The 144179-nt window shown below is 43.4% G+C and overlaps 3 protein-coding genes across 4 annotated transcripts in view; 2 read left to right on the forward strand and 1 right to left on the reverse strand.

Annotated features, from left to right (window-relative positions):
- LOC306781541 (E3 ubiquitin/ISG15 ligase TRIM25) overlaps positions 1-124 on the forward strand; it is a gene marked incomplete at its 5' end in the record, with an annotated part of 4707 nt that extends 4583 nt beyond the window's left edge. Inside the window, one exon of the mRNA XM_079274433.1 lies at positions 1-124. This exon is cut by the window's left edge and continues 1273 nt beyond it.
- A 7178-nt stretch (positions 125-7302) lies between these two features.
- LOC306781429 (MICOS complex subunit mic25a-like) lies at positions 7303-106700 on the forward strand. 2 transcript variants are annotated; one of them, XM_079274283.1, is made up of 9 exons: positions 7303-7490; positions 9365-9458; positions 10257-10377; positions 13262-13406; positions 30558-30581; positions 37820-37903; positions 57762-57832; positions 79586-79721; positions 106064-106700. In XM_079274283.1, exons 1-9 carry the CDS (start codon positions 7365-7367, stop codon positions 106085-106087), a joined length of 825 nt encoding a protein of 274 aa, XP_079130409.1. In that variant the 5' UTR covers positions 7303-7364; the 3' UTR covers positions 106088-106700. The 2 variants fall into 2 exon arrangements, with proteins under 2 accessions (XP_079130409.1, XP_079130410.1); XM_079274284.1 differs by lacking the exon at positions 30558-30581.
- LOC306781428 (uncharacterized protein) lies at positions 68553-76893 on the reverse strand. Its single transcript, XM_079274282.1, has 11 exons — positions 76634-76893; positions 75152-75240; positions 74763-74912; positions 74343-74476; positions 74030-74166; positions 73778-73871; positions 73073-73190; positions 72598-72821; positions 72281-72452; positions 72042-72169; positions 68553-71887 (listed from the first exon to the last, which is right to left on the reverse strand). The coding sequence occupies exons 2-11, from the start codon at positions 75237-75239 to the stop codon at positions 71570-71572; spliced, it is 1563 nt and encodes a 520-aa protein (XP_079130408.1). The 5' UTR covers position 75240; positions 76634-76893; the 3' UTR covers positions 68553-71569.
- Positions 106701-144179: the final 37479 nt, after the last annotated feature.

Consider the following 144179-nt stretch of genomic DNA (forward strand, 5'->3'; position numbering starts at 1 on the left):
CTTTGAGCTGGCTTGTATGCAAAGTGTTTTCTAAATAAAGTGCGTTATTAATAATATTATTATTAGCTTGTTTTTGGATCTGTTATATCCCACAATACATACAATACTTTAAAATGTCATGCTATCATACAAAACCATGAGGGCATAATGGAACTGGAGCATTTAAATCACGAGATCATTTGTTTACAAAAAGATGTTTTTTTATTCACGATGAGTGCATTTTGTGGGGTATATAGATCAATATGGGTGTTCCATGAATGAATTTGCTTTGTGGTTTTTTTGGTCATCTGTTTATCTGAGATGCTAAGATTTATTGTGTTTCCATTTGTCTGTGTATTAAAAGTTAACTGAATGTCTCATGAATGTTGCGTGTTTTCCTTTTTATGTTCTTTATATACAGTAAACATTGATGCGTGTGAACACTGCCATTTAGGATATGAGACATGCTTATGTTTATGCAACAATTACACTCTTATGATGATGCCTGTGTGTCCATACTTCTACGTTTGACAGTTTCTATAGTACATGATTGGCTCGTGCCCATTCATTAATTCAAGGGTGCTTTAGTTCAGGGGTTCTTAACCTTTTTGACCTCGGGGCCCAACTTTTCAAGTACAAAGTGTCCCGGGGCCCACTCTGACTATATGCATCAAAAGTGTCAGACAACCTGTAGGTCATACAGAAACATAGCAGTGGGCCTTTGGAGTCAGTACAAATTTAAGATTTTTGTCCGCATAAAATAAAAAAGTATCTTTCAGTATAAATAACTGCCGGTGGCTGTATCTGTACAGGTAAAGGACAGTATAGGGCTGCAACTACACTATCAGTGAACAACTGCCTCAAATTTGAAGAAGATTGGACAAAGTATGACCATTCTACAGTGTTTCTTCCATGAAGAGATCCAGGCGGAGCTCTAAAAGGACATTTGGAGACCCAAATGGACACATGGTAACCACATGATATTCTGACACACTAAAGGTGTTTCTCCCTTTATATTGTGATATTATATTATTTTCCTTTTATTTTTAGCCTTTACAAATTGCAAAAACGATGTATATATGGTCGAATACATGGTGTGTGAGTAGCGGACTTGCTGTGCTTAATGGCTGCGACCGAGCGCACGAACGAGAATGAGAATAGCTCAGTTACGCAAACGTTGGTTGACGGCTTATGGAAGAGGAGGATAAGGTTTGTACTATAAGTACTAGCGTTTTCTGAAGCCAGTAGCTCCATGGTAACATCCGCTAGCACGTTGTCGGGTCTGTAATGTGTCTTTTTCCGTCGAAATGCTGCAAGATACGACTTGCAGCGGTTATGGCGACTTTGGACAGTGTGTGTGGGGCTCCTTTTGTGGAGAAACCATAAGAAATGAAAGAAAATCGATGATTTCTTTGCAAAGATGAGGATTTTGGGCATGCTGGGATACCAAACACGGACATGTTTTGTGACGTATTTGCGCAAACAAGCCGTAGGAACGGAAGGGGAGGGGATGGAGGACGCCGGTGTTGAACAGGCAAAACCCTTGTTAAATAAATGAGATGATACAATGTGATGATCACAAAGACATTTATTATCATGTGTATGTAAACCTGCATACACAACAAGAAGCCCAACAGACTTTCCCACGAGCGTTGGATGTTTCGTCGCTACGTGTCTCTTTATTTCTGAAGGCTCCAGTGCTTCGTTTGATAGCATTAGCCCACATTCCACACACTGAGCACTCGGCTCTGCCTCGTTGCCTCCGTTCACAAAGCTTAAGAAACTTAAGAAAGTCAGGGTTGTACTTGCGCACACATTTAGACTTTTGGGGGGTATGGCACTACTGTCGTCTTCATTTTTTCTTTTTAATAACTTATCCATAACTTTCGCTACAGGCTAGCGGCTAGCTGAGTGTCTTCTTCTGCTTATTGCAGCTTGTTAAACAACTGACTGACGCATTACCGCCACCTGGTGGTGGGAAGCTGTATCGTAACTGAGTGTCTCATGGATAACAGTGATATCTCTGGTGTCTTCAATTGATAACCTATGCAGTCCCGCGGCCCTCGCGGCCCACAGGTGCAAAACTGAACGTTTTTCGCGGCCCTCTAGGTGGCGCTCGCGGCCCAATCATGGGCCGCGGCCCTATGGTTAAGAATCACTGATCTAACCAACATGTTTCAGCACAACAGCTTACTGGCACTATAGGCCATTAGTTGGAGATAATAAGTCACACGTTAGATATTCCATTAAAAGTGTGACATTGTGTCACATAACTTACTGAAGTCCAGGGGTGGAAGAATAATCCAGATCTAATACACCGCTACTATATTTACTATCTGTAATAATATATTCTAACCTACCTTATGTTGTTATCAACAATCTAACTTTGCAAAGTAACTATAACTAAAGCTTTGAAATATAGTTAATTAATTAGTTAGATTCCACCACTGCAAAAGTTAACATCCGCTCTTATTCATTCAAGGGGTTTGTCAGCAGTTGATACATGATCTAGAATATATATCTCTGTATGTTGTTAGATATTCAGTGAAGCAGATCATGATGGGAAAGCTATACTGTCAGCAAAAAATGTGGCTTTATCATAGTTATTTGGATAATAGTTGAGACTGAGAAGTATTTATTACGACTGGACGTTACAGTAAAGCACATCAACTGTTTTGTGATTATTATTTTTCTTTTGGTTGTGATTATGTTAATATAAGTGATAACTACGCCTAATAGTTTGGGCATTCAAGATACGACCAAAGGGAGAAGTGAGCCATTTAATAAGAAAAGAGCCATATATGCCTGGCTTAAGGATGTGATGTTTTTTTTAAGTCTTGAAAAAATTAAACATGCACTTAGAGCAGGGGTGTCAAGCTCATCTTCACTCCGGGCCACATCAGCATCACGGTCGGCCTCAAAGGGCCGGTTGTAAATGTAAGACGGTGTAAATGTAACTACTCCCAACAGATTGGTAAATAACTGTCTCTGCATTTGATTGTTTATTCAAATGTTAAAATATTGTACATGCAGTTATATAAATGTAAAACTATATTTCAGCACATTTCTGTTATTATAACTTAAATCCTTTTAATTTAGGGTTAAGAAACCCAGATTACTCTATCAAAGATCAAACTATTAAAGAAAATAGCAAACACAAGTAATTATAATAACTTTGTTCAAAGCTTAAAATCCTTTCAAGGGTGCGTTTGCACAATCCCACGTGAAGTGTTTCATGTGTTGTAAAGCCACGTTTAAAGTACTCATCAATATACTCACAATAATATTTGCAAGTGTACAGTAAGCAGCCAAAGAGCTGCTTCTGTGACTGTGTGTTTAAGTAGCTCATCATTATGCCTTTCTATCTCATAACTTCGACTTTCGATCTCATGATTTCGACGATGGGGATATTTTTATTATCAAATCTAACTTTTTATTTTATTTTTTTTAAATCAAAAGAAAATAAATTCTGGCGGATTCGTGGGCCACATAAAATGACGTGGCGGCACTCCTGACTTAAACTGTCTGAGAAGTTCGAGGGAGGTCAGAGACTTTCTAGTGGGTTGGTGGTTTTGCCCGTCCTGGCTCTCTGTCCTTCTCTCCAGCCCCTGCTCACTCCCCAGACCTGCCAGTCCTGGTCACATGACAGCCCCTCCCACCTACACACCTGTTCCCACTTTCCTCATCAGACCTCTAGTTTCTAGAAAACGCACCGAAAACATTTTACTCTACTATATATTTGAAGATTTTTTACGATAAGTAATTGTTTGTATGTGAGAAACATTTCACCAACAAAGACCACGCTTCTTATGATTGCAAATTAGTTTGAAATAAAATAACATACATCACAAAAAACAAAACAAATAGAACTGAAGCCACCGGGAGATCATTGACACACTTATACAGGGAGACACAGCTTGTTAAATCAGGAGAAACTTAATTTACAGTGAACAAATACATTTATTAAATTGTGCAAAGTAAAGTTAAAATTTTGGAGAGTCGACACTGGTAGAGTTGTTGAAGACAGTAGGGGCAGGTTGAAGATAGATGATGGCATGTGGAGTGGGACTGCCCTCAGTGGAAGAAACCTTGAACACCAGATGTAATGATGAATGGGGAGGAGGGTCACATCGGTTTGTACTGAAATGACAGCTGACTGCACAGAAGAGAACAGGTCTTTAAAGTTTGACAGGAAATATATGATTGGCTGAGGGAGGCCGTGGCGAAATCGCCCACTGTCAGCTGATAGAGTAGGAGCCAGAGAGCGAGAGTCAGAGAGATGAGGGAGTGAATAAGAGCATACAAAGACTGTCCTAATGTAGGAAGTCAGAGTAAATCCTCAAACTCTACATACCGGTAGTTATAGTATTTATAGTCATACAGTTGTACATTAATTATTTCAAAATATCACTCCTCTGAGCAAAGCTCTATACGTTTTACTGTACTTGACCCTCAGTAAATAATCAATGCTAACAATTTGATATTCAAGGAGGGATTTGGTAATCCTTAAATTATTATAGTGGCACCAAACATACTAAGCCAAATTACGAAAAGTGCTGACGGACAAAGTCTATTCTGAATCCAATGCTACAGGTCAGATATGCTGCTGGTTCACACGACAGGAGTTTGGTGAGAGTATATTACCCCATCATTGTACATCGGACACCGGAAGTACCCAAACGCATGTTGGCACATGATTTGAAGACTGGCCATCCCCTTGTTTGATACTACTGAAACAGCAGCCCAACACAGCGACATGTCACCGTTCAGGACTCTCACTCAGGAGATACGTGACTGCCTCTCCCCGACAGTACACGCTCACTGTCACGATCAGGGCAACCAGGGAAGTTACTCTTGCATGTGTCACAACTACGTTAGAGGCAAGACCAGTGTCCAGATATAACAATGATCCATAGAAACTTGTGAGGAGAGAAAGCACAGAGAGTGAGTGAATGACAGCATGAAAACACTGTCCTAATGTAGGAGGTTAGAGTAAATGCCAACATTTTACACAGTTAGTTCATTATTTTACAACTGTATGATTATAAATACTATATTTCAAAATATCCCTCCTCTAAGCAAAGCTCTCTAAGTTTTACTGTACTTTACTCTCAGTAAATAATCAATGCTAACAATTTGATATTCAAGGAGGGATTTGGTAATCCTTCAATTATAATAGGGGCACCAAACATCGTGAGCCAAATTATGAAAAGTGGTAGCAGTCAAAGTCTATTCTGAATCCAAAGTTACAGGTCAGATATGCTCCTGGTTTACACGACAGGAGTTTGGTGAGGGTATCTGACCCCAGCAGCCGACATCGGACACACCGGAAGCCTGAAGTGAGGTTGAAAAGCTTGCAAGTTCATCTGCCAATTTGCCAGATGACAGACCTTCACCTCAACAGGGAGTCTGACCAGTCATATAAAATAAAATAAAATACTTTACAAGAAATTTTGAGGAGTGGTTTTGCCTGTGGCTTCCCTCAGAGCTGTCCAGCTGTCCTCTGTGGAGCACTGGGCTTCATCCACAAGATGACACCTCAACATTCTAATCCCAGAACTCAGCTGTGTTCCAGTTCCATCCAGCATTCTATTCTATTCTGTTCTATTCTATGAATTCACTATTTGCTAGTCCAGTGTTCAGCATGTTTTCCATGGCAGTTTTCACAAAACTCCAAACATTATGACCCATTAGCAGTAATGATACAACACTGTATATTAAAAAAAATTATTTTGTCTGTTGCTTTGCAGATATTTAAAATCATACATGCAACAAGTCACAACAAAAGTTTAAGCTGTTGCAAGTAACTCCACAAATGATCCTTTTAACATTGCTGAATCGGTGGCAGCCCTCCCATTAGTCTCCCATTACCCCATCTGGGGGTAATGGGAGACAATGACACCCGAAGTCTGTTCTTGATGTCCACTCTACTCGGCCATTTTGTTTTGATTGCTGTCACTGCAGAACATCCCGCTTCACAAAGAGGATGTTGGAAATGGAAGCAGGGTTTTCAGTGCTTTAGTGGCGATCTCAGGATATTCAGCCTCGATTTTAATCCAAAACACCAGCAGAGTTGTGACCGAGACAAAGCGTCTTGACATGTCAAGAGGCACAGGCGGATGAAATTGCGAGAGAATCCGGTCATTTTTCAAAATAAAACTTCCTTCAGACTCTGATAATCAATAAAACGGAAATAATATAATATTTATTCTTCCTGTGCGGCCCGGTACCGGTGGTTGGGGACCACTGCTCTAAACTAAAGCTAACCTCAGTTACTATAAACAATGATATAATTATCAGTGAGGTTATGTCGGCTATATGATCAACATGCAGTAGATTCAGACTAAATCATCATGATGGGCCTTAATGTTGCCACCTGTCCTGTAAAATGCATTTATCAGCTGTTTTTGATTTATATTACGTTCTGCTGTCCCCTTGGCCAGGACCATATACTTTTTCCTTTCTATAAGTTCACTTGAGACTGTTGTATTCATTTTGCTTTTAAGTTCTGAACAAAAAAAGAGAAAACACTCAGTACTTTTCATTTATTGAAGTCACAGCAGTATACAAAAATATACTTGACCATGTGGTCATTTCATAATAAGGTTATTTATGTCTCAAAATGACGTAAAAAATACAGAAAAAAATACAGAAATTGAAAATAATACAGAAATACATTGCATTATAATTTTATAGTAATATGCTGTTAAGTCATTTCACGGTATGAATACTGTAGAATTACAGTACATTGCTGGCGTCTCTGCTGCCACCACTTTACTGTTATTTGACAGAGAAATTGTAGTGTAGGAATGTTTCTTTTATATTTATATTGAATGAGAGGACTACAGATGTTTGTTCCTCATTGTGAGAATTAAGCCTCCAGAGAGGCGGATACAAAGATTCATCACTTTACTTTGCAGCTCTGCAGAACGTTTAAGCCTCTTTAAGCTCATTGTTTTGGTTTAGGACACATTTAGGGTTTGGTTCGGTGTCCCCACTCTCGTCAACAAGCAGCTGTTTTGAGCTGACACACCAATACAAATCCACTGAGCGCTGCCTGCTCGGCACCAAATAACGGACAGAAAGTGGAGCGGTCAGTGTCTAGTTGACATTAAGGTTGCCAGGTTGGGCTGTAAATAGGCAACTAACGAAGATTTGACCGTTTGTATTCAACCTAAATGAACCTGTACACTTATACAGAAAAATTGTGTTAGCTAGGAATAATTTAAGTTGTTTTATTAATTTATTGGTAGAAAAACCTACTCCCAGTTTTACAAACATCTGTTAGAGGGGGATGGTTTAGGACGAATCTGGCAACCCAGATCCCATCTGTCACACATTTTGTCATTGGGCAGGACCTCAATTCATGTTACTAACTTAATTCTATGCAAAGTCATCAGCAAAGCTGTCCCCTGACACCAGAAGGTATGGGGTCGGGAGAGAGTACGACCAGAAAGGTGTCCTTTGGTGTCGACGATGAGGACAGAGTCAGGATTCTTCGTGGAGTCAAGGTAATGCTAATTTAGCTAGCGTTTGACAAGCCGTGCTAACATTACTTCAGTGGTGCGCCTAGCGCTAACTAGCCGCTAGCACGTTTCAACCAATAGACTGTATAAGAACAATACAGCAACGCTAACTTACCGATAATTCTGAGTTAAACTAACGTTAGGTCAGCAACCCGTGAAGCGACTTGCTGGAGTGATGAGGGTGTAAAGGGGTGCAGGGGCTGGGACAGGTGGATGTAACGTTACCACCTGAAACATTACCCTGTGTCGTTACGCCAGACTTCAGTCGTAATAGGCTGCAGGAAAAAGTATGCTTTACTTATCGGCAAAAGAGCATACCTGGCAGATGACCAAACGTAATTTATAAACCTCCAGTGTCTTCTGGTAAATTCGGCATATAAATGATCCGGCCTGCAGTGACACATTAATTAGAAATCGCACATTTTTGACAATTTACTAGCTGCTGTCCAGCGTTTGCTGACAACGTTCAGCTACCAGTTAAGAGGCGAACCAATCGTTAACGCTCGTTATTATTTACATGGAACATTTCAGTTGCACCGTAGATGCATTGTTGACTCAAGGAGAGATTCATGTTGTTGTAGCGATGAAGATATGGGCCATAACCAGGGAGCTAGAAATTGGCAAATTTCGAATGAAGTTTGGCGTGCTGTTCTCTCCTCTTGCTGCTGCTGCCTTCAAGTGCTATTGTAAATGTCGGAATTTTGTCGAGTGCCAAGTAATACTGTCAAAAGTCATAACTGTACATGTGGCCAAAATATATTTAACTACTCTATGTATAAATGTTTTAATGGAGTGAATGGTGGAATAGGGAACTCGACTGATACCTTCATGCAATAACATGACTGATTCTGAAGCATTTGCATTAGCTGAAAGAGTTGTTGAGCCAATTTGTTGCAAAGAAGCAAGTGCTCCTAATCCTAAAATGTATTCGCAAATTGACAATAAGAATGTTTGTAACGCTGTGAAAGAAAATAATTGGCAGGAACAACAAAAGTGACTGTGGCTACCTTTGCAGAACGTATAAGCCAAGCCTTTGATCGTTTTTCACCTCCATTTCCTCCTACCTCACCGTGGATTAGATAGAGGGATGTTATTTCAGAGGTTTGCCTGGCAGACTGTCAAAATGTGTCATTTTTTGTTGCCAAAACCTTCACAGATTTTGTTTCAGGGTCGTTTACCTGAAAAAGTGCAACGTTACACCAGCAGAAAATGTAATTACTTATTTCTTTGCCGACCTTAAGTTGACGAGGTTCTCACCTTGCTGTAGTGAAGTAGAAGTGCACTCAGTGGCACCCTAACCCTTCACAGCCTGTTGAGTGTGGTTACACGTGCATGCGTTGCACTCTGCTGAGTGTGGTCAGAGGTAAAACAGACCAGAAACCTTCAAGGTCAGTTAAGTAGTGCCCTCCACCAGCTTTGGTGTTCACTTCAATTATGGGCAAAATGAAAGCTGAAAGCCACTTCCATGTGCACTTCCACAAAAACAATGCACACATTTCTTTATTGTAAACTTGTTGGCTATAATCCCCAAAGTTCCCATCGGATATGAAGGCACCTTCAGACCTAGCTAGACTCTAATGTAAGCTAGTAAAGTTTTACAGCCATGAAAGATAAACCAGTGCAATTCAAGCACGTTAAGTGTTTATTGGCCACTTCTGGTGATCTTCCATGCATCACAATGATTGTGAACATGTCTATAAGAAATCAAAACGACGAGCCTTACGGACGACCTTATTTGTTTTTAAAGCAAAGAATAAGAAGACAAAAACTTCCGGCTGATCCTAGGTTCTCAGTTACGGGTTGATTCTGTGTCTGTTACTTACCTATCCTTTTTACATTTGCTCTTTATCCCTCCCTAGCTGTCAGAAGATGTTCTTCAGAGGATGAGAGGAGTGGCCAACATTGCTCCAGAACGCACATCCTCGCCAACCTCAAGCCCTCAGAAAGACACAGGTAACACGCACCTGACAGTCTGTCCCTCACAACCTGACAATATGTAAACCTTAATGTGCTGTTTACATATTGCCAAGAGCACACAGGTATGGTGCATGTATACACACACACACACACACACACACACACACACACACACACACACACACACACACACACACACACACACACACACACACACACACAGTGGGTGTTCTGGAAAGGAAAATAAAAAATGTGTCTTAACTTGTAGCCTTATAATTCCACATTTGAATAAGAAAGGGCAACTCAACAGACATAAAAGTGAGTTAACTCGTCATGAAGTGTACCGCCCAGTCAGACAATACTGTTGTCATCTAGCTTGTTGCCATCTAGCTTGTCTATCGGTCACACACTCTCCCGCTCTCCCTGACTCTTGAAGCAGTCAGGATGGTTTTCATTTTTCAGACTCTCTGAGCTCAGACTTATAACACTTTGTGTCAGGGCTGGTTATTGGCTGCTCGAGAGATCATTTGATCACTGATCTCCTGCAGTCAAGACACAGATGGACAGTTTTCACTCATTTGAACCTGTCAGAAATGTGTACATACCATCACCAACTGAAGACTTTGAAGGCTAACTTACTCTAAAAGGGACTCAAGAAGGTTGCTAGCCTAGCGACATTTAGGCTACGATCAACCCGTCACATTCTGTAGGAGCCGCTATCACACCGCAACTCTTTTCATTCTGATGTAATGAATATGTAGGCCTAATCCACCAGCCCCTACTTTTTTAAGTGCCATCTCGTTTTTTTTCCCGTTCGATATCCACTCTGTCCAGGTGCTCCTCGCAGCGCCAGCCCCGGCTCTCGACCCCAGCAGGGCCCTCAGCACCAGGCCCAGCCCGGTACCCAGTCCAGCACCAGCAAACCAGCCTCCTATGCTAAGGAAGAACAGAAAAGGTGGGTTGAAAGAAAATGTTTACTTTCATGTAAAGTGACTAACACTGCCTCTTATCTGCTTTCAACTCATTCATAACAGCTAAGGCCCTGCTGCTGAATGCATGTTGTTTACATTCCAATCTTCTATTGAGTTTTTTGGTTGATTTAATGTCTTATCATATTTTATGATTATCATCAAACATATTTTTTGTTATTGTGGAAAAATAAATGTATCTTATGGTGCTGTTACATTGCTGCTAGAACGCCCGGTTAATACAGCTGTGTGCTTCCCTTTGTGTGCGGCACGCAGGAGACTGCAGTGAAAATGTTGTTTTTAAAAGGCTGAACACCCACTAATATGAATTGAAGCAGAATATTTCATGAGATAAAAACATCTTGTGAATCTATCTTTATTTTGTTACATTTTGACTTTTGGACTTTACAACGCTCTGGAGTTATTGGAAATGTTTTGATCACACAAGTCGGAAACAATCCGAGGCAGCCACCACTGGAATCGAATACTTCAAGTTAGTGCTGGGTGGAACCGGTATACCGGTTTTAATTTCCCGTATTCTATTAATTTTTCACACACTGTCATACCGGTGCATAGCCGAAACAACTGCTGTCACTCTTCAACAGGCAGCTAAAGATATTGTTCGCCGCTATGAGCACTACAGTCGGAGCTAGTTGATTAGAGTGTATTGAGAGGCACCCCTAGTCATGGTTATAACTTTATAACAACAATTAATATCCCACAACTAACGCTCTTTAACAGGGCAAAACACCACGACACAACAGTTTGTGACACATGAACAATTTGGAACACTAATAATTGTACATTTATAAAATTACACCGCCAAACGGCATGCTGGGTACAGCTCACTAGCTAGCCCGCTAGCACAACAGTCTGCTAACAGCTGGGAGAGGCTCCGTCACTACAGTAACGCTACATTAACGAACAGAACAGAGCGATGCAGAATGAAAATAATTCATTTGTGAATTTGTACCTTGCCCTGTTCAATCCGAATATCACGAAGCTTCTTATTCCTTACTCCATACTTTGTATGAATACATGCTATGCTTCCCTTTCTGCGGGGCCGTGGGGCTCAGTGCAATATAAATGCAAGAGTTCATTAGCTGACTTTGGATTCCAGGGAGATGCCAAGTCAATGTCATGGAGCTGACGAGTGGTTTATGGCTAAGGAACCAAAGTTTGCAATTACATTATGATAGTCAGTTGTGTTGGGCCAGTGGCCCTTAATATTCAAAAGCCAGGGAAACGCAGATTAAAAAGAACATGCACAAAACCTTTATACTGTTCCCCAGTTTAATCTCCAATCAGACGTTCCTCCTTTCAGTAAGGTTGAGGTCACACTGTCTAAAGCACACGTGTCAAACTCAAGCCACGTCATTGTATGTGGCCCGCGAATCTGCCAGCAAAAAAACAAACAAAAAAAACCTTTTTATTTTTTGGAGAAATAATTAAAAGTTAGACTTGAAAATAAAAGTATCCCCATGCTCGAAATTATGAGATAGAAAGTTGAAATGATGAGATAGCATGTTGTTTGTGTACCGACATTAAAACTATCACAACAGGTGGACAGGAGAGGCAACAGCCCGAAAAGAGGTTTTCCAACGATTGAAAAAGATCGACAAATAATCCCAAAATGTCCACGAAGAGAAAAATTGATGCAGAGGGAAGAAAATGTAATGAAAGATGGGAAAGCGAACACATGTTTGTGCTTCAAGGAGAACAACGGGTCTGTCTTCTGTGTTATGAGGCGTGTCGGTGATGAAGGATACAATTCACGTCGGCATTTTGACACCAAACACGGAGCTAAATTTAGCCTCCAAAAAACATAAAATTGTCCAAGAATTAAAAGGCAGACTGCAATCACAGCAGAATATATTGACACAGCTACAGCCCAGTGCATGCTGAAGGATGTGAGCAGAGCTCCGACCAGATACAGACTTTTACAAACGTCAGTTTGTGAAGAAACACCATCGCAGACCGAGTTCATGAACTAGCAGCAATCTAACAACACAGCAGCTAAGAGACGAGCAGGTACTCGTCTTCTTCATTATCTGTTGATGAAAGCACAGACAACACGGACACAGAGCATCTATCCATGTTCATCAGACCTGACTCTCAGTGATGTAGCTGCCATGCACAGGACGACGACAGGGAGGAACATTAGTGACGCAGAGAGGTGACACGAACAGCTTTGAACAAAGTTAATGTCATAACTTGTGTTTGATATTTGTCTTTGGTATTTTCTTTAATAGTTTGATCTTTGATAGAGTAATGTGGGTTTGTTAACCCTCAATTAAAAATGATTTATGTTATAATAATGCAGAGAGAGTTATTTAACAATATGTTGGGGAGAAGTTAGTGATACAGTCTTACAGTTACAACCGGCCCTTTGAGGGCGACCGTGATGCTGATGTGGCCCAGAGTGGAAATGAGTTTGACACCCCTGGTCTAAAGGAACAACAAGGTTTCATTGCAGCCCTTTGAATTGATTGTAGAATACTGGTGAAAGTGGTTGAAAACGGCCAAAGAAAAGTTGTAAAAGAATGTTCTATGATAAATGTTAAATGTTTTCTTGATAACCTCTGTGTCCCTGCTGATGATCAAACCGGATGCTAACAGACTGCAGCCAACTTTAAATGACTATTTTCTTAATTTCGCTCAGTCATCTTCTCATTACAGGGGACTTAACATCGTCTCTTAAGTTAAAGAGCACAGCTGAGATACTCCATGTATTAGACGGGTGTGATAAAAGTTGGTATATGCTGCCCCCTTGTGGAAATATATGTTTAAAGTAGGTTTGACTGTAATGACTTTATCACAGGTGTGCAAGGAAAGGAAGCATGATTATGTGTGTGTGTTTATGTGTTTCAGGTATGAGCGCCAGCAGACAGTCCTGAAGGAGGAATGGGTCAAAGTGGCACAAAGGGAGAGGGAGGCGGCAAGGGAGGAGATGACTAAAGCCGTGACCCGGGAAAGACAACAAAAACGCCTGGAAGCCGAGACCGCCAAACAACTGGTACACGCACGCACGCGCGCACGCACACACACACACACACACTCATGCCCTTTTAACACCAACCTTGTGACTTCAATCATCTGACGGATGGACCTTTACTTTCAAAGGACATTGTTGGAAAACCACTCAAAATTCCCTCAGGTGCCAATCAGGGCTGACTCAGGCCCAACTATATTTGTATGATTTTTTTTTTATCAACATTTGTTCTGCTGCGGTGAAAGCAGAGGCGCTAGCGATGCTTTCCGAGGACAATCAACTCAGTAACTGTCCTCTTTTCCTGCATTACAGCAACAGTGTAGGTCGTAACTCGGGAGTGATGGTCATTTTTAACGGACTAGTAAATTTGAAAGTGAGAGATGACGGCGTGGAGCGTGAAGCAGCTGACGTGCTCCTTTCTGTTGATCTCTAACCAAAGTAGCACTGCGCTCCTGAACCATGTTTGGATCGAAAGGAACTTTTTATTGATTTTATTCTGAAAATTCCATACCTTAAGTTGTTTGCCTTTAAACCAATTTTGTCTATGGTTAAGACAGCTACCGCTAGCTAGCCGCTAGTTAAGTGGTTACAGTGCAGGCCGTATAACCGTAATGTCTTAATATTGTTGAATTGATATGGAAATGCACATTGTTGATGGACGTAGGGGTCGGCAGTCCAGGACGCAATTTAGTCATTATGAGGTTCAGACCTTTGCTGGTCAGGAAATTCTCGTAGCTCTTTGAATTGTAATTGAGTAGTAGATGTGCTCCTCTAGCAGCTGTAAGATGTGCGCTCACCGGTCCAAGACGTTTTCATTGAAAAACCAAAAAATACTGATTTTAATAAGTAACATCACATAAAAGTCCACAAATGTAAGCATCAAGCAAGGGAGAAAAAAAACTAACACCATAATGCACCTATAACGGTTGCACTGGGCACAATCAGTACATGCACGCAGTGACAGGCTCTCTCCCAGCCCCCTACAGAGGGTTCAGAGAACATGCTGATTTCATATTTGCTCCTTGTGGAATATGTTGTCGTCCCCCCCTGGCACAATTTTGCCGTTACAATCCCTGACAGCACTGGAATGACTGTGACATCCCTGCTGTATTTGCGGCTGCCTGAGGAATAGACGCCGCCGCACCTTTTTTGAGTTTTTGTCGGCAGTAATGCCGGCACTTTAGAACCGAACACGTTGTGTTTTTACATGCAGTGAGTTCAGTGGTGAAGCTGTGTAAATGCTGATTCATTTGAGTGTCTCGCGGTAGTGGGAGGTTGGGTCGAGTCCTGATTCAGTCCGGCGAGGAATTCTGTGGTTTAATGACATATTGGAACATTCCGCACTGACGCTAATTGGGCTTTGGGATTGCATCTCTAATTTCCACGGCGATACTGCTTCTGCCTCCTCCTTCTTCTTTCACCTTTTACATGCTTGTTCTATTTTCTATTCCCCCCCCCCCTCTCGCTTTACCATTTTCTCTCTCCTCTCTCTGTCTGTCTCCTCACCCGCCCCCACCTTCTATCTCCCCGTGTCTTTCGCTCTTTTTTCCGAACCCAGCCCATTACTCTCCCCTTGCTGCCCCGGAGACAGTATTATCAGTGCAGTGCGAGCGGTAAATTGCACCCTGAGAGTTTCCTGGAGCTGGAGATAGGAGTGGTGCTGTGCTTGGAGGTGTAGTTGTGGTAAGGGGGGGGGGGGGGGGCGCTTGTTTTACACACTGACGGCGCCTGTTTCACGTGACTCCCCTCCTCTCCTACCTGCCTTCCCACCGCGTTGAGACATGCTGTAGCGCCCGCCTTATCTCCACTCCAACACACTCCCGACGCTAATAGAAAGCCGCTGGAGGGACGTCGCGAACAGAATGACCGGTCGAGCAGGACCAGACCTCCTGATGCTGAGGGCTCTTTGTAATGACTGTTTCTTGTGCTATGAATACATATACGCACCTGCACTTCAAGTGCGGGCAGACGTGCTCACATTCTTCACTCAAATGAGATTTATTTTTGTTGTTTTTTTGTCCCCATCATCCACGGCTCTTTGAATTTGATGTTTTACAGCTCAGTGACAGTAACACAACCAAGGTTATGGCTGTTTCTGGAGAGCCACTTTTTAATTGGAGGCCATGTAGAAGCCAGCCTTGTCCAAATAAAGGAACACCCTTTGGGCTCAGGTGAGAACAGGAGAAGCTTCCAGGGAGCCCTTCCTCCGTCCTTTTGCCTGAATGGACAGTCTGTGTTTCCCCTTCGTGTTGTTTGGTTTAGTAGTCGTACCCTACAGATAAAGGTCCATGACGAGGTCTGTGTGTTTTGGGGCTCTCGTCACCCCCGGCCTCTCATTGTGAGAGCCAGGATATTGTTGAGTTTAGCGTCATTTCTTTTAAAACTCATTTCACCCCTAAATTAAGTAGCAGTGTTTGTATTCTCTATCGCCGATCGTGGCGATAACACACACTACAATCTGTTTCACTGTAATCACTCCATTCAGTTTTCAGTGATATAACCATCAATTTAAAAAGAAATGGGTGGTTTTGCATATTCTAGCCCTCATTGATTGTTAGTACGTTGAAGCTGTCAGTTTTTATGGAAAATCACATTGCGGGGTAACTAATACATTTGAAGCTTAGTGTTGATAATAGTACTGTAGGTAGGACTGTAAAGCAGCATTTGTGAATCCCTTTAAGATGTTGTGCGTATTTCTCCAGCAATTTAGTGTTGTCCTTCAAAGTACAGGCAACATCAAACCAGCAGAAGCTGAGATGTCGGACCCTCGGTGTTCGGGTTAAGCTTCAACAACGCCGCATGCTACATTTCCTGTAGTGCATTATTCCCATGTTATTACTGAGATGTTCAGCCCCTTGATGTTTACTTAGTTATTGTACATTCTTATTAATGTTCATGGTTGTCTGCTCATACCGACAATAATGCAATTTAGCAAGGCATACAGCTGCTGGGTGTGGTCTGAGGTGTCGTAGGCGACATATTTGTATATTACAGACGCTCCTTAATCTTTTAGCTTGATCTGAACAATGAAGGTCCTGGTTCAAAACTATAAAGTGGATAAGATTGAACTAGATAATGTGAAATTGCCTGCAAAAACACCCGCTGTTGTACAGCGGCCATGTTTGTTATTAATTAATAATGTATTTCTTTACTAAAATATCGCCCTCTGGGGATTATCCCCTAGTTTTTGTATCGTTTGATCTCTCTATGCAGGTATTTAGGTGCAGGGTCCTCACTTGGCGCGCCAAAAATCAAATCTAGGTAAAGTAGAGGCGTCAAAGTAGTTCATGTTTAAGCTTTTGTCAGCCATATAAAAAGAAGCCGCGCGTCAGTGCATCTGGGCCATTAAAAGTGTCATGCACGTCACATACCCGCATGGCTGTTTGGAATCTCGACAAAGTCGGTGGGCTGCCTTTGGTCAGAAACAACCTACGCGCCGACAGTGACGCAAGATCGCCTGCAAAGAAACGGATGAGTAACACTGAACATATGAGAAGCGAGAGGAAACGGCTGATTAAGCATTTACTAAGTGATCGGGAGCGAGAAGGATGTGAGGATGAAAAAGAAGTGGAGGGTTAAGATGACGAACGGGGGGGAATGAATGGGAATGAAAGAGAAGACGACTCGCATTTCCTGTGGCATTGAGCTGAGGAGGAGGGAACGAACCGGAGGGTGGAAAAGAAGTCTTTAGCATTTTCCTGGAGGTCCATGAGGAGGTGGAAGAGCAGAGCAGCAATGGCAAGATGAGAGGGAGGCAGTGACGCATGTTTCTGCAACGCTTCAAGGAGAGAGAGAGCTTTAAAAGAAGGTCAGGAGAATACGGAACATTTTGCACACTTAAGAGAACAAGAAAGAAGGAAAGAACAGATAGGGGGCAAAGGAGGGGAAAGGAATGTGGTGCAACAGGTGAGGCGAGGATTACCTGCAGAATTACGATAAAGAGGAGGAGTGGCGGGAGGGGCAGGAGAGGAGAGAGGACAGCGTAACCGTGGGGTAAATGCAAAACCCCTGCATTGTGAGAAGCAGGCTGAAACGTAAAGTTGTGGAGTTCGGCCTCGAGTGTGAAACAAAGGTGTGAGTGACCCGTGGCACCTTCGCTCCGTTCTCCTAAGTGCTTCCTGTTCCCATGTGTGTGTGTGGGGGGGGGGGGAGGGGGAGAGAGAGAGAGGCAGCGCTGAGTCACACGTCAGAGAGGGAGCCAGACAATGATGTGCGGCATCTGCAGTCGGCGGTTTTCTTTTCTCTCCCTCACTCATTTCCTCCTGTCTTTTGTCCTCATCTCGGTGAAGTGCCCGGTTCCGCTGGCTCTCTTTCTTCTCTCGTTTTCTTCTTCTTCTTCAGCCAGGGCCCTCGCCCACTGTGCGGCCCTCAGTGAATTGTCTTTGTTCATAGCAAATCTTCCGCAGATTAATTTCAGAATGAGAGAGGGGAACGGGAGAATGGAGAGAAAGGAAGCATGTCCAACCAAAGGGCTAAAAGGGATTTTCTCTTTTTGTAATGTGTTAATGGCCTTTCGGTGCCTGTTGAAAGCGTAGAAAGGTTGTAAGCCACATTAGCATATGGTAAATCTCTCTCTCTCTCTGCAGTACAATTAGGAAGCCTATTTTATAGCTGTCCTTTAACTTCCTCTGATGGAGCTTCACTTAATACAAAGATGCCGCCCATGCTTTTCTGATTCTTTGAAAGCGCCCGTAATGCAGGTGACTCGGTCGCATCTTATGAGGACAGCATGCGACAAGCTGGTGAAAGTATAGAACTGCATTTTCCAACTTTTTGTTTGCAGATTAATGAGGAAATGTCTGCACTCTAGTGTCGCCGTCCAGCATCCGGCTGCTGTCCAGTGAAAATCTTAAGGGCCTTGAACCAAAGAGGCAATCAAATTAAACCTGCAGTAACATCACCTTTTATTTAAAGTTGATATGGCAAACTTGTAAACAGACAACTGGCTTATTTGCACATCTAGCAGTTATGGAGCAGCTCTATGTAAAGTAGCTATAGAGCTCCTCAAAGCAGAGGTGAGCAGCAGATTCAGGTGATCGTTCTCTTCATCGCTACAAGCGACCGCTTTTACGTTGCCGTGTGATACATTGTTGTGAACGTATTGACCGTTGCTTCCGCTCTTCTCCTGTGAGGTGAAGCCTTCAGCTTGTGAGAACAATTGTGGCTCCGAAAGGTCTTATCAAAGTCTGGAAAATAAGTTTTCTTTTTGCCGTTGGAACAAATTGGCAGGAAGTGCAGAGTGAGGATTTTGCTGACTGTGAAAACAGTTGGTCAGTTTGTGCTGTTTTAAATGATACGAGTAGAGCTGAGCAAAGCTCAGCGCTCTCTGACAGCTGCAGAAACTGTTCGGGTGGGAATGTTTTGTCTCTGACAGTTTTCTAAATGTTGAACGGGCTCACAAGATGATACTCAACCCAGGTACTGAAATTAGAATTGTCAAGTAAACCACAGTCGGATTCTGATGTGATGCAAGAATTACTTTGAGACTGTAAAGATCTAAAGACAAAAAGGTGAAAGTTCACTTTCAGTTTACATTATTAGTGACTTTATATGTCCATTTGTACTCTGTTGAAAATGCTGGATTAACCAGTTCCTCCAAGTGACACTAGATGGCAACAAAAGCCTGTTGCATGTTTCACTGATTTTACATAAAGCTGGAAGTCTCTCTCTCTCGCTCTCTCTCTCATATATATATATATATATATATATTTATATTTCTTTCTCTCTGTTGCTCTGTCTCTGTTTCCATTATGCACTTTATCAAATTTCTGGAGTGACATTCTCCTATTGGAAAGCCGGTCACAAGGTGCACAGGTGTTAGTCTGAGCTCTCCTCGTACGGTGACCGTTCATCTCTCTTATTATTTGTAATGCTTCAGAATTGGCTGTGGAGTGGCACAGTGACAGGAAACATTTTATTCTGATGCTCAAAATGACTTTTGTCTTCAAGGAAGTTATTGCGTGCAAAGAGTCGCAACTGCTTTTATGGGGATATTTGAAAGGAATAAATATGTTTGTCTTTTGTTTATGCCCGCATGTCTTTGCTGGCTTCACAACGCTCTTTCTGTGATTCATACAAAGTCAAACTGAAGTAAGTTGGTAAACTGTAAATGTCTTTTGTTTAATATTTCTAACTGCGCCACAGCTGGAAAGTTATCCGCCCCCTAAAGGCCACGAAAATGAAATGAGTGAAACATTATCATTCTCTTGTGTTGCTCAGCCCTGTAAAATGCATCAGTGAAGAGTGCAGTCCCAACACAATTACCCACATGTGGTGAAAGGCCGACGGCGCGTTCACACGGGGTGTAACCTGAGCGGCGCGTTAGCAACACAGTAACGGCTTCAGTGCTCCGTCCGTGTCCACGCTTTGGCGCTTCCAGCTGGAGTGCTGAGTGCAGGTCACCTGCGTTTTTGGCAGCGCTTCAGAGGCCAAAGCACAATAACTGGAGTTGTGGGCGTAACAACGGGAGAAAGTAGACATGAAGTGGAAAATGATGCTTCCTGTAGTTCACAAACTACTGTGTTAAACTATGAAATACAAAGATCTTTTAAAGAGTTACACCAGCGATTTCATATTGTATTCCCATTAAGTTGGGGAGCTCACGGGGGGGACTCAGAAAAAGAAGACAGCAGAGGCAGAGAGATCCCAACTTGTTGTCCGTGTGGGTGGAACTTCAAAAACACTAGATCCTACATTTCCCATAATCCAACTCAATTAGTTTTTTCATCGCATTTTCCGTTTGTAAGCACCCACGTTTTACAAAATCCACAACCCCCAGTTTGTGATGCAGGCTTTTTGTTAAAAAGTTCCCAAGATGATGTCACTATGACATCATCAGGGTTATTTCTATGAGAGTCTTCTTGAGTCCCCAGCAAACAGCCAGTCAGTCATGTATGGAAGCAGCCAGTCACTAGCGAGGTAACGAGCTATAAAGAGTCACAAAAACAAAGCGGATTAAAATCTGAGCGTTATCGTGTTCATGACATTTTATCCATTTACTATGAATTAATTTCACAATGTGGCATCATTTGGTCAGTGGTCGGATGTCATGCACCTCCTCGCTCCTCGGGATGCATTTTAGAAATCGAGACGTCGTTCAACACGGAGCGCTGGGATCGACTTCCGGGTCACAAGCTGGAGGAGCGAGGAATCGAGGTGGAACTCGGGGAAATAAGAAAGAGCCACGGTGTCAACATTGTCTAGTTTGTTTGTGTCAGTCAGTGAACACAGTGTCTGTGTTATGTATACATACAGGTGCAGCACTACAGGCTACACGTTACAGAAATGGATACAGTTACAGCCGGCTCACTGTGGGCCAACTGTCAATCTCTCACATATGATGGACACGTATGTCCGCTGACACGGACAGGAAAAGAGCGAGAGAATCTCTTTCATCCGCCTCTCGCCCTTCACTCATTCAGTCTGTCAGTCTGAAAGAGAAACGGATCTCAGTCAGATACAAAACTGCTTTCAAAAGTTGTATTTTGTGTCTGAGTAAAAAGCCGTTCACGCCCGGAGCATCCCGCGTGAGCCCCGGTAACGCCTGTGCATCCCAAACACAAGCTGTCCCACTTTCCTCAGACTGTCATTATTGACTTATATTGTGCCATGTTTTGCTATTATTGTGTAACGTGAGATGAGGACAAAAATCTGACATCTTGGATTTTATGAGCCCATAAAAACACATTTGCTCATATGTCGGCCTAAAAACCAACACATACATAAAGCGTAGTCTAAATAAAGTACCTGGGTTTGTTGATGCTGTCTGTCTATCGATCTCCTCCGCTGTGTTTCAGCAACCTGGACAACACACACACACACACCTACAGAATGCCCATCAGCTCTCAGGAATACTCCTTTTTAAACACTGCCACCACCACTTTACAGCAGAGACTACACATCCTAGCGCTATCCTAAATTCCCAGTGTTTCATTCCCAGATGGTATACTGAGGCGGCGGGATCCCTCCTGTCGGTCTTTTCTGTTTGTTCGTGCGGCCCTGCCGGAATGAGCCAGATGTTGGCTCTGATTGGACGAACCCGCCTTCCTCGTTCATACCTAAACCCGTGTAATCAGCTGGATTGGAGCGACAGTGTTGTCTGTCTCTTACACTCAAGAAACTCATTCAGACTTTACTGGTTACGGATGTGCGAGAAACAGCTGTGTTCATGAACACACACACACACACACACGCACACACACACACAGGAGGGAAGCAGATGGGGACACGCTTCATTATAGCGCTACGTATGAGCCGGTGAATAGCTTGATGTTTTATCATGTACTCCTCTGACTGCTTATCTAGTCAGACATAAGCTAACACTCGGCTATTATGCCATTTAGAAGAGGTTCAATGAGATCCTTTACTTTGCTCAGGTCTCGCCTTGAATTTCAATGGCTTTACATCCTTTAAGCGACGTAAAGTGTCTCGCTGCGTGAATACAAAACGTTTTTTCTTTTTAATTTTGTATGTTTCAAATGCATGTGTTCATGTCGACTTGGGCTCAGGCATATGAGCTCATCACAGAGCTTGAGCCGGTGTTTGGGAGGAAAAAACGAGGAGGAATGAAGAGTAAGACGAGTAAAGGGGACAGCAGGTAAGAGTGGAGGGTGAAAAGAGAAGATGTGATGAAAAGGAGGGGTGAAAGGAAAAAAAAGAGCAGAAGGAGGAGAACATGGGGAAAATGAGGGTGCAGTGAAGGGAATAGAGGGAGAGAGGTGAGGTACAGATAAGCCCACGGCTATATCGGTAATTGTAATCTGCAGGAACTGACATGGTTCTGCATGTAAAGCTATTCGGCTGACTGTGAGCTCTACAGCCAGCTTCCCTCTCCACACGGTCAGACGGTCTCGTGTGCAGCCGGGGCGATTATCGATGTCGCCGAAGCCGCCAGTCACAAGAATATGCTGGTTTGCATAGTGTGCTCACGATGCTCTAAACGTGTGCAAGTATTTCAGACAGGGATCCAGCAACGCTGTGCTGCGTGAACTCAAATTGGAAATAGGCTTTTCACAGCAGTGCGACTGCGATTCACATCTAGGACGCTTTGTAGAGACGGCAGTGAGTCGGCGGTGTCCTGTTTGCTTTTTAAATGCTACCAAATCGTGATTTATTGGCAATATCAACACGCCGAACTTGCTTCTGTCAGTAGTAGTCACTCAAAATCGATTTTCGAAATCTATTTCTTCATCGCCCTCGTGTTATAAGTTAGTTCAGCAATGCTAGTTTTATGGTAACGTAACTTTTCACGTTGCGTTTTTTTGGCTGTTTTATATTTTTCTGTTTACTTTAACTAACATTGCAGACTGTTGTTACAGCCTGTTACTCGCTTCGGCTGTTTTCCTTTCCCCACACTGATTTAAAAAAAACATGATTACCTTAACTTCATATTACTCCAGTGATTAAATCAATCCATGTCACAACTTTTTAAAAGTTTGAAGTCAAGTACTAAAGCACCTACAAGGAATTTCAATTTTTTTGTTTATTTTGGCGGTCTCTGTGGACGAGTCTCTTTTTAGAAAAGCGTTGACTGCAGCAGGGTCTGGCAGTATGCCCCGCGCAGTCCTAGTCCTGGTTCTGGTTCCGGACCTGGTTCTGGGTCTACAGCAGCGCGGTGGCTCCCAGCGGGGACCCGCACAGCCGCTGCACGTCAAAGGCGCCAGCAAAGACGGATCTGGTTCCGGCTATCCAATGCCCATATCAGAGCTCACTGGAGACAGCGCGGTGTGCCACCCTGTCTGCCTTCCCCAGTCACCTCACCCAGCACATCTTCATCACCTGCACATACGGGTTGCATAATTCAGCAACGTCTGGAAACAAAGCCAGCGACCGCCCTCACACAATCACTCCACACCCTCATCATGAGGCCCCATCATGATGCAGGTCAAGGCACTGCATCATGAGGCCCCATCATGATGCAGGTCAAGGCACTGCAGTAGGACTATGTGGGTAATGGGGTAATTAGAGGATGCGAGTTCAAAGCACCTTGATGTCTGTCAGAAAAATTCTTTATCTTCCTAGGTGGTTTTCTCTTGTTGCCAGGATACACCTTTTTAGATCCATTTTAAAATACAGTACGTGTCTCGTCGAACTCAACTCCCTCTTTGAAGTATTTCTGATTTGTTTGACCCCACTGTAACCACATTAGACCATACATTATGATTATGTAGAAAATACTGTACGACAACAAATTGAACCATGAGGGAGGGAGGGAGGGTCACATGAAAGGGGGAGCAGTCAGAGTACAAGTAATAGATGGAGGAGGGCCAGTGGCCCTTATTGTCCTTCTCCCCCCCTCTGCGTATAGCTGCCTGGCTGTAATTATCAGTCAGATTATTATTGAGTGCTAATTTATTGCCTCGCTGGGAGCTATGTGTTAAATAAACGCAGCGGAGTAAATAGAGAGAGTGGGGGAAGAGGGAACGGGAGAACAGACTGCTGCTGCTATCAGATGGCAACACAGCACACGGGGGGGGGGGGGGGGGAGATGTGAGCGAGTGTATATTTGTCCGTCCCAGGCGTACTTGCGAGCCCAAACACCAGCGTTCCCGGGACCATGTGTCGCGTCGACGATCCGTTGGACTGTGCCGCCCTCAGATGCTCTCTTCGCGTCGTCCTCCCGGACTGGATCAGGGAGTTGGCCCCTCCGTAGCCGGCATCACTGTGGCGTCTACCCGGCAACTGCTCAGACAACCGCCATCTGTTGTCCCCTCAGCCTCAAAACACGCAGAGTACTGTGCACTGTAAAAAGAATACATAAAGAAGATGGACGCATGCAGCCCCACCAGAACATCATTGAATCGTCTTGCATTTTCACTGACCAGATAATGGTTAGACAGGACTAGTTTGGCTCACCGGTATTTCATTCATTGGGCAGCTTTGATGATGTCATCCCTTGTCTTCAGTACTATTGCAATGAGTTTTTTTGGCCCACCAATGTTTTTTACACACCAATCTTTGCTATGACTATCTCAACAGGAGACCTAATGTGGAACTGAAGCCTCTAGCTGCCTTAAGAAGACGATATGTGTGTTATTTCTTTCTGCTCTCGGTCCTCGCCATCTGGGAAACGTTTCGGGCCCGTTGGCATCGAGGTCACGTTCAAGAGCTCTGATCTTTTCATTACCGAATAACATATCAGACGCCCTGTAACATGAGTCAGCTTTCTGATCACTATAACATGTCTTGACTCCTCAACATCCTAGACTATCCGTTTCTTTTCTGCAGGTAGAAGTACAGGTCTGACCAACATCAGTGGGGCAAATATTTATTTATGTTTATATATTTTATTTTTGTTTAGTGTTACTTACGTAATACATATTTTACCACACACTGTAAAACGTTTACATGTGTTTTACTGCTGCATTAAGACGACATGCGTCACAGTTTCCTGATGTTTTTTTTTTAGTAATGATCTACTGCTGTCATGGCTGGACGCTTTTTGGACATAGTGCACGTTAGAGATCATCCTCACGGCACTGCTGTGTTTCTAAAACAAAAAGCAACAAAGTGAACACGCAAAACTGCATCGCGAACAACGTGAAGGCCTCCACCGCTCTGCTAGGTTCTGCTGCTGCCGTGAGAGCTTCCACAACAGAGGCTCTCACCCCCCCCACTTACTCCCGCTTACTTTTTTGGTCTCGCACACATTTGCACATTTTGATTCCCTCTGTCTGGAGCTTCTAAATAGATGCTTCACACCTCTAGCTGTGTGCTGACGCGATGCGTGTGCAGAAGGTGCCCCGAGCAAGAAGAACGTGCGATAATACGTTTGTACGCTAATCTCCTGTCTAGCTCACGGCGTACCAGCTGTCCTGTTCCATTCTGCACCTTCTTAATAACTGTTTCTCTGCTCTTGTTTACATTTGTTACATGTTTTGGATTCTTCTTCTCTTTTCTTCTTCTCACACAGATGAGTTTTTATCTCTTTATTGTTTTCACTGAAGTCGTTTAGAACAATTTTACAACTATTTCAAAAGCTCCAGAGGAGAATGAATTGGATATCCTGTACGGCAAGTGGAAATAGTTTAAGCATCAGAAAAAGTAATGAAAATGAGACGTTATAATACACCCGGCTGCCCTTTTTGGTGACAACAGTCGCTATTTATTTTTAATGTATGTCTAAAAGCACAGTGCTATATACCTGCAGTTTTACAATGCTTTGCGATTAAGCGTCCCATTAAATTTAATTTATTTTGTATGCCGGCTCATTTGGTGATAATTGGATAATCCTGAGAGGACTACGGTGTGTTTGTGAGGCTTCTTCATTCTAGAAGCAAAAGGATGAAACACCTTTTTTCTCTGTAGCACTACCAAAACTAATGCTGCTGCTGTACCTTTTAGTAGGCGATGAAGAGGTCACAGACTGCATCTGTTCATTTTGCGAACGTCTTGTGTTGAGCTTTTGAATGCAGGCTCAGATGAGGCATAGAACATACCGGTAAGCAATGTTCCCTCTAAGCTGCGCGCTTGAGCAATCGCGCACTGCTCGCACATTCTCAGCGCACAAGAAAATCTATGCAGCGCATAAAATAAAATTCAACATAAACGTATTAATTAATATCTAATATTAGTCCTAATCTTATCTAATCAATTAAACCAATAATAATAATAATAATAATAATAATTTTGTTTTCTGTACTATTTTGCAACGTAACTCAGTGAGTGACAGGTGTCCAGCCAATGATACGATTCGGTTCACTTACGCTACGCAGCCAATCATAGCATTGACACTATTGCCCTGCCCATTCGCGCCGTGCAGGTTAGCTAGCTAACAACAGTGCGGCGGAGTTACGAGACGCAAATGCTAACCCCTTATCATGGCGAAACGAACGGGCAGCGACACATCCACTCACCAAGCCATTGGAAAAAAGAAATGTGGTTCTTTTAAGCTTCCAGTGCAGATTGTGAAAGAGGATTCAGTTTAATGAATCGTATCAAAACAGCATCCAGAAATCGTCTTGAAGTGGCACATTTGGACCAGCTGATGCACATAAAGTCAAAGCAAGAAGCAGACGAAGCCATCAACCTGGACAAAGTGTACAACCATTGGAGAAGTGAGAAGGACAGACGTGAAAAATAAGGTAAAATTTAAGTCAGATTTGTGCATATTCTAGTGACATTTATTAAGATTTTTTACTTATGGATATTAATCATTAAATTATGTTACTACTAGATAATTTATGGGTAGTAGAAATGATAATAAAAAACTGAGTAATTACATATTTTACAGACAGAGTTACAGGAATTTACACTGTATCACAAGCTACAGCACACGTCATTGTGCAAAATGTGAATGTTTTAATGTGAACAAAATGTTATGTCTGAAAGGTGTATATGTATAATTTCTTCCAGAACAGGACCCTCACACAGGCCACAACAGGACCTCACACAGGCCAAAGCAAGACTCTTCCCATGGCCAAGCAGGACTGTCACATAAAACATACTACACATCTCATGAACAACAAGATTTTTGTCTTTTTCCTTTAAAGTTTGTCAAATCACTTATATTAAAAGTAAACTAGTGAAAATTGCTGCTGTAATTTGATTCTTTTAATAAGCCATGTAACTTGCTATGATCCAAGGTTTTGAACAGGTGTGATACTGGTGTGTGGCCACAGCGTGCACATCTGATGTTGCTCACAGTGGTCCTCAGTGTGCTCAGGGAGCTTGTGTGTATGCCCAGACACATGAAAAATTAGAGGGAACATTGCCGGTAAGTGCTTTTTTTTTGGGACCAGCCTGACGAGAATTAGCAAAAGAAACGGCCAAAAAGGGACCAAAAGCTGGAAATGAACGCTCATACTCACCTTTACTTCATCATACGGTTTATATCTACTGATTTGCATCATAATCGTTTTACACTGAATGATTTACTTTGGCTCTGTGAGGCTCCGTTTTTTACGTAGCATGCTGCTAATGTCAGCTATCATGCTCACTGTGGTGACACTACGTTGCTGTTGCTAGCCACGTGCGGTGTTCGCCGTATTAGTTCAGCATGTTTCCGTCTGAGAGGAAAGTCTGTCGTTTTTGCAGATATTTGGTCATAAACCAAAAATATTGGGCAAGTTTGACTTGTTGATGGGCGCTATCGACACTGTTAAGGGATCACTAAAGTTTTTACAATGCATTCATCCTCTGGGTCTAAAATGTCGGCCTGTGGCCGTCCATAATGCGTGGCACTTGGAAACGGGCCAATTGCTCGCCGTCCCGCTGCAGGGAAGTAAAAAGGAGTTTGGTTGTAACGTTAGTATTTCTAGAATACAGCAGCAAAAGTGAACTGCAGTCAATGAGCCGACATGCTAAAGAGCGCTGTTCGCTCATTTATTCAAAGAGTATTAATATTGAACGTGTTGCGCGTCCAAATTGCACCAAATTCGATAAAGCACTCCACGGGGTCCCCCGCAGAACACCCACCGAGTGTGAAGTAGATCAGATGAGCGTTTCTTGGAGACGTGCGAAGAACAAACTGACAGAAAGATATAGTCCTTGCTTTATAGTTGGATGACTCTGCTTTTCACTTTTAATTGAAATGAATGAAGTGCTAATGCAAAGCAGAGTTACAGCTGGACTCACTGACACACATGAATGCAGACAGAAAAGACCCAACAAATGGATGACCAAGGGTTCCCAACAGAGAGACGGGCTTGAACGAACATCGGCGATTCGGCACGTAAGCCGTCGTGTGTGTGTGTGTGTGTGTGTGTGTGTGTGTGTGTGTGTGTGTGAAGTCACGCCTGCCTGGCTTTTATCTACCATAGACTCGCAGGTCCCTGGAGGGACACCAGAGGACTCATCTGATTCACTTGCAGTTTCATCTCTGGCAGCAAATTAAAACGCAGACGCAGATAGGAAGGAGAGCTCTGTCTTTGAAATTAAAATCCCCCCCTCTGCATTAACATGCACCAGCTGCAATTGTCACCCCGACAGTGGGAGTATCTCTCGCATCAGACGCCCCCCCCCCCCTGCTCTTTGTCTCTCCTCAGTTAAGGTCTGTTTATGAAACGCAGACGATCGACTCTGATTTGATCTGGCGTTCAGCAGCCCTGATAATTATGATGAATCTTCCTCCCTCTGTACGCTGTGCGCTCGTATTCTCTCCTCTCCTTCTGTACCGATGCGCCTGATGTTTTCAGTGGCGACGGTGCTGTGAAAGAACATTGACTGGCATTCATTTGCCGGGTGTAGCAGATTGTGTGAGATTCGGTGCATTAGGGTAGTTCAGATCGAGTCTGACGGGCTGTCTGTATCGGAGGTACTTTGCAGTTCTTATTCAAACTTGTTCTGCCTGTTGAACCCACAGCGTGACAAACGCACCCATCTGTTGCCAGCTGTGTCTGAAGCAGCTTCCATGAAGTTTTCCTCGTGTTGATACATTTTAGTGCCGTAAACTTTGGCTCAGTTTCACAGGATCCTGGTCTTTATGCAGGTTAAACGCCATGGCGTTCAGTTTCATAAGGCTTTTATATGACTTTATGTTCTACTTATTCCCAGGTAGCTGTTGCGAGTCCTTCAATAGCCACGTTTGACCAGCGAGGATTGAGTCGGAACATCTATTGACCTTTAACCTCTATCACATTCGGGACAGTGCAGAGCATTGTGTGTGTGTGTGTGTGTGTGTGTGTGTGTGTGTGTGTGTGTGTGTGTGTGTGTGTGTGTGTGTGTGTGTGTGTGTGTGTGTGTGTGTGTGTGTGTGTGTGTGTGTGTGTGTGTGTGTGTGAGTGAGTGAGTGAGAGAAATGAGGCAAACAACACGCAGTCAGTACAGTTGTTTGTGCTGTTTTAGAATAGGTCGTAGTTGAATGCAATTGTTATGCTGCCAAATTCAGATTTCACAGAAGTCTTCAGCACTTCACAGCCAAGATTTTCCATTCATAAAAAATAGAAAAAGGTTAGTTTATTCAAGTCCATCTCATGTCTCAGTATGTTTTACATGAACTTAATAGATATTTATGAAACTCAAAAACAGAAAAGAAGCATGAAAATGCCGGTGTTGCGGTTGATTTTGGATGAACAGATGGGGTCACATATGAGACTGACATGTTGGTGGTAATGTTCAGTCAAAGATGCGTTTAGCTTTTTTGTGACTTAAGATCAAGTTTGAGCGTCTGGAAGGCTTTGCTGAGAGTTTAAAACTTGTTCCAGTACATGTGACTTCATGTTACGTGGAAACTTGACACCTCCAGACAAGAAACGGACGTTGTGGGAAACATCTCATTCAGCAGTTCATCTTTTGAAATGAAAAATATCTGCAGATTCGTAGAACTTTTCAGCAAGGGAGAACATTTCAATTTCAAGAATTTCTGAGCAGTAAGATACTCGTTATTATTCAAAGCAAAGCAGAATGTTTTCCTGGAGGGGATCCTAAACACTTCTCTCATACTGTTCTACACTCTCTCCATCACTGTATCGAAGCTCTATGACACTGAGGTTAGTGTCCAAACATGCACCATCACATAAAAGAAGAAATAATGCAGTTGCATGATACATCGTTTTATACATGCTTCTGCGTGGCATACTTGGTATCTTTGAACATTTGTAGCAACAGGAAAGGCTAAAGATGAATCAGCTTGTTTCCAAAGGTAACATACGTATGTAAGCGTTACGTTGGGGTCACAACCTTCAAGGACGCATTACTTTATATATATCGTCACATCTTAACAGAGCTGATGTTCTCTGAATCAAAAGGAGTTTGCTGAATGTCAGATCAGCCACGTCAGACAGGTTTGCTTCATGTTTATTAGACAGGAATGTGGAGAAGCCATGTTTCTTCTTGTCAAGCTTGTCTGGCCTAGCAACAGTAACTATGGATTGGTCAATTTGATTGGTTGTGCAACTTGACAGCTCTGTAATTGCTGTGATCAGCAGAAACGGGGTCGTACAAGTTTGAGAAAACTTAGTTTATTTATGCCTTCTGACTTAAAGCATTCTTTGTGACACTAAATACATTTAGCGATCTGTGAAAACAATAGTGTTGTAATGTTTTTTTTTTCTCTGACCTTTTTATTTCATCAATAATGTGATTCATTGAATTCAATTGCAGGCATTTGTATTTTAACTATTGAAGAGCCCTAACCCAACCACTGTGCTCCTCTCTCCCTCCTCCTCTCTTTTCCTAACATGCTTTGTGTCTCTGCCTCTTCTACTCTTTCTACTTTCTATATTCCCACTTCTCTAGTCTGCAGATGAGATACCTGTGATGGTAAGCTTCATCATAACCTTCCAACCTCCTGCTCTTTTGTCCCTCCCTCCCTTCATCCCTCCATCCTGCTGCTTTCTAACCCTCCCAATGTTTTACGTCCCCACTTTCCTCTGGCTTAGGGTCACTTCATAAAAGTTCAAACTGCAATTGTCACTTATTGTCTATTAAAGTTAAATCTTTTACAGATCTTTCTTTCTGCCCCATCATGTCTCCTGGTTTAATGCTCCCATCTGTCCGTCCAAATAATTCCATCCCTTCCTCCCACTTGCTTATGTCACGTGCAACTTGAAGGTACTGAGTGTAGATACAAAACGCCGAGTTCAGGAGCCAAAAAGAGGTAGAATTTAATAAGGTATCCCACAGAGGGAAAACACAGGAACAGACGTGTCAAGAAAACATGAGGCTCGAACGAAGGGCCAGGTACAGACACGCCTTAAATACACTTGAGGCAATTACACAGGTGAACCCACTTAAGGTGAGCCAAGTCCAATCAGTCCACAAAACCTAATTACGGCGCACTCTGCCACCATCTGCTGGATGTCCTGGGGTCCTACGGCGCAGTCCTGACAGTACCCCCCACCCGACGGCCACCTCCAGGTGGGCCAGGCTGGAGAGGGTGTGCACGGTGAAAGGCACGGATGAGGGCAGGATCCAGGACGTGCCGTGAGGGCACCCATGAGCGTTCCTCTGGGCCGTAGCCCTCCCAGTCAATCAGGTACTGAAGGCCTCGCCCCCTCCGCCGGGAATCCAGCAGCCTCCGGACGGTGTAGACAGGGCCACCAGCGACGACCCGCGGGGGCGGCGGCAGTGGGGCAGGCCTGGACAAGGGCGAGGAGAAGAGAGGTTTCAGCAAAGAGACATGAAACACTGGTCTCACCCGGAGAGTCCTAGGAAGTCTGAGTTTGTAAGCCACCGGGTTGATCCTCCTCTCCACAGGAAACGGACCGATGAACCGGGGAGTGAATTTGGAGTCCGTGCGCAGAGGCAGGTTCTTGGTGGAGAGCCATACTCTCTGTCCAGGGCGGAACGTCGGGGCGCGCCGTCTCCTGCGATTGGCCTGGATCCGATGGGTTTCGGTGGCGCGTGTAAGCGCAGCACGGGCCTTCTTCCAGGCCTGGCGGCATCTGGCCACAGCAGCATCCGCAGAGGGGACCGCTGACTCGGACTGCTGAGAGGGAAAAAATGGCGGGACATATCCGTACTGAACCTCAAAAGGCGACATACCGGTGGAGGACCCCCTCAGTTGGTTGTGGGCGATCTCAGCCCACACCAGCTTTCGACTCCAGGCACCCGGATTGGATGATACCATGCAGCGTAGGTATTTCTCCAGCTCCTGGTTCACGCGTTCCGTCTGTCCATTACTCTCCGGATGGTAGCCTGATGAAAGACTGACAGACGTTTCAAACAAGGACCAAAATGCACTCCAGTACTTGGACATGAATTGGGGCCCTCTATCAGAGACAATGTCACTAGGGATGCCATGGTGACGCACCACCTCTCGGACCACCAAATCAGCGGTTTCCTTCGCAGACGGCAGCTTAGGTAGTGGGACAAAGTGGCTTGCTTTGGAAAAACGGTCCACAACTACAAAAATCACTGTGTTACCGTCAGAAGGTGGTAGGCCAGTGATGAAGTCCATTGAGATGTGGGACCATGGCCGATAAGGAACCGGCAGGGGGTGGAGCAGGCCCGCCGGGGCTTGGTTTCCTGACTTCTGTGTAGCACAAACAGAACATGCGTGAACATACTCCTCAATGTCAGTTCTCATGCGTGGCCACCAAAAGCGGCGGCTGACTAGCTCCATCGTGCGGGCAGCCCCAGGATGGCCCGTCACTGGCGAGTCATGCCCCCATTGTAGAACTTCAGAGCGGGCGTTGAGCGGGACATACAGACGGCCCGGGGGTACTCCACTAGGACCTGGATCCTCCTCTTGCGCACGCAGGACGGCGTCCTCCAGGGCAAGCGTCACCTGTCCCACCACGCAGCTGGGGGGAATGATGCACTCAGGGACCGGGTCAGTAACGTTGGCGTCATACTGGCGCGATAAGGCATCAGCCGTGGCATTCTTGGTGCCGGGGCGAAACGTGATGATAAACCTGAATCTGGTGAAAAACAGGGCCCACCTGGCTTGTCGGGGGTTCAGGCGCTTGGCCTCACGGATGTACTGGAGGTTCTTATGATCCGTGATGACTGTGAATGGGTGGCGCGCTCCTTCCAGCCAGTGTCTCCATTCTTCAAGTGCCCTCAGGATGGCCAACAGCTCCCTGTCACCGGCGTCATAGTTCCTCTCAGCGTCACTAAGCTTGCGAGAGAAAAAGGCACATGGGTGCGTCTTGTTGTCCATACCTGATTTCTGGGACAGCACAGCTCCAACACCAGACCTGGACGCATCCACCTCCAACACAAACGGAAGGGCAGGGTCAGGGTGCCTCAGCAGTGGGGCTGACGTGAACTGAGCCTTGAGATGCTCGAACGCCGCTTGCGCCTCCGGGGTCCATCTGAGTTTGGTTGGGGCTCCCCGGCCCACTGCCGTGATAGGTGCTACTATGGAGCTGAAGCCTCGAATGAAACGGCGATAAAAGTTAGCAAACCCCACAAAACGCTGTACCTGCTTGAGAGTGGCGGGAACCGGCCAGTCCAGTACAGCCTGCACCCTGGATTCGTCCATGATTACTCCATCGGGGGAGATGACATACCCCAAAAAGGAGGTGCGGGTAACGTGGAACTCACACTTCTCCAGTTTGACGAAGAGCTGGTTGTCCAGCAACCGCTGGAGGACCTGCCGGACGTGCTGGCGATGTTCTGTGAGGGACTTGGAAAAAATTAGCACATCATCGAGGTAAACGAACACACTGCGGTTGAGGAACTCCCTGAGCACTTCATTTACAAAGGCTTGGAACACAGCAGGAGCATTGGTCAGACCAAATGGCATTACCCGGTATTCATAATGTCCACTGGGGGTGCTAAAAGCAGTCTTCCACTCATCATTCTCTCTGATGCGGACCAGATGGTAAGCATTCCGCAGGTCTAGTTTAGTGAACACTGTAGCTCCTCCAAGAAGATCAAAAGCGGAAGACATGAGTGGCAACGGATATTTGTTCTTTACTGTGATGTTCAGTGCTCGGTAATCTATGCATGGTCGTAGACCACCATCTTTCTTGGGTACAAAAAAGAATCCTGCTGACACTGGTGAAGTTGAAGGTTTAATAAGCCCGTTCTTAAGAGACTCGCTAATGTAGTCCTCCATGGCCTTAGTCTCGGGGCTGGAGAGAGGGTATAGTCGTCCCCGGGGGGGAATAGTGTTAGGCAACAGGTCAATGGCACAGTCAAAAGGTCTGTGAGGAGGAAGTGCTGTAGCTCTAGTCTTACTAAATACTTCAGCTAGGTCATGATACTCTGCAGGGACTGAAGAGAGCTCAGAGGATGAACAGGCAACAGCACACTTCATCACAGGTGTAACATGTTTGGCTGAGATACACTCTGGGCTCCATGATAAAAGTTCGCCAGTGGACCAGTTGAACTGGGGATTGTGTTTCTGAAGCCAGGGAAACCCTAGTACTACTCTATCATGTTGGGATTGGACTAAAGCCAAAGAAACAGTCTCTGTATGTGACCCAATCTGCAGTAGTAAGGGGTGTGTCATGAAGTCAATTTTACCGGAGCCTAGGGGTCGTCCGTCGAGCGCCTGGATCTTCACAGGATTGGGAAGGGCCTTGGTAGGTAGACCGAGGCGTGCGGCCAGAGCAGAGTCCATCAGGTTTTCCTCTGAGCCTGAATCGATCAGCACCGTGATAGGGATGTTCTCCGGGTTCTCTGGGGTCCAGGTGAGTCGAGCCCTCAGGCAGAGGCGCTTAACTGGGTTGGGGTACTGAGATTGGACAAAATTGCTCACTACGCTGTCCCCTCCTCCTAATGAGCATCCTCGTTTCCCTGCCGCTGGGGACATTGGTCCCGGTAATGTCCAGCTCCTCCACAGTAAAGGCAGCATCTCTCTCTGCGGCGTCGCTCTCGTTCTGCAGGTGTAATGCGGTACCTGCCTACCTCCATTGCCTCCGCTTGAGCGGGCTGAGCAGTGGGGCCCGACGCGCCCAGTGGTGAATGCGCTTGGGGAGGTGCCGAATTGGGAAGCCTGCGCTCACGCCTCCTTTCGCGTATGCGCTGATCGAGGCAGATAGAGGTGGTTATGAGCTCATCTACAGTGACCCCCCACTCCCGACTAGCCAAATCATCTTTGACCGCCTCAGACAGGCCATTGTAAAAAGTGGTCAAAAGTGCTTCATTGTTCCATTTGCACTCAGCTGCCAAGGTGCGGAATTCTATGGCATATTCAGACACAGGTCTAGCTCCTTGGCGGAGCGAGCTGATGCGGCGTGCTGCTTCTCTGCCACTCACTGGGTGGTTAAAAACCTGGCGTAGTGTCTTGGAGAACTCTACTGCATTAGCACAAAGTGGGGAATATGCCTCCCATAGGGCAGTAGCCCATACTAGAGCTCTACTGGTTAGCAGCGAAATCATAAAAGCGACCTTAGCTTTCTCTGAGGGGAACTGATCAGGCTGCATGACAAAACACAGGTCACACTGTGTCAAAAATCCCTGACAGGTCTCTGGAGTGCCGTCATACCGCTCTGGTTTCTGTAGGAACGTCTTGGCAGCCGGGGGGTTCGGCTGGTGCATTTGCTGGGTTATCCAGGCTTGGATCTGCTGGATCGAGGTTCCCTGGGATTCCACAGCGCCGAGCACCTGGGCTAGGCTGACGTCTCCTCCTTCGGCGCCTGTTACACTCATGTTGGTGGTTCGAGCCTACTGTCACGTGCAACTTGAAGGTACTGAGTGTAGATACAAAACGCCGAGTTCAGGAGCCAAAAAGAGGTAGAATTTAATAAGGTATCCCACAGAGGGAAAACACAGGAACAGACGTGTCAAGAAAACATGAGGCTCGAACGAAGGGCCAGGTACAGACACGCCTTAAATACACTTGAGGCAATTACACAGGTGAACCCACTTAAGGTGAGCCAAGTCCAATCAGTCCACAAAACCTAATTACGGCGCACTCTGCCACCATCTGCTGGATGTCCTGGGGTCCTACGGCGCAGTCCTGACAGCTTACTCATTCCATATCTGTCAGTCTTTATTATTTTTTTCCATTTTTCCGTATCCTGCATACATATTTCCCTACTTTACTATTTCATGTCTTGATTCTTTTTTTCTTTTTTTTATCACACATTTTTTATTCTGACCTTTTAGTCAAAAATAATCTGACTACTGCAGCATACTGTGGTATTGGGTCCAGCAGGGACTGAATGAATCAATGCGATGTGATCAATGTGATTTTACCCATTTTAAATAGTAAAAAGAAAATAGTCATTCAATATGTGCCGGTCACCTTTACATCTTTACAACTAGACCGAAATCAATGTTGTTCATCTCAATAGCTGCTCATCGAAATGATGCTATTGATGCAAAATGAGTCAGTTCATCTTCAAATAATTTGCTACAACAAACGTTTCACCTCCCGTTCTGCTGCATAGATTGATTTAAATCATTTTAAATCGCTCATTTTTAAACGTGGTTCAATTAGAAGGACGCTTGATCGTACTTTCAAAAGTTAATCTGCAACGTGGAAAGCAAAGCCTGTGTTAACCATTCCCGTTGCAGCTCCCGGACGGTGGTCGGGACTCGGGAGGCACAGTGGAGACTTTGCTTTTTTTCTCCACTCACTGCCGAAGTTGACGCTCACTTCGGGGGTTACACATTTACTACAACCAGACAACTTTCCTTTCCTTTTCAGAGATGTCAAACACACTTCTTCCCCTTCAGGAGAATCAAGAGAGCTGTTATTGGCACCTCTCTCTGTCATCATCTAGCGTCTGATCGCAACACATACGGTCTCGTATGAACTGAAACAGAAGAAGCTGTACAACAGCAGTAAGACAGCCAAGCGCTCTCTTTTTTCATGTTATTTTTTCCTGACATTAGAACCTTCTGCTCACTTTATTTACCCGTCATATGAATACCTAATCCAGTTTCTGTTTGTTGCCATTTCTTTGCCAACATTATCTTGAAGTTAACTGTGGACTCCAAAGATAATTGCGATCAGGCGATTGTGTAATAATTGCGACGGGCCTATAGCCACAACATCCCTCCAAGCTTCTTTTTTATTTTTTCCTCTTCCTGGTAGTTTGTTCTAAGGGGTCGTACTTCAGTTCATTCAATAAAGTTCAATAAGGGACAATAAGTTGGACAATAACGGCATATGAGCCCGTTTGTCAGCCTGCTTTCACACACCTGCGGATGCTTTTGCAAACATATGTCCATGTTTGTCACATTCGCTGCCTTTTATAAATAACATGTGATCGGTGGTGAGAGGGCTGTAAAAAGTACACCGAGGGGTTGTGATGAGGTGCTGATCACAGGGAGGAGACTTGTATGAAAAACAGATTTCTGTACCAGCACTATAGGTGTGAATCGTCACTGACCTTTTGAGTCACTTCCATCACGATTCAGCCGTCAGCGATTCAAACTCTCGATGCGTCTCAACGTATTGCATCCTCAATTTCCTATATTACTGCACATGGCTACTTTTTCAAGAATTAATACAAGCAGTCAGATAAATCTGAACTCTCTTTTTTATTTAGATAGTTAAGGCACTAACAGTCTATTATAAAGAAAGCTGCATATTTTCAATACCAGTATCAGATGTTCCCTTAGCAGCTCTAAGAGAGGGCATTTTACACTGCATGAATTAGCCTATCGGCTAGCAGGCTTTTTCTTCCTTAGCGACGGGGGGAACACCGCCACGTTTGAATTTCAAGCTGCATGCATGCGTTTCCTTTCTTCAGATCACAGATCAGCTAATATTGGTAGCGAGAGCAACAAACTAGCAGACTGCCGAGTGTCGTCTCTCCCCTCCGCACACCCCTGGGTGACACAGAGACCAGAGGAGAGACAGTTAATGACAGAAAAACACAGTAACATCCCACACTGAGCTGAAATGTGCGACCCGCAGATTGGTAACCACTGTCGTGTGGTACCATATTGGAGCTCTGTTAGAGAATATTATCACTAAAATTCAAATTGTACCTGATATTTAACATACCAACAGAAACCCCATCAGCATCACTATAAACCATATATTTCACGAGTCTACTACTTTCTAGTGAGAAAACGTAGCAGTACACAATGTTTAATCCTTTCCTGTGTGTGTGTGTGTGTGTGTGTGTGCGCCCGCCCTCTTGCAGGCTCAGCAGCTACAGAAGAAAGATGTACAGCTGAAAGCATTGGATGCCTTCTACAAGGAGCAGCTGGCACAGCTGGAGAAGAGGGTACAACATTTACACACACACACACACACACACACACACACACACACACACACACACACACACAGACGCTTACAAAGACTTCATTAGAGGCTTTCACAGATTCCCAAAGTTGCACATACTGTACACACAAAACTATGGACGCACTCACACATACACAATGTCTATACACTTGGGGAGACTTTAACTTTGCGACACACAAATAGATAAACAGCCCCAAACAAACACACTACACACTATTGTACAATCACACAAATGCAGGCACAAAAAAACATGCGATACTCGCCAACGTGCTTTGTGCGTGTTCGCTCAGCCGCCGCACTATGACAGAAAGTGGGTGGACATAACTGGTCTGTGTTCTAACTCTCATGCGAATTTTGCAAAATGAATGACTCTGGTCCAACACACCTGCTGGAAAAACAGCACGAACACTCACGAGTGCAAATGTGTGACAGTGACAATCACATTAAAGGGATAGTTTGGATTATTTGAAGTGGGGTTGTATGGGGCACTTATCCACAGTCGGTGTAGTACCTGCAGTAAATGGCGGAAGGCGCGTCCCCAGTCTGGAGAAGCGGAGAGGAGTACAACGAAATGTACTGCTGTGGATGGGGCCAGCAGCAAAACATATTTTAGCCACCTAAAAGAAAGGCCCACCTGAATAAATCATGATCAGTTGAAGTGTGGGGCTATATTTACAATATTTTCAACGCTTTACTTCGCCATCACACAGCCGTGTCTGGCGGGGAACTGAGTGACACAATGACAGAAACAAACGAACCAATTGAAGCAGCGGTCGATCAGCAACTCCTGTGATCTGCGAAGTAAAATACTGTTTTAGACAAAGAAGTCTTGTGGCTGAAAATATTCTCAATATAGTGCACGCTTTTACTGAAATTGAGGGTGCTAAACATGTTTTGCTGCTGCCTGAGGACATTGTTTAGCTCCCGTATTGGTATTCCTTTCTGCCTCTCCAAAATGGGGGGGGCGTGCCATCGACTTTTGGTAAACTGTCCCGTTTGACACGGTGAGTAGTTGGTTTGGTAGTTTGCTTTTCTTTATGCACTTCTTCTGTCCAACTCGAAGTTAAACTATAGCTGACACACGAGAGAGCATGCACCCTGCACACGGAAATCCGTCGGAAAAAGCAGTGTGTCGGTAAATGTGATTTCAAAAGGGAACACTGGTTTTTAGCCAGCCTGAGCATCTCCACAGAGTCCTTACAAGCCCTGTCCTCCCCTTTCATCTGTCTGTCTGTCTGACATTTACCAGGCAGAAAAGGTGTAAAAGCTGTTGGTCACGAGTTAAGTCTCAGGCTCACCGGGCGCCACACAAGACGGACCTTTTCACGGGCTCTCTGGGGGAAGCACTCCCCCTAGTACTCAGACGTAGAAGACCTTTACTGGACGTTATGTGTGAAATCTAAGTATTATGTAGTGTTCACCGTGGCTAATTGAAATCCGTCCCGCCAAGGGAGTGGTGGGAGCAGATGGAGTCGCACGGGGGGGGGGAGGGGCGTAACATTGGAGTGCCATCGCTGCAGTGTCACAGTTTCCCCCCTGTGGTTCGTGTGCTCGTAGCTTAGGCCTTTAATTTATTCTCTTTTCTATTCCATCATTTGTTTATTCCTGATTGCTGCTGGAGAACTGACAGAAAACCTCAACCCGAGTTTGGAATAAACTGTGTGTGCATGTCAGTGGAGGTTACGGGTAGCGTGTGCCATAAGCTACCATAAGCGGTTAGAGTTCTTGGTAGCATAGTCTCTGCACACACACGCACACACACACACACACACACACACACACACACACACACACACACACACACACACACACACACACACACACACACACACACACACACACAGAGGTCTTGGTGTCAGATGCCTTGCTGTTTGTGTTAGTCTCATTAGTAACAGGTTGGGTTTGCAGAGGGAGAAGACGACTGGCAGGCTGACATACAAGCACAAGCTGTGTTTGCTGTTGGGCTTAGGATGTTTGTAGACAGACCTCTATGTGTGTGTGTGTGTGATGTGATATGTGTTTTGCAGGCACACTGTATATTCAGGTGCACGTGTACTGTATATGTAAATGGGGGAATTTCATGCGTCTATCTGTAGGCTCAGTGTGTTCGCAGATGCCACCAGAAGCCCCATAATGCCTCGGTTTTAGCCTGTTTGCCTTCTCCACGTGTTCCCACTGCTCAATGTTTGGTTTCTTCAAAACTGCTCAGCTGAATGTAACCGAGATGAGTCACAGTCAAACTGAGCGAGGCTTACTGTATGTTAACGTTATCTCGCCCTTTGCATTGACATATGTGCTGGTGAGGGGTGTAACGTTGATGCAAAGTGAAACTCCGCTACATATCGCCATATCTTTAGGTTATGCCTTTTTGTGAAATTCTCATGGCACTGGTCTGTGTCACCATTTTCCTCAACATTCAAATAAATGTGGCACTTTATAGTGAACAGTGAACTATTTTTATACTTTCTTTATGAAAAATAATAGATTGTTTTATTGACTTTTAATAGACTGTGCTCAGCACAGTTCAGTCACACCAGTTGACTCTCGTGCACTGTGTCTCTCCACCCGGTCCTTGGTGAGTGGAGCGTTCGGCTGTTGTTACTGTTTTGTGTTTCCTATTGAGAGAACATGGACTGACAGAGGACCTGAAACACCATGCCCGATGCTATTCACTTACTTGTTTTGACAATTCAGAGGTTCATCTTCAAGTTCATATCCATCTTTCCATTTCTTACAAAATGTCAATACAGGAAAGGCTGTAGTAACATTGATTTGACGTGGGCGTATGTGTCTTTTGTTGATTTCAGATGCACCTGAAACTATCCGTCTAATTCCTCCTTTCTCTGTCCCTCGCTGTCTGTCTTGCTCTCTCATAGTAAAGTGTAGTGTGAAGCCGGTGGAAATGGAGCGTACAGAAGGAGATAATAATCCTCCTCCACGTCTGACAGGTTGCGTGACACGCTGTCAGCATGGGCCCCCACGTGGTGCACCATAAATATCTGCACGCTAAACACACACACACAATCACAATGCTTTACTCCAAATAATGCCAATGGCTGTACCTTTTTTTTTTTTTCACGGTCAAGCAGAGAGGCAGAGGACTTATTTAAGATGTCATGCAAACACACACACACATGCTGTATAGACACAGGCACACACACACACAAACATATATTAACAAATACACACGCTGCCAACAAACCATATGTGTGTTCCTGCGACAATTGATCCAGGTTGGCCCTCTGATCAGAACTCAAGTGTGTGTGTGTATATATGTATCTATTTTTTAATAGTGTTTTGAAAACTTCACTTTTCTGCTGTGTTGCACTTTCTTATGGAAATGAGTACACCCAGGGCCCGATGTAGACCGAGTCAAAGTTTAATGCTTTCATCCTGTGAAAAGCTCTCTGCTCAATATGCTGCAGCGAGGGCTTCGAATCTGCTTATTAGTTTAGCTTGTTAGCAATATTTCCACCGAGGCTGCACCCATCTGGAGATGAAGATATGAGTTTCATAATAAGTTAACATTCCCCAATATTGTGAAGCTGTGGCTTCCATTCAAGTTGCCTCATTATTTTTGCCGCGGCAACAAAGAAAAGTGCTTGTGTTCATTCCCCAACAGTGGTAAACAGTCAGTGAGATCATTTAATTAAACTCAATTGAACTTCTCAAGGTGTGGAGATAAATGTTCTTGAAATACTTTTAATTTGGACGCCATGTTCTGAAACGGCCTTTTCTCTTTCAAATAGCTACTCTGAAATCTAACTAAAGTCAAACTGTGTTTGATGTTTGACTTAAATTTACAAACTACGGTTGGTCAGCATTGCTCAAAGACTGGAAAAAATATCTAGTCTGGCTCTAAGGCAGAAACAGCTGAAAGTATAAAACTGAAGTCTTGTCACCGTGCAGAGATTCCAGAGAGATCCCACATAACCTTTAACGATTAGCTGACGAGGTGTGTTCCATTAGCGACTTCTGTGACCCCGCAATGGCTACACACAGACACACCGAAGAACAACGCCTAAACAGATGGAAGTACATGAAGTCAAGCATATAGAATATGACGCATGGCTTATTTCTCAAAGCTCACACACTTAGTGGACACACAAACACGGATCCACAGGTCAGAAATTCTTTTGTGTTCAGTGAATACCGCTGCCACTTTCAGATCAAACCAAAAGGTCAGATGAGGTGGGAGTGAGTGTGGGTTGAAAGACTGCACCTTTTACAGTTGGATCGTGTGTGTGTGTGTGTGTGTGTGTGTGTGTGTGTGTGTGTGTGTGTGTGTGTGTGTGTGTGTGTGTGTGTGTGTGTGTGTGTGTGTGTGTGTGTGTGTGTGTGTGTGTGTGTGTGTGTGAGAGACATGTTTTTTTTTGGCCACCCACTTGTAAAAAGGAATTAGGCCTTTTGCTGCTTTGGCAAGTGTGTATTTGCTTACATTCTTAAGTCATGGCGCATAGTTTCAGTCACGATAGAACAACCTCATCAATGCTCTGACCAATTGGAGCCTGTGTGAGAGGCTCCTCTGTATCCAAAACTTTAGCTTTGCAAGTTTTGTTTCCAGGTCAGTATGAGCTTTAATAAAATGGCATCCTTTTTAACAAGCCAACAACAATGGAAATAAACGGCAAAAATACATCTACCTAATAACCCCTGAGCTTGCCGTCGACTTCAATGCACCGGATTTACGAAATGTGTAATCCCATAGTTGCAGGGTATTAGTGAACCTGTGTCGACAGCTGGGGTGACTGGCTGCAATCATCATCATAATCAAGGAGCATGAATCTGTGGGCTAGTGGTGGCTGATGACTGTAGTCAGTCCAGCTGTTGCCACCTTTTCACGTTTAACAAGCTTGTTTCTTTTCTGGCTCTCCGCAATTCTGTAAACATTTTGTAGGTCTCCACGGCAACATAATACATATGAAACACCACTGTTGTTACCAACATGATGGTAATAACTAGTTTCTCCATAATAGCATCATTATTCATTCTTTTTCCCTCATGCCATGCACATGGGTTTTCTGCTCTTCGGCACAGAGGGAGTGAGAAACGTCGACAGGACGGAGAGTGAGCGTACATAACGAGCAATTAGTCTGCAGGTGGCCTAATAGTTGTAGTCAAAGCCCCTAGAATTCAGCAGCACCAAATACTGTCAATCAGTTGATCCGCGTTGTGTTGAATGTTGTTGATTTTATCCTTAAGCGAGATCCTTCAACCCTTATCTAATCACATATCGCAAACTAGATAAGAGCCGCGATGCAGCGCAGGAAGGAGAGCAAGTTGGAAGATTTGGTAGGACCAGAGAAAAAATGAAGCAACGGTGCGGGTTGGAGGAAGACAAATAAGTGTATACATTGTGGTTTCTAAAGTCCTCTCTTTCCTCCTTTCCTCCTGCCAATTGTTCATCTGGATGTCCAGATTTAAAAACCTGAGCTGCAGCATCTATTGGAACAATATCCAGTTCCCTTTTTGTAACGTGTGTTTACCCAAACACATGAACAGACTCTCTTTTGGGGATTTTACATTTTTCATAGCAGACTGATCCTGGAGTGTGTAGGCAATCCTGGGCTAAGAAAGCCGAAAGTTTATGAACCTGTTCATCCATAAAATCATGGCTTTACATGATGTTCCCAGCAAACCACATTTTCTATTTCCATTTCACCGTTATTCAATCTCCATTATCCATCTCTTTATGGCCTATTTTTTTGGATGGGTAGGATGTGCGTGTTGTGTGAGCAGAAAAATGCATTTAGTTTTGATGAATGACTTTCATTTCCATCCATTTTTATGTACATTGAAGTTCTTGTTTTGTTGTCCGAGTAAGTGTTAATCATGTATTCGATCTGTTTCGATACGAGCACTATAAACTACACTATTGATTACCTTTCTCACGTTTTATGATGGTGAATGAGATATCACCGGTAGAAGTGATGAAGTACTGAGACAGGTGTTGTAAATAGCCACAGATGTGCACATGGGTCACTAGTAATGACAGCTCTTATGGCATTATTGTACAACCTTGCCGGTGCGATTCCGCCGAGCCATTCTTTTCGCTGGGAGCTCTGACAGGTCTAATAAGTGGTAGAGCAGGCAGATGTATTGATATGCAAATGTGTGATTACGGGCATGTCTATGTTCATTTATCAAAAGCACTAATGAGGGTACAGTTAGGCACAGTCTCAAAAGTCTTTCAGCCTTTCTTCCCTAAGACCTATCAAGAGAGGTACGGTATCGTGCCCTATTTTTGCGACGGTGTGCCAACCAGCACGAGCAGACCTCGACGTTGGCTTTGCCCCTTTCTGTGGTATTTTGGTGCCACAAGTGCGAGGTTCATTGAAGTGAGGCAGCGCAAAACAAGTTGTCGGTGTTCCCGTTGAGAATGTGTCGAAGGTGTCGCACCGACGATAGACGTCTCAGAACCGCGTCTTGTTTCTGGAGAAAAGTCAATCGCTGCCACGTCACCGAACTTGGAGCGCAAGTATAACGCGCGATGATGCCGACAATGTAAATCGGATGTTTTGTTTATTTTAACTAAACACCTTCCAACCAACAGATCCATTTATATATCGGCATCAAAAAAACAATGCTGTTATTGTGGTGCACATCGGTAAAGCGTGTGCTTCCTACGATATGATACGCTTCTCTTTCAGGTCATTGAATCCATGCAGCCGTCTGAAGGCAGCAGGGCAGATCCGTCGAATCAATCTGCAGCCTCTGATTGGAGATCAGGTGGGCGCAGTGCCATTGTGCTCTGCCATCTTCTTTGTTTACCTTGGTTAAATCGCATGCAAATGACACCAGGCTGCTACAAAATAACCACACACACCTCTACACACATGATACAGGTCTGATGACATGATGCTGTCATCAGCTAAACTAATGCCGTGCGTCACAGCCAACTGTACAAACTCTTTAAATAAGTTCAGCGGTTCAAGTGTTATTCTTGAAATTCATCATTCTGAAGCAAATCCAAAGTCACATTTAATAAGAACAAATGTAAACATCTGCAAGGGAAATACAGCAGAATTCAGACTGGATTAGCATCCAATTGATGCGCTCATTGGCTTCACCAGTTTATTATTCGTTCGAAAGCCACACCACCTCCCTCTAGCTGCGAGTGTATGACGCTTCATCTTCACATTGTGCCGCTCTGCACCATCCAGACAACGGAGAAGCCGCCTCTTCACTGTCGAGTTATTGTCGTCATGCGTACTACACCCCTCTGATCTATATTCACCCAAACCTCTTTGCACCGCTGCACCTACGTGAACCAAAATAGCCGGTGCTCTTTGATACACCCACACTCCAGACCTGCCACTATGTGCACTTTTGATTAAAATGTAAATGCTCTTTTTTTTTTTCTTCATTTTTCCTGACGTCTTTGTTCTGCTTCAGCGAGTGCAACTCTTCTCAGTCGTGGGCACTTCCAGCGTTAGAACTGGAGGGTGTTTTTATCCGTCTAAATAAGTTCACACTGGAAGTCATCACATTTGTATTATTAAAGTCAAAGTCAAACCATATTGTGGTTCAAAGTTGGCTTTGGCATGTAGTACAACTATGCATGTTAGGTCACTGAGCAAGAAAACAAGCCATAGTTTAGATATCGTGGCATCACCAGGACCGCTACCAGACACTTGGCAGGTGTGTTCACTGCCTCTGAGAGGTTTGTAATTAAACACCATACGTAGCTTTGTGATGTGGAAATACGGACAAATAGGTCCAGATTCAACAGCCACTTTGTGAGAAATACCGTGTATATATATGTCACAGGCAGGACTCCTTTTGTACCTTGCGTAATTCCACACGGAGCCCAACCCTACGTACTCAAACATCTCTTTCTGTCCTCCCGCCCGTTACCGGCATGCCTTCTGCTGCTTCTCTTTTATTAGTATTCTTCTCTTCCCTCCCTTTTAGCTTTTTCTTTATTTCCTTCCCCAGCCATCCTTCCATCCCCAGCTGGTACAGTTTGCTGGTTAAATATTTGGGATTGGGGTGGGTGGGTACTGGGTGCTGGAAGGCCTAAGCTAGGAGGATCAACAGCGGAAGGGCTGCAGTTGTTGTGGATTAGCTGCTTGTTTTATCATAATACCACTGCCTGCTTGCTTGGCGTTTGGGGCTCACCAAGCTGCAGAAGTCAGAAATCACGATTGCTTAAAAAAAATGTATGAGTAATGCACCTCGTTACTGCCGAGCCTTAGCGTCGCTAGAAGGGGCTGGAGTCGCAAAGCTTTCCTGTGGATGAAATTACAACACAACGCTACTTTTCCTTCCTACTGTTAAAAGATGTGTTGAAAGAATGTCAGTGAATTGTGGCCCGCGGTGTCCTGCGTCTGACGGTAAAAAGTAATGTTCGGCTTTTTAAAGAGGGGGAGTTGCAGTTCATGAACTCCCGAAGAGGTTTATCCTTTCAGGTCCAGAAGGCACGAAATGGAAAACAGAAAGACAGTGGAGAAAAAGAAGCTGTTACAGAGGAGGGAAACGGAAAGATGAAGAAATGAAGTGCAGGAGAGAAAATATTTGTTCTAAAGAGTAAACCGAGGGAATTTGAGTTTAGGAAAGAAGGGATATTTGACTTGAAAGGAGTCCCGGATGTGTAGGATTCAAAAAGGATAGGAACATTGTGATTTAGTGGTTAGAATGTTTATGTATCTTCACAGAACAGGATTAAGTCCAAATTAGAAAATTCCACTCTTTATGTCTCTCCCCTTAACTATGAAGCTACTATCAGCAGCCGTTGTTGTGGAATATTTCTGTGAATTGTCGGGAGAAGAGTGTTAAAGTGTTAACAAATCAATGTCAAATGAAACAGAGTCTGGATGAACGATCAAAGTTGTAATAGTCAATTTATTTGCTTGCAAGCAAAGAGAACACAGTCTCACAGACACATCAGCGTCATCTGTGAGAGATGCTCTGATGACACAGTCAAATGCATAGACATTTATACCCAAACAGCATGCTGTCACCTTGGTTCGCAAACAAGAATAAACAGAAGAAGGAAACCAGTCAAGGCAGATGTTTTTCTTTGAAGCACAGTGTCCTGTCTTTACGATACCCTGAAGGCGCTTTATGGCCGGTTTACGAATCCCTTTGTTATCAGTTTGTCCCACAATATTTATGGAGACATCAGATGCTTCCTTTGATGTTACTGTGAACTAGTCAAAGAGTTAAGTCACAGTATTGCAGAGACGGAATAAACCGGTGAACCGTCACATCATAAATACCTGAAGAGGATCATGCTTTGAAGACAAATAATGCACAGGAAAACAGATACCAAGATAACAGATCACAACAAGACCCCTGGATCCGAAATTTACGAGAATCATTTAGAAAACACAAGGTTTAGTGCCTGCTCTTCTAAAACTCACATTCCTTAACCCTAAAACAGTAGACTGACATATTTTCCCATCACATTCCACTCTTTGATTACATAGTAATCACACAATATAGTAAAAATATGTTATAAGGACATTTCAACAACAACAGAAGTATTACCCACAAGTATGATTTGAAAATACATCACTTGAGAGAACTGAAGAAAAACTGTTCTTGTGAGATGAAAGATCCCATGAATGTAGCAGGCAATATAATTCAATTAACACAAAGGTTAAAAATCAAAAACTGTCTTGAGTGCAACAGCCACCAGTTTGTATGGAGTTCACCCGAGCAACTGGTTTGTGTGAGCAGTTTTGCTTATGTTGTCACCGTGAGGTTTCCACAAAACTGTCAGAGACACTGTTATCCCGCCACTCTCTTTGGTCCGCACAGACAGATTGAATTATACAGAAATAAAATGAAAACAAAACGAGCAATAATGTGAATTTAGTTATCATAAAAAGTTTTTCGTCCTTTGGAACCCTGACCGCTGTCCTTTTCTTGTGTTTGTTGGCATAAACACGTGTTGAGAGGGGCTCTTCCAGCCGTCTTTCTTGCGTGGCATCCACGTCGAGTTGTAGACATAACACAGAACACGCACGTGTCTGTCGGCTAACTGCCCGTCGTGATCCCGTCCGTGAATCACTGCATCTCATCTGTCGATGGCACCATCGTCCGTCTCTCGTCCCTCGGTGGTGCCGGTTGGCTGACACTTGGTGTAGGCGCTCGCTCACCTGAAGCTTCTCCTGGGTCTGGAACCTTTTTGCAATGTGACGCATGAACCCAAGTTGCCATCGCAGCTACTTTGACAGCCGTCTGAGTGACGAGGAGGACCTGGAATGGACTTCCTTCTGAAGTCTTTCACCACCTCGAAATCACCAGGCTGCAGCTTATGGAGAGGTCCTTCAGCTGGTCTCTGGAGGGCAGCTGCTACCTGTTGTCTTATGTTAGATAGAGCAAACGACAATTGTGCACAATATGTTTACATTTCATGTTCGCATAAGGCGGTTTGCGGGAAATGGTGCTCTCGGTGCTTCCGTGCCCACATGGGGAGGAAAACCAAAGCTTTTGTCCAAGGCAGACTTGTGTCAGCTCAACATTTAGCTAACTTGGTCTTAAGTGTTTCATTTAATGCTTAACATTTAACATCCCCCCTTTTGACACATGGTCTAACCCATGAGTCAACTCAGCGTAGTGAGAGAAATAATGTTTAGGCAAACAAGTTTCACCGTCAGATTTTAGAAAACTGTCTGTGTTTCCATAATGCACCAAAATCATATCTGCAGCCAGTGTGAATAGTCACAGTGTTACCCTCTGCGAGTGTGCAGGCTTCAATGAGTACGATAAGCTCTGCTGTAACCTAATTTAGCGTAACAATGGAAGAGACCACATAGCAATCTATCTAAGCTAAGCCATACATCATTTTAAAAATTAAATATCATAAGTGAGAAATATTTCCGTAGACACACCGAACCTAAAACAAAAACAAAAATATTCGCCTTCACAACTTCAGCTTCAGCATTTCCTGTTGAAATGGGATCAAAAGCGTTAGTGGGAGTGTCAGTGAGGTCAGGTCTCTGTATGCAGACCTGTTGAAGAGAAACTACATAGTTAATCAGCCTTCCATCTGCTGGAGGAGGAAAAAGAAGTGTTAAGATTAAGGGTAATACATCGTTTCAAAGTAGTGTTAGGCAAATCGATTGTATTCATTTGCTCTAATCTGTAAAAAAAACAGCATAAGGAAACATGTCGCAATATCACGTGCAACAGCATGCAGACAGAAGAGGTCCTGGTGCTGTGAGGTCTAACCTAGTAAAGTAACCAGGCCTTTGACTGCCCCCATGTTCCTAAGTCTAAACTAATGTAACCGTCTCTCAGGTCAACGTATTGTATGAACAGTGTGTCAAGTTCAGATAGTCCAAGTGTAGCTGATAGTAATGCGTCCTCTATGTCATTAAAAACAGCAGTCAAGTAATCAGTCTGGGTCAGTTCGTCTTGCGCATAAAGATATTACCATGAATCATGGAAGAGAGGAGTACCTCTCTTTCTGACTAGTTTGGGATCCACTTTCTATACTATGACGTCATTCCTAAGAAGCTCATCATTCGGTTCTTAGTTTATAGTTTAGGCACAGTTTGAATTGCCTGTAATATTTTGGGAGGGAGGGTTTTTGTCCTCTGCTGTGAACACATGTCCCAGATATGAAACTTTATCGAGAGCAAATTGCAATTTGGACGGTTAGGCTTGAGCCAAAACCTAAATAGGACAACTGTAAGTCTAAATTATTCTAATTTACATGCTTCTTCTTTGGCCTGCAAATCATGATATCATCAACATATTGTAAAAAGGCTGAACCATTTGGTAAGTGTAAATCAACCAGATTGTTTCACAAGGCTTTGTTAAATACACCAGGGCTTTTGGGTGGCAAAAGTCTTTCCCCACTGGGGATTAATAAAGTTGTCCTAATCTAATCTAACCTTTCTGAATAACCCTAAGGACACCTGGGTCCAGGTAGAGACTCTTCCTTTATGAGAAAGCAAAAAATAAAAATTGACTGTCCTTGTGCACAGGTACAGGAAAAATAAAAAAAATCAAATCAAATCAAATATAAAATAAAATATGCATTGGCCAAGTCGACGACGGAATAAGTCTGGAGGGATGAGTGACATAAAGGTGTGTGGGTTAGAAATTTGAGGTGCTCGCGGCTGCACCAAACCTGCTTACAAATGTTAGCCAAATCGTCACTCAATTGGTTCCCTCAGATCATGAATTTGCTTTACCGGTAAATTTTAGTGTGCACACTGGTTAATCATCACACCATTATTATACAGCCTTCAATAAAAAACTCAAAAACAGGTGTAATACTTTCAATAGCCTCTCATTTGAGACAGCTCAGCCATGTTGACAGATGTGTGTGTGTGTTTTATCAAACATAAGTTGAATGACTCTTTTTACTGATAAAATTGATTTGTGTAAGTCACCTTTGTTACTGTACATTACCAGGATCCTCTATTTTGCTGAAGTCAGTGAATTGAGTCTGACTTGCTGCCAGTCAGACATGTCCTTCACACCAGTCCTGGGCTTGTACCATGTGGAAACATGTGGAAACATGTGGAATCCTCCCCCTTTACAAACTCAGATTGTGTGGGACACAGAGAAACAGACAGCAGCAGTACTTTTTTGTCCAACAAACTCTTATTATACCATTATATCATTTCCACTTCTCTAAATCATACTTCCTCTAACCTTGCATCTCATTCACGTAACCCATGTGCTGTGCAGTGAAGTGAATCAGCCTGCATGTGACAGTCTGAACATTTTCTTTTTCTTTTTTTTTCTTAACAGTTAACGTGACTTGCTGTGACTTTCTAAATCCTTCAATCTCATTCGAATACATATGTGGGTGTGAGTGGTGTTAGTCTAGTTCCTAATGTGTGTATTAAATGTACAAGTTTGTCATCTAAAGAATCTAAAGTTAACTCACCCTCTGTGTTGTATTTGTGTGCGCGTCGTTGGTCCATCTCTGGTCTCACTCCGGTCCCTGCTGCACCCCCCCTGATGGCTGATTGTCGAGCCCTCCCACCACTCCTTGTTCATGGAGCGTGAGCATCTGTTCCTCAATGTTCAAGCTGCCACATTTATGGCACACAAAGTCTTCAGTTGGTGTGTGTCAAAGTCTCAAAGTCTCTTTCAGCTTCCTCTCATGCCCTGATACATTATCAGCTGGGCATGCTTGCATCTGTGCTGACGAAACTTCTCTGTTGTCCGTTGTTGAACTGATCCTCATGTTCAGCATGCTGCATGTCACACAACTCTCTTGTGTGATGTTCTCCAGGCTTATGGATGGCGGAAAGCCTTCTTACAAAGTTCAGTCAGAGCTGTCACCGCATGTTTATACGGCCAGTTTTCACCATTGTCGTATGCACTCACTGCAGGTTTGAATGCCGCAGATATTTTCTGACATGGTACCTGTAGATTTTGACGAGTCTCGTTCGTCTTCTTCATCCTCGACGTGTTGAGTGGTGGGTGTCGTTCAAGTTGTTTGTGGCTGGGGAGCATACAGCAGGAAGCGGAATCCCCAGATCCGGACCAAGGACTAAAAATCAACAAAACAAACAAAACAAAACAGCTGCCGAAAGTTCAGCAGCAAATGTTAGACAACGTCTCATGTAGAGATACAATTCTTAGATCTCTGTGTTTCTGTGTGTGCGTGCCTCTGTGTGTGTGTGTGTGTGTGTGTGTGTGTGTGCGTGTGTGTGTGTGTCCCCTCTTTCAGCTGCTGCAGCGAGCATGGTGTCTGTGTGTGTGTGTGTGTGTGTGTGTGTGTGTGTGTGTGTGTGTGTGTGTCTCACCCCTGCATTCCTCTCTCTCTCTCTGCTCATATGCCTCTCTGTCTATTTTAAACAGTTATACCTATTTTTGTTTCCTTTTGGACATCAACTTATTTGTATCTGCTTCACCTTTTTCTCTGCTCCAAGCACGTTTTGAGTTAATCAAATTTTATCATAGGCTAAAAACTGCCTCTTTCAGGGAATCCCAATTTAGTTCATTCTTCCAATTATTTGGCAGTGTGATTGTCCTCCCACATTAATTTATTATCGGAGGTAAGACCTTGGCATCGGGCTGCTCAGACTCATTCTATGACTTTTATCATTCCCAAATGTTTCACTTTTATTTCTAAGTCTTTGACTCGGTCTTTCTTTGTACATTTAATCTGTTTCAATTTACCTTCTAAATCCCCTCTTAACATTTTGAGCTTCGCGGCGCTCAATCAGCCGTTTACAGGAAAACCAAACTCCTTTAACCAGCACGTGAGGCATTCTAAACACCAGTTTCCATATTTCTGTTGCATCATATCAATTATTGGGCCCGAGGGCGCTGCGCTTTTACAACTTTTTCCACCCATCTTTCAGGCGTGGATACGTTAACGTTACCTTTACAGTACAGTCGTCACCATACAGCGTATGTTTATTCTCTCGAAGGAAAACTTTTTGCAAAAAACCTCGTTTGAAATTCACGTTATGTTGTGGAAAACCACGATTCTTATTTCAAACTTGTTTGAAATTCACGTTATGTTGTGGAAAACCACGATTCTTATTTCAAACTTTATTTGAAATTCACGTTATGTTGTGGAAAACCACGATTCTTATTTCAAATGTTATTTGAAGTTCACGTTATGTTGTTTATCACGATTCTTATTCTATCAGTATAGAATTCACGTAATTTTAACCACGGTCTTACAACAAACCAATTGTAGTCAAGCGATCTGTGTCTACTATCACCGTATAACACAATCCTGTCTTCTACGTAAAAGCGTGCAAATAGTGAGATGCCAGAAAATGAAAAAAAGGAGTTTAAATGAACCACATGTAAAACGAAACCACGAACGTCAAAAACAATTGTTTTACCCAAATAATAAAAAAAAAAAAGACTACTTGACCATTCATCTGTGTCTGTTAAATCATATGACCTTAGTATAATTTTACCATTACTTTTACAATTGGAATTTTAACTTTCTTACCCGTTTGTAGAAATTAATTCTTTTTCGTTGGATTCGCGTGCTGTCAATCAGAAACTCCCTCGGGTCTGCCGGCTCTCTCTCTCTCGGCTAATGAGGTATGAGACAGGAAACTTCAGTTTGTGGATTCCTGGAGAGGCCTTCTCCTCCGGTCAGTCCCTCTGGAGCTCTGATAGACAGACAGCGAATCCTGCCGACAACGCCAAATTGTTGTGGAATATTTCTGTGAATTGTCGGGAGAAGAGTGTTAAAGTGTTAACAAATCAATGTCAAATGAAACAGAGTCTGGATGAACGATCAAAGTTGTAATAGTCAATTTATTTGCTTGCAAGCAAAGAGAACACAGTCTCACAGACACATCAGCGTCATCTGTGAGAGATGCTCTGATGACACAGTCAAATGCATAGACATTTATACCCAAACAGCATGCTGTCACCTTGGTTCGCAAACAAGAATAAACAGAAGAAGGAAACCAGTCAAGGCAGATGTTTTTCTTTGAAGCACAGTGTCCTGTCTTTACGATACCCTGAAGGCGCTTTATGGCCGGTTTACGAATCCCTTTGTTATCAGTTTGTCCCACAATATTTATGGAGACATCAGATGCTTCCTTTGATGTTACTGTGAACTAGTCAAAGAGTTAAGTCACAGTATTGCAGAGACGGAATAAACCGGTGAACCGTCACATCATAAATACCTGAAGAGGATCATGCTTTGAAGACAAATAATGCACAGGAAAACAGATACCAAGATAACAGATCACAACAAGACCCCTGGATCCGAAATTTACGAGAATCATTTAGAAAACACAAGGTTTAGTGCCTGCTCTTCTAAAACTCACATTCCTTAACCCTAAAACAGTAGACTGACATATTTTCCCATCACACCGTTTAGCCTAGCTTAGCTTAGCTTAGCTTAGCGTTAAGACTAGAAATGTGGGGAAACAGCAAGTCTGACTGTCAAAAAGTAAAAAAGATCGCCTACTGGCACATCTGGAGGTGTGATGTCTGTTTTGTTCCAACCCATACAGAAACCAACATTTTAAAACAGTTTAACAGAAATTCCTCGTAAGTGACTTTCTTTCCCTCTCAGAACTATACTTCCAACTCAAATTCAAAGTTTTTTCAAAATAAAACCATGACTATTAGATAACAGGACCTTCCCTCACTCTCACTCAAACAAATCTTCAACAGCAAAAGTTGTTCCAAACATGTTTAAGGTCGTTCCTCCACAGCTTATTTATTTGGACTTGCAGGGGTTACAAATGGCAAACTGTATGTCTTCTTCACTCGCGCTGAAGAAGTCCCTCATGTGCGAAATCGCGCGGCACGTTTGACCAGCAAAAAGATAAAATCAGAAGACTGATCAGCAGGTCAATTCAATTTAATTCAATTCAATTCAATTTATTTTTGTATAGCCCAAAATCACAAATTACAAATTTGCCTCAGAAGGCTTTACAATATGTACACATTTGACACCCTCTTGTCCCGGGACCCTCACATCGGAACAGGAAAAACTCCCCAAAAAACCCCTTTAACGGGGAGGAAAGAGGAAGAAACCTGTGGGAGAGCAATAGAGGAGGGATCCCTCTCCCAGGATGGACAGAAGTGCAATGATGTCATGTGTAGAACAGGATAGTGAATTACAACACATTCAATGTAATTACAGCACATTCAATGTATGACACAACCACGACAGGAGGAAACACCTGGTCCAGGTAAACCCGGATACACAGGAACCTGTGAGGCGAGAAAGCACAGAGACTGGTGAAGAAGGAGGTCAATAATGAGCATTAATGGTATCGGTAATATGAAATAGTAATGTGAGTAATAATAAAAGTGATATTAGCAGTTTGAGTCAGCAGGGCCATGGTAGGAGGAAGGACCAGGGTCCAGATGAAACCATGCTCCATGGAAACCTGTGAGGAGAGGAAGCACAAGGACTCCGGGGAAGAGACAAAATCAGTACTGTGCAGTAATGGTATCGGTAATCGGATTAATAATGTTAATCATGAAGATCGTAGTAGGTGTCAGCAGGGCCATGGCTGGTTGAAGAACCAGTGTCCAGATAAAACTGCGGTCATCCTGTGAGGCGAGAAAGCACAAATACTCCGGGGAAGAAGTAAAGTTAGTAATGAGCATTAATGGGACATCAATGCATACAGACGGAGGTGAAGAAGAGGAGGAGAGAGGTGCTCAGTGTAGGAAGTCCCCCTGTAGTTTTTGCCAATACCAGTTTGTCCATGGGCCGGTCCAAGGCAAGCCAGAGCCAGCCCTAACTATAAGCACTATCAAAGAGGAAAGTCTTAAGCCTACTCTTAAATGTGGTGAGTGTGTCGGCCCCCCGGACTGAAACGGGAAGCTGGTTGCACAGAAGAGGAGCTTGATAACTGAAGGCTCTGGCTCCCATCCTACTTTTTAAGACTCTAGGAACCACAAGTAACCCTGAATCACTGGATCACAGCTCTCTAGTAGGGCAGTATGGTACTATGATGGAGCCTGACCAATTCGGGCTTTGTAGGTAAGTAAAAGGATTTTAATTTCTATTCTAGATTTTACAGGGAGCCAGTGCAGAGAAGCTAATACAGGAGTAATATAATCTCTCCTCTTAGTTCTTGTTAGTACACGAGCTGCAGCATTCTGGATCAGCTGGAGAGATTTAAGAGACTTATTAGAGCAGCCTGAAAATAAGGAATTGCAGTAATCTAGTCTAGAGGTAACAAATGCATGAACTAATTTCTCTGCATCGCTTTGAGATAGGATGTGCCTGATTTTGTAAATATTACGTAGGTGAAAAACGGCAGTCCTAGAAATAACTTTTATCTGAGAGTTGAAAGACAAATCCTGATCAAAGGTAACTCCAAGATTCTTGACTGTGCTGCTGGATGCCAGCGCAATGCCATCTAGAGAAACTATATCACTAGATAACTGATTTCAGAGGTGTTCTGGGCCGAGTAGAATAACTTCAGTTTTGTCTGAGTTTAACATCAGGAAGTTGCAGGTCATCCAGGTTTTTATGTCCTTAAGACACGCTTGCAGTTTAGCGAGCTGGTTGGTTTCGTCTGGTTTGATCGATATATATAATTGAGTATCATCTGCATAACAATGAAAGGTTATAGAGTGTTTTCTGATAATATTGCCTAAAGGAAGCACATATAAGGTGAACAAGATTGGTCCAAGCACAGAACCTTGTGGAACTCCATAACTGACGTTGGTCTTCGAGGCTTCATCATTTACATAAACAAACTGAGATCGATCCGATAAATAGGATCCAAACCAGTTCAGTGCAGTTCCTTTGATGCCAATATAACGTTCCAGTCTCTGCAACAGGATGTAGTGGTCTATAGTGTCGAACGCAGCACTAAGCGAACCTCCTTTGTTTTACCAACTTCTTTTTTTAAAGGAGCAATAGAGTCTAGTGTCCTTCTCAGTGAGCTTGTAGCACTGTCGACAAGATGATCAATCTGGGTAGGACTAAAGTTAGCACAGGAGTCCTCCGTCACATCGAAGCATGGTATCGAGTTAAATACAGATGGAATCACTTCTTTAAATTGAGCTACGGCACCATCAGATAGACATCTAGTGTAGTAACTCCTGCTTAACGGTGTACACTCCGTTAGTAAGAATTCAAAGGTTATGAGATAATGGTCCGATAGAAGAGGGTTCTGTGGATAGACTATTAAATCGTCTATGTTAATGCCATAAGTCAGAACCAGGTCGAGAGTGTGGTTAAAACGGTGAGTGGGTTTCTGTACATTCTGACAGAAACCAATCGAATCTAATAATGAAATAAATGCAGTACTGAGGCTATTGTTCTCGACATCCACATGAATATTAAAGTCACCTACAATAATTACTTTATCTGCTTTAAGGACTAGACTTGATAAAAACTGAAAAAATTCCGATAAAAACTCAGAATACGGACCTGGGGCCCGGTACACTATAACAAATATAACTGGCTGTATTGTTTTCCAGGTTGGGTGTGAAAGACTAAGAACCAAGCTTTCAAATGAGTTATAGTCTAGTTTAGGTTTAGGGTTTAATAATAGGCTGGAGTCAAAGATGGCTGCTACTCCACCTCCTCGGCCGGCGCCTCGAGGAATGTGAGTATTGATATGACTTGGAGGAGTTGATTCATTTAGGCTGACATATTCATCATTACTCAGCCAGGTTTCAGTAATACAAAATAAATCAATATGATGATCTGATATTAGCTCATTTACTAGTAGAGCTTTAGATGACAAAGATCTGATATTTAGGAGTCCACATTTAATTATCCTATTATGTTGTACTGTTGCGGTAGTTTTAACTTGGATTAAGTTATTTAGTTTAACTCCTCGATTGTTTATTTTTGATTTAATTAATTTAAGTGGCCGTGGGGCAGGCACAGTCTCTATGTGGTTTTGCGTGAGTAACTGCTCTAATGGAAGCTCAGAGGAGTGTGTAGGACCGCAACTCTGCTTCCTGGTCTGATCTCTGGGTTGTCATGTACCAGGTCCATACAGAAACTGGGTCAGATTTGCAGAGATGAGATCCGCTCCATCCAAAGTAGGATGAATGCCGTCCCTCCTAGGTCACTGATCATGAACGATCGATCGTATTGTGTACTCGCTACTTTTTGTTGATTTAATTTTTTTTCTATTACTCGGTGCCAACCGAAACGAGAACATTTTTGATTGCCAGACACTAACTCACTTTTTTCCCCTTTTACATGTCATTTGTTGAATTCATGGACATAAAACTGGACAGAGAAGCTGCTTCTAAAAATATGATTGTGTTTAAGCCGTGAACATATGAAACTGGGAATAAATGTGGCATAAAAAATGCTTCAAAAGCCTTTGTCAATTTAGAAAATACATTTACTTCCAATAAAAAAAAGAAAAGAAGACTTAAAATCATAAATGATGCTTATATAATACTTTCTGTTGATGTCTTCCTGTGTTGCCCTTTAGAATTTGGAGAGATACGAACAGAGCAAGGACGAATTCCACCAAGCTGCCTCCAAGACAGAAGCAAGCGTGAGGTGAGAGACACGTGCATACTCACATTCACAAACTAATTTGCAGTTCAAAAAGTAAGCAGATATTATTCCCTGGAGCCTCTGACACACACACACACACACACACACGTACGTACATGAGCATACCCACAGCAGACTAATAAGCAGTGACAGATAGTGATCTGCTCGTTTTTTCTCACTTTTAAGCAGTAACATGCATACATTCTCTGGCGCACACCTGACTAATGTGATAAGTGTTTTAATTGGCTGCTTTAATTAAGCCGAATTTAACAATACCCTATTTCCCCGTCGTCGCTTCTCACCGTGGACTTGTAATGAGCCGCAGTCGGGGGGAAAGGCAGCTAATTATTGCCGCTGCAGTCTGTAAAACACCCGGCCTTGACTCGCTGTTACAATTTGTCACACCACAGTACATGGACTTTTCCCAATAACAAGAGTCACGCCAGTATTTATGGATGAGGACAAAATAACATTACGATTTGTTTGTGTCTTTCAGTGTGTCCTCAACCCTGACGGCAAGTTTTAGCTTGTCGCCATGCTTCTTGTTAGTGAAGTTTATCTGTATTTTTATATTTCAATTTCAAATGATTCATTCACTCTTTATTTGTATTTAAATTTTTTTTACTAAAATTTCGATTTTGTTCACACTGTTTTTTTTGCATCAATCCTAATGGTAATAACATTTTACTCAAGTGCAAATGTGCAACATAGTTAAAAAAGAAGAAGAAACAAGCAGTCAGAAGATCATACGTGTTCTAAACTAACTTGAGCCGGACTTATGTGGAAGTGAAAAACCAGGGCGAACAGTGAAATGATTCCAGAAACAGTCCGTCGTAAAGGTCCATGGCAGTCTGCTGAGCGACTTCTCTGTTTAGCTTCGTGTCTTGGTCTCATCCACTCCCCAAAGCTTTTAGGTGAGGGTTGGAACTCAGACGGAGTCTGGTACAATGTCCGCGTTGCTTCTGACGCTGAGCCGATCGGCCTCTCCCTTTTGCTTCCAATTTACCCTCATCTCTGAAGAAAACCACAAGATACTCTAACTCCTTAATTTTCCTCACCAAATGGTTCAGATAATCTGCCTAAACTGTTGGCTCGTGTGCAACCCGTCTTATCATCTGACAGTTTGTGTTTCTTGGCTCGCCGGACTTCTTTGTAGCGATTTCACCATGTTCCCAGATCGCTGCAAAGATCGCTGTTTTTTTCACTATATCCAACTGAAATGAGGGCCAAAACAAACAAAAAACAAGTAAGAAGAAATATTCTTAAAAAAATGTACATTGTCATGAAACGTTTAGTCAAATGAGAATGACAAGAAGATTTGATGCCACATGTAGAGGACTTGGAGTGTACTGGGCTGCTTCAAGTAGCTGACAGCAAGCTGGAGGTTTATTGGAAGCAACTATGAGGAAGAGTGTGAAACACAGTGTTGGTATAGAAGAACCTCGGTCAGTCAATTCTACCTGGAATCAATCGTTTCACCGATCATCTGCAGGATAGAGGATTGCACTGAAGCCCTGCACTTCGTTTTTTAGCCTGACTATAACAAGAAGAAGGTTTGGGCCCGCCCCTCCCACACTGACACAGACATACACAACTCGTTGTGTGCCAGCCATGTAGTTAACACACCCAGTCCCTGGTAATCTGGAGTGACTGAACGCCGTTATCAGCAGTTTAGGAATATAAGACCCCCATTACAGTGTGATTTAAAGCAATGCCTACATGTTTTTGATCCGTGCTGATGCTGAAGACCAGGTGATCTTACCTCTGGGGAGTACTGTACAGTAATACCGCTAATCCTCTTCTCGTAGGGAGGCTGCATTTTTATCAGAGAAGATAAAACGATCCGAGCTTCCTGTGTGGCAAGATCTTCATTGACAATTATACATATACCGCTTTTGCAGGCTTTGGAGCCTGGATTAGGCTCTCATTCATTCGGTAATCTAGTCTAAGCCCCAACCTCCGGGGAATTCAGTAGTGTCACTGAAATGAATAAAAGTGCCTGCTATAAGACTTTCTACCAAAAAGGGGATGAGATGTCCTCCTGTCCTCCCGTCGGTGTGCGTTTGATTTTGTCTCTTTTAAACATGTGATCAGAATCAGAACTAATCAGCTGCCCATTAAAATGAAACCCTCATGTGACATAATATATAGTTGATAGGTTCTGTAACGCTACCCAAACCACACTTGTCTTCATTTACACTTCCTGTTAATTGCATTGATAAGATGAGCACCTGGAACACAGTGTCTGTCTCTAACATCCCGTCCTCAGATAGTTGGACGGATTGCATTACCGTCTCTATACACCTCAGCTGTGTCAACTCTTATTATTGCCATAGCTCTCGCACTATCCTCTTTATTGGCAGTCGATAGCCTTCAGCCATCTGTCTTCTGTGTGACAAATGTCCATGTTTATATACAGTCCAGGCTTTCTTCCTAGAAATGTAAAGCCAGCCAGATTGTGTTGTATCTCGCCTCATGATTTATACATTTAGTTTGCAGATCACTGCTTAAACAGCAGCCACACTCAATATGAATATGCCATTTGCTGTTGGAAATAGCACGATATGCTATTTAATTATTTTATGATGTTGGGAGACAGTCTCTCTACCCTGCGTTGTATCAACTTGGATAGCAGCACTCCAAAAGCAATCCATCCAGAACACTTATAGTCAGTGCATCGGGCCAAATAGGTGAGTCTAGTTAGGTGAAAACTAATCTCCAGGTTCACTGTGACATCTATAAAGAGAGACTTCGCAATTATAATTTGGAACTTAGAAATGCAAGGCAGTCATTCTTCTCTGATATCATAACCAAAAACAAGAACAATACACGCGCCTTATTTGCTACCGTCGATAGGCTAACAAACCCTCCAGTGTCGGTAGCTGCTGAGCTCCAATCCACCTGGGCATGCAATCAATTTGCCTCCTTTTTTACTGACAAAATTCAGAAAATTAGACAAGCAGTCAGTGCCTCCACACCAACCACAGGATATGTGTTGTCCCGATCTCTGAATAACATCCATTCAAATATCATGACACAATTTCATTCAATCGACCGTAGAAGCCTAGAAGACATTATACAACATCTGAAGTCATCCTCCTGCTGCTTGGATATTCTACCAACACACTTTTTCAAAAATATTTCAAACTGCATGACCACTGATCTCTTACATATTGTAAACACATCCCTTCTCTCAGGTGTCTTCCCACAAGCCCTAAAAACTGCAGTTATTAAACCGCTCCTAAAGAAGGCTAGTTTAGACTCCGCAATGATGAAAAATTATAGGCCAATATCAAACCTCCCATTTTTAAGTAAAATAATTGAAAAAGCGGTTTTCCAACAGCTGACCAACTTCTTGGCCGTAAATAACTGCTTTGATGTTTTCCAGTCAGGCTTTCGACAGCACCACAGTACTGAAACTGCTCTTGTTAAGGTTTTCAACGACATCCACTTAAACATAGACAATGGCAGAAGTTCAGTCTTAGTGTTACTGGATCTCAGTGCTGCATTCGACACGGTCGACCATGCCATACTCCTAGAAAGACTAAACATCTGGGTGGGACTCTCGGGCACAGCACTTACCTGGTTTGAATCCTACTTGAAGGACCGAGAATACTTTGTCTGTAGCTGATTACACATCAGAGCTGACTAAAATGACATGTGGTGTTCCCCAAGGTTCAATACTGGGGCCTCTTCTGTTCAACATCTACATGCTTCCACTAGCTCAGATTATGGAAAGCAACAAAGTGTGTTATCATAATTATGCAGACGACACACAAATCTACATAACTATGTCACCAGGGGACTATAATCCCATACAAGGGCTGGGTAACTGCATTGAACAAACCAACAACTGGATGTGCCAGTATTTTCTTCAATTAAACAAAGATAAAACAGAAGTAATTGTTTTTGGTACCAAGGACGAACAATTGAAAATCACCGCTCAGCTTCAGTCACTGATGTTAAAACCCACAAACCAAGCCAGAAATCTAGGTGTAGTTATGGATTCAGACCTCAACCTGAACAGCCATATCAAGACAATTACAAAATCAGCCTACTATCACCTGAAGAATATATCAAGGATTAGAGGATGTATGTCTCAACAGGATTTGGAAAAACTTGTCCACGCATTTATCTTCAGCAGACTGGACTACTGAAACGGTGTGTTTACAGGTCTCCGTAAAAAGTCCGTCAGAAAGCTGCAGCTGATTCAGAACGCTGCAGCTCGAGTCCTCACTAAGACCAGGAGGGTGGATCACATCACTCCAGTTCTGATGTCTTTGCACTGGCTTCCTGTCCAACAAAGAATTGACTTTAAAATCCTACTGTTGGTTTACAAAGCACTGAATGGTTTAGGGCCAAAATACATCTCTGATCTGCTGCTACCTTATGAACCATCCCGACCCCTCAGGTCGTCTGGGACCGGTCTACTATCTGTTCCCAGAGTAAGAACTAAACATGGAGAAGCAGCGTTCAGTTGTTCTGCTCCACATATCTGGAACAAAGTCCCAGAAAGCTGCAGGTCTGCTGAGACCCTCAGCTCATTTAAATCAAGATTGAAGACTTTTCTGTTTGCTGCTGCCTTTAATTGAACCACGTTCAATTAATATATTAATCAATTTCCTGCATTTCTGCATTTTACTACTGTATTTTATTTCTTACACTGTTCTTAATTGCTGTTAAATCTCCTTTTCTTTTGCCTTATGTTTTGATGCTTTTAATGGTTTTAAAAGGACTGCACAATATGTCGCCATTTCCTCTGGGACCGAGTTCGTGCAAGGCGTACACTATAAAACGCAGATCGGAAGAGATCTTTTCCAGACGTGGTTTGTGTGCGAGTAATTGCAGAATTGCGGCAGTGTATGGTTGATTGCGTGCAGCGTAATGTCTCAGGGAGACATCAATTATTGTTTCAATGTATGTTTTAAATCTCCTTTACTTTTTACTACTGAATTTTATTTCTTACACTGTTTCTTTAATTGTTTTTAAATCTCCTTTTCTTTTGCCTTATGTTTTGACGCTTTTAATGGTTTTATGTGAAGCACTTTGAATTACCTTGTTGTTGAATGGGCTATACAAATAAACTTGCCTTGCCTTGAGTCTGAGAGTCATCTTGAATGAATGAAATTGCGTAATGCAGAGAGCCTGATATAGCCTTCGTAATAGAGAGGAAGACACTGGACATTGAAAGACACTTGGAATCATTCATCGTGTATTTGAAAGCAACAGCCAATCCCATGTTCTGACATTTTCCGCTGCTATAAATGTTGAATAATCTGTGGGAAACTTCAGACGGACTCTGGATTTATGTTGCTCTCAGTGCAGCGCTGTAGAAGAAAGCTACTGTAAAATATGATGTGCGTGACTCCATTCCCCCTTCTGTGGCCTGAGGAAGAGAGTGTGTGTATACGTGCCGACATTTGTGTGTGCGTGTGTGTGTGATATGTTAATCCACAGCTTAAACCTTGGTGCCAAAAGGGGGGCTTTGGCTGCAAGCACTCCGGAGGGGACCAGTGTGTCACAGTCCAGTGTGTGTGTTTGTTTAGACAGAGAGAGACTCAATAACTTTCCTTTCATTCTCTTGCTCTCCCTTGTTTATGGGAGTGAATGACACAATTTGCTTTGCCAAAATGATGCCATACAATCGCATGACCAACAAGTGGTGCAGATACAATGAAATACCAATTTTGAGAAACGTCAAATCCAGCAAGAGAAAAGTTATAAAGGCATACTTAGCTTTTGATTCCTTTGAGCTCTCTCTTAGAGGTAAAAAAACAGCTTTGGTCACTGGGTCCTCATTTGGCGTTCCAAAGTCAAAACGAGGTTGGAGGAGAAGCGTCAAAGCGCTTTAAAAAGCGTCACTAAGGCTTTTAGTGCAATTCAGCTATTTAAGACAACAGGTGTGCCTTGTTCTGCCAGGTCAGTGATTTGATTGGAAATGTGACTTCAGTGACATTGCAATAGTTCAGCTCAGCTACTTAGCATGACTAGTGGGGGCTTCACATGTACACCTCTAATGGTCTGCAGCCACAAACAAAAATCATGTTTTCACACCTGTACTTGGGGTCATTTAGTCCGGACCAAGGGAAAGAATTGTTGCATAGTTCTGGACCACACTGACTTTTACATATGAGCCAAATGAACATTAAGTCATACAGACTGACAGGTAACTCTTTAAATCACATATCTGCTATCATAGACTCCTGCAGTTGGTTTGCGTGCTTTCAGACCACAAATGAACCGCACCAGAGTCCGCTTGGAAGCATACCTAGACCCTCCTTTCTCAAGCGGTCTTGGTTCGGTTGTTGGTCAGCACCAGGGTTCGGCCCGAACAAACCGTATCAATAGGTCGAATGGACTTGAGTTCACTTTTAACCGAACCAAACGGGTTAGGGGTGCACCATTAGCAGTGGACTCTTGCAGCCGGCCGTTCTGGAACTGGCCGACATTTAGATTGCATCGCATACCTGATGACCACTTAGCAAAGAAACTTTTGCATTTGCTAACTTGACAGGCTTTTGCCTAGCGTGATTACAGATAGAGCGAAAGAGACATGGGGTCTTTGTCTTTTTAGTCCGCTCAGGTCCGTTTCCAAGGCATTTTAACAAGGCCAGCTGTCTCTTACAGACGTAGTCGAATTAGCCTTAACAGCCGGGCCTTTGTCAGATCCTCCCAGCCTGTGTCGGATGATACCAGCCGACGGAGATCACTCGGCGATAAGGCTGGAAACATTGAGAAGCGGAGTCCAAGTTGAAAGGTAGACTACTTGGTTATTGTTGTTGTGCTGTACGAGAGAAAACCAAACCAACAATATGGTGTGTGAGGCTCGCTGTATTTAGACCCAGGTGAATTTCAAAAGTGTACATTTCATGCCATTCAACTTTCAACTGTTTGAGGGGAACAGTAAAAAGCAGCTTGTTTCGGATGGAAAGAGAGAGAGAGTGTGTTAAAGCAGCTTACCACATGCACTCCGATGGTAAAATGAAGCGCCTCCAAATGTATTCACACCCTGCTTTGATTCACAGCTGTCATTGCAAAGTATTCATCACATACATATAATTTCGGACATGTTATGACTGTTTTAATTATTTCCTGAATATGACGTGCCAAACTTATTGACGTTAAGAAATAAATATAGTTAATATCGTTACATGGGGGCCTATAGGATAGAAAACCCTGAGATACTGTACAGTGTTTGTTACACAATGTGTCCGTCTGTTAACCCATTAACACCGTTTCTGAGCAGCAAAACACCAAAGACGAACTCTTTACAGAAACCCACTTTAAGGGAATGGAAATGTTCGTACCTGTACGTGCACCTGTACGTATATGACGACCGTAATTCAAGTTCAAGTCGTAGCAACGATGCAAGTTCATTAGAGATAATTAAAAGAAACTGCAAAAGGAGTGACAAAAGTGCGAGGCATTGGGAGAACGGAAGTACCCTACATCCACTCCAATGTTTACGAGAGACACAGTGAAGTCTTGAGTACTAGCATAGACAGGAGCCTCTCCACCCGGCTGTGATAGGAATGGAGGGATGGGAGAGTATGAGTGAAGGAGTGTGGAGATACAAGATAGGGGCGAAGAGGATGTGTGTCCTCAGTCAATTGAAAAGCTGTCGGGGTGCAGGTGCATACAAGCAAGAGATAAGAGGCAACTCTGTCTGTCTAGCTGTTTTCCTCTTCACCTCTCCTGCCCTCCTTCTCCCTTGCTATCATCTCTCTTTTTCTCTTTACTTCACCGACGCACCATTATTAATCAAGCTGGTAATGGCAAAGCAGTCTGTTTAGGAGTTCTGACCCTTCGACACGTCAAATGCCATTTCTTGCCTCAATAGACAAGGATAGACCTGTTTTGCTCACAGTCTCTCGTTCTCTATTCAAAGCTTTCCCTCTTTACCAGGAATTAAACATTTTCTCATCATATGGGACCTATCCAAATTTAAGCAAATTAGTGGAAAGTTGCAATAAACGATGCTAAATATGTACATTTACGTGAGCTGGATTCAAGCTAACGGAAAAGCTTTAGATAAAGTAATGAATTTGTATGATTTAAAGGTGCTTGTAGGCTTTGAACGGAACCAGGCTAGCTGTTTCCCCTTACTTCCAGTCTTTATGCTAAGCTAAACTAATCCCTTACTGGCTCCAGCTTCATATTTACTGTACAGACATTCGTGGTTTCAATCGCCTTATCAAACTCCTGGGGGAAAAAAGCCAAATAAGCGGAGCTCCTGAAATGTTGAACTAGATTGGTTTTTTGCATTGATCTTGGATCAAAAAATGCGTCGGCCTGAGTTTTTCACGTACACTTCCAATCATGGAATCCAGTATCTCTATCTTCAAAGCCCGAGCGACAGCAGCAACAACAGCAACAACAACCTCCTTGACAAACTGGCTTAGACACGGACTTCACAAGAGTTGTAAGGGGAGATAGAGAGCAGAGTGTTTAACAGAATATCTGATGTTGATCCTGACAGCAGTGTAGGCTCAAGTTTTTCAAGGCGAAGAGAACCGCTAGACTCCAGCAACAGAAGGCAGAGAAAGACAGGCAACATGCTGAGGTTTAATGGTTGGGGACATGAGCATGATGTAGATGCCTGGCCTGATAAACGTCCACTACCTGATATGAAGACATTTCTTGCAGGACTTATACTTCTTGGAGAAAGTCGGTATGCAGAAAAAATTTGAGATGAACTGACATTTCTTACAAACCGCTCTCTTTTTCATTGCTCTCAGATTTTTGTGCACCCATAACCTTGATTTGTTTCTGATTTAAAGAAATATTTAAATCTGTATTATGCTAGTAATGAAAGAATATGTTATTCAGCTGTATTTTGTGTTGTTGGAATGGCAAACTTGAACTTAAACCTCACGACTGAAGGACTCGAGAAATTTTCATGATGAAACTTTCTGCACGAAACCGAGCCGCTAAGATTCATCTGAGCAGAAAACTGTGGTCCAATCGGACATTAAACCCCAAAATGAACATTTGTGCATTAAGTTGCTCACCTTGTGTCACCTTCAGTTCTTTAAATAATACTTGGGATCACGCAACTCGTGCTGTATAATCCGAGTCTCATTTATCCTCAGTCCTTCCTAAACACATGCGTTTGCGCTAAAACCTTCCTATTTAAAACACTTGCGTATTAAAAGACTTGCGCTTGGGCAGGCATCCTGCGGCATTTCTTCAACAATCACAGCGTTCAACTGATCTACATCACGCTTGGCGGGTGTATTGCTGGGGATTGCCAAGGACGTGCAGAGTCAAATATGGTGCAATTTGGACACGTCAACATCAATGAACTTTGAATAAACAAGCGATGGTGCTCTGTGTGGGGGGGTGGGGCTTAGGGGCTCTGTGGACTGAGTCGTGCATGTCATCCTCAGTGGGGCTTTACAGGTCTGGATATACTCTCGTTACAACCAAACTCCACTTCCCCCTGGAGACGATGAGCGGTTTCTCGACAGAGCCGCTAGCAGCAATAACGAGAGCCAAGGAATCGGCACATGCTCCAAACAGCCACGCCAAAAACAGGCACTGCACCAGTGTTGATAAATGTTCTAAATTTGTCATGATGCAGAAATATTGTTTCCTGAACATTTGGAGATTAAAGATGTGACAGCGCATAGCGCCCTGGTCGGGATTGGTTGATGAAACTTGGGTTTTAATTCAATTGGATTGCAGTTCATCATCAGATTTCCGTCGTAAGACGAAGCAAACTATGAGAGTTCAAAAGTTGTGTTAATAACATAATTGCCCTTTCTCCCCAGAAAATCTGACTTTTGCACTACACAGAAAAGTAGCAGCCAGAATGAGGCAGGTAGTCGGCTATTTGAGATCCACTCGGGGAATCGTCTGTACTGCTATTAGGGAGTTTTGTGCAACATTTTTTTTTGTTCCACCTCTAATGTTTAAACACACATTGAAAGACGCAGTTGTTGTCATTGGAATGCACAGCCAGGCACTGTAAAAAAAGTCGAGGAGACACTATATTCATACCGTGTCAAAACAAATACAACATATGCACAATGTGCCGACACACAAACACGATGTGCAGACTTTCACAGGAGTTTTTTTTTGTAGCCTTCAAGTCAGTCACAATATTGGATTCTCTTTATTTTTCCTCCTCGGGCGCTGCTTCCCATGAGATGTGAACACGATTTTACTAATTTGTTGCCTGAAACGCAGCACAGATACCAATACTTTGTAGTTGACAGGACAGAAGTAAAACGGCATGTAGGACAAACAATGCCTCATATGTAAAGCCAAAGCCATTAAGGAGAGCACAAAAAGAAGCATCAGTCTAACTCTGAGAGATGCATGGTTTAGAGGCGATAAAGGCATCTTCCTTATCAGACTCCAAGCTTTCGCCAGAGGCTTTTGTAGTTGGTGTTGTTTTTTTGTGTCTTTTCCATTTTCCAATTCCTCCCCTTTCATGTCGCTCCCTCTCTTTTGTCCTGGTAAGCTGGTCGGCGTGGTCCAGAAATCTGAGGCCTCTGTGTTCCGTACGCCTCCGCCCGCCGGAGATTAAAAATAATGGGCCAGCACCATTAATTAAGCAACTAATCTTACTGTTTATGTTTTGTCATTTTTACCGCTCACAGATGCGTGGAGAACTGTCCCCAAAAAATGTTTGCTCCCACACAGTAAATTTGTCGGAGTAAATTTTACTCAAATTGAATAAAATTTTACTCAATAAAATACAACATTTGGTCCCAGTCTATATAGAGTAAAATCTACTCTTGCCTCAGAGTTAATGATTCAGAGTATTTTTTACTCTATTCAGTGTTTGTATTTAACTCTAGATGATGATAATTTACTCTATGTAGCATAAAATGAAAACAACTCTACTGCCATTTTACTCAACTTAGAACTATTCCACTCCACATAGAACTACATTCCACTCCACATAGAACTACATTCCACTCCATATAGAACTACATTCCACTCCACATAGAACTACATTCCACTCCATATAGAACTACATTCCACTCCATATAGAACTATATTCCACTCCATATAGAACTACATTCCACTCCATATAGAACTATATTCCACTCCATATAGAACTATATTCCACTCCATATAGAACTAAATTACACTCCATAGAGAACTAAATTATGATTAAAACCTGAGAGAACTTACTCTGGAAGGTTATCATTAAACCCAACAAGTTAAATAAATCAGATATCAGTATTTACCAAAGCACAATTTATTATTTTGTATTACAAATGTGCAATGTATCCATACATATTTTACAGAATACATTTTGGACCTTTGGAACACTTTGGCCTTTTCACTATGACATCATAGGAAACAGTATGGCACAATAAACAAACTTGCATCATCACACCTGTATGACATTTGTACATCAAATGCTTTATAACAGAAAATCTCTTTCACATCAACTACATGAGGTCCGTCTTTTGTGCACACAACTTTATATGCATTAAAATGCTCATCAAGACACACTGTTTGCAGGGCAAATGTAACAAACAATAACCTCTCATCTTTCAGAACTACATGGTGGATTTTGTGAAAAACTGGCATCTCACAATGAACCTTCAGACAAACGACTAAACCCGTCCGATACATATTTCCATGGTGTTTGGCCCATCTAATATTTAAAACCTTGGTGTCAATTGGTACCTGAATAGTCTCAGCTATCTCATAGCCCCAGTCTAGCACATTTAAAGCTACCATATTACCTGGACCAATTATCACTTCATTGGGATCAAATGTCTGCCACCTGTATGCTATTTGATTTTGGTGTTTCTTGGCCAAAGTTTTAGTGATATTTTTGAAGCTTTTTAATTGTTTCTTAAAGAAATGATGCTTTGCTTCATAGCGCATGCACCAACTATGCAAAAGTGGTCCAATTTTAAGAATACACATAGGGTAATGCACCATAAAATGATGTTTTGGTAGCAGCCTTTTGTTTGGAAACAAATGCTTGAACAACCTGTGGTGTTCCACGATTAAGTGTTTCAAAAAAATAGTAATACCCTTTGATAACTTTGGTGAAAATACAATGTTTACAATTTGAAGCAAAAGCAGTAGCAAATACCAGTGTTGATCATTTGGACAAACCAAGTCTCCAAAGATAAGTGGTAGATTGCGAAGTAAACACCAGGATTGGATTGCATTCAACCCCAAGTCATTTGAGTCCTCCCTTAACTTAACTGTAGGAGGTTTGTTGTTTTGCTCCATATAGCCATAGTTAAAACTCCTAATTCTACAGTCTATTTCTTTTAATGTTGTGTACTTATCTTTCAAGTGCAGTAATAGAAGTTTCATTTCATATTGTGCCACTCCCTCCAAGATATCGTGCATAATATCGACAGAGAAGTTTTCACATGTATTGAAATATTGCAAGGAATTTAGAATGCAAGAACGTTTAACGCCCATCACATAGGGAAGAGTGGGATTTGTCTCCATCATTTGGCAATGTTCCGCATGAAGTGCGCGAGTTCGCAAAACTATCTTGGGTGAATCTTCATTAAACTCAGTCTGAAAGTCTTCTTTCTCAGCAAGACAGAAGCGGCAACAATATCTGGCACTGAATGATTCAACAAAACCAAACAAACTGTGAAGACCAAGGTTGTCACCTGTAACTTGGACAATAGTTCCATACACTGGCTGATCATACAAGGGGACCCGAATTCCATCCTTCTCAAGTATTTTAATATCCTGCATAAGTGGATCAAGTATTTTAGAAAAGCCATATGTTTTAACATCTTGGGCATGAAATAAAGCGACCAAATGAATATTAAGCAGATTTGAGTTGTACTTGGGAGAAAAATTCCGCAAGGTGAAATAGAGTGCACCTAATTTATGTATTCCCCGTTTTGAGCCTAAAGGATTTGCAGTTTCAAAATCATCATAAAAAAGCTGAATCAGAATGGCATGCTTCTGTTTTGAAAATAGATCATGACTCTTGAAAAGATCTCCATCGCACAAGTCATGAAGATTTTCTCCTGAACTTGAAGTCTGCATCATCTCTTTTATGTTAGGATGTTGATAAATAAATTGTAAAGTTTTCAAAATAGGGATGTAAACTAATTTATCAGTGACAACAACCTGATCATAAGTTCCAGTGGTGCGATTGCGTAGGGTATCAAATCTTGTACCAAGAACATATTCAACTAAGTCTACCCTTCCCCACTTCTCTGTAAAATACTGCCTTCTTTTACTCTCAGAATTTAATACACCATAGGGATTTTCCATTTTTTCGAAACACTGATCAATTTTGCTCTCAATGTCGCTTTTGATAGGCTCCTGTAAAGATAGACACTTCTTCACAGATTCTTTTGCTTGATTATGGATATCGTCAACAATCTCTTCCATCGAAATTACCAAAGAGTTAACAGTTGTTTCACTTACGCCTGCCACTTTAAGTTCGGCTACTGTTGCAGCGCAGCTGTCTACAAGACTCCTTTTGAGAAGGACTGAGTCAGAAGGTGAACTTCTTGCTGGCAAGTCATCAAAATTACTTGCTGCTAAATCTTCAGATGTAGATGGGCCTTCACCAGGATCAGAACAAGGTTCATGTGCTTTATTTAGATGCTTTCGAAACCCAGAAAAAGTGCCATAAACTAGTGAACAACCAGCCTGACCACATTTAAGACGAAGGGTCTTTCCTGAACAAAGTCCGTGGATCAACTTCAAGTGTTTTGTCAGGGAATTGGTGTTTGCCTGGGGGATTTTGCAAATAAAACAAAACATCTTCGTATCAACTCAATGCAGCATCCGAGCCCTCAACTCTGCAACCCTTGGATTCACCTTAGTGGTATCAACATCGATTTCAAAGATCGTGGTTTGCAAGAAGTTGTACACATTTACCAGATCCTGGTTGTACGAAGTACCAAAGACAAAATGAGCTTTGAAAAGCTCATCAAAACAGGCAAGTGTGTCTGGTGACTTACAAGGTATTGCATGCTTGTCAATCACAATGAAGTATTTGTGAATCAGACTCTTCTGGGTCCCCACAGCTAGCAGGTATGGTTGAAGGCTTTCCACGATGCCGTCCAGATGCCCCTGGATGCTCATCCCAGTCTGTGACAGAAAAAATAATGAATTAGTCAGCTATAAAATTAGTCAGTTTAAGGAAATGTCTTAATTGACCATAATCTTAAAAAGAGGATTGAAAGGTTTAGAAAAGGGGACAGAACAGTGACGATTTTCCAGTTTAATTGAACTGTAACCTCACCTTAATGAATTTCACAAGACGGTCACTGGCTTGTCTGGCTGAGAGTTTTCCTGGTCTCTTGCGGCCATGTGGTGATGGTGGTAGAAGGTGGACAAGAACCAAAATGGATGACATGTCACTGTCCCATCCTGGAAGTAAAAATTCATAAACAAGCATTTACTACAAGCGAACAGTCAATCCATTTTTCATTCAAAAACTATTCTCTCTTCCATAACTATGATCCTTAACTTTTAGCATACCATTTTCCACGTCTGTTGTGCATTCAGCATTTTGAACCAGGTCTTGAAGATCGGCTGTCTGTGTGAGGCCACGGCTTTGTTCGAGGACTTTCTGTTTGTAGATAGTAGGCCATCTCTCCAGGAACTTTGTAGTAGCAGCATCCCCAAACATCAGACCAAAGTCTTGGTCAATCTGCAGACAAGATAGAATTGGTCAAAACAGAACAGTAAACATTATGGTGTAGCACCATGGTCATGACAGATCTTACAACCCTACCCAGGCTATTGTAGAACAGAAATAATATTGTCATGACAGTGGCAGTAGAACGTTCACATACCAGTCCTGCCATGTCCAGGAATCTTGGAAACGCTGTGAATAGTTCAGAGGACTTCACTGGGTCATGAACCATGTCTTGGCGATAGGTAAAGGTCTGCTTCATCTTCTCCTTCACAGTTGCTTCATCAGCTGTATGCTTCATAAGCGCAATGGCCTCGCAGCACAGGCTTTCTGTGGTTAGCCCGTTTTCCACTCTGAATGAGTCTCTTTCTGCTTTTGGACCACCTGTAATAGTGGTGGCACTTTTATCAATTACTGGGTTAGTATATGATATTATGTCCTAAGATATAAGAAATAAGGCTTGGAAAACTCTGCAAGGATGGCCATGCAGGCACTTACGTCTCCAGAAGAAAAATAGGATATATATATATATATATATATATATATATATATATATATATATATATATATATATATATATATACATTATATGATTATTCCCTCATCATGCATTATGAATTAGACTTCACACATACCAGTTAGTGTTTGTGACTGACTGCAGGTCTTCTTTTTTCCCTCCGATGCTTCCTTCTGAACAAATTTCAGTCTCCATGCCAGATACCCACTCCCATCTTCTGCATTGTAATAATGCTCCTAAAGTAAAAAGGGTTATTCAGTTTGATTGAACAAGTTGAAATAGTTTAATCTTTCCCCAAAAACTATCATATTTCCTAGTATTGTGATGAGGCCTTTCTTTCTAATGACAGTTATTTTGAAAAACAGAGGTTATTGTATTACACGGTTAGTGTTGTGTCTTGTTAATGGGCTAACCCTTGCGGTGCGAAAGTAAACTGAGCTTTAACACCGCCAGAGTTCAACTTACGGGGAAGGCAGAGATGGTGGCCATTAGGGCTGTCACCTTTTCCAAAAATAACACTCGAACAAATATGAAATGACACGCAATACGTTAGAGCGCCCTCTGTTGGGTGACAAAGTAAACTACGTTAAACAGTCAGCTGTGGATATAGACTGTACATTTTTTATTCAAATGAGTCATTAGAGTTTGAATGTTAATTACATTCAAACAAATGTTCAAAAAGTGACAGCCCTTGTTGCCATGCAGTAATGTTTACAGATCTTTATTTGAAATAAAAACACTACCCATCTGTAAAACAGCAGTTGAAATATTTACATTCCAAGCAAGTGAAAAGTAAATAAGTTAGACGTTTTAATGTACTTACATAGCCTAACTTGCTCCTAGGATCGGCCAGGTATGGGTACAAGGTAGTGATGCCCCTTGCGTAGTCCTCTTTAACGCGCCTTGAAGGACTTGTCCTACACACAAACACACAGACTTTACTATATGTGCTCCAATCAAAAGTATTGATGTGTAAATTCCACCTGCTAAAAGAGGGGTGTTGTACTGTGTCAATTCAAGACACACATGTGTATTAGGAGTGCAGGTATGTAATAATAACAACATGACAACATACCCATGTTCACTTGTCATATGTGCGACCAATATCTTGACCATATCACGTCTTCTGGCATCCGTTAGGCTTTTTGTTCGGGCATACTCATTCATGATCCTCTCTCCTCCAGGTTTGTTCTTCAGGATGTCTTCAATCATCTAAGTGGGAAGAACAAAAATGAACACAATGAAACGTTTAAAACAATAATGACATCAAGTATTATCAAACAGAATGGCCACAATTTTACAACTTCAGTTATTCAGCCATTTACCATTCAACCTTGGCATTTTTTTTAAACCTTCAGAAAGGATGCAAGGGAAACTGCAGAGCTTACCTGAGCTAGATGACTTCCCTCATCTCTTTGTCTTGTAGCAGGACTATGCTGCAATATAGTGGTGTCGTCCGAGTCCCTCTCATTGTCTCCACTGAAGCTTGCAAAGGAGGAGCATGAAGGGGAGCTCAAAGAATCTAGAAATCATATTAACATTGAACTAATGTGATTAACAATGTGACTATAAGACAATATAAGTGCACACATCCATTATTAGAGGAATGCAAATATTTCACATTGTATCATGCCCACAACAGTTCCAGAAATTGTGGAAAGGGTGAGCAGAGATGATTTCAAAATATCTAAATAAGATTTTAAAAAACCCCAACTCAGATATATTAAATTGTCTTGCATATTCAAAACATGTTAGATTGACCAAGCCGTACAGATAAATATGAAGTTATAAGCTAATAAGTAACTAACCCTCAAGATTTGGGTCTTGGGGTAGACAAATCTCCAGCACACCAATGTCTTGTTTCTTTAGTAGAAACTCAAACACCTCCTCATCAACTTCGGTCTTTGATTCATCATAGACTTTTAAGTCCAAGGTTGGAAGGTCAAATTTCTTGGCAACTGTGAAGACAAAATACCAAGGGACAAGCTTAGTGATGAATCGGTTGTGTATTTGCAGAAAAACATAACAGACAGCAATCAGAAGGCCATCTTCACTTGAACATTGTAATCCCAAAACTGACAGTGTTCCATGCAGACCTTTGCTATTCCAGGGAAAAGACTTTCAGGTATGCAAAACATAGAGTGACATCCCAAGTGTATTGTTCCACAGGTTAGTGTGTGCAATATTTTTCACTCACCACAATCCAAAAATGATTTGAAGGTTAGTTGCCCCTCATAACAAATGTACTTCTGACGATCTCTGTACTTCACTCTTACAGCTTGCATCCTTCATGACAAAAACAATTAAATTAGTTTCATTATCAGAAACAGCTGACTGCCAACATTAGTAATACCACAGTAAGCCAACATTAGAAAGACATGATGCATGGACTAATAGTAGGTCTCCACAAGGGTAAACTATTTCATTATAAAAACGAGGGACATTTTAAGCACGTCTTTATTACGCTGTACTAAAGGGACCTGTTCATTCGCTTGAATCGCCAATTCGCGTCACTCCAGTCTCATAGTGGCTGTGCATAGACTTTGTATGTAATCTACTGCGTTTGGCGTGAACACATCATCAGAAATGTAACCAGTTGTCTCATCTTGAACAATGTCTACTTCACCTGGTTGTCTCCGACTTGGCCGTCTCTAGCATGCCACAGTGCAACAGATCAATCAGCTTATGCTGCGGAATTCTACCCGCACTTCGCGAGTGGCCCGTGCCAATGTCAAGCCCAGCTAGTTTTAGCAGTCAACAGAGTGAAGTGCATTTTTTCAAAGTATAACACACATGTTGCATCGACCAGGGTGCTGATGAACTGCAGCGAAACACAGTCCATCAACACAGCTCTTTTCAGAGTCAAATACACGTGTTGGCGGCAACAAACGCAGCTAGAAACAGTCCAACAGTCATTAACAGCTCTTTTCAGAGTCAAATACACGTGTTAGCGCAAACAAACGCAGCCGGAAACAGTTGCTTAAAACAGTCGTTAACAGCTCTTTTCAGAGTCAAATACACGTGTTAGCGCAAACAAACGCAGCCGGAAACAGTTGCTTAAAACAGTCGTTAACAGCTCTTTTCAGAGTAAAATACACGTGTTAGCGCCCACAAACGCAGCTAGAAACAGTCCGTTTAAAACGGTTTTTAACAGCTCTTTTCAGAGTAAAATACACAGGTTAGCGCCAACAAATGCAGCTTAAAACGGTCGTTAACAGCTCCTTTCTGAGTAAAATACACGTGTTGACGCCAACAAACTGCAAATTCTACATAGCCATTTTCACAGTAAAATGTACCTGTTGCACCAACTAACTGCAGCAAAAGACAGCCCCTCTACACAGAATAAAACACACATGCACCTGCTCAGTGAAGTCCGCTGGCTACTGATGATAGCTAATACTACTTTATTGAGACTTTAATCCAGGTGTGTCGACGTTAATATGTCCATAAACCACCAAATATTTTGCGAATTGATGTTAATGCGTTAGAAGCTAACGTTTGACTGTGACTAAGTTATGTGAAAACGTTAGAAGCTACCGTTAGCATCTGCTAACGCGAACAATCAGAAGCTACGGCTCATATCTGACAATGCAAATAGTGAAGTAACGTTAGGTTAGCTGCAATGTTGCTACACAATGTACCTTACACACATGAAGTTAACCAAAACGAATGACCTTACCTGACATGTTATTTCAAATGCCGTCTTCTGTTCCTCACTTCAGCCCTTCCGTTCCATAAAACGTCAGCTCATTCCAGTGTAGCGAGAGGTGTCATGGCGGCAGAAACGAAACTTAAGGAACCGTTGTGGGCGTGGTCACGCTGTTTTACTCCAATAGATTTTATTCTGAATATTTACTCACACTCTACTGGCTACTGGAAGTAATTACACTCCAAAATGATTAAATATGACTCCTTCAGTGGAAAATAATTGTAACTCCGGAAAAATTACTCTCCCGTTTTTCCTGTGCACACACCCATTAAAATGCTTTCGCAGCACGTACGCACATTAAAAACAACCCCATACGTGGCTGGACGGGCTGTCAGGGACGCTGCTTTGCTGCCCATTCCAGCTAAAACCCCCCCCCCCTCCACCTTTCTTTCTCTATATTTATTTTTGTAAGCGGCTCAGTTAATATTGTTGATTTAAGACCTCACCTTCAATTTGGTGTAGCATGTGGACAGAGCTGAGCCAATTTTCTGCTTCAAGCGCCTTTTAATAAACCACGCAGCGCTATCAGGAGGCTTTGGCTCTCCTGATGGAGCCCATTTTTTTCAAATTAAAGGAGAGTTCCTTATCTTCGGCGGCCTCAAACGGCGAGAGAGATAAAGATGGCGAGCTTTGTGGTCGTCCTCACTGTGTTGTTAATGCGACGCGAGAGAGAGAAAAGGAGGGGGGCTGGGCGAGTGGGAGGCGTAAGAAAGGAGACTTGAGTTGGAGAGAAGAAAGAGAATAAAAGTGGGAAAAGGCCGATTTAAAAAGGCAAGATACACCATTGGAGGTTGTCATCTTTTTAAAATGGGTCTTGTGAGAGAGCCCCAAAAAACCGCTTCATTCCTTCCCTTTCTCCGTTTTATCTCCCGTCCTTCCTTTATATGTTTTTCTATCCATCTCTGTTCATTTTCCTCTTTAACCTCCATCACCCATGCCCAGAGAAACTCAGTCTCTGCATCCATGATACCGATGATAAAGTGTGTGTGAGCGCCCATGTGGATACGGATACGCTGTAATTGAAACGCGGGGGTCAGCTCTCCTTCATGAATCAAAGCCAAAAAGACCCTTTAATATGGCTTCAATTAAATCTGGTGTTAAATGCTCCTCACAGAGAGGGTGCGTACGCACAGCGCAGAGGGGATCGACGTGTCGGCGTGTAGGGAGGTGTGTGTGTGCCCGCAAGTTTGTGGCACTTTCATGTTTACTGTGTACTACAAGTGTGTGTGTGTGTGTGTGTGTGTGTGTGTGTGTGTGTGTGTGTGTGTGTGTGTGTGTGTGTGTGTGTGTGTGTGTGTGTACGTTTGTGCGCGTCCCTTCCTATACCTGCGTAGGCGTGCTTAACTCGCTTGTCTCTGCTTCAATCAGTCAGAATCCATTACAGCGAGGCACTCAGGCAGCGAGCCTGTCATAGTTAACAATCGCACAGATAGACAGCCAAAGACCAATTATAACACAGCCCACATATCAAATTAAGCACGGCGCATTCAGTCGCTCAGAGCACACTTTCCTGCTGTATTTGATCAGGATGATCCTACCCACACAATTAAGAGCGATTTGGCGCTAATTGCACGATTTGGGACGAGGCACGTACGAAACACACCATAGGTTGTTAAACAGGTTGCAGTGGATGATGCTGTTAATTGTTTTTCATCTTTGTCTTGCCTCAATTGGTCAGACCTATCCTTGTGTGTTTGTTTTCTTTTCTTTTTGGTCTTCTTTTTTAATAATTTCTTATTTTGTTGAGCTGTGGCCTTAAGACAAGCATGAAGTCAGAGGAAGCTGTGAACTGGACCAGCCACACAGATCTTTTAAAGTCAGCTATTAATGCACATTTCAGTGGCCATTCTCAAATTTGTACTTGGGTATTTATGTGGAAGGGGGAAAAAATATATGTATTGTTCTGTTAGGATAAAACCACATACATACCCACCATATTTACAAAGTATCCCAATAGGAAATGGGAAACTGGAATATACTCTGGATTAGCATCAAATCGGTGAATCAAGGCTCTTTGTAATCAAACATACTTCTTGGCTTAACGAATTAGCAATGCTTTTAAGCACAAGATCATTTGTTTTAGTTTGATTCATCTAAAATAGTCATTGTTGGCCCACTCGAGTGCAGTGGAAACGGGCCGTGAACGCAACACTGACATATCGCCTCCTTTTAAGACAGTATGGCAAACTTGTTAGGAAACAGTTGCTAATTTACACATCCAACAGTTACGGCACAACATCATCATCCATCTAGAGTTGTTGTCACCTGAGGAATGTATGCATGTTTAAGATGAACTCGCCTTTTTAAACTCTGGTCGCCACTTTGGACTCTCATTGGTCTCCAGCAACGACTGAGGCAGATATCTGGCTCCTTGTCTTCTAAATGCTCCACTGCGCTCACCAGCTAGTCGCTGACTTCGTCTGTCGGCTCTTACCGAGCAGGCCGTTAAAGTCGGTTCGCAAAAGTTTTTTGGAAACACCATGACAGAGTTTCTTCTGCATGCATCTGATCCATTGTTCCATAAAACAACATAGATTACAGCCTTTAAATAGACTTTTGTTTCCATCCTTTTTTCACATTCCCTCTTTCTCCGAAGAGCTGATGTGCACGTTGCACTAAATGCTGTCATCGTTTTTTTTTTTCTCACTTAAAGAACTCAGTTTTTTGTTGCAACCAATAAAAATCCTGAACAAAGCCCTGTGATGTCGTAAACCCTGATCTACAGTACATTCACAAAGAGTGGATGTGAGGCATCTGGTCCGATGTTCAGGCTTTAGATGTTGATCCTCATCAGTTGTTTGGTTTCATCCATTTTAAAGTGATTCTAGTTTTTTTCAGTGAGAAAAAGGGGATCGAACGTTCCTTTTGTTGTTGTTTTTTCACCTCAATAATTCCATCCTTCTGTGTTTGTGTGTTTTGCAGGTCTCGCAATACTGACCCGGTGTGTCTTGGCCTGCAGGCTCAGATCTTATCTTGCTACAGGGACAACAGAGACCAGACCCTCAGGTGTTCAGACCTGGCCAAAGAATACATGCGGTGTATCAACGCTGCAAAGAAGGTGAGAGCTTCTTTCAAATCGATAGGATTTTGGAATATAAGGGTCAATACAACAATTGTGTCAATCCTAGATCATACCTTAATTATGAGGATCGCTTTCTAAAGCCATCTCAACAGCAACTTTCAAACCAAAAAGAATGAAAACATAGTTATTATAATAATGCTGATAATATTTTATTAAATTGTACTTCACATGGCCCTTCAAAGAAGCAGGGGGGACATAACAATCCAGTCTGAGTAGTGTCTTTTGAAGTTTTCCATGGAGAGAGATGATATTTTCAGAGCAGCACACTGTCTGATGTAAAAGAAAGAAATTCCATTTTTCTCAAGTTCTCATGATTATTCCGGCGGGAGGGGTTTAAAGACCCCCCAAAAAATCTGATTGATCGGAGTTTGAGTGGTCACTTTAGGTTTTAACACAGAGAAAAATCTTGTCATTAGAAACGGCTTTCAGAGTGAGCGTCTGATAAAAGTATGAAATCCAAGTTCTTCGGCGCTACCAAACTTGTTTTCCTACTTATGCTGAAAATTACACCGTTTCAAAGGCAAACACAGTTCGGCTTGCTGTGACATAAATCCTCAGTAGCAGTTCAGCTCGTCACCGCAGCCTTCACCCTTTCAGTTCTAATTTTAGGTGGTTTACAGGCAATCATTTAAAGTAAGTGAGAAAGGAGAAAACAAAAAAGGCAGGTTGTCATCGGGAAAACACAAGCAGTAAAACTTGACATTTTCCCTGACAACATTCATTTCGATATTCTCTGAATACGAAGAAACTGAAACACTGCCGGAATTGAAGAAAGATTTGAATTCCTGAAAGCGGTTCACCTAATGTCAAGTAAACCAGACGGGGTTGTCCAGTCAGACGCAGCGATGATGTCTGCAGTCTCATCATTAGAATTCTAGCAGTTTAACAGAAATCTTGCACTGTAGACTGTAGCTGTGTTTGAATAACCCCAAGGCTTATTTTTATGTTCATGTGTGTTAGACTTTTGCATTTTTTAAGTCAGAAAACTCAACTATTAACCCGTGTCCCTCATCAAAGCAAATATTTATATGATGCTGATGATGTAATCCATTTTAGCTGCAAAGTGAGATTTAAACTCTGCAGTGTTGTTTTGCTGTTTCACCTTGTAAATAGCGCAACACAATGACATGGAGCTATTTCCAGGCAGACATTACACTTATTCTGTGTTGTTACATTAAGCTGTGTGAGTTATTGGAGACTGATATATGGAGTCTTAAAACTGACAGAAAGTAGGAGGTTATCCGACAAGTTGAAAATATGGATTCTGAAGAGCTGATGCTTTGTATTTAATGTCCAATAAGTTTGGAAAATAGATTGAAACCTAACATATGTTTTATACTCTGTGTTTAGCTTCCTGCTCATTTTGCTTTCAGACTTTTTACTTTTCCTAAAGTGATCTGGGTCTCATGTCGTTCTCTGACGCAGTATTAATTAAGGTGATGTAGGTATGTCTTCATCCATCTGAGTCAAGAAATCTGGCCTTTTTTTCCCCTCTTTGTCACTTTTTAGTTTTTTGTTTTTGTTTAAAACTAAGTTAAAAACACTGCTTACGCATGCACTCAGAAAAGTTTAGCCTTTGTACTTTCGCTTTCAGCATTCCACATTCCTCAATTGGATCTACTGCTGTATTATTCAAAAGCAAAGACGAGCTCCTCTCCTCGAGTATGTGCATTACTGCAGCAGTTTTAAGTTATAAATTCACAGAAGGTTAGAGAGACAAATGTGCGCGAGGGGAAGTTGGAGGCAGAGTACTGGAAGCTCGCCCTTCCAAAAGTTTGTACAGTAGAAGCGTTTGAAGGCGTAGCTGCTAATCATGCACGCGGACAACGTATTCCTCTGCCTCATGGTGCTCTCTGCTCACATCTCCACCTGCGTTGCTCAGGGGCACTGAGGCTTCCCCCTGGCATACAGTAATATAGCATGTGATAATCAGCTCGCTGAAACTTGATTCCTCCGCTCTTGTGCTGGTGTGTGTGTGTGTGTGTGTGTGTGGCTGCCTATACGTGTGTGCACTTTCAATCGCATCTGTAGCTTTCAACATCGTCTTGTATGAAACCCATGCAGACACAAACACACTTTTATATACATACAGCTAAGCCGACTTTTGTTTTCTTGTATTTCTACACTTGAGATGTCAAATGTCCGGTGTGTGTGTGTGTGTGTGAGCGCGCCTGTGCGTGTGTAAGATCTTCTTTATCATATTAGCTGGTGTGAGATAACGAGGAGTGAAGTGAAGACTCTTTGAAGGCCGTCTTTAAAAGAGCACAGCAGATCATACAGTGTGTGTGTGTGTGTGTGTGTGTGTGTGTGTGTGTGTGTGTGTGTGTGTGTGTGTGTGTGTGTGTGTGTGTGTGTGTGTGTGTGTGTGTGTGTGTGTGTGTGTGTGCGCGCGCGCATGTGAATAGCTCTACATTGCAGTCTGCTTTAACCTACACATCAAGGTCTTTCCTGCTGATTAGCCCCGAGGCATCTCCCCGACTTTCGCCCAAGTTGAAAGTTTATAAAGTTCTTCTTCCATTATGCGTCTTTAGAAGCTGTCACCATTTGGTTATCACTGATGACTTGTTGGGGTTTTTTACGGAGCAGATTGTGAACTTACTTAATGTGCTACGGCCTGAGACACCGTGGTGTGTTCAACTCATCATGTTGAACAAAATAACCGTGTAGAGCCAGCAGACTTAAATTAAATATAAATGGAATTGCCACAATTTTGCGTTGGCCTCAAAATATAATTGAAAATGATTATATCAGGACATTAGAAATATAATTGTAGCTTTCTAGTTATGGTAGCATTAACAAACTACTTGTAACTAAGTCACATCTGACAATGGTAACAAAAAGAGAGCGCAATTAAATCCCACCCACACCGGAGGGGAAAACAATTCACCGCTCTCCATGGACTTTGTATTGCGTGAAGGTGCCTCTTTGCCATTTTCAACAGATAAAATGCCCAAAAGCTACTTTGTGGTGGGATGTACACAAGGCAAAGTTTTTGTATGGCTCACTATATTTTATGAAGTAAAGCTAAAGCATTTTGAATTTTGAATTTTTGAATTTTTTAGGTTGTTCACTGAGCTTAATCATTTCTTGTGTGCTTAAGTTTGAATCCAGCACATGACTTTTAGAGCATCACACCTTTTACGTTTCCTTTCTGTGTCGTATAACAGAGAAGTGCAGCAAAAAAAGTTATTACATTTTATCATTTATTAAAACAAACAAACCTTGGGGAAATATATTGTGCTTCTTTATAATGCATATTAAATGAGTGCATCATAAAGAGTCGGTACGCTTTGAGCCTGGGGAAAATCTGTTTTCATTTCTGTTTTCAACCTATTTATAAGATGTCATCTGTATTACGAATTTAAGTGTTAATCCCTTCAATTGGCCGACTGCTTATTTAATTAATCAAAAAGTAAGAATGAAATGGAAAGCTTCTGAAGGGAGAAAGCAAGACAAATGATGTCCCTTCATTCCTCAGCTTTTTAAACAAGGGAGAGATGATATTATCGGGACTAAATGTGGTCCAGTTTTTGTTTTGCTTAGTCTTTGCCGACTCGACAGAAGCGACTGTGATGTGTTTTGATCAGTGTCACAGCGGGTCAGCGGACAGGCCTGCATATCACAGACGTCTTCCTGCTGCGTTATGCTGCCGTCTTTATGCACACTTGTGTACATGCATGTGTCTGATGGCAAATGAGGGGAGGATCCCACAGAGACCGAGCAGACGACTTCTCGTCATTGTCCTCTGGGAGGCCGAGGCTGACGTGGGCAAAGCTACATGTAACGCATACACACCGTCCAGACGCTCGGTGGGATTCTACCAGGCATTTATCTGCACTCTCAGATGTGAACACACGCACACACTGACTATATGCCCGGCAGGATTCTGCAGTCATTTAGTGCCAATCTCAGAGAAAAGCCTGGCTCTGATGCTGATCGGCTCCCAGTGAAGAGAATGGGAGAAGAGAGAGAAACAGTGACAGAGAGAGATAAAGAGAGATTTGGAAAGGATGGAGAAAACGCCTGAGCGGAGAGGAGACAGAGCAGGTGAAGGATACACAGGGAGTAAAAACAGCAAAAGAGATTTCGGGAAACAGGTGAGTGCTACAAGCGGCATCTCCGAAACACAGACGGATAATGTATGTGGAATTACAGCGAGGTCGGGATCTGGCCAGCTGTACAGTTGAAACCTCAGGACCTTTAAACGTTATTTTCCCTTTCAGCAAGGCCAACTACTGAGGCACACACACACACACACACTCACGCATATATATCCGATGCCCTGCTGTGGAGTACAGACATGTCTGGCTTAGACATGTCTAATACCAAGGGAGTTACTCCTCAAGTTAAAAGCTGCCTGTCAGACGAGAGAGGCAGAGAAACTGAAGCAACCAGAGAGAAAAGTGCTGGGGAGCAGCAGGTTGACTGAAAAGGAGATTTGAAAGAATGTGCTTTCAATAGGGGTGAGCCTGAATGGTCGACTATTCAACATGGCCAAAATCAAAGAATGGACCTCCATTTATTAATCAGAGCCCTAACAGAAGAACGTAGGGCTATCAGAGGCTGGAGATATTTTGAATTTATGAGCGATTCTCTAAAATCAGCTGGGGGAGGCACGTAGAAACAGCTGTTGACTGTCCCTTCCCTGTTGTTTCCCTTCTGTCTGTGGATTGCTTCAGTTTGGGACAATGGAATTAGGACCCGCTCTGGTCCCGCCAATGTCAACGCAGATTAGTGGCACTAATAGGCCATCACTAATTTTTCGTTTCTACATTTATGTTTAAAATAAAAACGTCTCTTTGAATAGCTTGTATGCATGATTATCATGCAATTGACAGACAATGTTGATATTGGCATTGGTATCAGCTGACGAGGTGTGTTTTATAAATGGCAGTGGCACGGCCCCCCTCCTCACTGTACTTTGCACATGTTTAAAATAAAAACATCAATCTATGAACCTGTGTATTATTTGAATAGCTTAGTATTGAATGCACAATAAAGAGGTATGTTTATATACGGCACTAGGCCCAGTTTAATATAAAACACAATTTTATACAATGTATTTAGATAGACAGATAGATGTAAACTTTACAAACGAAATTCGTTTGTAGCAGCAGCAATTTACAGAGTAAAATATAACATATGGAATGCACAATATCTACAGTACAATAAAATAACAGAGCAGATATTGAATTGAAGGAATAGATTAATAAAAAATAAAAAATAAGCTAGAATAAAATAGAAATGCACAGTATATACCATGAATATAGTGGTATTAATTCAATAAAATGAGCAACAAGTAAACTAAACTAAACAACCTGGACAGTAGAGCCAGGATCACCAACAACAAGCAACAGCCGTGTAGCGTTGTAGTCATGTGAAGGACGACGATCTGGCCCGAGGTGTTTTATTATAAAGTCTTATTGCAGTGGGCAGGAATGTTTTTCTGAATCTGTCCTTGTGACAGCGGAGCTGGATCAGTCTGTTGGAGAAAGTGCTCCACTGTCCCTGCAGGAGGTGATGGAGAGGGTGGTCCGGGTTATCCAATATGGATCATAGTTTCTTCAGTGTCCTCCTCTCCACCACCTCTTCCAGATAGTCTTGTTTGCAGCCAATGATGGAGCCGGCCTTCTTAACTAGTTTGTTAAGTCTGTTGGTGTCTCCGGCTCCAATGCTGCTCCCCCAGCAGACTAAGGAGAAGTACAGTGCACTGGCCACAACAGACTGATAGAACATCTCCAGCATTGCTGCACACGTTGAAGGATCGAAGTTTCCTCAAGAAAAAGAGTCGACTCCTCCCCTTCTTGTACACAGCGTTGATGTTGGTCTTCCAGTTCAGTCTGCTGTCGATGGAGACATCCAGGTACTTGTACTCCTCCACCCTGTCCACATCCTCTCCCAGAACTCTCAGCGGTTGTGGAGCCGTCGTCTTCCTCCTGAAGTCGACCACCATCTCTCTGGTCTTGGCCACGTTCAGACGCAGGTGATTTCTACCGGCCCACTCCACAAAGTCCTCCACTACTGCCCTGTATCCTCCTCCCGTCCGTCCCTCATACACCCGACCACTGCAGAGTCATCAGAGAACTTCTGCAGATGGCATGACACAGAGTTGTACTGGAAGTCAGTGGTGTACAAGGTGAACAGGAAGGGAGACAGAACAGTTCCCTGTGGGGCTCCAATATCACTGACCACCGTATCAGACAGCATATGGCCCAGTCGGACAAACTGTGGTCTGCCTGTGAGGTAGTCAGTGATCCAGGAGACGGTGGACGCGTTCACCCCCACCACCCGCAGCTTCTCACTCAGCAGCACTGGTTGGATGGTGTTAAATGCACTGGAGAAATCAAAGAAAGTGATTCTCACAGAGCCACCGGATCCATCCAGGTGCGACTGAGCTCGCTGCAGCAGGTAGATGATGGCGTCGTCTACCCCCACACGAGGCTGGTATGCAAATTGCAGGACATTAGACAGCCGGAGGGCGCAGGTCTTCAGGACCCTGGGGCTGATGCTATCAGGTCCAGCAGCCTTGCCTTGGTGGAGTCTCTCCAGCTGTCTTCTCACCTGGCCAGTCGTCACAGAGAGGGGGGGGGAGGGGGGTCATAGTGTTGGTGGTGGCAGAGCCCTTAGAATGAGGGCTCTGAGTCCATGCAGCTCACCAGGGGGGACAGAGGGGGAGGTGTTTGGGAGGTGTGGTGTGTGGAGGAGACAGATGAGGGCTGTGAGCTAAACTTATTGAAGTGACAGTTTAGCTCGTTGGCCCTCACCAGGGAGCCCCCTGGTTGTCTGCCTCCCACCTTGAAGCCGGTTATCTGCTTCATCCCTGACCACACCTCCTTCACGTTGTTCTGCTGGAGTTTGGACTCTAGCTTCCTCCTGTAGGTGTCCCTGTGGTGTCCACTCCCTGAGCTTCACCCTCAGGTCACGCTGGACTGTCCTGACCTCCTCCCTGTCCCCAGACCTGAAAGCTGCCTTCTTCTTGTTAAGAAGAACTTTCAGGTCACTGGTAATCCAAGGTTTATTGTTGGGAAAGCAGCGTACAGTCCGGGATGGAATGGCGGTCTGTTAGCAGAATTAAATGTATTCAGTGAATAGAGTCAGTCATGCTGTTGAGGTCCTCCCCGTGTGGTCCACAAAGCACATCCCATTCCGTAGACTCAAAGCAGTCCTGCAGGGCGTCGATAGCCTCCAGAGATCACCTCCTCACAGCCCTAGTGGTCACAGGCAGCCTCTGCACCAGAGGAACATACCTGGGTGTCAACAGGATCAGGTTGTGATCGGACCTGCCAAGGGGGGGAAGGGCAGTGGCACTGTATGCATCCTTAGCATTAGCATACAGAAGGTCCAGAGTTTTATTGTTCCGAGTGGGGCAGTCAACATACTGGTGGAACGTTGGCAGGGCTTTATCCAGATTGGTGTGATTAAAGTCTCCCATAACAGTCAAAAACGCACCTGGATGTTGAATCAGCAATCCAGACACAGTGGAGTGGATGGTGTCCACTGCTGCCTCAGCGTCAGCTGATGGGGGGACGTACACAGCCACAACAATGGCGGATGTGAACTCCCTCGGCAAATAATATGGACGCATCCCCATGGCCAACAGTTCAATGTCCGGGCTACAGAAGTGTTCCTTCACACACACATGGTCGGGATTGCACCACCTCTCGTTCACATACACTGCAATCCCGCCTCCTCTCTTCTTACCGCTCTGTACAACGTTTCTGTCCGCCCGAACAGTCCTGAAGCCGGGAAGCGACGCACTGTGATCCGAAAAATCCGCGTGCAGCCATGTCTCCGTGAAACACATGACGCTGCACTCACGGAAGTCCCTCTCAGTCTTTACCAGCGCGCAGAGTTCGTCCGTCTTATTCGCCAAAGACCTCACGTTCCCCGTTATGATCGCCGGTACCGAAGGTTTGTACTTCCTCCTCCGCTTAGCGCCCGACCTGCAGCCCCGAGCCCTCCTCCGTAGCTCCGCCGGGATCTCATGCCTGGCGCCGGGCAGCGGCCGCGGTTTCCTCAGCGCAAACAGCTGATCGCGGAAGTAAACAATGGACCCACACATTGTTTGTTGGTGGCTTTCCGTTACAAACGGGAAGAAAAGCCACGGGAAAATTGACAAAAAGTTACAGTCCGTTGTCTGACCGTAAGAACCAAACGTTAAGGAAAAATTTAAAAAAAAGTAGAGGGGAAAGAGTGAAAAAAGACTAAAAATTAAAACACACAGTGGGGAGCTGCTGCAACAGGCAGCCGCTGACACGGCGCCATCTTAGTAATGAGTCATATAGTCGGGGGTCTCTGCTCCATTTCTATCAGTTTGGGGGTCCTTGGCCTGAAAAACGTTGACGACCCCTGATCTAGATCAAGAAATAGCGCTGCAGGTAAGATGAAAAACATAAAATACATTTTTAGGGTGAACTGTCCCTTTTTAAGGACACGTATAAATAATGAATATCAAGTGAAGATGAGGCTGAATGTTGTTTTTGTTGCTCCGGATTGCATGTGTGTTATCTGTTTTATTGATTTATTACAAATTTACTCTTGTGTTTTGTACTCTCTCCTTCCCTGTGTGCTCCCGTAAACTGTCCAAGTTGCTGAACTCCCCGGTCCCTCACAGCCTCAACGAGATGCAATAGGGAGTAGGAGGACTTGCTGATGAGATGTCAGACTTGTCAGCTATCGCACTCTAACCCATTCTCCAAAAGTACCCACTGCATTAAGATTGACTGTCCCTCTCCTGCATGTCAGGCATTCATTTACACCTTTTAATTCCCCCTCCTTGTACTTAGCTAATGATCTAGCTTGTTGCACTGTTCAGCCGTTGACAGTCATTGCCATCCGGGGCTGGTACGAACAGCGGAGGAGTTTTGACTGACGACATGTCATGTCCGCTGTCCGTCAGATGCCACTTAACAGATTTATTAAGTGCTGTGTTAAGAGGGAGTTCTACTCAAGAGTGGTAGACTTTTCTCCCTAATCGCATTCAAAATCCGGCTAAACTTTACATTAGAAAGAAAAAGAAAAAGTTATGAGCCACCAGCTGTATAAAAGAACTAAATACAATCCGACAGACTTGCAGTGAATCTTTTGCGAAGGTTCTAGGATTTAAATCCATTATGTTTCATGAATGTAAATGTCATTGTAAAGACGACACCGGGCAAACTTTTTCGTTGCTGTTTGGTAGGCGGAACAAAACGACGAAAAAGTATCTCTAATTGATTATCTTTGGCACATCTCTGTAGTCGGTGGTATCGACGGATGTACTGCATTGCAGTTATGTGCTGAGAAGTGTTTGTAATATTCTGTCCCTCTCATTTATGTAAATGGCGGGGGGGGGGGGGTGGCCGTGCCTTTGAGCAGGGCAGTGTTGTAGTTAATGCAGAGGAGCTTTCCTGAGACCCAGGAGGGATGGTTTGGAATTCTTTTTAGGAGCGCGGTTGTGATTTGAAATGGCCAGCCTGTTGTCCAGGAGCCCAGGTGCCGTTACCGAGGCATGCTTAGTGCGCAAGTACGATTCACGGTGGATGGCACACCAGAAGATGAGGGAAGAGAGAAAATAGTTTCATCAAGTTTTGATAAGCCCATTCTCAGAGGAAAAGCCCATTGACAATACTGATAATACATCTGTATCTGTTGCCAATCTGTATGCAAACTGACTCTCACAGAGCCAGTGCATCACAGCGGTACAAAATCTGCTGTTGATTTCTCTTACCTTCAGTTTTATTGTTGATTGAACGGGAGTCATGCCGGTACAAAGATCACAGCAGCTCAGCTTCTCTGCCAGTAGACAAACAAACCGAAGGAAGAAATACAAAGACAAGGCTTTGAAGAAGTAAAAAGCTCATGTTGTAGATAACCAGAGATCTAGAAACTGTTACATAGAGGCGGTAGATATGAAAGGCCGATAAGACATGAACGGCAAGGCCTTGAGAAACACTGGATGTAGAAAGAGAAAAAATAGATGGGAAGCAGAGGAAGGGAGCACTAAAGAGTGACAAGAGGGCACAGCCAGAGAAGAAACGATTAGGCCCGAAGAGAAGGCTGAGATTAAATGTCGACTGGCAGAAGCTGTTGATCAGTTTATGTGAAACGAATAATGGAGCGGACTCCCTTCTACAGGCTGATTGAAAGAGAGCGAGAGAGTTCAGGACAAAGGAGAAATTACAAGAAAATAAACCGGAGGAATGAATGCGAGGAAGGAAGAGGAGAAAAATATGAGGGGAAGAAAAGCAGTTGGGCTTTGAAAAACAGCAATTGGAGAAGCGATGGGGAGGAAATGGGGAGATGTGAGGAGAAAGTGATGAAGAGGAGGAGGTGGACAGTTGAAGAACAGAGGTGGAGGCAGACGAGGGATGATGGGGAAAAATATGGAGGAGACAGACTTGGACGGATGCGCTAGAGGGGAGAGAAAGAGGGGAGAGAAAGAGGGAAGGGGCACGAGGCTCATGTCACAAGGGAGAGGATGCCGGGAGAAAAGGGTGAGTATCGGGGAGGTAAAAAGGGAAGATGGGTGGATGCCGTGAAGACATGGTAAGTGGTTATTGAAGAAGGGTTAGAGATGGACGCAGGATGTTAAAGATGCAGAGGGAGGAATAGATGGTGGGCCCCTCAGCAGTCAACACTAATGAAGAAGAATGAGCGGTTTCAGCTGCTTGCTGGACCTGCTACTGACCACACACACACACACAGAGTTTCACACACACTTTCACTGACGTACTCCTCGATTTTTGACAGAATTTGTGAAGCGCAGAAGTCGTCAAACTCCACGTTCACCTCATTGGTATGCATGAATAAATCTTACAAAGTGTCTTGTAGCTTTCTCTAAACTAGGCCTAATTAAGGAGCAGTTTCCCCCAATTTTTATATTTGTTCGGAGAGAACCCGTCTCAGATTAAACACTCATGCGTGGGGGTTTCACACCAAGCTCCTAAATTAGAGTAGGTTGCTTTAATTGGGGCTAAAGTCTTGCAGCGTTTTGTGCAGAACTTTTCTACAAAGTTGATTCACCGCGGAGCAGATAGCACTTTTTTTTATCCTTTGACATTCTATTTGTGGCTGTGCTTTAACCCAGCGTGACTTCCTGCCCACTGGAGAAAACAGCAATGAAAATCTTGAATCTTAACAAATAGTTTTTTCATCAGTAGTTTACCAACGTTTTTGCAAAGGCGTCGAATCGATTCAACAAAAAGGTAACGTTGATTTGGAGCACATTTGAGTCATTCTCTTCTGCTCTCAGCTGAAGGTCTGTTTGTGCCTCATTAGCTGTGACTGCCTTCAGACAAGAAAAGAAAAAGCTTGAAGGAATAATCTTTGCTTTATTTCTTCTCCAGCCAAGCTCACAGTGTTGAACAAAAGTTGTCTTCAGACTTGCCAGAACACAGCAGTGCAACTGCTGTAGTGATGTAGTGATGAAGGTCTATTGACCAAAAGATTTATTTCCCATGTGTTTTGGATACTTGGAAGTGGAATAGTACCAAGGACGTTGTTCATCTTTCAATTTTTGTTTTTCAAAGAAGTTGTTTGTCAACAAGATAATTAGCTGTAATGGATTATAAAGTGCTGCAGGAACGAGTCCGAAAACCTGCACGATTAGCATTTTTGCACTTCTGGTTCCATCGTCTCGGTCTGAGGTTAACGTGAGCTTAAGATATTTGAAAGTTTTGTTCTACAATATGAAATACGCCAGTAAATACGTCAGCAAATACCCCCCTCGTGAAGTTTGACGCGTTTACGTGTCTTGAAAAAGGTGGTTGCTAACAAGTGGCCGAATGAGTCTAGAAAACGTCATCAGGCCGACATGTCCGCCTTCACAACATCAAAAATCATCAAAGTGGTGTTCGTATGTGAAAAGAAACATGAAAGTATCAAGAGCATTTGTTTGCCACAGAGCTTATTTCCAGAGCTTTCAAATCCAATGAGAAAATTCCATTGGATTTTCGTCGAGGGAATCAAGGCAACGCTAACTTCCGGGGTTTGGCCTCCAAAAATACGTCATCCCTGCACCACTCTATTGTTGTACTGTCAACCTAAGGCGCGTAGTGCATGGAACATTGCGTACGTGGCCGTTTTTTAAGTGCACTGACTGGCGTCAAGATGCTGCCAGTGCGGGGACTCGAATGGAAAACAATGAATGCAGCAGAGCTGGCACTTATGTTGAAAAGTGCCAATACTAGTGCGCAGGTGTTTTGATGTACGTCGTACAGAGGCAGTGTGTTGCCCTTTAAATGGACCCTCAATCCGTCATAAATGATTGTCTGTATTATTATTCAATTCAGCTCTTTGACTCAACAAGTATGCTTGAGCCATTCTGGACGTGGTTCAGGGGACTTTTAAACAATGTACAAGCTTCAGATCGATGATCCATCGTGGCTGATTTTTCATCATGGAGCCGTGCTGGCTTTGGTTTGGAGCCTTTAACGGTGGAAGGTGACGCTCAGATGCTGCAGTCGTGTGTGTGTGGGCGTTCAGGGTCGGTAATAGTGTGTGTGTGTGTGTGTGTGTGTGTGTGTGTGTGTGTGTGTGTGTGTGTGTGTGTGTGTGTGTGTGTGTGTGTGTGTGTGTGTGTGTGTGTGTGTGTGTGTGTGTGTGTGTGTGTGTGTGTGTGTGTGTGCTGGGTCCACTGAAGAGTTTGATGTTTCTGACTGTTAAAGGCTGAGAGATGTTTTATCAGAGGGATAGATTTCAGGACGGTCATTAATGTCAGTGTGAACACAAACAAACAGCAGAACACAAGAACTCACATGAACCTGTGAGTCCAGTTTTCAAACAGGAACAAAGACATTTTATTTCGTAAGCAACAGGACACATTGTTTCCCTGTATGTTGACCGTAGACTGTATATAAGAAGTGGACGTAGTTATCGTGACATCAGCCGTTGGTTTGTAGACTGACGCTTTGAAGCCTCAGGTTCGGCTACTTCCGTCACAATCTTTTGGCGATCAGTTTTTGGCAATTGGTTTATCAGGATTTTTTTTTTTCGTCAGTTTGTTTTCACTGTAGTCTCTTTTTTATCTATCTTTAATGAATCTTCCTTCATCTTCCTTCATCTGTCAACTTTGTTTTTCTGCCTCTGCTTCCTTTAAACCAACACCTTTCATCGAGCTCCTTCGTCTGTCTGCGGCTCTTTTTTCCCTCTTTTCTGTGTCGACTCCCCTCTTTGTCTCTCTTGTCTTCGCCTATCTGTTTCTCCTCTCTAGACCGCTCTCTCGCTCTCTCTCTCTCTCTCTCTCTTCCCCCCCCCTGCTCTGCAGTTGACTTATTGATTTCATTTTCATACTGTTGGCAGTTGTTCCCTCTGTCATCTACCATCATCGTTGCCTCCCTTCACGCCAGCATTGATCATTGTACAGCCGATCACAACCAATCACCGGCGAGCGTCATTATCTGCTCTCGCTCTTTTTTTTCTTCTTTTGTTGCTCGTCTGTCTCGTATTGTGTGCTCCATGGGTTATATTTTGTACTATATTTTGTATTTTGTAACACCCGGGTATATTTAGGTAGTGAATTAGGCTTTCTTTTTTTTCTCTCGCTTTAAGTTTTGGGGGGGGGGGGGGGATGTACGAATTCAGATGGAAAGCTGAGAGCAAAGAAATTAAACTTTTACCGTCTTTGACAGTGAATACACATGTAACATTCTGTTACTTTTTATTTTCGGCCCCCATCCTTACTTTCTCTCGCTCCCTCCCCCCGTTTTAGTAGAGTCGAGGGTACTCGCAACTGCCTCCTGAGAGGCGTTTTCACCAGCTTTTGTACACCTCGCTGACCTTTCTGAGCGCCACGAGACCCGAGACCCCTGCCCCCTCTCCTTCTTTCTGCGTTCTCTGGCGGGGGGTCCCGATAACAATTCAACACAGCCCCGTATTGTCTTCCGTTGAAAGCCGCCCTCGGCTGCATAAGCAATTGACAAACTCAGTTTTTTTTCCCAGGCGCATTTCACACCAATATTCTGGGAAGCATTTTATCGCCCCCTCTCTGGCACGCTTAGCAGGAGGTTTTGTGGAACCAAGACCACCAGCTGGGATAAGAGAGGACAGCAGCGGGGCTTTTAGGTGGCTTTTTCACTGGCTTTTTTTTTTTTTTTCAGTGCCTCAAAGCATTATCGGAACAGTCTACTTTATACCAGCCTCTCTTTTGTGTCCCGTTGTCACTCAATTCGTCCGTGTACCCCACCTCCTCTTTTTCTTTCTGAATCGAGGCCTGCCTCTCCTTTGTGATTGCTCTCCAATTCACACCATGTAGGCTACTCCCAAAGAGGTCGATTCATTTTTCTCTCTCTCTCTCTTTGGACTTTTTGTAAATAAATAAATGCCATTGTGTCATTGTTTTCTCTCAGAACGGTGTTGACAAGTTCTTTCTTGTTTATAGTGGTGCTGCAGTTATTTACAATTCTTTGTCGAGCCAATGTACCAAAGGCAGCTGCATATTTGCATTTCACGAAAACAATGATTCATGTATGTGTCATTTGTGGTCGGTGGTTTTGTCCAGTAAAATCGAAATATCTTCATCTGTGCTTCCAGTTGATGTAGTTCAAAGTGTTGCCCTGCAGTTAGCCTCGGGTTAGTCTGTCTGCTATGCCCCCCGGCTATATAGTGTATTCAGTGTGCAGTAACTAGGGATATATTCTCTTTCCAGTGCTTTGAACACAAAAGTGTGCTTTGAACACAAAACTATACTTATGCCGATCACAACTCTTCTCAGTAACATAACAAGACGAAGACCCCACAGCCATGCTAGTTCGGCTGTACGTATAGGCTCAGCGGTGCTTTGAGCTAGCTGCTAATATCAGCATGCTAACATGCTCACAGTGACAACATAAAGCTTTAGCAGGTATAACCTTTAATATTTCCAGGTATGTTGATTACCATACTCACCCTTTAATTCAGTGTGTTAACCATAGACTGTATTTAAGAAGTGGACGAAGTCATCGTAATGTCATCCATTGGTTTGTGAACTGTGTTTCTGACGCCTCGAGTTCAGCATTTTGGTCGTCGCCATCTTGTTTTTTTGCAACCAGTGAACGGATGTGACCATATTTGGACTGTAGGCCGTACATGGCTCTGGTAGCAATAGCAACCTGTCAATCATAGTGAGCCTGCCCTAAAGCATACTCCACTTCATGGTCTATTGTACTCTAATAATGTATTGAATGAACATCATGATGTATTAAACAAGACTTGAAACGAGTGATTGAGATCATAAAGTCGTGTTTACAATGTTCACTGAGGTAATAAATCAAGTGAGAAGTAGTCATTTTCTCATAGACTTCTATACAATCGGACGACTTTTGGCAACTAGTAGAGTCGCCCCCTGCTGGGCAGTAGAGAGAATACAAGTTTAGGCAATTGGTTGAATGTTAACGTGCTACTAGGGCTTCACTTAAAGTATGCTCTGTGTGGGAAGCACACATTTTTTATCAAGTATGATAAGAACAGCTAATTTCCGCCACTCTGGCTCAATAAAGATTATCGCCATGAAGTAAAATGGTCACACGGCAGCAGTCTGATGGCAGCGAAGCGGCTTGGCAGCTTCCATGATCAGTGGATAGATGAAGTATTGCAACTGGTTTCAACACGTTGTGCGTAGGAGCGTTCGCAAAGTCATCGAGGTGGCCAATGCAATTTTTGAGGCCTAAAACGATTTGAATCACAATCGACTTTTCCATTTCGTTTCACTTTAGTTTGCGGTCAGGTATGGAGCGCTGCAGCGATGATGTGTTTTTAGTCGGCCAAGCTGGAAGTTTGCATCATACTGGTTCCCTAAACAAAAAGCCGATGGGATTTTTCCATTGAGGGGTCTGAAAGAAAGGCCAATACCATCGCCCTTCTCACCATTCCTACTTGTCTGCACAAGGATTTGCTGCTTTTCTTGTATTTTATATCTTTTTTTGTAATTGAATACCTTTGGGTTTTGGACTTTTTATGAAAAAATAATGAACGTATCAATTGATAATGAAGTTCTGCTTCAGTTGTGGAGGCAGATGAGTATCTTTGTAGCCTGAAATGAACTTTGTTAGTGGAGACAATCTTTGCAGCATATGTTATCCTCCGCATTCCCCCTCCACCTCCACGCCTCCATCCCTCAGCAGCAGAGTGGTCAGGCCCATCAACCACAGAGCCTCAGCCCATCACCTGGGAGCCCCAATTGCCTGCCAGTCATCAGATAAAATGGATTTCCAATTGAGTCAAGGCTCCCAAGCTGGGTCTTGCAGAATGGAGAACAGGCAGACTTCTGCTGCTCATCTACCGCTCCTGAATTTCTGTTTGTTGTTCTTTTTTTTTTTGTGTGTTCAGTACTGTCCCTCTTCTTCTCTCCCCCACTCCCCTCACTCTGTCGCTCTGATCTGCTGGCCGGTGCCACGTTTAATGAAAATAGGCTCGTTGTAAAAGCCCAGATACCCAACGCGCTATCTGGGAGGCAGCGTGGTGTAACCCCAGCAAGACTTCTTAGTGCGTGACTGCTTGAACTCTGGATGGATCTTCAATTAGAGCAACAGGTGGGAAATCCATTAGTTTGTTCGTGGGCTGAGTTGAGAGTTGTCAGAGTTTTTTTTTCTTTATATACAGTAAAAGTGTGCACAGCATTTTCAGAACCTGCCGCAGTACTAATTACTTTTGCTGGCGTCTGTTGCATTCTCATTCATGAGTATCCTTACTAGCAGAGGTTATGCAAGTCTTAATACTTTAGAATGACATCATCGTTAAGTTAATTAATCAAGCAAAACAGGTTTCCTGCTTCTCAAATGTGAGGATTTGCTACGTTTTATATCATCGTAAATTTAATATCTTTGGGTTTTGGACAGATTGATTCATTGAAAGAATAATTGCAGGTTACTTGATAATGTAAGTAGTCATTAGTTGCTCTCCTAGTTCCTGTATTTTTGATAGGAGCGGAGAAAGCTGATTATCTTGGAAGTCTGAAATGATCTTTGTCAGTGGAGCCAGTCTATGTGGTACACATCCCCCTCCATCTCCAGCATTGTACCCTCTTCTTCATCAAATGCCTTTGCATCTCTGCAACACGGACATTTTTCTAACTTTCTTCGTGTGCATACATATATATATGTATGTATCTATATGTGTATATATATGTATGTATCTATATGTGTATATATATGTATGTATCTATATGTGTATATATATATGTATCTATATGTGTATATATATATGTATGTGTATGTATATATATGTGTGTGTGTGTGTGTGTATGTATATATGTATATGTATATGTATATATATGTATATATATATATGTGTGTGTGTGTATATATGTGTATATGTATGTATATATATATGTATATATGTGTGTGTGTGACGTGTATATATGTGTATATATATATGTATATATGTGTGTGTGTGTATATATGTGTATATGTATGTATATATATATGTATATATGTGTGTGTATATATGTGCATATATATATGTATATATGTGTATATATATATGTATATATATAAATAAAACAAACTCATTAATTGCGCTGGCAGGCGTATGCTCTGTTTTATTACTGAATTTGTTTTGGCTGAAACAAAGGTCTCGATGCTGGAATTGAACCCGACACCGGACCCACAAATTGTGATTCTCAAATGTCAAAAAGTATGTCGGTACTAGAGTGTTCAGTGAGGCTGATTAAATCAAATCTTTACAGGGATTTTTTTTTGAGGAAGAAGAGAAGCATGTTCTCAGGTTTGCGTTTGTCATTGTTCTATACGTAAACATCTACTACTTGTGAAGTGCGGAATAGAGCAGAAAAGAAAGGCGGTGGATGAGAGGAGAAAGGATGATATGTTGGGGCAGAAGAATGGGAAGGTAAAGAGGAAATCAGAGGGATGAGATGAGAGGACTGAGGAGGGGAGTCGTATTGATCACCCTGCTCTGTGAGTCTCTCTGTGCTTTGAATGGTTTGAATTTCACAGCTGGAGGGAACTCCGCCGTGCTTAGATACCGTGCCCTCTCTACACACACACACGCACACACATGCATATACCTGCAGTCTGCCCCTCTGCCGGCTGGCTACCGGTCAATGCACCTCGTCTAGCTCAGTGCATCGTGCCACATGGGTCTCTAAAGGACTTCAGTGGGACCAGTTGTAATTCTCAAACAGCCCTCCTCCCTGCTGCTGTCCAGCCTCTAAAGCCAAGCAGGGCTGAGCCTCATCGATTTGTGACTGGCACACCACAGCAGAGACTTTAGTGTTAGCTTTGTCGTATAGTAACAAACCATGGGTTGATTATCTTAATCGAAGAAAGCATACAAATTGAAATATCTGCCAGTGTTAAAGGGATGCATTAAACGTTTTCACTTTATAAATCCATTTTTTTTTTATATATAAAAAGGCGCCTTAATTCGCCTTCAGTTTTCCAAACGCAGTCGATCAAATGGTGGGATGTCAAGAGTTACAAGTGCTTTAACATGGTTTAAAAATAAAAACGAAATTGAAAGTTTAATAAAATAAAATCAGATGAATGTTAAAATGGAGAGAAAATACCCACGAGTCATTTTTTTTTTTTTTAAACATAGAAGGCAATGACATTAAAAAGCAAAGACATGTTGAAAATATAATGATCTGCTCGCATTACAGGTTTAATGTGTAAGACCACATGCTCCAAAGAAGTAGGCAGCAATCCGTCTAAACCTTAGTTGTTTCCTGTGAAGATGGAATTTATTTTGAAAAGACAGTATGCATGTAACAAGCGAAAACAGACTCATGTTGCTGGACTTTTGCAGGAAAAACGCACGAAAAATGAGGAGTAACTTTTCGTAAGATATCAATAAAACGGGGATACATTTATATCATTGTATAAAGAGAGTGACATGAGAAGATCAATCTCATGTCTGTAAGTTAAATCAGCTAAAATCACTATTTTAAAGTGATTAGTGACTCGTCTAAAACATTTAAAAAAGGAATAACTTCAATAGAATCATTCTATACACTGTAGCTTCTTTACATTCTAATAGAATGTAAAGAAGCTACATTCTAATACAATGTAACTTCTTTACATTCTAATACAATGTAAAGAAGTTACATTCTAATTGAGTAAAGAAGTTACATTGTATTAGAATGTAACTTCTTTACATTCTAATAGAATGTGAAGAAGTTACAGTGTTTTCTTTTCTTCCCACAAGAACGTAATTTTGTCAGGTTGATAAAAAAATGTCACTTTACTTCCTGACATTGTTATTACTTTACCACAGGGCAGGGGCGGACTGGCCATTGGGGATACCGGGGGAATCCCCGGTAGGCCAACGGGGTTTGGGCCGGTCTCTGACATCGCCGGCCCGACTATATTATATGCTTCACAGAACATGTTCAATTTACTCTAATACCGAAAGTCAATAATCAGTGAAAACTGTATCAACAGTATAAACTGACATTATACTACTCCTCGCGATCTGAGGACGCCATAGCACGGCTGGACACTACACTTTTAAAAACGTTTCTCCATAACCGCGGTCTGCGGTCGTGCCGGGCGACGCTCGGGGCGGGGCCGGCGGAGGTGCGAATGGCCGCCGTAGACCGGCGAAATACATGCCGTGTATTGAGTGGGCCGGTCTGACAGTAACTCCCGGGCCACTTTTTTCCCCCCAGTCCGCCCCTGCCATAGGGGTGTCCAAACTTTTTTCAAAGAGGGCCAGATTTGATAATGTGAAAATGCCCAAGGGCCAACAGTCCCTGCTGACATTATTTTAAACAATACAAGTAGCCTATACATACATTGTTATTTAATCATTTTATTTTCAATGACAGCAAATAGCAATGTAACCAAATGTAAGCATTCATGCATGAACAAATCTCAACAACTATTCTGCCTTTCTTTCACATCTTGAAAGTCAGATAACACACAAAGAACAAGCCATCTAAAAGCTAATTACATAGAAACCGATCAATATTCTCACCTCAAGACAATCTTAAATATGACTTAGTGAGGGTGATGAAAAGTTGTCTAACATTTAAATTCAACACACATGAAACAGGCTCACGAAAAAAATCAAGTTGTCTCTTCGTATCTGATGATAGCTCTTCAGTGTTACGAGCCAGGCAAACATTAGCAAACTCTGTCTTCTTCTCGGGGCAATTATGTTTTCTGCTATTTTCATAACACAGTCTTTGATAAACTCACCTTCCATAAAAGGTTTGTCATGTTTAGCAATTACCACGGCCACTTGTAGCTTACTTTGATGATGTTTTCATGTGAAAAGCACCGCTGCTGTGTGGCCAAGTTATCTTGGAGTTGCTTCACTTTTCTAGCACGGCCGCTCTCTGATAGCTTGTTGTAGCATTAGCATGTTTGGTCTCGTAGTGTCGCTTTACATTATATTCCTTAAACAAGGCAACAGTCTCATGACAAATTAGGCAGACACAGTTGTTTCGGTTTTCGGTGAAAAAAATAGTGCAGGGCCGAGATCCTTCTTGTGGCACTGGCACCTCTGTGTCACTCAGCGTCGGTCTGTGTCACTCAGCGTCGGTCTGTGTCACTCAGCGTCGGTCTGTGTCACTCAGCGTCGGTCTGTGTCACTCAGCGTCGGTCTGTGTCACTCAGCGTCGGTCTGTGGCACTCAGCGTCGGTCTGTGGCACTCAGCGTCGGTCTGTGGCACTCAGCGTCGGTCTGTGCCACTCAGCGTCGGTCTGTGCCACTCAGCGTCGGTCTGTGGCACTCAGCGTCACTCTGTGGCACTCAGCGTCACTCAGCGGCAGTCTGTGGCAGTTCAGCGGAAAGATTCAGCTGTGGCAGGCGAGCATAGTTCGCACCCGTCAAGAAGCTGCGGAGCTGAGGGGGCGGAGCCACATTTCCTGAGACATTTCCTGAGAACACCCATTGTTGTTATGACAGATCAGCTTCCATAAATCAGTTTTATGATTTTAGTTGAGTCACCGGAGCCCCCTGTTCTCTGTATGCATCCTTAGAGTAAGTACGTTGTACTTTTTTGTTTCTCATTCATTTTATTTCAGTATGATTTTGCTGGTTTTGCAACAAAATGGAACATAATACCCTCTTTCCAAATTATTACTTTTACAGTCATTTACAACAATCGGCTAAAACAATGAAAATAAATCATCCGTTTTAGTATCGCTGTCTCTCAAAAAATGTTGCGATCTCCACCTCTCCTGGAAGCGGCGGCCCTCGTTATCGACTTTCCTTTTTTGACTTGCCGTAGCCATGACAGTTCAAGGGTCAGAGCCAATTTCAAACAGCCAGACAGTTACAGAGTGGTGCTGCCACCATGAGGTAAAAAGAGGAATTGCATGTTGAATTTGTATGATTTATTCATTCTGTTTTGACTGTGCTGGAGGGCCATAAATAATGCATTTTAAGACCGAAGGTTTTGTAACTTCGGGTTCCGGGGGACGGCCAGGGAGCTATATTCATAATATTCATAATGTTTATTGGTATCTAGTGGAAGGATGATGCCTTATATTTATTTACTTATTTTTGTTTTTGTTTTGTTTGTTTTGTTCTTGTTTTTTGTATTTTTTTGTGTGTCAGGGATTGGTTGTTTGTGTGGTTGGCAGGTATGTTACGTACTGTTCTGTTTGTGAGTGGCATGTCGTATTCCTGTGTAAACTGAAAATAAAAAGATTGAAAGAAAGACATCCACGGGCCGGACTTTGGACATGCCTGCTCTAAATGTACAGTCATCAGTTCAACAAATGTAATGCAATAAACAAATAAAATCAAAACGCAAACAGACCAATCGGTGTATATTGACAAGCCCTCGTGGCAGCTCTGCTTCTCCGTCCTCTCATGGTGGCCTGAAGACAGACTGAACGCTACAGTGACTCTCTATCCCCTCTCGAGGCCGGAGCTATGTGGTTAGCCTGCACATCTCAGTAGATATCTCAACACAATACACTGACGTCATTGACACAATTTAACACTCCAACATCTTGACATTCTGTCGGTTACATTTTTGAATGTTTTAAACACAAAATCTGGACAGATCTTACACACACGTCTTTTAAGAGAAGAAAACATACTAACATACTATGTCCTTTAAAAGTAATCAGCAGAAACTTGGCCGGTAATGGGAGGCTACAACAGGACTATTACTTATCTTCTGGTATTTGTTAAAAGCTGAGCTGTTTTGTTTTGTACCAGCTTAAGGCGTGTTTCTTTTTATTTACCCTGCGTACGAAGAATTACAATAATCGAACCGAGATGAAATACAAGCATGAATGACCTTCTCCAGATCAGGTTGACTGAGAAAAGACCTGATTTTTGAGATGGCTCTCACCTGATAAAAACACGATTGAACGATCCGTGCAACCTGCTTTTCACATGAAAGGTCACTGTCAAATATAACACCCAGGCTTCTGGCTGCAGGTTTAACCTCCGTAGACATCGGAGCCGAGTGGTTTTTCTAAAATAGGGAATCGACTTTGGGGGACCAAGGAGAGTTGTTTCAGATTTGTTTTCATTTGGTCGAAGACGGTTTTGGGACACGTAGCACGAACAGTCTACAGCCATGCTCGTGGCTCTTTGGGGCTCTACGGAGGCACAGTGGTGCTTTGAACTACATGCTAATGTCAGCATGCTAACATGCTCTTAATACAACATCCTGACATGCTGATGTTTACCCTCTTCACCATCTGACTTCAGAGTTCTGAGGCTGGTGGAAAGGTCAATAGTTTGGCAGGTGTTTGATCATCATTTAAAGTAATGGACAATGTAAAAGAAATGTGACCTGATGATGGTGCCAGATAAAAAGTCAGAGAATCACCAAAGTTATTACAACTTTCTGTTCTGGGGAGGACATGAATCTGCACCAAATGTCATGGCCAACCTTGCAATAGAGTTGTTGAGACAATTAATTAAAAACAGAAAATGTCAAGCTCATAATGGAGCTAGAGGAAAAGTCAGGGGATCATCAAAGTCGTGACAATTTGTCATCCGGGGACCATTAATGTCTGCACAAACTTTCATGGCAATTTATCCAATATTTTTATAGATATTCCAGGCCGTCCCGAGGCATTGGACCACCTGACATGGGTACCCCCCTGGCCCGGCTGCTATTGCAGCAATTAGGAACAGTAGTGTGACTGTCTGACACCGCAGCTCAGAAAAAAAATAACTTCAGCCACACTTCTGTTCCATTCGATAAAGACTGTTGGTGACTAAACTCTAACATTACAGTCTTAAGATCTCATACAATTGGAGTCAAACAAACTGTGTGGGAAATGAAAAAGAGCTCTGGTGACAGAGCAGGACACACAAAGGGTACAGAATGTACCCGAGCCCCCCCGACTTGTGAAGAGACAGCGATTGGCATCATAACTGTGGTCACTGTTCATCTCTTATGAAGAGTGTAGTTGCAGCCTGTCAAGTTCAAATGAAAGTTTATGAACCACAAGATTCCCCCTGTTTGTGTTTTGATAAAACATAATCAGACATTGTCTTGATGATTGTTGTTCCTCTTTCTGAGAATCTGTCTGTTCTGTTTAAGCCAATAGGTTTACTTCTTCATGTATCTTTAACTATGCTCGTGATTTAATGGTGACACTGAAACATCTCTGCAACTATTGGATGGATTGCCATGACAAATTTGTACTGACAAGGATGAGTTGTTGGCGATCCCCCGACAACATGAGGTTATAAATATTTGCTTTTTGGTGAAATGTCTGTTGGATGGATGGCCAGGAATTCCCGTACAGAGATCCGTGATGCCCAGAGGATGAATCTTAATCACTTTACTGGTGGCTTCTCATGTAGTGCCACAAGCCAGTCAAAGTTTACACAATCACCTTCCACTAGATTGGCTCTACATGTTCTACAGTGTCCTGGCTATAAGACGGTGTATCCTAATGCCTGAGGTGATCCCCATATGGTTCCTCTAACGACACCACATGGTTGACATTTGTGGGTCAAGGTAAATAGCTGCAAAACCAGTGACATCCCCATCAGCTGTTTCTGTTTCGTGCTAATTAGCAGTAGTCGCTAACATGGCTGTAGACTCTTAGTCTTGCTAACTTGAACAACACGTATCTCGAGATAGATTTGGGGTGTGCTCACTCTGTGACTGATGTTGTTTTGGTTTCTGGCAGACGAAAGGTTAATCCCTTTCTGGCACAAACCCGTCTGAGCTATTGTTAAGCCTGCCTTTCAGCGACGGAGAATTTTCCTCACAAACTTGATCGTTACACATGGCGTGACCCCAATAAATCCAGCGGAATTATAATCGCGCTCTGTTGACATGTTTCCAGCGGTTATTTGCATGATCTCTCCTTAAAGGAATACGTGGTAATGAGAGAGGCGGCGCATTTGTGTATGGAGCTGAATGCATCACATCTGCAGCCGAAAAAACGGACCAAGTAGTCGGGATGAGTCTTTCCTTGGTAATAAGCTTATATAATCACAGCTGGGAGCCATCGTTTTAGATATTGGCTGTCTTAGAAAACATAATAACTAATAAGGCTTCAAAGAGTTTATTGACCTTCTCATTGAAGGCCAAACGCCGACTTTTAAACACCCATGAGCGCCCACTTCTTAATCCATAACTCGATGTGTTCTGTTGAGACCATCACACTAACTAGCTATATCACCCAGCTTTTATCGATCATTTTGATAGGTTGAACTCCAAGGTTATCGGAATAGGTCTGCATGGTGTCAAAGCTCTACTCCAATTGGCTGCTAATCGCCTTGTCTTGATATGCCGTCTCTCTCTCGCTCGCTCTTGCTCTCGCTCTTGCTCTCTCTCAGGAACGTCTTGCCAGGATTTCAAGGTGTTAATTGATCACGGCCATTTCATGGGTGAAGCCCCCCTCACGGTATTTAAGATGAGGTCGTACACTGTAGCTTGGAATCACGGTGTCAGACCTGTTGTTCTCTCAGGGTGATGAAGTGCTAGGGTTTCAAGGACCGCATCGATCTTTGGTTGAAAGATGGGAGGTTCCACTGCTTGGATCAATTGCACAGAGCTGTTTTCGAGTAAGTAGGCTGTCGCTCTCTTGGAGGTCGTTGTGCATCCCCCGTACATGAATTGAATGCGAGGGTGTGCAGAGAGCACCAACGAGTATTTGCCTGAATTTATTTGAAATGGGTTTTGGGTGGATCGCATGCATAATAACGGCCGGGCCACACTGCCATCTCGCTGAACGGTTGCTCGATAGCGTTTGATCTCCGCACAGTGTTGCTGCTCGCTACTGCCGGCCCTTTCTTCCTCCTGAGAGTGTGCCTTTAGTAATGGCCAATTCATTTCATTATGAATTGCATATGTATTTATTTTACACAGAAAAAAGGTTGGGAAGTGCGTGTGCTCATTTGTTAATCATAACGATCCACGATTAAACTGTATTAATTATATGTCGCAGTATTTTCCTGCACTGTCCTGGAAATATTTCAGAATAAAAGCCGTGTGAACAAATGAAGGGATTCAGTCCACAGAAAAACACTAGAGAGCTTTTATTTTGAAACGGAAACACGACATGTTGGTTACTCTTTTTTACATGTTTAATAAAACAAATTGTACAGACAGAGATTGTAGTCATGTAATGTCAATGGCTGCACACGGGGACATCACTGTTTTACTTCGAGGCTCCGAACACACAATGAGGGACACTTGTGCTTCTGTGTGTGATTACTTTGGGAAAACAGTCTAAACAGCTGTGACATACAACATTAAATAGCGCTCGTACAGACTTTGAATTGCAATTTTCATTCACAAAGATTTTTCTTAGAAAGCAATTCCATTTTTTTTTTTTTTTCGGAAAAAGCCCCAACTCTAACCAATACAGATCCGTCTTCTTTTCAATACATTTTGACTTTTAACCGAGACAATTACAGAAAGGAGGACCGAGCTCCGAGCTGCTCGCTATGTGTGTAGAGAGCGTGACAGACAGAGAAGTAGAAGAAGGTGGACTTAACACAACATATTTCTGTACGTTATTAATAAAAGTCATTTGAATGTCCTTGCCCAAACTTCTAGTGCATTGGTCAAAAAACTTCAAATGCTTTAATACGTCAAGGGGAACAGTCTTATAAAACTGTACAAATAGACTGCACCAACAAAGACGGTTACAAGTTGAGGGAAACTTCTCATCCTGTCCACCTCCTGTAGTTGCAATTTGCTGCAGCATGAAAAAAAGCCTCTGAAGGAGCGACGTAGAGCCGGTCAGTCGACCGGTTCACTCCTCTCCATCACTGAGATAATCTCTACTATTAGCAGCGCTGACCTTTTCAGTTGTGTTCGGCTAAAGCTGGGAAAGTATCCTCAAAACGTGCCTGTCCTTGCTCCTAAGAGCATCTCAAAGGTTGGAGGGGGGTGGCAAGAGTGCCGATGGACTAACTCTCTATTCTTTCTTTCCTCTTTTATTTTGTTCCTTTCTTAGAACCTGCTGGTCAACCACGGATGAAGAGAGGGAGGAAAAGGGCAGAGCGGTTACCTGACGTCGGCTTTTACTTTGCCACTAAGAGTGGCACTCGTCATTTCCCTGTTTTTGAATTATGAGAGAGTGGATTTGCTGTCGGCATGCTTTTGTTTTAAAACATTCTCACTATGGTATGTATCATGCGGTATCATCCAGTAAAGGATGCTCTGTTGCTCTGCACCGCTACATTTTACGAGGAAGCTTTTGAAAGAGAAATGAGTGTGCTTATTAGATTCGTGCTGCGCTTTCAATTCAGTCATTCAGGAGAAAGTATTTCTAAGATGTGGGCTGTAAAGATCCACCCGGAGTCAGTCCTCCATATTCAGGAATTCAGTTAACGTCCGCTGCTTCCTTTTGTTGGGGTGAAAAACAAGGAAATCATTTCAGGTGTGAGATGAATGGAGTGCATAGGGACCGTCCTGGTTCTGGTCTCTGAATGGGGAAAAAAAGAGAAGTGATTTGAGTTTTATTGTTTTTGAGCTTCATGGTTGTTGTTTTGTCAACAACACAGGAGTAACAGCTCAGGTAATCCTGGCCATGGCTTAAATCCATCAGACCTGTAATGTATGATTTTATTAAACCATTCATATCCTGTCAATCTTGTTTGTGTCTTCGCTTTTTTCCCCCTTCTGAACTACTCAACCAGCTTCTATGTGTGTTTAATTCTGTCTTTCTTTAATTTTAAAGCTAAGAACATTCCATTTTAAAAGTGATGAATTGTGAAGAGAAATGCGTTATTTCTTCTCAATGACGGAGGGCGCACTGACAAATTGCAGACGAGAGTTCACTCTGGCTTCTTCTTCGTAATGCCGACGACTCCCCCGTGCGATGCACAACAGTGAGTTCCTGCACGAAGATATGAAGAAGTGAGGGGGAGAAACACGAAGAAAACGATGACACTGGAGAAGCTGGTCTACAAACAGAGCAGGGTAACCAGCTGAGTTTGTTAGTGCTGCCTCCATGTATTCTGACATATCGTATTCAGCCGCACTTTGCTGTTACCGCCACACCAAGCAGCACTGAAGACTTAAGTGTCACAACTTTAAATTGTGATTGTACAAAAAGAACTGCTGGAATGTGTGTGAACATGTTTTACAGCTGAACAGTGAACAGATGCTGCTCTCTGTCAGCAACAGCACAACACAGGATGCACGTGGTGTTGAGAGGATATTCCCATCATCGCTGAATAGGCCCCTTGGAGCAATCATTCATATGAATATTAAAAACAAATGTACAGTATATGATATTTTACTGGTGTCGTTTGTCCCTATCCAAAGAGATCAAACCGTGAGGTTTGGTGTAGGGCAGCACACAGCCATGCAACAGATGGCTTGACGGTGCGTTTTGAACCAGAGTCCTTGTAAAAGTAGTGAATTTGTGATTAAATTTACATTTAAATGAAAGCTTCTTAGAAACGGCTGTGAGTCCTCTGCTGTAGCCTGAGGGAGCTAATGGCGATAGTTATGAGGAAAGAGAAGAAGACTGCTGTCCTCGGGCCTGGAACTACATGAGAAACAAAGATGTTGGATTGAAAACATAAAGTTATTCTTTAAAACATATTCAAATTCACCTTTTTTTCTTATTTTCACAGGAGAAAAGCTTTATGGACTTTTTTTATGGATTTTGTTTGACTCCTACAGCAGTCATGTCCCCATCCTTTTTTGTGCAACACTGACATGTAGGCAGGTGTGCAATAATGTGCTTGATTGACTTAATGTAACAAGTGTGACTCAAGTGGCTGCGCTTCTCTCTGCTCGGGCTAATTCTTCCCTGAGTTGGAGCTTGTTAGTTCTGTAGGCGAGGCTGTGGTGTAATTGGCTCGGAGCGCGGAGTTAGGCTGGGCACGCTCCGCTGCCACGCGCCTCGCCGTCGAGCTGTTGCGCACACACACACACACACACGTTAGGGCACTAGCGGCCATTCTTAATAAAAAAAGAAATGACACGCGGGTGGGGGGATGCGGTCGCGCAGATGTTGCTACGGTAACTTCGAGGCAGCAGGTTCGGGAATAAAAGGAAGACGACGTACAGCGCATTTGAATGCGTCCTCCCTCTCTCCCTCCCTCTCTCCCTCTCTCTCTGTTGATCCCGTGTCATACCCAATTAACACCGCAGAGCGGGTAACTGAGGGGGGGGGGGGGGTGGGGCGTGCTAGTACCGAGAATACAGAGAGAGAGAGAAAGAGGAGCATTCCGGTGTCTGCTTGAACCTTTCGTGTGCCGAGGTAAACACCCACGCCTGTCATTACTTGTTCAATGCAAGGAGGAAGGTTGCAAACAACACAAATCTCTCATCTGCAGCTTCAAGAGAGCGCGCGTGTGAGGCAGGCGAATATTTCAGTGCGTGACAACTTCTCTGTGAAAATGTAAGTGTGTGTGGACTAGCGCCTCCGCTCAGCGCGCACGGTGCCATCCTGCGCTCTGTAATGCTGCGGCACGTTTCTTTTGTGTGCGCGTTGTAAAAAGGGGTGTTTATTTTCCTTTTTCGTTCACTTATCTTTCTGCTTTTGAAATTCCACAAAGGTGAGTGCACTTAAAATGTTGGTAATAATCCCTCATTGCAAAGGAAACCAAACAAAAAGCAAGTACAGCAGCTACATGTGATAGTTGCGCAATAATCATATTATGAATAGGAATCATTATTAATGATTTAACATCATCACATGATGCCAAAGGGTTTACATTGTATCGTGACTTGAAAGCCCCGTGCGTCTTATACAGACGCTAAAATTGTCCGTCGTTGTCAGACGCAGAGGGCCGTGACGAAGCGTCGGTATTTGACAACCTGGGAATGAGAAGGGGCTGGTACTCCTCCATCACACACATACAGTGGTCCCAATTATAATGCATGACATATTTAAACCTAAAATTGAAGCGCTGTAAAATGAAATGGTATAAGAGAAGAATTTAAGAATTTGGAAAAACATTAGAATTTGTTGTTTTTTTTATTTTGATACTATGTAATAATTGCTTATTTTTCCCCCAAGGCAATTTGTCTCACCTCCCATTAGAAATGAGACACACAAGTACACAACACGCGCACACACACACACACACACACACACACCTGCCACAAGGGAAATCAATGACTCTTTCTGTTATCTCTTCCCTCCATCAGATTATCAGAAACACTGACATCTATTAGCCCGGCACTCCATCCGCCTAACACTTAGTGTGTGAGTGTGTGTGTGTGTGTGTGTGTGTGTGTGTGTGTGTGTGTGTGTGTGTGTGTGTGTGTGTGTGTGTGTGTGTGTCTCCCCTCACTACATTGCTCTTCCGATTAAAGACTTCCACCTCTCTAATGCCATTAGACGGATGAGAAAAAAGCAGAGAAGGTGGTTGAGGGCATGATCGAAAAGAAGAAAAACGGGACAGGGAGAGAGCAGTCTGCTTAACCGCTGCCGTCTGACGGAGCAGGCGAACGTGCGGCGAGAGAACGATTTAATCCCTCTATAGTAGCCCGGATTAGTCCTGCGATTTGCCACTGCCTTGCTCTTTTCTCTGGGCCTCGCTGTCGTTTTCTCTCCACTCTCATCCCTTTCTTCATTCCCCCTTTTCTCTCTCGGTAATGCGTCTGGTACTGAGTGGCTTAATGCTGTTTAATGTGGTGACTTCCCTTTATCTGCCTATTGTCATTACTCTCTCTTATAGGGACAAAGGCGCTGCTGTAGCAAAGCTTCCGTTGAGCTCAAATGGGACTGTCTAAATAAATACATGTCAATGAGCAGTAAGCGCTTGTGCCAAAATGATGTTGAAATACCCATATTAAAAAACACATGGAAGTCCCATGGAAGTCATTGGTCATTTTAAGAAATATGCTTATTAGCGTTCCAAGAGCGAGATGAGAAGATACACATCAATCTCAAGCACAGAGGGGGGGGGGGGGGGGGGGGGGGGTCACGAAGTGTTTAGTCTAGCTTAGCAAAAAGACTGGAAACCAGTCTTTTTGCTGAGCTAACCTAAATCCCGTCCTTAACTGATTTTGTGCAGCAAGCACAGGTTTTGGTGTTGGTCTGTGTGCAGCTATGATGGTACCAAACCTATCACTTCACTGGGCTGTTGTTAGCCGATCACGTCCTCTGGACCGAGTGGACTACGAGGGACAAATGTCATTGGAGCTCACGGCAGTGCAACTAATCCAGCATACCAGTGACATGCATCATCCCCTCAAGGCTGTCAGAATTTGATCTGCTGCATCTGAGATGACGTGTGTGGCAGACAGATCAATGAATGGAGACCAATCCTCAGTCCATCGTCCTTGTTAAATTTTAAGAAACTGACTACCATTCACCTGCTGTCAAAATGTTTTGCTCTCACAGCCGCTGTCAGGTGGCTCACATTAAATGGCATCCACCTTGTTTGGCCAAAAAGGTCTTGTTTTGCTGCCTCCTTCTTAAATGTGGTTTGGAAAAGCAAAAGGGGGATTTGAAATATGTACCGTCCACCAGCCTTGTTATAAATGGACAATCTGTCTCTGCTGAGGATTTCTGGGTTATGGGACGATTCCCACTGGGGCCACATGTAGCACAACAGAGCTTTTCTTTATTTTCAACAGCGTGTGCATTTCAGGCAATACTTTAGTTTTAAGTGGAGGTGTTTTTTCATAATTGTTGAGGGGAATTCTTATATTTTTTAGTGTAAGATATTTTAGTTTCAGATTTTGGTTTCTATTAATTCATTTACTCATTAGAAGTAATGAAAAGTGTTGCAGTGTGAGAACTAGAAGGAGACAATAGACCGAGCTCTCCAGCATCCTCAGCTTCGGGCTGAATCCTGATTTTACTTCTGTAATAAGCTTCAACTGTCATATTAAAATGATAAATATATGAATAGAAAATGTATGTTGTGCTGTGACCCTGTAGCGAAGGAGTATAATAAACCCCTGACAAAAAAACATGACTGTAGATTGCATGTTTGCATCACGATTATAGGTTTGAGAGGTGCTTTTCACCTCTTTCTAAACTGCTATCTCTATGTATTTATCTACGGCTCATGACAAGATGCATCTTGTCAGCACCTCTGTCTCATTTCATGCACCTGCAACCTTGAGGTACGTGTGTCAGGTGGAATTTGGAACGGTTGGCTACTCCTTGATCTAATGTGGTTTACCTTATTTATACATCCCAGGGGTTTTATCAACTGCAACCCCACCGTTCTGGTATATTGTCTTCCTGCATATATCATTGTAATGGACACAAACAAAGAGTTTAAAATGATGAACCCTTTGACCACATTGCTCTCTCTGGCAATGTCGTTTGTTCGGTCAACCATTTTGGTCCAGACTGAAATATCTCAAATATTAGAAAACTATTAGATGGATTGCCATGCCATTTGATTCAGACATTCTGGGTCCCCAGAGGACGAATCCTAAAGACTTTGATGACTTTTCCTAGATCAAAAGTTTCATCTTATCCAGAAGCACATGTACCAGACAGATCGGCATATAGGGAGCCATGTTTAAAGGATCTGCATGGCGCAAGAACATTTTGGGCTAACTTTTTCTAGTTAGTCATAATCTGAGTGCATAGGGGCAAACGGGTTGTATTTAGCCTCTAAAATAATCATTAGTGTTTTTTGGGCATAACATGTATTAAACTAATCAGAATCTCCCATTCCCTTTGAAAGCCAGGACCAGAAATATAATGTAGGAAATGATGTGTTTGACACTCAATATGTCCCTTACGGACCTGCCGAGGCAAATCTTACAATGTGAATAACGCACTACTTTAAATGGCAGGAAAATACTGCGCCATTTGACCCAAGACAAGGCTTTTTTATTGGTCAATGGCCGATCGCTTTCTGGTGCCTCAAGAAATCAATGACGTGAAACTGACAGCAGCGTCTGAACCTAGCAATGACATGTGCGCGTTGCTTTGCGTCTGGTTTTAGATTCGATTTAAAACATTGTGCCAGAGAGAAGAAACAGGAGACATCCTATTTGTCCCTGCACTGGCTTCCAACGGCATCATTACTTTATATTTATGCTGTATTATCAATTGTTCCTCAGTCAGAGTCGTGGCATACTTGTCACCTCCAAAAGGAATCCAACGTTTAATCATGATGATTACTTCAACTTTTAAATAGAAATACATATAAGTTGTGTGTTTTTGTGTGTGTGTGTGTGATTTTTATAAAAGACTTTCTGAAACTATGATGTCCTTTGATGTGCGAGTGTGCGTAGGAGTGTAAACGCGTTGATGCCTGCATCTTTACAGCTACTGGTGCGCTGAGATAAGGTAGGGATCATCTTAAAAGAGCAGAGAGGAAAGGTGATAATGACTGTGGGAAACAAACGGGGTTCATGTCTGCTATGATGACCCCGACACCCCTCATTATAAAGCAACCTCTTACTTTGAGTTGCATCATGCCATTATCCGTGCGTGCATGTGGGTGTACAGGTTGATCTGTGTGAAAGAGAGATTCAACACCTCGCTGCTGAAGAAAAGAAAGAAGAATACGTTGTTTGTTCTTAAATAAAGCCTGTTCCATGTGGTGATGATCAGTGGAGGTCCATTTGTGAATTGAAGACTGAAACAGATGATTTAGAGTAACTCCAATTATTATTATTAAAGACTAAATTAACTTTTTATCGTCTGTATCCATCATTATCTTCAACACTCAGGAATATGATGATTGTAGGCATGAACAATAGAGAAACCACGGGGGGAGACACTGATACCACAGCAAAGCTCTTCTGAAAACCTTCGTATATCTGACGCTGACTTAATATGGATGTTGACATGAAAAGAAGGTGTTGTCCCAATTGCAAATTGAGCATAATGCGTCCTCCCATTCTCCGAAGTTCTGACTGATGAGTTAACCTTGGTAGGTTCAAACTGTGTGGATGTGTTCAGACTGAGATTAACTGACACCAACTTTCCTGTTGCACCTGTTAAGGCGGGACAATTTATCCCTGCGCCTTCACTGGTACGTTGAATACTCACATAATTCCCAGCATGGCTCCACTCAGCCTCAGTCCGACCAGAGGTTTTAATCACACAGCCTCTGTATCATGGCGGGTTGTGAACTAGTCAAGAAATGCAATCTATTGGAGTCACGGACTGTTTTCTTTTTTCATGTCGCTCAGGGCAAAAATAGTGCCAATGGAAAGTCAATTAGGATCCTTTTTTGTGGTGGACACAGAGACAAAATAATGGTCGGAGCAAGTGACGTAGTATTTAGTATCCAAAAAGGCCGCTTATGGTGGGTGTTGGGAGGTGAATGGGCCCAACAAACACTGGACATTCCACCACAGACCAGTGTTCGACACCGCCTTGTGGTATTGTTGCCTAAACTTAATGTTCCAGACAGTTTTCCTCAAACAATTACGTGGTATTGCCAATGCCTGCATCTGAGCACCCGGGGAGATGCTGTACGTTTGGCTAACAGGGACGTGGACTCGGATGTAACATGTGAAAGGTTCAACACACTCGGACTGCTGGCAGATCAATAGAAGACGAGTCTGGTCTCCACATAAATGAAGGTATAACAACGCTTGCCCTCTCCTGATAGAGGCTTTATCAGATCGCACCAAAGACGTAGCGCTGCAGTCTCTCTGCCCTGCAGATATGCCTCAGGAGTTCCTGTTATCTGTTTTGATGCTTTATGATGCTTGATACCCGATTCTTCAAGGCAACGCGGACAACACAATCCATACGTCCCATCCCCATTATGGAGACTAACAAATGCTCAATGTCAAAAACTCTTTGGAATTGTCATCATTGTTCGTCTCGCCCCACTAGGCACAGCCAAGTCCTTGACTTGTGCAATGTTTCTGTCGGAGAGGCTCGTGCTGCGAATCTGTGACCCAGAGTCCACCGGGGACAGCTGATCACCACTGTGTGCACTTTATCCCTGTGAGTAGCACTCTCCTAAAGATGTTCTGACATGGTCTGATGATTCCTGCGGGGCTCTTTGGACTGTCCCAACTGAAAGACTTTCAGAAAGAAAAGAAAACTTGCAGAGACATTGGTGACCTCAGAGATGCATCTATCCCAAAAACACTGCGAAAGACTTTCCGTATGCCGTGGTCACTAAATATCGTCACGAGAAAGATAAAAAAAAGAGCGGAAGGTGAAACAGAAATTAAGAAGTGAAGAGCAACATCAAAACAGACAGACAATGAATATGGGTTTAATAGCCAAGACTCCGGATTGAAAAACTCCATTAGAGCTGCAGAAACATCCAAGAGAGAAGATAACGACAGCTGCATCTCTCATTATGAACACCAGATCTCAGGTTTGATGGCCACAGTTTTCATGATGTTACCTTTGACCCTTAAATGTCACCCCGGAAGTAAGTCAATGCGGCACGTTGCTTGTTCCCATTAGGGACGAGTTTAACACATTTCCGGATGTTTCTCATCCAGCAGAAGGTGCCACGGTGATCTGATGTCATACCTGTTGCCAACAGCAACCACACAAATGTATTCGATTAATTGTCGAGCAGAAGCCTTGACATCTCCAGTCATGAGTTGTTTTGAAATAGTGATGGCGAGCGCTGCAGGTGGGAGGAGATGAACAGGTTTCGATGGCTGGAACGGACATGCAGTACATTTCAGCGATGCACTATATTACATTTCTCTTTTCATATCATTCGATTCTTTGAATGCGTTTGAATGTCATTGAATTCATTCGATCTTATTGAGTGGTGCTCCAATAGCTGCTGCATTAGAAAATGTGTGTCTTTGGTGCGATATGTTGTTACTTACATGATCATTCTGGGACAAATAAATGCATTTTAAGGACATGACATATTGAGAGGACAAAGCGGCTCAATGTATGATTCAAGAAGTGTCTCTATGTCTGTGTGACCAGCAGCTGCTAACATCTCCACATTGAAGCGATTAGCAGAGGTTCTTTTATAAGCCCAACATGCTTAATTAGAAATGGTGAATACCTTTAAACCCAAATGACCTCATGACTACAAAATAAAAAATATATATTTAACTTCCTGTTCACAATTTGAGCCCAAAAACTTAAAAGATGTACGATTCTGTCTTTCTCACAATTTGAAACCCCATTTCCCATCAACACTGTTTTTGTCATTATGAAGAGAAAGCTTTAACTTGAATGGTCCAATGTTCAGTCTCCTTTTAGCTCCGGCTTTGTTTCCGTGAACTCCCGAGGGGAAGATAGTTGTGCCTTTCGCTGCTAAAGGCTAGTTGTTGACTCTGTCTGTTCGGCTGGACAGGTAGCGCACGGTGAGTCTGTCAGAGCTGTCTTGCTGAAAAACAGCTCGGATGATGAGAGGGATGAGAGTGAGCCAAAACAATGTTGCGGGCTGTAAAAACAAAGCAATTAGATGAGAAACGCTAAAAGGTTCCATTGAGCTGAGGGGGATTTTGCAGTCAGGTGCGAATTCTCCCTTTCCCATTACACACGCTGATTTCACCTATTAATATGAATTAGCTTTTCAAAATGATCGATTAGTGTTGCTTAGAAGTGTATGGATCCAGTCAATTTGTCCCATATGCAACAAGTAACACACAATTGCCGGCAACATTCCCCGAAATTTGTGTTAATATTTAAGAGAAAACTAATTAGAGGAGTCCGCTCCAGATGCACCAAAATGTTCTTCACCATTCAAATGTGCTCTTGTTGCTCAAATAAAGGAATGTAAAAACATTGAGTCGGACAAACAATTTGTGGACTGTGACAACACGATGTTTCTCTCCTGTCTTGGTAAGAGTGCTCTCAAACACTCTTAACCTAAAAGAAGTTCCAAAATAAGGAAGGAATTGGAGAATCCTCGATAATTCAGAGGAACTATGTTCGATATATATATATCGCTTCCTGCATGGGGCCCAATGTTGCCCAATGGGGCCCAATGTCTTTTTCAATAAAGTGCTGCCTCACCAACTTGGAAATCCTGTATATATCATTTGTATTGTCAGGACAACCCCCACTTATTTTTCTATATGATGAAATCGAGCAGCTCGGTCAAATTTAACGAGAGGATAGTGGAGAATAGTCTCTGCTTACCTGCACCCTCTAAAATCCATTATTAACAAGGAACCAGGAGCCAAAACATCGACTTATTTGGTAGCAGCCAGCCTTATGCTCCCTCAAACTGCCCCCTGGACATGTCATTATTTCCCCAATTATATCGAGACTGCATTTGTTTTTTTACAATGCTATAGCCACAGCTTACGAAACCAAGCCCTGTTTAATGATGTATGACAGTGTGTCTGGTGTGCCTCCCCCCCCCCCCCCCCCCTATGGTCCCCTGATTGGCAGACAAGCACTTGACACAACACCAAGAGGACAAACACTCCTGCACATCTTTTTCAGTCAATTCAGTTGTTGGGGGTTTTTTTTCTCCCCATCACAAAAAAAAACATCGAAAAACATTCCCTACGTGTTTCTTCGTGGGTGCGATACAACAAGTGCGATTGAGAGGAAGGTTTACTTGTGATCACACGTAAGTGGATGGCAGAGCGTGAGTGTGTGTTTCAGGTTTATGTGTTCTCTCTCATTGTAGGTGGTCGCACTGAGGAATGGCTTAGATAACACACACACACACACACACCATGCTCTGGGCATTGATGCGCGTTTCAGATTTTGCCTTGATCTAGTCAAACAGCTAATCATGTAAGGCTTTACTTTGTTAAAGTGCCATTTCAGGCGAATATGCAAAATGATATTTCTGGAATAAAAAGCCCTCCGGGAGGAATGGCTCTGCGATTTCCACTCTGGCCTTCTAAATCTGTGTGGGCTGGCTTAATTGGGGCTAAGTCTTATCAAAACCGTGTAGTATTTTTCCAGCCTAACTAGGGGTTGCCATGGCAACGTGCCAGTAGGTAACAGAGGTCTTCAACACAATTGGAGAAATAGAAAAAAAATATCTCACAAGCTGGAGATGCAGGAGCAACTTCCAAGAGCGGCTAATGAGCATCCGGGTCCGTTTCGTCAACATGTGGAAAACACATTATGTAAAACCACACAGCCTGAGGTCTGTGTGCTAAATGTCAATGCTTTCAAAGATATTTGTATTTATCTGTTAGTCTCATCCCTAGTAACAGGGAATGTTTCAAGTGACCAAAAGTAAAACAAAAGCCACACCTTTCCCTCAAGACGCACCACGTATAAATGTACCTTTATTGTGAAATAGCACGTGGACATCCTGTTTCAACATACAAAAAAAACTGTGTTCGCAACAGAATAATTGCCTGTACAACTTCCCACAACGAAGCCTGTCGCATAATCCGACAAAACTTTCCATATATTTATTTCGCTTCAACACATGTTGGCCAATGCAATTTCCTCTTGGAGGACTTTATTGAGTGAGAAGTATTGGATTGAGACTCAGGGGCTCAGACTTGTCAAACATCATATTGCACTTTGTGGTTAGATCTCGCCGCACATATCGGATCTTTAGGCAAACAGCAACAACCACCGCAGAGCTTTAAAGAAATCCGAGCAGCAACAGTAGAACGTTTCGCTCCGTGTGTTCGTGCACAGCGGATCGGCCCACAGCCAAGAAGTAACTTTCATTGTTCAGAGTCCTTTGTCCAGTCCACTGGTGAATTATTGAACATGTCAGCAGGTATGCAACATAATCAGATTACAAGGGAATGTCTGATCATTACTGCTGGAAAATGGTGTCGATCAATATTAAAGTATTAGCTGTGATTTATACTCTCTAAACCTCTAAACTCTCTAAACCAAAAATTAAAAAAAAGTCACAAACATGGGTTTGTCTTTCAGCTAGAATCGGCTACTTCCTTCCAGCAGCAGGAAATGTTTGAAGAATGTTAAAACAGCAGCAACTTTTATTGTCAATCTCTCAGAATCAAAGAGTAAAGGCGCTGTTGGAACAGCACGTTTGTATTTCTCATTCAGCCGTCCTTAAGGGAGTGTGAGTAACAGCTGCAATAGACCAGAATGCAACACGGCCGCGGGAGATTCTGTTTGAGGAAGTGGCACGACTATTCTGTCCGTGTAGTACTTGAGGCGTCACTTGCGTGTCGCCTATGCTGTGTGTCAAACCTGAGTGACCACATGTGACATACAGTCACGCCATTTGTGATTGAACTAACTGCACTGAGTGTGCACTGCGTTAGTCCCGAGGATCTGATGATGGATGTTGAAATGGAAAACTGAGCACTCAGTGGGGCTCCACAGTGGACGCATGCACACGCGGTTAGATCGTGTGGGAACGATAGATGGCAGCCTTGCCTTCAGTTTACGCACGCACACACACACACACACACACACACACAAACATCATGCCGTCTTACAGCACAGTGCTCACTGAGATATATGTTTCTTTCATCGAGGTATAATTTCATTTTTTTTTTTTACCCAAAACAGTCAGGCTTAAAATGTCCAAATAAACAGTTGAAACCTGGACAAAGGGGGATAAGAGAATGTTTGAAAAGGAATTAAAATAGATTAATCTCAAGAAAGAAATGAGGATTCATCCAAAGCTGATTACTATCCATCCCAAACTACTGAGGCATGCACACTACGTGTCTAAGAGGCAACCTGGAGGCAACAGGCAGGTGATTAATCCGACAAGGTTAAATTCCACGAGGACGTGACTGAGAATGAAACCTGGACTTGTAACTGTGAATTGATGTATTTTGAATTGTATTTCTCTCAAGCATGCGATAGTTTTGTTGTGTTTTTTTCTTCACATCTGGATCTGATCACATCCCTTTGTTACAAACCACACATTATTCCTCTTGACTTCAGAGGCGCTGAAATGGTGCACCGGGCTGCCGAAGGAGGGGAGGATGTGTGGAGGAGGGGAGTGTTTGAGGAGATGGAGAAAGGAGGAAAGAGAGGTAAAGGGTGGAATGGGGGCAGGAGGAGGATGTGGAGGTGACGAGGAGATAGGAGAAGAGAAAGCTGTAGGAAAAGAGAGGAGAGGAAGGTAGGGGAACTGTAAAGTTAGCATGGAAGAAAAGGAGAAATGCAGAGGAGAAGGAAGGACGTGTCCAGATGAGTAAACATAGGAAAGGAGGTGCAAAAACAGAGAAGAAGGAGAGGAAAGGTGGTAAGAAAGGAATGAAGGTGTTGATGAGGAGGAGGAGCAACAAGAGGTTCTGAAAAGAGAGAAGCAGGTGCTGTACAAGGAGAAGCAGATGCAGATGAAAAAGGAAGTGTAGCAGAAGGAAGGAGGTGCAAGAGAATAATAGAATGAAGGTGCACAATAGAAGAAAGTAAAATGGAAAAATGGGAGAGAGAGGGGGGGGGAAACAAGTAGGAACTAAGGAAAGGAAGAAAGGAGGTGGAGGTGCAGAGGAGAGCAGACCAGATGCCAGTTATACAGCAGTGCTCCACTAATCTGTGTCTGTCATGCTCCGCATATGAAACACCAAGTGATGACCGCTGTGATTCACTACTGCTGGCTACAAACCAGCCACTGACCACCGCGCGCACACACACGCGCGTGTGTGTGTGTGTGTTTGTTTGTTTGTGTGTGACTTTCCAGTCAGTGCGGAGGGCTCCTTTTAATCGCAGATTCGCTTTGACATGATTCATGACGACCTGCCTCCAGGGGGGGGGGGGCACAAGGGACACACGCACACTGACACACACACACTGACACACACACACACACATACATATTCACAAACACTTTAAATGCTTGAGAGTGCACAAAACGAGATTAGAATTTGACATAAAATTTAAATCTTGCAGGAATACAACATGGCTTGGGGTCCGTGAGCGTGCACACACACACACACACACACACACACACACACACACACGCACACACACACAGACAGACACAAAAAAGGAGAAAGACGTCTCTCCCTCGTGGGAATCCAACATGGCCGGTGTGTGTGTGTGTGTGCACGACCCTTTCGCTCATAGAGGCAGTGGTAGCAGGTAGAGAAGAAGAAAAGATGAGATGCGTCAGTGGAGGAACGAATATAGTTGAATGCACTTTGATGTAAATTAACATATAATGTGAAGAAATAATAATTGTTATATTATTTCCAAATAAATGATGATTTCTCTACTTGCAAGTGATCTTCAGTGCTTGGTCGTCGCTGTAGTAACATAGATGTCCTTGGTGAAACGTGTAGTTCATTCTCACTGGCAGGGAATCATTACAACATATGAAGAAAATGGAGGTGTGAAGAGAAAAAACGATTTAAAAAAAAAAAGCCATTTTCCTTGTAAATAACAAAGCCAGATCAAAGGGTGACTGTCTTTTGTACATGTAAAAAAACAAAAAGCTCAAGGCTTCACAGTGTTGGCCTCACAGTTCTCTGTAACCACCGACTGAGAGTAGGCAAATGAAAGGGAACAATTGCAATGCATAACTTGATGTGCAATTTAAAGGTACGGCAAGCAGGAGGTTTCTGACAACATAACATAGATCCTGTAAAGTTTGCAGGAACATCTCCTAACTCCCGAGCGGAAACGATATTCCCAACAGAAGCAGATCTTGATCACTTGCAGCCCCTAACGGCCAGTCGAGAGGAGTGAGGAGTCGCTGGCGGTATGAAACAGTCAATAAAATAGTTTTTTCAAAAAGTGGCATCAACGCAGGTCCTTGAGCATACAGTCATAAATGTGAACAAAAAATCTCAGGCTCATGGGTCCAGTGGTATGCGAGTTTAGCTGCAGACAGACGGCATACACACAACTGAGCGCATGATCCCCTCCAGGTGTACAAGATGAGGGAAGAAAGAGAAGGCAAGATGCTCCTCGCCTGGGACACTCACCTGGTAAGGCAGCATCTGCGAAGTTCGCAGTTTCATTTTATAGATGCATCTGACTAAAACATATACATAACAGTGCTCAAGTCTGTGTGGAAGACATTTGTGACGCCTTAAATTGACATCGTTTTCATTTAAGACCTGGTCAGGTAGCTTTACGTCATTATATAACTGGCTGTATGAGGCAGGAACGGTTCTCTCAGGTGCTTCTTGCATGAATCTGAGCAGGATGCAAGAGATTAAACCACCAAAGTGATGTGGTTGGGATTTGGCTGAGAGCGAATGCATCAATAAACGGCAGAACCAAGCAGTCAGAGAACACACGTTTGCAATTATAATATTAGCCCTGTTCTGATCAAGTGTCCCAGTAAGCTATGACACCAGGCATATTCCTGTGTCCATGTCCAGAAAGGAATTACTAACAGTATGATGATCAGCCTTCTTCCGTATTTTCTCCATATTTCCTGAAGGCAGCGTGCTTGAAGAAGGTCCTCAGCCTTCTTTGCTATGCTGCCACTCATGATTACATGCCCCTCTCAGTTGATGCCACGCCCCCCACGCCTTAAGTCTGAATCCCAAAAAATAAGATCTGAATCTGAAAAATACAAGAACTCAAATATCAAAATGTATATGACAGTGACAAATTTAAATAAATATTTTATTTAAAAAAAAAGGTTTGTTCAGAACTGAATCAAAGTTATATTTAACCCCAAAAAACTTTTACTTCACTTATTTTTAGTTTGAATACATTGTTATATTTTTCAAAATTCAAGACCAAAATTTGATTACATTTTTTTTTTCAAATGATCAAACTATTGGCCTGGATTTTGCTCCATATGAGACACTTATAAGTCATCGTCATAGCATTGCATTGTGAGATTGCGTGCAGAAAGTAGCCATGGACACTATTTTCGTTCCACTGTGGGATTCACAGTGGCTCAATCCGGAACATAACACTTGACACTCAAATAGTAGCAAACAGTACTACGGGCACAATACGCACAAAACGGAAATGGAAGTGATTTCAGACACAGCTGGTGTCAACACACTGGTGATGAACACACTTCATATTAATCACGAATATAATGCTGCGTTCACACCGGTCGCGTTGATTTTTTGACGCACTGCAAAAAAGCGTCCAACGCACTGCAAAAAAGCGTCCAACGCGCCGCCGGTCGTGTTCACACCGGTCGCCGCAAAATCTCGTAGCGCCGGAGAGGGGGCGTGGTTTATCGTCCTGGAAGCCTCGATCTGGCCGCCATTGTTTTCCGCCGTCAACCATGACAGGAATAAGGACAATTGCTGCTTTGTACGTGTTGTGGAAGTCCCTCAAACATCGGAATGCCAAACGCCGTCATGTCTGGTTCATAATATTGTTCAGAGGAGCTCCGTGGATTGTATCGAGCTGTATTCACTGTGTCTAGCAAGCCACCGGTCGCTGTTTACTACAGCTGTAGGAACACAAAATAAACTGATTTGGCTGTGATTCAACGGCAATAAACCGACAAAAAGGGACTCCGAAATAACTACGTAATGATGCCGATTTGTACTTGTCTTCTCCGACAAAAAGGGACTCCGAAATAACTACGTAATGATACCGATTTGTAGGTTACTGGTCTTCTCAATGGAGCTCTGATGGATCGGTGCTAGGCTATGCTAACATCGTAGCAGCTCCACCAGCACTCAATAACGTCACGTAGACGTAAATACGGCAGCGTCTATTTATTGTTTGTACCGTATGGTTTACACACACACATGCATACACATAGTTTGGTCCGGTCTCTGTTGATATGAGGTATCGTAGCGCTCTGGGTGAACACAGACGGCGACAGGATTTATTTCCTGATTCAACAACGGCAGGAAGCCAGTGACGACAGGGGGAGCAACTCAACGCTGATAGGCCACAGCGTCACGCGATTATGTCGCTGAAGTTGAAAAATTTCAACTCGCGCGTTGGCGATTTTGCGGCGTCCAACGCGTCCACCGCGTCCACCGCACTGCAATAACGCGTCCAACGCGCCGCGGGATCGCAAAATCGAGGCGCGCCAGTCTCATCGCGTCTGTGCATAGACTTTGTATGTAATTTCGACGCGCGTCAAAAAATCAACGCGACCGGTGTGAACGCAGCATAAGAAACCGCTGTAGCTGTTTGTAGGCAGCAGAGCGCATGGTGCACCTCTGGCCACGCCCTAATTAGTGATGTCACAGCAGGTGTTTCCAATCAGCTATCAAGTCTAAAAACACTTGTTGCGATACCTGGACTGAAAGCCGCCCGCTCTGCCGCACACAGACACAAGTTCCAATGCTCAGAATGCCGTGAAATGAAACATCACTAAGGCTGCTTACAGTTTGAGTCAAAGTCACAGCAAAACAGCACCAGAAAAGTCATTTCTTTCATGCTGCCTTCCAGAGAGGCAGTGGGAGCTCGGCAGCCATCTTTTATTTACCAGACAAGAGCTGAGATGGTGGGTTCGGATTGAAGTGGAGAAGAAAAGCTCCTTCATCTAACGCAGAGGAAGATGTCTTTGGGCTGAGTCCACAAACACAACAGGGTGGAAGAAACGGTGGAGATCAAATCAGGTTAAGGAGGAAATGGACAGTTCTGCACGAAAAGTTGGGAATGTTAGCTGTTTGTTTGGATCATTTGTCAACCAGCTTCATTAGTATGCATGGTATACACTTATTTCAGTATTATAAAGTATAATTTACTGGTAGATAATATTAAGAAGTCAGGGGAGTGCAGTAAACTCAATGCTTTATGTCATTCAAGGGAAGATGGCAGAAATTACTTTACGCCGACATTGTGTGTGGTTGTGTGTGCGCATTGTATGTGTCGCCTGGTGTGATCTGACCAAGTCCAGCTAGTGGTTACAGCTTTGAAGAGCAGTCTAATAATGCATCCTCTTGTTCTGGGCCTCGCAGCTGCCGTCGTGTTTGCTTTGGCAGTCATCGGAGGTTGAGAACGGACGCAGAGCTGCGAGGTCTCCACTGTCCCAATGTCACACAGTTTGTGCTTTTTTTTAAACCCCTGCCTCTAATTGCTGGACGGTCGGTGATGGGGTTGACAGAAGGGTATGGCAGCTATGTTAAGACTTAAAATGTTCCTGTTAGCTTAAAGTAAAAGTTTAAAAGTTTTTTTTCTTTTTTTTTGGCATTCTCTGACTCCCAAAATCCTGTGGCCTCTCTTGGAAAGTCGTTCTCAGTGCTGAACTTGCTACAGGCCGCCTTTCCTTCCATCTTTCCCTCCTCTCAACCGTTTCCTGCACTAGTTTGGGGGTCACTCTGGTGTAAATGAGAGCATTGTTCCAGAAGGGGACGACAGGCTTTGCAGAAAGGATTATCTGTTGGGAGTCCAGCTGTGAGATTCGGTTCCTTCTGGATTATGAGCCGGTCAGCGAGCTGCATCGCTGAGCTTGCTATTATTGTTTTGGGAGAAGGAGACCGAGTTCTGAGGGCAGAACGCAGAGGGAAGAAGGAAATGAGGGGGATCTAAAGTGGGAAGGGCGGAGAGGGAGGACAGACAAACAAATGGGAGGAGGGTGTGTGTTTAAAGACGGTGTAAAAGTCCAGGCCACATATTTAATGATTCACTGTATTTGTAAGGAAGGACAAAGATGAGTAACCGCAGAGCGATAGAAAATCACTGCATCTGCACAAACCAGCATCTGGCGCAGGTTCTAATGGGGAGGAGCACAGAGTGCTTTGATGTGCTGGGCTAAGAAACCTGAGGAAAAAGCTCAGTTATGTGCAGACAGACACAGACAGACGCTCAGTCAGTCAGCCGGGAACATGTCTCCACGACGGGTGAAGAGATACTGGACCCTGTAATCTTTCTTTTCCGAAACAACAGTCGTCTGTGACTTTTCAAAAAATACTTTGAAGGACCGGACAATTGCAGCAGCCTATACTGACCGTCTGTAAACATAGCAGTATCTTCCATATGTTGCATATTCTGGAGGCAGTGGTAGTTCTTGTCATTGTCTTTTCATATGTTTTCGTGACTGTTATTACTGAAACACTGGCTCTAAAGCAGGTGCTTCTACTGGCAGGTGCACAGGGCATGGAGAGAAGGGATAACCACACATTGGGTGAATTTTAATGAAATCATTTAAACACCACTCCCTCTGAAATGATCAAAGGTGCTGAATTCCAAAATGTGAGCATTAATATAACAGCAAGCACCTATTTGCTATGCCGCCAGCTCAGCCGTCTCCATGTTGAGAAACGTGTCTCAATTAGCGACCTGTGGAATCGTGCATCGCACACTCCGTATGAATCAAACGGTATCTCACACTGTCGAATAATCTCATTCTCGAAAGTTGATTTAGCTCTTCGACCTGTTGCACTTAGAAGCAGCTTGGTGCAGTTAAGTAATGATACGTCTCTGCCAATAATGTTAGCGAAGGTTCACGGTTCTTTGAAGGAAATCAGCAACAGAATCATAGACTGCAATGCTCCACAATCCACCTGAAAATGGACAACAAGCAGCAGCAAATCTGCTGGGCCAAACCACAAAAACATGAAGGCCAGCACACTGGGTGAGATATGGGTACAATAACATCCTCGAGGGCTGTGGATTTAACATTTAGTCTGCTGTTTATAGGCTGTGAGTAGGATTTAGTTCAGGATTGATGTAGGCTATCAACCATAACTCTTCCCCTAGATGTTGTAATACCACTATGTTAAAGCTGTGGCTGCAGTTCATTGAAGAAGACGGTGACTCCAGCTTCTGATGATCAGGCTGCTCTGCCGTGGAGAGCACTGGTAGCTGCAGAAATGCCACGTGGGCATGAATTACCAGGGTTTAATAATAACAATTCTAATGATTATAAGAGAAGAAGAAATAAATATTGAAAACATTCCAAAGTAAAATTGGTTAATGTCATTTATGTGCACTTAATAGTTGCTGGCTGACTGGACTGCTGGTTGATTCCTCTTCCCATCTCCCGTCCCTTCAGCCTGTCAGCGGTTTGACTGGGGCTGCTTCAGGTACTGTACTCTGCTGACACTGATGGTTGCACCGTGCACATCCCGGGCACTCAGGCTGAAAACTCAACCTGGCATTTTCCTGGAGCTGGATCAGAGACGGGGGAGACGGAGCACTCTCGCACTGACAGGCAGGGCCAGAGCTTTGCTCATGACACAGTCGTATCAAGGAAAACCAGTGGCCGTAAAAATCCTAGAGGATCTAGTGCCGCTTGGAAACAATCACTGCAGACTGCATTCTCTGACTTTCCTCTAAAACCACCAACTAGAATCAGAGTATGCTGATTTTCATTCACCATTTAGAATACCTTTCTTTTCTGGTTGAAGGTGTGTGAAATCATCTCGTTGGATGGCTGGAATGAAAGCCTGCAGGCTGCTCGATGGCATGGGACTGGTCACCGCTGGCCACAAACATTCTCTCACAAAAGTATTCCATTTTAATTCCAACTTCTTCTGTGACTAAACTAGGGAAGACAGCGCATCACTTTTCAACAAAGAAACTTGATTTTTCAGAATTTTACAATTAAGTTTTCTCCACTTTTGAAATTCTCCCCTACCTTCTGTGCAAACCATTGCTTAAGTTTGTAAAATCCTGTGTTACCGCGTGGTCTTTTGGGTGCGCATATCTGCTGGTTTGACAAGTACCTCAAACCTAAACATATAGCTTCACCCAGGGCTCCCCTGTTGCTCAATTCTGCCCAATAGGAGGATTTATATGAATCATCTGTCAACATTTGTCTCCTTTTTCCTTCCCCTATTTTCCACCTTTTTTTTTATTCAGCCAATCCCCGATGTTTATCTCTTTATCTTCGGCCGGGGTAATGTCCTCACTTCACCCTAGACGTTCTCTCTTCTCATGGTCCACCGTGTCTCATTACCCCCCCCCCCCCCGTTGTCCTCTCTTGTGTTCCTCTCCGTCTCGCCACGGGCAAAATCTCCATCGCTACTCCTCACTTCATCTGCTATGAATGCAGAATAGGGTTAAGGGAAAGGGGCAGGAGATCCTGAGCTGCCAAGAATGGATAGCAGGGTAGCTCGGAAAGGACGCAGAGTTGTACGGTGCTCAGTAGCATTTTGTCCTCCGCTGGTAGGCATTTGCATTCTAGTCGGGACAGAAGACAGGAAGTTAAGGTGGAAAGAGGGATGAAAGCATAGGAAATGAGTTTTAAGGTGGGAAGGAAGGGTTGAATGAGTGAGAGGAAAGCGGATAAATGTAATAAAAAGGATGGTCGAGGTAGATTAAGGTAGAAAATAAAAGTTGAAGGGTTCCGGCCTGGACTCAGCCAAAAGAACAGCTCAGTTTTCTCTGAGTCAGTGAGCTCACAGCCACCAAGCCCCCTCGCTGAACCTTTTGCTTGTGTCTTCAAATTAAATCCTCCGAGAGTTGGACATGGCAAAGTGGACTGCATTTCCATGGCACTTTTCAACCATGGAAATAGATGAAGCGCTTTACACTTTTGCTTCTCTTCGTTCCACCCATTCACATACTCATCTGGACATGTGAACAGGGGCAGGGAATCAAACTGCCAAACCTCTAATTAATGGATGACCTGCTCTACCTCCACAGGTGCCCCAATTTACAGCTGTGTGGTTTGCCCTGAGCTTAAATGTGTGTTTTTCATGTGTGTTGAAGGAGTTTAGCTTGCATCATGTTACCACAGTCTGTAGCTGTGGCGTTGGTAAGACACAGTTGTCTTACCTTGGCGACCGTTACAAGGCTTTCTTCAAATGAAATGTTTTTGTTGTAAAATAAGTGGCTCTGGCATAGTCTCTCTTTTGTTGGCTGGCATACTTTCTCGAAAATGTACTGTAAAAGCCCTCAGACAAGGGCTGCTTTCCTCTCGAGGGTCTCCTCATTAGCTCCGTCATTACTGCCTCCCTTGTCACTTATCATGTGCTTGCCTGCTTGTTTTGAAATAGTGACATCCCTGATATAATTCAATATATAGTAATGGAATCAGCCAATAGTATTTTCTAGGCTACATTATCTTTTAGGTGTTAAATCCTAAGAAATAAAAAAAATCCCCCCCCTAAAAATCTCCCAAATGTAAGTCAAAAGTGTGAGTTGCAAACCTCTTTTACCCCTTTTGAGCTTTTTGTTCTCTGATATGCATGTCCACGAAAACAGTGGAGTCAACCTGAATACAGAGAAGTTGTTTGAGTGAACAATATGCAGTTCCAAAATATCAAAAAAGAGCAAGTAGTAAGCAACTCCCTGCAGACAGGAAGTATAAATATGTAGTTTGTAGCTATTCATCTTTTACCGGATATCTATCGGCTACAACAGAAGTAAATTCAGCAGCAGTTGGCTGCATGGATACAAATAACATGGGGATATGGTTTGATGTACGTTTTCAACCAGTGAAGTTTAAGCCCAGGCATGGTGCATGCACTATATTCCAATATACATCGGCTGTTGGAATTGAGTCGATGCTTTCCTAATGCCTAATTCCTAAACTTGCCTTGCCTTGCCTTTATTTAGCACAGCTTTGAGGATTTGGTTTCTGACCCCAAAGAGAAGCGGAGACAGAACCTGTGATACAGATAAAGGAGGGAGAGAAGGGCAGTCTGCTTCCTCGGGTCAGGCCTCTTATATAAGGATGACGGCTCTCCTCACAGTTGATGTGGATGGACACGTGGCAAGTTGTTTCAGCCGCTCAAGGTGTTTAGAATTCTGCTTCATCGTGCCTCAACATTACCCATGCACACTTGCGGTCGAGCCCACGTCCTACCGTGTCTGACAACGCTATTACGGTAAATATGAAGCTACCATAAGCACACACTGGGTGGAACAGCTAGCCTTTCTCCGTTTGAAGGTGACTAAATCGGCCTATTGCCACCAATAAATGTCTTGTTTGTTTAATCTGTACAAAAAGCAATGGAAAGTGTGTGTGTGTGTGTGTGTGTGGGGGGGGGGGGGGGGGGGGGTGGGGTTATGCGCAAGACTATTTATTGGCTTGGAAGAGCTGCCAGGCAACCAGCAGTACCTCCAGAAAGTTCCTGGTCCCGGCCAAGACAAAGCCCGGCACATAACCTGCTGTTCGTGGTGGAATCGTTCTTTCTTTCTACTCTTTTTAGGGTTTTGTACCGATTTAAACAAATAACATGCTTATTAGTTTGCTTTGAGGGTTGCTGGTAGCCATATGTTGATACCTTAGGACAAAGTCAGGCTAGCTGTTTCCCCCTGTTCACAGCCTCTATGCTAAGCTGAGCTGACCAGCTGCTCGCAGTATCTTCATATTTACCGTTCAGACATGAGAGTGACATCAATCTTGTTCTCCGGCAAGAAAGGGAACAGGCTTAGCGCGTTTTCCCCAAAATAAAACTACTCCTTCACCTCAGAGGGTTGAACTGACTGTACAGTTTGGCAGAACAAATTGAGCATATGTCCATGGAGTCCAAACGAGTGGAACGCAGTAGACTGCGGTATATCAGGATTCTGCTGATGCTGCAGCCTGTGCTGTTTTGTTGCCGGCTGAAAGCTTAAGGGCCTCGCCTGCAGTCACTGCACCGCCTGTCTGCAGCCCCAGCTGGCCAGAACTGAGTCTGACCCACATCATCAGATACATGAATAATGAATAGCACGGACAGCCAACTAGCCATCAACGGGGATGGATGAAACCTTTGCGCCCGTCAAAGCGCCCTGTCAGCCAGTCGGCCCGCTGGCCACCGAATCAACAAGAGAGCCTGTTGGTCAAAAGTCCAGTCAGTCAGTCAGCCGTGCAGCCTTGATCTGAGCCAGCCAGTGACACGGACTTCCACCTAATCAGCTAGCCAACCAGCCACACACAGTCAGCCCCGCAGTCATGCCCCAACTTGTTTTCCCAAGGGCCACCGTGACCCCCAATCGTCATCCCTTCACTTTTTTTCACCTCCCTGTCCTCCCTCACTTGTATGCATTGCCCCCCCCCCCCCCCCCCCCCCCCCGCGATCCATCTCACCCTCCCCTTCCTCATGTGTAAAAAGGGCAGGCCTGTCAGAATAGTTTAGCCAACAATGCGTTGTTTTCTCTGAGGCACAGGCACCCTGACTGTGTATTTACTGCCGGGAAGGAGAAGGGGGAGATTCATAGCAGAAAAGATCCAACAGTGGCTGAGTGTTTGACAATTCAGATCTTTTTTGTTTGTGATTAAAGGCCTCTGAACCCAACCGTTCAAGTTGTAATGTAGGAATGAATCGCACAGACAGAAACAAGCAGAAAATGACTGAAAATGTTATAATTGGATAAAAAGTGCAGTCAATTGAAAATGTAAACATTGAGCTGCCAATATACAAAAATATACCTGCTCAAAAATGATGCAACGAAGTCGTCCTTCAGTCAGTGTTTTCAAGATGTTACATTTTTTACTTCACAGTAGATCATCTACTATGCGCCTACACAAGCTGGGTCACATCAGCAGCAGCTTAAGTCCTCTGTCAGCTTCTGCACAGGATGCACTAATGCACAGTACTGCTGTGTGATCATCAATTTGGCAGCGCTTAAAGCCCAATGCACTGTAGCTACACGCGTAAAACAGAAACATGCATTTATTTTCAGCCTAAAGAGCTCCTCTGAGTTGCGGTTATGCTAGCGGCTGAGCTAAAGGCTAACGTCGACGTGACAACATGCTCACAACGACAAAGCCCCCATGTTGATTTTTAGCAGGATTGTGTTCACGGTCTTGGTTTAGCATGTTAGCATGCATGCTAATATTTGCTTAGCACTAAATACAAAGTGCTGATGGGTATGTCATTCGTTTTGTTTGGTATTTGGTCGAACTATTGGAGCAATTCAAAACTTCCATTGGAAAATCACAATAAATAAGCTGCAGTAGTTCAGTGAACTGCTGCTGTGGAGCATTTGACACATTTAGAACGGGTTTCATATCACAACATCAAGGTATTCCAGCATTACAGAATAGTTTTCTTTGGAGCACCAGAAACGGGATTCCGCTGCTAAAGAACAACACTCTCTTTTTCTTTGTTGTAAAAAATAAAAAATGTACAAAATCCTCCGCAGTATGATTTGTCACGTAAAGGAAGAATAGCAACTGTCATATCACTCAAGTGTCAGAATACTTTCTTCAAGTGAGAGCACAGCTTCTGTGATGGCTTTAAAGTTGTTGTGTCACAATTCCAGAAATAGTTTTTACAGTGATGAAAAATAACATACAGTGCAAACAAGGCCGCGTGCACAATTCTCTGCATGTCCAATGTGCAATTGATTCTGTGCACCAGGCCGTGCCGGGGTGCCCGAGCGCAAATCAAGCACGTCCTGGTTAAATTGCATAAGAGGCTGAGCTGCCTTTTGGGCAAATTAAGCCCCTCTGGCGCCCTGCTGCCGACTGCCCCAATCCTTCGCTGCCTTGTTCACACTGTGCCCTCCCTGTCTCTCCTTTCTCTCCGTCTCCCGCCCTTCTTCCATCATGCTCCCCGTCCCCTCCGTCCTCGTACCGTATGTACCCACACAGCGGAGCTGAGCCAAGCAGTGCTGGCCAAGGCCCGCCTGCTTGCCGTGATAGTAGCGGCTTTAATAAAAACACCGTTTGGGGGATGAGAATTGAATTTCATACTTGAACGCCCCGACACTACATGTGTTTCTTTTTAATAAAGAAAGGAGAGCGAGCTGAGTGAGTGAGGGAGCGAGCAGAGCGGTGCGGAGCGGAGCCACTCGGCCAAAAGGAGATAGGCCGAGGCTTTTCTCATTTCTCCTCACATTCTTGCTTCCTTAAGCTCAGCTGTGTGCTTGCTGTTCCATGGGAGGGAAGGAGGGGGAGGGGGAGCCGGAGGGGACATCTGGCTTGTCAATCGGAGCTCTTCCACACCTTTCCAAGATAAGGTTGAGTGTTCACAGTTTGTTTCGTCTCTCTGTCGCTTATTCTTCGCCAGAATGAGTCACAACGACATTTATAATCAGCCTTCTTTGCCTTTCTCCGTCGCCGGTATTGCACATTATCCAGTCAGCTTGTGTCAAAGTCGCATTTTACTTCGACAGTTCTGGCTTTGTTAACTTTGAGGTCTACAGAGATAGCCAGCACTGCGTAACCGTCACAGGATTAGAGGTGGGATTTAGTAATTACTTTGCTAATATGAATATTTTTTTTGTTCCGCTCTATTTAAAGATGTGACTCATCGTCACATAGTTTGTTCAATAAAAAATGTTCAAAGCTTAGCAAAAGCATCGCTATTCCAATGCCCACATCAGAAATGATCAAAGTTCGAACACTTTTGTTCAATTCAGTTAAAAGCGAGGCCTTTATTTAAGTGCTGTTTGTAGGCCAATGTTATCACTATCAGGCCTCCGAGACCCAGAAATGACAATCGCACCAGGTTTAGGGGTCCGTGTGTCATTTGTGGCAGCAACGACCATGACACTGTGTCCCACTGTCAGACTGAACATCTGTGCTTTTGCTGTCATGCTCCTGGACATCAAGCAGTGACTTGTTCTGTTACCCCTGGTCCTGACTCACCTGCTATTCGATCTGGCGCCCCTACACAGCAGGAAAACTAGCTGGCCCATGCAAGGAGGGGACTTGTGGAGGGCCAGACAAAAAGTCCCCAATTGATGATGTTCACCGTGAATCTGTTTACTCTCAGTTCTGTGCCTCAACAGATTGCAAATCCACAGTGGTATTTCAAAACACACAGAGACTGGCTGCAACAGATGACCTTTTCTACACTGGTGTGACCATCCAAGATGCTCTGGAGCTGCGTGCCATGCTAGACAGCGGCTCGATGGCCTGTTCTCTGAGTTCACGTGTGCTTCCTTTACTGGAAAAGGCCAACATTGTTTCTCCTGATTCTATCTCTCCCACATCGGTTGTTCTGATTGGATGTGGAGGGTTGTGGACGTCCCCCGTCGGAGTGTGTGAGCTTCAGATGAAAGTGTTTGACTGTCTCATCTCGGTTCCCACACTCATTGTGGATAGTCAAAGCGATGACTTGATTCTTGGAAGCAATGTCATAAAACATCTCATTCGGGCGCTGAAGACTTCTGGAGATTTCTGGGAGAAAGTTTCACTTTCAGATCAAGCGTCAAGTGATGAGGAGGCCCTGATGCAGATGTTGGCCACTGTGGAGAAATGGAGGGGCGATGAGATTCCTGACAAGGTGGGCACAGTTAAACTTAAACATGCTGTGACCCTGGAGCCCTTTAAAGAACATTTGGTGTGGGGTCGTCTGCCTAGCCATAAGTGCCTCTCGGCTGGCAGCACAGTCATTGTGGAGCCAAGTGATTCACGTACAGTGCCAAAGACAGTTATGGTGGGACGCATTGTGACGCCATTGTGGGGAGATGGATGGATTCCAGTGAGAGCCATTAACCCTTCCAATAAGCCAGTGACTTTGAGACGCAACTGCAAGATTGCTGACGTGTTCCCCTGTGTGGCGCTTGAGGACTTTGACACTGACTACCTGTATGAAAAAGACCAAACTGACAACGTGAAATGCAATGTGACTAAGACTGTTGATCAAGCTGACACCGGCAGTGAGAAGCGTCTGACTGTTGACTCAGAGCATTCTACACACAGACCTGGCAGCTCTGTGCTCCACGACTTAGGACTGCAGGACATTGACGTTGACTCAAGTGACCTGTCCCCATTCTGGAAGGTGAAGCTGGTTGATCTGTTGTCCAAGTATGAGTCCATCTTTTCCCGCCACAGCTTGGACTGTGGAAAGGCCAAAGACTTTGTCCATCGGATTCGACTGAGTGATAGCAAACCCTTCAGACTGCCTTATCGTCATCTATCTCCTTCACACTATGAGAAATTGAGAATGGCTTTGAATGAAATGGAGGAACAAGAGATCATAAGGAAGTCTGCAAGTGAGTACGCGTCACCGCTTGTTCTTGTTTGGAAAAAGAACGGAGATCTGCGGCTTTGCACAGACTTTCGCTGGCTGAACGCATGCACTGTGAAGGATGCGCATCCCTTGCCACACCAGGCAGATGCTTTGGCTGCGCTTGGGGGGAACGCTTTCTTCTCAACCATGGACTTGACCTCTGGCTACTACAATGTGGAAGTCCATGAGGAGGATGAGAAGTTCACCGCATTCACGTCTCCTTTTGGACTGTACGAGTACAACAGGCTTCCGCAGGGACTATGCAACAGCCCAGCCACGTTCATGAGGATGATGATGGCCATCTTCGGTGATCAAAACTTCTTGAGCCTGTTGTGTTACCTTGATGACATCCTTGTCTTTGCTCCCAACGAACAATTAGCTTTGCAGAGGCTGGAAATGGTGTTTGAGAAACTGAAGGCGCACAACCTGAAGCTAGCTCCAAAGAAGTGCCACTTCATGCGACCATCTGTGAAGTTCCTGGGGTATATTGTGAGTAAGGATGGGATCTCCACTGACCCAGAGAAGGTCAAGGCCATCGTGGATCTGAGTGAGAAGGATTTGATGGATGAGAGCACCAACATTCCCTCTCCATCCAAAATAAGATCGTTCCTTGGTATGGTTGGTTTTTACCAGAAGTTCTTCGAAGGATACTCGAGTATCAGCAAGCCTCTCTTTGCCTTGACATCTGGTGTGAAGAAGCCACGATATGCCAAGAGTAAAATGAAATCACCTGTGGCTAGGAAGCTAGCTTTGGATGACTGGACCCCCGAATGCAGTGACGCTTTCAATAAGCTGAAACGGGCTCTGCTGGATAATGCTACCTTAGCTCATCCTGACTTCAGTATGCCTTTCCTGCTGTCTGTTGATGCCTCATCCAATGGCCTTGGCGCTGTGTTGTCTCAACTGGCTGAGGGCAATGACGTTGCACGACCAGTGGCATTCGCCAGCAAATCTCTCAACTACGCCCAGTCACGCTATCCAGCTCACAGGCTAGAGTTTCTAGCGCTCAAATGGGCTGTTTGTGATAAGTTCAGCCACTGGTTGAAAGGTCACACATTCACTGCATGGACTGACAACAACCCACTGACCTACATTCTCACTAAGCCAAAGCTTGATGCCTGCGAGCAGAGATGGGTGTCTAAGCTTGCTCCATATGACTTTCAGATCAAGTACATTCCTGGACCTAAGAATGTGGTCGCTGATGCCCTCAGCCGCGAGCCTTTTGTACAGCCGAGTTTGCTGCATTGCCTGACAAGAGTCCCTTATGGCGCACTACTGGAGGAAGCAAGTGCGTTGAATTGTGACCGGGTGCAGGATGCTTTTCGTCAGTCCTGTGACCCTTCAGCCATGTTGCAGATGCATTATCCACCCACTGTGGACTCCAAGGACCCAGAGGGACTATCCCAGGATACCTGCATCTCCCCGCAGGCAGTGTCTGCTGTGCTGGAGCAGTCTTTGGACCAAGAGCGCTTACCACACCAAGCCTTCCTCTTGCCACAACTTGTTCAGTCTATTCAGCCAGGTGAGCTGTCTGATGTCCGGCCTCTGCCTAGAGATAAGCTGATGGCTATGCAGCGAGCAGACCCCTGTTTGAGTCGAGTGCTTCACTTTGTGGAACGTCAGAGGCGCCCATCGAGACAAGAACGTGCAGGTGAGCCGGTTGAGGCTCTGCGGCTCCTCAGAAATTGGGAAAAACTCACCATGAACACAGGTGTCCTTATCGTGTTTCCAAAGATGCTGTTACAAAGAGAAAAACCTATCAATATGTTGTGCCCTCTGCGCTGAAGGAGAAGGTTCTCAAAGGTGTGCATGATGAGGCAGGTCACCAAGGTCAGAGACGAACATTCTATCTGACGAGGCAAAGGTTCTACTGGCAAGGAATGGAGAAAGACGTGGTACAGTATGTGCGATGCTGTCGCCGCTGTGTGTTCAGCAAGTCTCCCGAGCCTGAGGCCAGAGCACCGCTTGAGAGTGTTACAACTTCCAGACCCCTTGAGTTGGTTTGTGTGGACTTTTGGTCAGCTGAGGACTCTTCCAACAAGTCCCTTGATGTGCTTGTGGTTACTGACCATTTCACTAAACTGGCCCAAGCCTACCTCTGTCCCAATCAGTCAGCTAAGGTTGTCGCTCAACAACTCTGGAACAACTTCTTCTGTGTGTACGGTTTTCCTGAACGTGTACACTCTGATCAAGGAGCTAACTTTGAGAGCAGTCTGATTGAGGAGATGCTTCTAGTTGCTGGTGTTGAAAAATCTCATACAACACCTTACCACCCCATGGGCAATGGAGCTGTTGAGAGGTTCAATCGCACGCTTGGAAATATGATCAGAGCACTACCACCAAAGGCCAAGCACCGATGGCCCCAGCAGCTGAAATCGCTCACCTTCTCCTACAACTCAACAGTGCATGAGACCACAGGCTTTGCCCCATTCCAACTGATGTTTGGCAGGACCCCTAGGCTGCCTGTTGACTTGATGTTTGACTCTGTCCTTTTGGATGATCAGGTGGTGGATTATGATGCCTATGTGCAGTGTCTCCAGCGGGATTTGGCAGAGGCTATGAGGGTTGCTCAGTCCTCCATCACAAAGCAGCAGCAGAGGCAGACTGACCTTTACAACAGGAAGCTTGAAGGTGCCCCTGTGGATGTTGGCGACAGAGTCCTGTTAGCTAACAAAGGCGAACGAGGAAGGAGGAATCTAGCCGATCGTTGGGAGAGACACCTCTACACTGTTGTGGCAAAACAAGAGAACACGCATACCTTTAGGATCAGGAACTGTGCCACAGGCCAGGAGAAAGTGGTCCACAGGAATCTTATCATGCCTGTGAACTTCCTGCCTCTGCCGACTGAGTCTGAAGATGGTGGTTCTTGTGGCAGTGATCTGGCCACTGGGGCTACGGACGACTCCCTGCAGGGTGATGAGGTGGACTCTGTTGCACTGCCTTCCTGTGCACCTGAGGACAGGACTGTGTCATGGGTCTCCAGACACACACACACACACTCACACACACACACACACACACACACACACTCAATCATTTCTCTTTTACGGTCCTTTTCAGGGCTGACCAAGCTGTCATGGAAAAAATGAATAAATGGATGAAATGTGGCATGATTTTGAGGATAGAAAAAAAGAATACCTGAGTGAAGAGGCAGATGAGAGGCGGAGCAAGGGAAAAAGATTAGGCGATAGAAACAAGAGTGAGCAATTGTGAAAAGACAGGAGGAAAAAGGAAACTGGTGACAAATTGCCAATGCTCATAGCAGCTCTGACTGACAGGCCAATCATCTTCCAAGCACATCTTGAGGCGAAGCCCGGCTGACTGTTATTAATTGAAATGTGATTGGGGGAGGGGGAGGTAGCCACGATGCTCACATCTAATCCACATCAGAGCAATTAATAACACATTCACTCCTCTTCTCTCCTCTCTACTCTCATCACCATTGATATGTCCAGTGGTGACTAGAAATTAGAAAAGGGGGAGAGAAATAATTGAAAAGGTATAATTCTGAAATGGGAGCTCGGGGCAAATGATGGAATTGGGAAAGGGGATTAATTTGTGCAACAATTCAGAGGGCTGCCCGGGAGGGGATTATTATTATTTTTTTAATTCCCAGAGAGATTTTGTAATGGCCAAAATCTCTCGACTCACTTTCATTCATGTCCAGAACAAAGTAGAGAAAGAATGAGAGAGGATGGAACAGCAAAGAGAGAGAGTTTCCACAGGTTCATTAACTTCCCTCCTTCATCAAACTTTAAATAGGCAGGTCGTGTTGGTAGAAGTACTTATCCAGCTAAAGTCAGCTCCAGGCCACAAAGTAAAGTTCAGGCCATAGTACTCATATTCTGGGCTGTTTCAGCTCTTTTTTTATGTTAAAAAAAAATATATGATTCTCTGTCTCCTACAAAAAGCATACAAAATGTAATAGATGCCAGGATGACATTCACCAGCAATGTTATTATAGATTTCTCCAATCCCAGAGGTACGGCATTCCAAATCTGTTGACGTCACATACGTCGACAGAGCCTATTCATTTTGAGATCCTGCCGAGCGTTACGCGATGGATACGGCTCGGCGAGTTGACTCACCCTTCGCCCTATCTAAATTTGCACCGTCATGACTCTATCTCAATGTTATTTTTCCATATGTCTGTCGCGCAGCAGCAGGCTCGCGAGACTCCGATCAAAATGGTCAAACTATGGCAGCATCGATCAAATAGGAATCAGGTTTCTGTTACTGCGAGTCATGTAGTTTTATAAGAATGTCATTTTTAAAAGAAACACTACTGCCCATCCTGGACACTCTTTTTCTTGGCAGTTTCTACCCTTTACTTGAATACTTGAAGAGTTGAGAGTAGAGCAAAATCCATTGTATTTGACCTCAAATCAAAGGCTGCAACATGGATGGGAGACCAGACGAGTTAAAAGTAATGAAAAAGCACATTTATTTAAAGAATACGTAAGATAAATTAAACAAACATGGAGAGTCAGTAATCAGTAGTGTCAGAATGTGTGGATGTGTGGAAATGTCTGAACCAAACTAAACACCCTCAACGTTCAGGTGGAGAGACTTTAAAGCTGGAACCACACCAGGCTCAGGTGTGGCTCATTAGCTGACGATCAACATCCTGAAAGACAGAAAGAGACAGCAAACAGGACTCAGAGGGCTAATGGAAGGGGGGAGGGGGGACATGAGAAACAGGGACTGTTGTGGAGGGCCGGACCAATAGACTGAACTCAATCCTGCTCAATATTATTCCACCTCTTTAATAAAAGCAGTATGTTGTATGGTTTTTATAAGCTGCGAGTGGTAAGAGTAAATGTTATGCTCAGTGGTGGAATGTAACTAAGTATATTTGCTTAAGTACTGTACTTATGTACAAATTCAAGGTACTTTACTTGAGTATTTGTATTTTATTTAACTTTGTACTTCTACTCCACTACATCTCAGAGGGAAATATTGTACTTTTTACTCCACTACATTTGTCTAACAGCTTTAGTTACTTTGCATAGTATAATTTTTCAAAACTTTCCTAACTACCCAAACTTAACAACAGAGTATAAAGGAATTCAAATGAGCGCTCCACCTAAAACATCTGCAGCAGGAATAATGATCCAAACAAATACACATTTGTAATATTCATATATAATACTGACAGGGATCATGTTTTTGCAAAATTAGTACTTGTATTACTATAACTATTACAATACAAATAACCTCTTTCTGTTTTTCAGTTCAGTGCGAGAAATCTAGTCTTTGAACAAGTGCACTGAAATCAGGCTGAATGTGTGAGGTGAGATGTGAAGGACAGCTGACAGGTGATGTCAGTGAGAGAGGATCTGGATCTGGATTTGTTCAAATTCATCACAGAGAATGTTTGTTCACAGATGTAGGTAGATCCAAAGAGAACCAACATCTTCTGAGCATGCCTCCTCATGTGTTTAAAGTTCTCTTCTTTGAGAGAAGAATAAAACTCCAGCAGTGATACTGACTTAAAGTGCTCTGCCAGTACTGCATCAGACTGCAGGTCATTGAGTTGGAGCTGAACATCACTGGGAGCATTAACCCCACTGCACGTGAAGGGAGAAGAAATCATGTTTCACTCTCAACTCTTTTGAAGTCTTGAAATTACCTTGAAAACTCACCATGCAGTGCCCCTAACATGGATGAGTACTTGTGGAGATGTTCAACTGATGGTGTGGCTTCTTTCAGTGTTTGCAGATGGGTGAGAGTGTCACCTGCATCTGGCTTGAAAGAAACTGCAACTTTGTCATGAAAGCCTTCACCAGGCTGCATGTCATGTGCAAAGAGGCCCTTGCCTTGCAGTTTGGTATTCAGATCAGTCATTAGTGCAGTCCAGTGGTGGGCCGTTAGGGGCAGCTAAGCCTTCTCTGCTGGACTAAACAGAATCACAAAGTTATAGCTATTTTATAATTTAATAACAATAAAGATTCAGCCCCTATTTCTCTATGCTATGCTAACCTGAGGACGGCGAACGTTCGAAACGGCGAACGTTTTGAACGTGGAACAATAACAAAAAACAGCTGGGGCCGGCACTCCGAAGGTTTGGCGTTCCCGGCGTTCCCGGCGTTCCCGGCGTTCCCAACGTTCCCAGCGTTCCCGGCGTTCCCGGCGTTCCCAACGTTCCCGGCGTTCCCGGCGTGCCGAACGTTCCCGGTGTTCCGGGATGATCAGATGGAGTTATGATGGTAGCAGTCGCCCAATTGCAGATTCAGCTTGAGCAAAACCTTTGCCTGTTGTGTTCAAATCAGGCCCATAGGAGTTACATTCTATTAGAATGTAAAGAAGCTACATTGTATTGGAATGTAACTTCTTTACATTCCAATATAATGTAAAGAAGTTACATTGTATTAGAATTAGAATGTAAAGAAGCTACAGTGTATAGAATGATTCTATTGAAGTTATTCCTTTTTTAAATGTTTTAGACGAGTCACTAATCACTTTAAAAGAGTGATTATAGCTGATTTAACTTACAGACATGAGATTGATCTTCTCATGTCGTTCTTTATACAATGATATAAATTCAACCCCGTTTTATTGATATCTTACGAAAAGTTACTCCTCATTTTTCATGCGTTTTTCCTGCAAAAGTCCAGCAACATGAGTCTGTTTTCGCTTGTTACATGCATACTGTCTTTTCAAAATAAACTTCCATCTTCACAGGAAACAACTAAGGTTTAGGCGATGAAACTACTTAGTTAGGTTTAGGAAAAGATCGTGGTTTGCGTTAAAATATCTACGGAAGCGACGTTGCTTAAGTACGGAAGTCACGTCACAAATAAATCAACATTGGCTTCTCGTTTCACACACGGCACAAACTGCGGCGTCCTGGAGGAAACACCAGTGTTAGTTTGACCCATCCACCTCTCATCACCTCTCCCCACCCGTCCTGTGTGGAATTCTACTCATGTAGTCGCTCGCTAGCTATAGCATGTAGCATCCTGGGCATCACTGGGAATCAAAACACCGCGGCTTTGAGAGCACTTGTTTGCAATTGCGCATTAACGTGATTAACCAATGATTTAACTTGCTGCTAGGACCACTGATTCACCAAACCTGCTTGCTTGCAGTCTGTGTTCCACCACAGTCCCCTACGCTGCTCTCATGATTCATTTTGTTTCTAAAGATAGATTTGATTTTGTAGCGAGTAACGAAGGTTTCAGGGGAAATGTATCGGAGTCAAAGTATCAGTTTTCTTTGCAAAATGTAGTGAAGTAAAAGTAAAAGTCAACAGAAATATAAATAGTAAAGTGAAGTACAGATATAAAAAAAAAAACTTAAGTACAGTAACGAAGTATTTCTACTTCGTTACTATACACCACTGCTAATTTCCCAATGACCTCCCGCGGGCCGGACGGCAACAGCTCGCGGGCCGGATGTGGCCCGCGGGCCGTACAATGCCCAGGTCTGGGTTAAGCAAACAGGTCACCAGACTGGAGACTCAAGTGACAAAGTTTCAACTTCACTATTATTTTCGCAAAGGGACACGAACGCCGGTCACCTGGACAAAGGTCTTGTGTTACTTTGAAAAAACAGCTTGCATGCTCGGTGAAATTGCAACCTGAAAGAACAAGCTAAAGGAAAATGCAGATTGGATTCTGTCTCTCACCTTACTTTTCGTCTCCACTTCGTTACCTCACACACAGCTCGATCTCTTTTCTTACAAATATCAGATATCTGGCCCAAGTCTTTTTTGTCCGGCTCTCAGAGCACCACCCTTGAACACTACATAGTCTAAAATGCTCAGCATGGTTTTGGGAATGAGCAGTGGGACAAGCAGTGAGCAGTTGGATGCTGCACGACAGCTCGGCCTTAAACCATCCAGGACTGACACCTCACTGCAAACTCAAAGTCTTTAGTGTTCTATGTTGGAAAAATCTGGCCTTCACGGTAACAACATGACAATTCTGTTTATAGGCAGCGCCAATATCCAGCTCCTCTCCAGGCAACTGAAGCAAAAGTCACCACGATTTTGGATATTTGTGTGCTTTAAACTAGCAATTGAAATTGGCATAAAAGGTATTTAAAGTGTCTTTAAAACACATTTTTATATTTATGGGATTCAACAATATTAAGCATCCTTATTGACATAGTATTTTGCATTGTGTTACCGTGTTAGTCGTTGATGTATGCTGTGAATTTCACACTCATTTATGTTTGTGAGTTGAAGGTTCATGTAAAAGGTTCATGATAGGTGACCTCGCCACGAGTGGCCGCTTTTAATGCACAGTAACATATTTGAGGTTTTTTTTTCTTTTTCTCTTGGAAAACAAATCTCTCTGTAAGTTTTACCCTGAGATTCTTCCTCTCACTGAAAGAACTTGCGGGCGCACACACTCACACCGATTGTGAATGCCACCATTGTATGCGAATGCCACGTCATTATGAACGTCCATAGCGCGGAGTGAAAAGGCTCTGAAAGGATTACAGCAGCACATAGAAAAGCTGTACAAACTTAAGGTCTCAGCTCATGCGCAACCTTGGCCCTTTATATTCAGGAAAAAAAACCTGCTCCGAGTACCTTGGGGTCTGAATATCATTTCAAATGTCTTTAAAAAAAATGTGAGAGAAAACAGTAAGTGAAAGAAAGTAATCTGTGGTGAAACTCAATGGGCAGAGTCGGGGTTTCAAAGTTTGATTCCGACTTTTGTATCCAGGCTGCTGTGTGTATATGACTCAATCTCTGAGTTTATAGAGTACCGGTCTGAGGACCGTGTACCCTCTTGGGGCAGAGGGCAATATTTCTGGGGTTCCAGCGATATCCCGATACAGCGATACCGTCAAGTCAGTGTTTACATTTCGATTAGCAACTTGAGTTCCGAGAATGGAGCTGTAGTCGAGAGACAATGCCAATGACCGGATTGCTTGACAAGTAGCCAGTCTACACCCTCTTGACAGTTACATTTTTAGCCAGTAAAAAAATTAATTTGTCTCCAGCCGATGGCCAATGGGATCAGAGTTTGCATTTTAGCCAAAACATTCCACGTCTTTTGCTCGCGACACTAACTGTTTACCTGCATGCAGAGCCCGCTCAAACGTGATCGGTCAATACTACTCGGACTACAAACGGACCACAGAACATACCTAAATCTTTCCACGTCGTCTACAGATGGCATTCATATGCAGATATTTGTTCATGGAGGTTCATTGTAACTTAACGGGTTTAGAGAATGATCTCCACTAAATGTTAGGAAAGCAAAGAATATTACACAATGACAAATGAACACGGGTATATGAATTTAAACTCAGCATTGAATAACTGTCTTCTATCATGGAGCCTTCAGCTACTAACATCTCAATGGTTGCAAACACTTATTTCTACCCACTCATCACCAAATAAACCTCTGAATTAAACTGTAGAATTAATATTATGAAGTGCTGCTCCCCTCCCATCGAGATGTGTTTGCTATTGAAGCGATCTCTTTCTACACTAGTGAAAATCAATACCTGGTTTTCTGGAGCAGGACATGGCACAGTTCATAAATCCTGTTCAAAACGCCAATATGGACTTTAAAAAAGCATAATTTGCTTATTTGATTTGTGTATCGGATTCTATAACGCAACTGTCAAATCATCCCTGTTGTCAACAAGGACAGAAAAACACTGACAGTATGTCGGATGGAGGAAATGGTGTCAAGGACTCTAATGAATAGGCACCGTCTGAAGCTGTTTGCCCCCCCCCCCCCCCTGCAGTGGAAGACGTGCTTTCAGAATGCAGGGCAGACGCGCCTGTCTCGGATTAATCACAGCGACCGACTGGAGAAAATCAATGAGCTAAATGCTAACACTTTGGCTGGGACACAGACAGACAAACTGGCCTGTTAGCAGAGGCCAAAAGGGGACTCCTTCACTCCACACGGAGAGCTGTAACTGGCACGCCTTCATCTGGATATTGACTAAACGGTCGTAGAGATATTTTGGAAGGCGATATATGTAAAGGCTGTAAATTGCACAGAGCAACTGATTGATGTGTTCTTGGATTGGGCCAGCATACAGAATTTCAAACCAGTTTGATATGAAGCTCAACATCTAACCCGACTGGTATACCCAATTTTACCGATAAGTGTCCCACGTGACTCGGCATCCGCTCCCGGAAATTATCTATAGAGACTAAAACCGTTTTTTGAACCACGCTGTAAACATGTTTATTTCCGCACTAACAATGCACATTTTGACATGGGGTTGCAAGGAGATTAAATCGCTTTTGGAGCCAGCCTCAAGTGGCCATTTGAGGAACTGCAAGCCAGCATGCTTTTCTGGCTATTCTGACCCACAATCCTCTGCGGAGCAGATATATGTGTAACGTCAGCTAAAGTGCATACTAAAAGTAAAATCTAACGTATGCAATAACGACGTCGTGTTAATAACGTTGTCATATTGCTCATTACTGTAACAGGTTTTATTGTTGTTACCTGTTAACCTGTTAATTGTATCCCTCGGGGTACCAAAGGAAAAACCAAATTTCCCTATGAATAACTGGTTACATTACCAATGCTATGTAAGTTGGGTTTAGCGCTGCGACGCCTTTCGCACAGGTTGCTGATGTAGGCTACTTTTTAATTTGCCACAACCTG

This window comes from Melanostigma gelatinosum, assembly GCF_949748355.1.
Source record: "Melanostigma gelatinosum genome assembly, chromosome: 8".
In the NCBI taxonomy this organism is placed as follows: Eukaryota; Metazoa; Chordata; class Actinopteri; order Perciformes; family Zoarcidae; genus Melanostigma; species Melanostigma gelatinosum.

Bases quoted from the DNA above. Each gene is read 5' to 3' on its own strand.
- LOC306781429 (XM_079274283.1), top strand. From the start codon at position 7,365: ATGCAAAGTCATCAGCAAAGCTGTCCCCTGACACCAGAAGGTATGGGG. The intron at 9,459-10,256 runs GTAACACGCACC...CACTCTGTCCAG, and splicing joins AAGCCCTCAGAAAGACACAG to GTGCTCCTCGCAGCGCCAGC. The intron at 37,904-57,761 runs GTACAACATTTA...GTTGCCCTTTAG, and splicing joins TGGCACAGCTGGAGAAGAGG to AATTTGGAGAGATACGAACA.
- LOC306781428 (XM_079274282.1), bottom strand. From the start codon at position 75,239: ATGCAAGCTGTAAGAGTGAAGTACAGAGATCGTCAGAAGTACATTTGT. The intron at 73,191-73,777 runs GTAAGTACATTA...TTTTTACTTTAG, and splicing joins CTAGGAGCAAGTTAGGCTAT to GAGCATTATTACAATGCAGA. The intron at 72,170-72,280 runs GTATGCTAAAAG...TTTTACTTCCAG, and splicing joins CACAACAGACGTGGAAAATG to GATGGGACAGTGACATGTCA.